The sequence below is a fragment of the Erinaceus europaeus genome, chromosome 14 (assembly GCF_950295315.1).
Source record: "Erinaceus europaeus chromosome 14, mEriEur2.1, whole genome shotgun sequence".
NCBI lineage: Eukaryota > Metazoa > Chordata > Mammalia > Eulipotyphla > Erinaceidae > Erinaceus > Erinaceus europaeus.
Genome location: NC_080175.1, coordinates 66,323,318 through 66,449,601, shown reverse-complemented (window position 1 = coordinate 66,449,601; position 126,284 = coordinate 66,323,318). Strand labels below are relative to the sequence as shown.

At 46.2% G+C, this 126,284-nt stretch overlaps 2 protein-coding genes and 1 pseudogene across 3 annotated transcripts; 1 reads left to right on the top strand and 2 right to left on the bottom strand.

The window, feature by feature from the left end:
• Positions 1 to 13,109: 13,109 nt before the first annotated feature.
• Positions 13,110 to 83,619, top strand: SLC7A14 (solute carrier family 7 member 14). 2 transcript variants are annotated; one of them, XM_060171952.1, is made up of 8 exons: positions 13,110 to 13,149; positions 52,252 to 52,716; positions 55,711 to 55,947; positions 56,431 to 56,648; positions 65,003 to 65,149; positions 67,717 to 67,925; positions 69,154 to 69,968; positions 83,092 to 83,619. In XM_060171952.1, the coding sequence occupies exons 2-8, from the start codon at positions 52,452 to 52,454 to the stop codon at positions 83,409 to 83,411; spliced, it is 2,211 nt and encodes a 736-aa protein (XP_060027935.1). In that variant the 5' UTR covers positions 13,110 to 13,149; positions 52,252 to 52,451; the 3' UTR covers positions 83,412 to 83,619. The 2 variants fall into 2 exon arrangements, with proteins under 2 accessions (XP_060027935.1, XP_007518412.1); XM_007518350.3 differs by lacking the exon at positions 13,110 to 13,149 and adding an exon at positions 50,975 to 51,104.
• Positions 22,497 to 23,678, bottom strand: LOC103108880 (peptidyl-prolyl cis-trans isomerase H-like; annotated as a pseudogene).
• Positions 83,620 to 105,339: 21,720 nt separating the features above from the next.
• CLDN11 (claudin 11) lies at positions 105,340 to 123,848 on the bottom strand. Its single transcript, XM_007517853.3, has 3 exons — positions 123,428 to 123,848; positions 118,254 to 118,418; positions 105,340 to 106,474 (listed from the first exon to the last, which is right to left on the bottom strand). The coding sequence occupies exons 1-3, from the start codon at positions 123,651 to 123,653 to the stop codon at positions 106,242 to 106,244; spliced, it is 624 nt and encodes a 207-aa protein (XP_007517915.1). The 5' UTR covers positions 123,654 to 123,848; the 3' UTR covers positions 105,340 to 106,241.
• Between the last annotated feature and the right edge of the window lie 2,436 nt (positions 123,849 to 126,284).

The window sequence follows — 126,284 nt, the reverse complement described above, 5'->3', positions numbered from 1 at the left end:
CAAGGACCGATTTAAGGATCTGTATTTGAGCTCCCCTCATTCCTCCCCACCTGCAGAGGGGTCACTTCACAAGCGGTAAAGCAGGTCTGCAGGTGTCTTTCTCTCCCCTTCTGTCTTGCCCTCCTCTGTAGATCTCTCTCTATCCTATCCAATAACAGCAGCTGTAACAACAATAATACTAACTACAATAAGGGCAACAAAAATGGGAAAAACAACCTCCAGGAGCAGTGGATTCATAGTGCAGGCACCGAGACCCAGTGACAACCCTGGAGGCAAAAAAAAAAAAAGGATATTTTTAAAAAGAGATTCTATAAATGATTCAGAAGGTAGAGAGTACCAGACAGTGACTCAGTGGGTTGACAGCATGCTTTAGACTCTGGGTTTGATTCCTGATACCACGTAAGAGTACCAAGGACGGCATTGCTAGGACTAACTCCATGGGTATTGGATTGATGCTTTGGTGTCTCTCTATCTTCTCTGTGACTTTCTGGTTATTTAGTAGACTTTCATGCCTGAGGTTTTGAGGTCCCAGTTTCAATCCCCCCTGAGTAATAATAATAATAATAATAATAATAGTAAATATATACATATACATATATGAGAACTAGATCTATAAATTAACACATTGATAACTAAATGAATGACTGTGTTTGTATTCTAGATCCAAATAACTGTAGTAATAGAAGTCAATTTGGGAGCATAGAGTCAAACATGATAAGACACTTTAAGAGGTTTAGAGATCATTGTCTAGGTTTCAATACTATAGTAGGGGGTCAGGTGGTAGCGCAACAGGTTAAGTGCACATGGCACAAAACGCAAGCACCAGTATAAGGATCCCAGTTTGAGCCCCTGGCTCCTCACCTGCACGAGGGTCACTTCATAGGCAATGAAGCAGGCCTGCAGGTGTCTATCTTTCTCTCCCCTCTCGGTCTCCCCTCCTCTCTCAATTTCTCTCTGTCCTATCCAACAATAACAACAGCAATGACAACAACAATAATAATGACAACAAGGGCAACAAAATGAGAAAAATGGCCAGGACCAGGTGTATTCATAATGTAGGTAATGAACCCCAGTGATAATCCTGGAGAAATAAATAAATAAATAAATAAATACTGCAGTACTATCTACAAATGATTTTCCTAGGATTAAGGATATGAAGAGTTCTGTTTAAATGTTTACATATTTTAAAGACTGACCAAAGAAAACTTCAAGCTGTACAGTTGTTTTCTTTCTTTATTTATTAAATAGGGACAGAGAGAAATTGAGATGAAATAGGGAGATAGAGAGGGAGAGAGACAGAGAGACACCTAAAGCCCTGCCTCACTACTTGTGACGCTTCCTCTGGGCAGGTGGATTCCAAGGGCTTGAAACTGTGTCCATACACATTATAACATGTGTGCTCAACTGGGTACACTATCTCTTCCACACCCAGTTGCTTCATAAACCTGTCACTGCGGGACACCAGCATGGAGTGAACTCACAGGCACACTTACGGCTGTGTTGTCACTGACTTATGCAGGCAGCTCCCAATATCATAAGGCCAGTGCTACCGTGTTCCCTTTATCATTTGAAAAATGTGAAATACAAGAGGTTACTTATTGGTTCAAGGTTGCATGACAGCTTGCTGTTTGCTCCAAAACCCATAATGGTCTTTACCTCTGGATATTCCTAGGGGCAAGTGAGTACAGTTTTTCCACAGCAGAACATCATTTCTCCCCACGTGACTCTGTTCTGGGGCACTGAACATATCACTAAATATAGCTGCTTTGATCATAGAGACATCCATCTGGTCCTCTTCCAACCATTCCAAAGTCATTGTTTCCTTTGCTTAGCACCATATATTGAAAACCACTGCTGCTGCTTTTTCTGCAGCTAAAGGTTTGGAACAGAATTTTTTCCAAAGCAAATTTACTGCTCTGAAATTTCTCTCTCTTTTATTAAATGACACCAGCTACAAAGTGGAATAAGAATTTATATTTGTATAGTAGACTAGAAAATGCCACTAGATTCTCCATCTTTTCTTTCATTCCAATAAACTTAGGTGTGGGTGGTGTGAACATTATTCCCATCCATCCTACTACAGACAGAATCTTAGGTTTTAGTGGTGGAGCTGAGCTCTACAAATCCCGCTAAGACTTGTTCAAGCTTGTAGAGAAGGAACATGGACAGGGAGTGCCATACCCAGTGATCTTTGCTGCCCACAAATTCCTTGTGCAGTTGGCCCATGTCTGCCTGAAATCCTTTGTAGAAGGAGGATTAAGGGCAGTGGTGCACCCAACTGAATGCTCATTATTATGCATAGGGACCCCAGTTCAAGCCCCCCCCCCCATCCTCACCTGCAGAGGGATGGTTCAGGAGCAGTGAAGCAGCTCTACATGTGTCTCTCTGTCTCTCCTCCTCACTATCTCTCTCTCCCTTCTCAATTTCTTTCTGTCCTATGTAATAAAAAAATAAAGGGGGGGGGAAGGAAAATGGCTGCCAAGAACTGTGGGACAGGTAAGTATCTCATGGAAATGAGGAAGCAATACTACTCTTGTGGGATTCTTTTGAAGTTGTTACTCCATATTCATCTCCCATTCCTTACTCAGCTTCCACTCCTTGATAGTTTTCTCTGTTGGCTAAAATCTTGGATGATGGAGGGGAAACTATTCCCAAGCCTGGGAAGCTGCAGTAGCAGTGTTGTAAATAGCATACTCCAAACACCTGACTAGAGTTTTTGATCAGGAAGGAGTATATGACCTAGTAAAGAGAGTTTTCAGGAGGCTCATGGGAAGAAAAGGCCTGCTCTCTGCATCTAGAACGTGCATGGTGGAGATGTGAAGTCGAAAACACAATGAGTTCGATGTCATGAGGAGAAGCACTTTTTGGCACCTGTGTTAAGTCACTGAAGGAAACAAATTTTATCTTATTTTATTTATTCTCTTCAGTACCACTTTATTGATGAAACAAATGTTAAGCCATTCCTTTCATATGATCTCTCTCTCTCTCTCTCTCTACCTGCCTACCTACTTACACATCTATACTGTCCTGAAAAGGATCTAAGGCAGACATAGTGTAATAACATGTTGTCCTGCAGAGGTGGTTCAGTGGTTAGAAAGCACACTTGGCAAGTATGAGACCACATTCTCTATATATGGCACTGCATATGATCAAGTGACAAATATATACATATATGTATATATTTTTATGACAGATGCCATATATACATCAAAAATTAAAATATATATTTTTTCAAAATACATTGGGCTATAGAATAAACTTCACAATCTCCAGTCAGTCTGAGTTGGCTTTTCCTTACTGATGACCAAATGCATTCTCACTGATAACAAGCATACACACATTTGTGCATTCCTGGGTAAAAATAAATGGCCCAGTGTTTTGTGACAGCTCCAACTAAGCCATCCCAATATCACTGTTCTTGAACAGGAATAGCTTGGGGCATGGACTGACTTCTGTCAATTTGGGGTTGACAGCTGGGAGCAATTTGCCTGTTCCTTCCTTCAACCTTCTCCTCTGAAATTTCTTATGGTGTGAAAATAAAAGGTATTTTCACCAAGGTTGTGTTAATTAGCACACTAAGTAATTTCATTTAGAAGTTTTGAGTCCAACAAAATGACCAAAGAAAGCTGGGGGGAGTCAGGTATACTATTTTGAAAACTAATGTCAGAAAGACTGATGTCTGATACCGGAAGTCAATGCCATCTCCCCCTAACAACTGTCCTAAAATGGTCCAAGTGATCCAAGTCTTGTTGTGTAGGGTTGGGGGTGAGCTGGGGTTATAGCAGTCATTTCTGTTTCTCACCTGAAAGCTATTCTACCCCTGATATAAATACAATAAGCACAATTGGGGCTTCTTTACCTGGTGATTCACTTAACTATCCCAGGGAAAGAGCTGCTTGTCAAAATATTTATTTATTTTCCCATTTTTATTTGTGATTAATAGTGGGTGACAAGCTCATAGGATTACAGTGTATAGTTCCACACCACACCCACCACCAAAGTCCTGTATTCCCACTCTCCCACTTCCCAAAGATAACCACCAGAGTTCTCACAAGGCTTGGAAGCCATTTGCTTGCTTCAGTTCTTGTCAGAGTATTCCGTATTATTCCCCAACTAGACACACCACCCTCAACCCTTGCACCCTCCATGCTGCTCTCCTTCATACTGAGTCTTCTGCTCTTGTTCCATGAGAACCCCTCACTGGAAAAATCATTGGCAAGTGTAAACTGCTACAAGATTTTTTTTTTAAATTAACACTAATTTTATAATGATTAACAAGATTGTAAGATAACAGGCATGCAATTCTACACAGTTCCCACTGCCAGAGTTTTGTGTCCCATCCCCTCCATTGGAAGCTTCCCTATTCTTTATCCTTCTGAGAGTATGGACCAAAATTCTTTATGGGGTGCAGAAGGTGGAAGGTCTGTCTTCTGTGATTCCCTCTCTGCTGGACTTGGACTTTGACAGGTTGGTCCATACCCCCAGCCTGTCTCTATCTTTACCTAGTGGGATAAGGCTCTGGGGAGGTGAGGTTGTGGGGCACATTGGTGAAGCTGTCTGTCCGAGGAGGTAAGGATGGCATCATGGTAGCATCTGCAAATTGGTCTCCCCAAATTTTTATGAAGAGGTCATCCAGTAGAGAGCCAGGGAGGTCAACACTACCTAAGGAAGCACTTGCTTGTGAAACCAGCCATTATCAGCATCTACCCTGGACCAAGCAAAGGCAACCTCTCAACTATTGTGAAGTGAGTATAAGTCTGCTTCATTCTCATAGTAGTGGAAAGTGATTCTGATGATGCACTTATATATATATATATATATATATATATATATATATATATATATATATATATCCAAGACCAAGCATAATGGAGAGAGAAGCATCTGGTTGAGCCAAGATTGGGGGGTTTTGGCGTTCAAGACTAGAGAGAAGTGTGACCCATTCGTGAGCCCTGCTAGAACCATCACCTTTCCCCTGCAATCCCACCAGCAGGTGGAGACCCCAGAGATGGGCAGGAAGACACCTGGCTAGAAGCTATGCTCACAGATGAAGAAAGACTATGCGGGGCCCATCAGTTGGTAGAAGGGGTGAGGGGCCATTCTTTTCTCTCCTGATAGTGAACTTACACCTTGGATGGGCAACTTCTACCTGGGCGCTATTACAGTAGAGGCTTAAGTGTCTACTTAACCTGTCTCAAATATAAACAAAGAACTAAGAAACAAAAATCCAGTGTGCTTTCTGTGCAATAGCACTGGGCTTGGCTCAGCAGTGACAAGCAGGGCTTTTTGGGTCAGAACCTAGAACACCATGAGCTGGTGTTTGGTATAGGACGTGATCCAAGAGACTGAGTCATGTTTTGCAATCTGGAAGCTCAGTTGCAGTTAGCCAAGCTACATGTGGAAGGTGTCACAGGCCAGGCTGAACACAGAGCCAAGGACAAGTGCTCAGGAGTCACTTAGGCTGAGGACAGGGGCATGAGCTTGGAGGTAAGGCAGTGACTAAGCCACTGGGCTCAAGTGGGATGTCCCAATTCAATCTCTGGCATTAGATATGCCACAGTGATGCTTCAGTTCTTGTGTTCTCTCTCTCTCTCTCTCTCTCTCTCTCTCTCTCTCTCCCAAATGTAGACAGAAAATGCAAGGATCAGGTAGTTTAACAGAACTTTGCATCTTTTGACACATTGGATACCTGACACAGTAATATCCAGGAAACCCTGATTCATGGTCCAGGATGTGACATAGTCACTAGAGCCTTGGACCTGAAGGCACAAAGCCACTGGTACCTCACCCCAAAGCAAAAGACTCTGATGAAGGAGAGGGAGGGAAAGGATAGAGAAAGCACCAGAGTTCTGGCACAGGATGGTAGAAAATGACTTAAGTTGGGGGTGAGATTTCTCTGCAGACACCTGTCATGAGGAGATGAGAAACTGCACCTTTGTGTCAATAACTATAGTGTATACCATTAGCCCCCCGATGGAATCATAAAAGAAAGGCAGCATGAGCCCCCAGGTTCAATCCTCAGCATTGCACATGACAGAGTGATGCTTTGGTTATCTCTTTATCTCTCTCATGTTAGTAAATAAATAAATCTTTAAATAAAAACACAAAACCTTAATTCAAGGGCACTAGATGCTGTAATTTTATGTGGCAAGGGGGGCAGGCCAGTCAGACTGAGAAGCCCGCACCTGCCAGCTTTCAGCAGACAGACACCTGTGACTTAGGCTCCCCCCCTCCCAGATATCTGGAGAAGATAAAGACGGGGCTTCATTCCATTTTCCAAATTGTTTCATCACTTTCATCTAATGTGCTGGGATGCTTTACAAAGTCCTCAGTGTCTTAAGAGCTTTGAGAAATGAGTACATGGAATGAAACAGTCTCATTTTCTAAAAGTCATTGAATTAAACAGGAGAAAGCCTTTGCGCAGCAGGTGAGCACACAGCTCTAAAAGGCTGCCAATAACCTAATCACAGTGGCACAAGAGTGGCACCAGCCCATCCAAAGGAGGGATGCCATGCAGACATAACTGACCCATGCCTGGTGCTACCCATTCCCCTCCTGTCTTGGCAAGGGTGTAGGTGGTAGAGAGTAAAGCACAGTGACAATCACCTCACAGTGAGCTTCACTGCTCCCCTCAGTGATGACTGACATCTGTTCTGCATTCAGAGCTGCTGTTGTGGTGCTGCCTGCAAAAAAAGGTGGCAAGAGAAGACACCCCACAAACCCATAATCACCCTGACTCTGTCTGCTGTGGGTCTTTGATTGATGGCAAAGGCAAGAAAATGACTCCCATGATGCCAGAGGTTCAGGAAGCCAGCTGGTTAGTCCATGAGCTGCATTATTCAGTGTCCCTTTCTGGGAACTGCACAGTGTGTGCCTGCTTTCTGAGTCTTCTAGACTTTTTAAAAAATATTTTATTTATTTTCCCTTTTGTTGCCCTTGTTGTTTTTTATTGTTGTTGTTGTTATTGATGTCTTCATTGTTAGATAGGGCAGAGAGAAATGGAGAGAGAAGGGGAAGACAGAGAGGGGGAAAGAAAGAAAGTTGCTTCACACCACCTGTGAAGCAACTCCCCTGCAGGTGGGGAGCCGGGGGCTCGAACCAGGATCCTTATGCTGGTCCTTACGCTTCGCAACACCTGTGCTTAACCCGCTGCACTACTGCCCGACTCCCCTGTCTCTCTTTTTATCTGAAAAAAAAAAGTCTGCCCTGAGTAGAGAAGTCCCTAAAAATTGACACCTGGCACATTGCACACAGGCTCAAGTCTGTGGAAGAGTGATCAGATGGGATCCACTCCCACTCGCTCATTTTGCTTAAGATCAGATAGCCCTGCTGAGCTCATTCAGGTGGGCAGAGGCTGGGCCAATGCTCTGGCCTCTTCCTTATCCACTTCCTTCCTCCTATTTACACCAGGAGTCACCCCTAACTGTGAGCAATTATCAGGGCAGGTACTTATGTATATGATGCCTTCACTTCACCACAACCTCCTTCCCAGTCAGTCATTCCCCTCCTCCTTTTGTAGTGGGGCAATGAAGCTTCAGGAACTTAGTCATTTTTACTGAATACCACATGACTAATAAGCAGTTCCTTATTCCTTTTGGGATTTAGGAGTCTAGAGAATTATTACCCAAAGGGCCAGGTAGTGACACACCTGGTTAAGCACACACATGACAGTGCACAAGGAACCTGGTTCAAGTCCCTGGTCCCCACATGTAAGGGAGAAGCTTCATGATTGATGAAGCAGGACTGCAAGTGTCTCTGTCTCTTTTCCTCTCTATCTCTCCCTTTCAATTTCTCTCTGTCTCTATCCAATAATAAATAAAATGTTTAAAAATAAAAGAAAATGATTACTCATAACAGTTGGCTGATAAAGTCCCAGTCCTATTGGGAGGATTCCACTAGCCAGTTTGTTCAATATAACTTTACTTTGTGGTAAAAAGGTGCTGAGTTCTGGTTCTATGTTTTTTCTGTTTGTTTGTTTGTTTGAATTACTAGCAAGGTTATCACTAAGGCTTAGTGCATCCACTATTCCTGGTGGCCATTTTCCTCCTTCTTTCTTTCCTTCCTTCCTTCCTTCCTACCTACCTTTCCATTTTATTTGATAAGACAGAGAAATTGAGAGGGGAAGAGGAGATAGAGGAGAGAGAAAGACATCTGCAGCACTATTTCACTCCTTATGAAGCTTTCCCTCTGCAGGTGGGGACCAGGGGCTTGAATCCAGGTCCTTGCACACTGTAATGTGTGTGTTCAACCCAGTGAGCCACCATCCACTGTGGGCTCTGTGTCCCAGAAATATCTCTCCATTTGGAGAGCTCAGGGTTAGTCATGAGCAGAGTGTGGCAATGCTGGTTTTTGAATTTGCTCAGAGGCAAGAGTGGGGGGTATTTTACTGTGTGGGATCCTTCTAGAAGGAATCAGCAAGGCCTATCAGTATGAATCAGGAGACAAATGTGAGTGTCAGTGTTGATTGAGGCGATCAGCCAACCTTCTCAGGGTCTTGCAGGAAACACCCCAGCAGACTAGTCACAGAGGAGTCTTTTGTCCAGCCTGCTAATGACCAGACGTCTGACAGAAGCCCTCAGGGAGAAGGATGCAGCCTTGCTCCTGGAAGCAGTGGCTCTGACTGTGCCTCTGCATTACTGACATCAGCTCCACCACACCTCCCACACCACCCAAGCGGGGCCTCTTCATTCCTGTGCCCAGAGGCTTTGTTTTCATCTTGACACCTCTGTCCAAGTCTTTATGTATTTTGGGTCTAACTTCATCCTACTGGGTGGAAAACATATTTGATAAGTGAATCAGTATACTACCTCCCAATTGTTGGGTCAAGAAAATTAATATCTGAATCTTCAAGATCTGATTAGTAGCCACTTGCAGTATCATTGATTGTCCCTGGAGCAGTGCAGCCATATTGCTTCCTGTGGGGCTCTATGTACTTGGCAGAATTTTTCTCTGCCACATTTCTGTGTGTTAGCTCATTATATCATTTCCCAAGAGCTGGAAAACACTGTAGTGGCAGATAAAGACAACAGTACTGGGCAAAGAAAGAAGCTTACAGCCATCAGCAAGAGGACCCAAGAGACCTCACTCACTAAAACTTTGTTAAGATATGACTTCTTCATGCAGTCTGTATAAGACCACTCCCCCTCATCAACCCCCAGTCCATATCTTTTCTGCTCTTTTAAGATAAATTTGACTTGGGCATTCAAGATGGTTCGAAACAATTATTCAAAGTCCCAGAGCAATTTCTGGTGAACTGTCCAAATTATTCAGAAATATATACTCATTCATAAAGACATTTTAAAAGCTGAATTAAATGAGTTCATGCTACACCTACCCCCCCCCACACACACACACACTTCTCCTCATGACAACACAGAGGACTGAGAGAATCAGGGGTGACATTTTGTCTCAACTGGACAATTTGTCAGTAGCATATACAGAAATTTGGGCTGGTAGCTTCTGATCTCTTGATCACCCTCAGTACAGAGAAGACTCTACCAATATTTTCTAAAGAATATTTAAAGGAAATTGTTGTTTTATCCAGGCTGGCTTCACGGGCAGGTAACAGAGACGACCAGAGACACATGGCTGGGCTGAGAACACAGTTTAATCTTTATTCACGAATGGGCAAATCACCACACCATGTGCTTTTCTCCATCATCCTCTCTCCGCCGCCACTGCTGGGACTCTGCCTGTCCTTAGCATAGGGGGCGGGGAGAAAGCGGGGGTGGGGGGGCGAAACTAGCAAGGGGCAAAACAATTCTTCTCAGAGGTCGGGGGGAAGGGAACATACCAACAATTCCCCCTTCTGTTTTTAACTAAATGACCACAGTATCAGGGGTGTGGGGTGAACAGAAATCTATATCGTACAGGCATTTTCAAAAAAGAAACTGGCACAAACATGGAGAAACATGTAAGCAAGTAACAAGAACCAGTGTGCTGCCAAGGGAGGGCCTGAGGGGGCCATTTTTTTTTTTGCCTCTGTGGGCAAAACTTTATCAGCTTAAAAAAAAACATTTCCTACCTCTGGGGGGCATACTTGCCTTGACGGGCATTTTATAGCATGGGGGCGGGGAACGGCCTAGAGTCCCAAAGGCAGCTGGCTACAGTCAGTGTTTGAGAAATATAGCAGCACTTTTGCACTTTTGTGCAAAGTGTCTAAGGGTGTACCAGTGAGTCCAATAGGAGTGCCAGTCGAAAGCAGATGTCCACGGAAGAATGCCAGGGGGTGAAGCATTGTATGAGGAAGGTCCGCTGCCAGAATTCTGCTTTTCTGTAGAGAACTTGACAGCTGCAATTTACTTACTATGAAACAAACTTGTAGCAGGTTAGAAGTTTATCACAATTGATAACTATTACAATTAGAAGTCTTTTTTAGAATGATTTTAAGGTTGGTTAAAGTTTAAACAATAGAATGTGAAAAGGTAAACATGAGAATCAAGGAAAGAAAACCTCAGGCCTATCATTAGCATAGCCATTGTGTAATCTACCATTTCTAATAGGGAAGGTAATCGAGAGTTTTACATATCAACAAGTCTATTTAACCTTTTGTTACACCCATTTAAGATGGAGACACACCCTAGGTGTGCGCAGGTTTTGTTTGGACCAACTTAGTTAAAATATATTGATTGTTAACTAATTTTTACCTCAGACTTTAAATGTAAGTTAATTTTATCTTTATGAGAATTACGTTGAAAACCTTTTTCATTTAACTTTGCCTGGTAAGAATTTAGCCTTAAAGTTATATTCTTAACCTTAAAGTTAATGTTACCAAACTTTAAACACACACATACACATGGTCTTCAATATACAAGGAGAGAAACTTTTGTTACGAAGACATGTCATTTTAAACACGAATTTAGATCTATACTGTCTTAGCCATTCTGGGAGTGCATTGTCCAGCGGTGGCCTCTTGGGCAGCTTCACTTCTAGGAATTGCAGGTTGCGATCTCTGCATGAATCTCTGCGTATTCTAGCTTGTCTGCCTTCAGACCCGAGCTGGAGATCTCAGCCAGGGGGCCCAGTTTCAGCAGGGAGCCCGCGGTCTCCAGGTGGTCCGGGATCTGTCCAGACTTCATAGCACGAGGGCGGGTGGGCCAGCTGTGCAGAAGGCTCAGGCCGAGGTGCCCCGGGGTGGCAGCCATGATAGGCTGCCGTGGCCCTGCCCCATGGGCCTGCCATGTCTGCTGCCCTGCTCACAGTGGCCGAGCAGTGTAGAGGGAGCCCCCGCCCAGTGCCCCGCGCCACGCGGCGGAAAGCCGGCTCATGCGGGCTGGTGTTGGGCTCCTGCGGGCTGGCGTTGGGCAGAAACCACAGGGTGGTCCAGAGATAAATGTTCCAGAAACAGCAAAACAGTCTCGTGAAGAAAGGGCAGACACCTTTGGAGATCTATTCACAAGCAGAAGAGAAGGCCATAGTGCATAGGTAGCCAAATTGTCTTCACTTATCTGAGAGATGCGCAGGTCCGGTCCCACATTGTAGGCGCCATAGTTTTCCGCTGAGGAATTATTCTGATGCAGTCTCTGCCCCCAGGTTTTACCACGCCCTGTGAAATCCTAGCGGTGCCCCTTCAACCAATCCTGGCCCCACACGTCACCCCTGGTTGTCGCCCAATAAAAGCCCCCTCACACCCCCCCTCGTTCTCTCTGGGCCTTCAGCTCCCCCCCCCCCCCAGTTCCTTCGGCTCTCTCTCAGATCTCTCTCCCTTCTCTTGCCCCGTGGTCAGGTAGTGGGGACAGCCATTGTCGGCTGACTCCACGTAGCCTGAGCCACCCCCCCCCACTTGTTCTGAACTTCCTCTCTCTTCTTGGAGCAGCCCGACACCGGACCACAACAACAACATCAAATATGTGAGGAAACTGCATTTAAATCTGCTTAAGTGTGGAGCCAGTTGTTGAGGAGTTTCTGTCATTATCCACCAGCACTATAATTGGGGCTGGGTGCATACACAACTAACCTACAGCTCTCAGAGGCCATTTTTCCTCCTTTTTCTTACTTTTTTGATAGAGGAGGAGGAGAGTTAGAGAGAGGAGGAAAGACACACAGAGAGAAGGAGAGACCCCTACAAAACTGTTCCACTGACCATGAAGCTCCCCCACTGTTGGTGGAGACGGGAGACTTGAACCTGGCCCCCAGCATATGATATGTGTGTTCTGCCAAGTGAGCCACCACCCAGCTCCTCTCCTATTTCTGCTGAGACCGGCTATCTGTCTAATCTGACCTCAGAGATACCCCTTTCCACATCGTAATGAAAACAAACAAACTAATATCTAAAATGTCCATAGTCTTCTTGTTTTGTTTGGATTTGAAGCAGAGGCAGGGTATGGACTCTGATTATTGTGTTGCAGATATGCACCTAGCACTAGGGTAGGCCATTTCAAGAAGACTGCCATTAATAATGCTTCCAGCAGCCCTGGGAAGTAGGCTTCTCACAGATCAGAGAAGAAAGGGCATTACATGCCCCCAGGTAACACACCGGATGGAGTCCCCAGCTGGTCCTCGATGCCCCATGCCCCTTCTTCCCAGCAGTGCTGAGTACCTGGGAACACAATTTAGAGCAGCTAGGTTCCAGGATTCAGGGGTTCGAGGGCAGGATTCAGTCCTGCACAGCCAGCTTTGTTCAGCCTGATGTCCAGGACACTTGCCAGATGCCTTCTTCCCAGCCCTATTTTCCTAGAGCAGAAAGAAAGCCCTCAGTACCCCTGTCCCCTTCAACTCACAGCAGCTGCTGCTTCAGGTGGCTGAACCAGGAGGCTGGGTGGGTGGGTGGTGATGACCTGCCTTGGCAGACAGTGGAGTGTGACTGTGTGTGTGTGTGTGTGTGTGTGTGTGTGTGTGTGTGTGTGTGTGTGAGTGTGCGCATTGGGTTGCAGTGTGTGCTGTATATTGTGGTGCTGTGTGTGTCTGGCAGGGCACTATGGAGCTTTGAGTGTGTTGGGGTGCATATGTGTGTGCTCTGTGTTGGAGTGCCCTGTGAGCTGGGTTCTGGATACAGACTGTCTGACCAACTAAAGGTTGGATGCTGGGTGCTGGGTGCTGGGTGCTGACTGTCTGACCGGCTGAGGGCTGTGACCACGTGACGGGGCGGAGCCTGCGGGCGGGGCGAGTAACTGGGCTGCCTGGAGAGGAGACTCTGCACCTGCAGCTGCGGTGAGTGTACCCCTCTCACCCCGAATCCCCCTGCACCCGGAGTCCTCCTCCCTGTTGCCCCCAGCTGCTCCCCGCCCCCGCGTGGCTAGTCGCCTGTGGGTGGAGAGCAGTGAGCCGCCGGTTGGGGGGACTGGCAAAGGGGGCCCTGGGCCGGACTCAGAAGGAGCAGCCCCCCCCCCCGGGCCCTGAAGGGAGGGGGGTCACTCCACGCTGCTCTGACCTCGGGGGCAACCAGAGTTTGGGACTGGGCGGGGGTTGGAGAGGGGGGAGCTGCGGGCGGGGCCTGGGCAAGGGCGAGGGGCGGGGAGAGCTACTCCACCTCCAGGTTAGACCCCCCCCATCTCGGCCCCGCCTGGCGGGGCGGGGGCGCCGAGTGGCCCGGGGCGGGGGTGCGCCATCCCATCACCTGCCGCCAACTCTTCCCGGGCTGGCTGAGGGGTGTCCAAATTTCCCCCCTCCCCGGCGCCCGTGGCACTTTAGGGAGCGCGGGGCGGACTAGGGGGCAGCACTCGCCGGCTTGAGGCCCCTGGGCTCTGGCGGCGACCTGACCGCTGGACCACAGAGGAGACACTTGGTGACGCGATCCACCCCGCCCGGCAGACAGCGTCTCTCCACTGATGGAGAGCGATCGACACCTGGGGGGCTGGGGGCTCGGGGTACCGAGGGGCAGGGAGGTGGGGTCCGGAGGGGGGAAGTAGGGAGTGATGGAGCAGAGCAAGGCCACAGCTCACTTCTCTCCCCAGCTTCACTCTCTATGGACACTGTCTTCCAGAGGGTTTGAGCACATAGGGATAAGCCCCCTACCCACCCGTAGGGCAGTGGTCTGAGGTCCCTAGGGCTGACCATACCCCACTTCCCCCAAGGCAGTGTGGAGTTCCCAGGGCTGGCCACGGCCCCCTCAGGCAGTGTGGGGTCCCCAGGACTGGCCATGACCCACCCACAGGCGGTGTGGGGTCCCCAGGGCTAGTCACGCTGCCCCCCACACCTGCGGGGCAGTGGTCTGGGGTCTCAGGGCGACCACAGTCCACTGTTCAATACGGGCTCTCTGCTGTCCATGGTGCTGAATGTCCCCCTGGCCACAGCAACAATGAGGCCTCGCTTCTGCTCTGCCCATCTATCCCTAGGCCTCCGTCCCTTGCCAGTCCATCTCCTGCCTGAGTCTCCTCAGCAAACTGTTGAAAAGGAGCTTAGAGATGCTGCTGCGATAAACAGGGTTGTGACTTTGAGGAAGCAGAGAATCCGTAGGCTAAACAAAGAAAAAGGCCTCCTCACTGATGGCAAGACTGGCGCTCTCTGTTTCTCCCTCTCTCTAGAGACCCTTTTTTCACTCCTGCCCCTCTTCTTGATATTAATCTCTAAGCTTTGTTTCTTCGGCTGGGCTTTATTAGTACGGAGAAGATGGAGAAGACCTAAATCCATTGGGGACGCCTGGTTAGAGATGTGCTGAACGCATGCCATCTGTTGGATGATATTGCATCCAAGCTCCACAATAGATGTGAGCTATAGATATTAAAGATTTAAGATAATTCAAGATAGGAAATCTGGAATCAAAACCTCAATTTCAAATCTAGGTCTATGTAACTTCAAGATCCAATACATTTCTGTACAAATGGCCCTCTTGGGCTCTTAGCTTTGGATAGCTGGTATTAGGTGATATAGCAGAATGTCAAGCAAGGTCTGTTTTCTTTTTCATGCAGTTGCTCTTTCTCCCAGCCCTTCTCTTTCTAATCTGCTCACCCACGCACTAACTCCCTCACACCACACCCACCACACCGCCTGCTTCTGTGAGTCCTGTTGGAGATGCCACTTGCTTGCACAGCCTGCGCTTCAGAACTGCAGGAAGGAGTCACAGGCTGGAGCAGTAGGCTTTCCTGAAGAGCAGGCTTTTGGGGGGGAGCAGGAAGTCCTGAGGCCACGTGTGTTGTCATGCTCCTGAACTTTCTGACTGGGGGAGCTTTAAAAGGCTCCTTTGGGAGTCAGGCGGTAGGGTGGTAGCACAGTGGGTTAAGAGCAGGTGGCCCAAAGTGCAAGGACTGGCGTAAGGATCCCGGTTCGAGCCCCCAGCTCCTCACCTGCAGGGGAGTTGCTTCACAGGTGGTGAAGCAGATCTGCAGGTGTCTGTCTTTCTCTCCCCCTTTCTGTCTTCCCCTCCTCTCTCCATTTCTCTCTGTCCTATCCAACAACAACAACATCAAGAACAACAATAATAATAACTACAACAATAAACAGCAAGGGCAACAAAAGGGAAAAATAAATAAATGTTAAAAAAAATTTTAAAGGCTCCTTTTTGAGGTTGCCCATTACCATTGTCTACAAAAAAGGGGTTTGGGGCACTGAGAGTTGATTATTCATCCAAGCCAGATGATTGAGAATAGCGTTGGGACTCAGTTGACTAGACCCATGGACACAGCCTTTTCCATTCTCTTGATGGTGTCTCAAATGTATTTTTCATTCTACCTTCTTCATTTATCTTTGATAAGAACACCAGTGAACAGTATTTAGTAGTTTACCTCTAATCCAAACACCTGGTGCACAGGCCTTCCTGCTAGGCAGCCACTTTCCTCCTCTGTCCCCTCTGTCCTCACCACTTCAGGGCTGATCGACTCCTCTGAAACATCTGGCCCCCCTCCCTCAGTAGTGGCTCCTTTCTCAGCAACAATTCACAAATGGGAACCATGGGGTGGCACTCCTCTACTTGATTTTTTTTTTTTTTTAGTAATTCTTCAACATTTTATTCAAAGAAAAAATAATACTTCCATAATATATCCCCAAGCATGACCTGTATGTTGGGACATGGAAGAGACTTTGAAACATTCTAATGAGAAATAAAAGACCATTATAGGTGCTGAGACCTACCAAATGCTTCTCCTCCTACACTAAGCACTACACTGTCTTTTTTTTTTTTTTAATTTTTTATTTAAGAAAGGATTAGTGAACAAAAGCATAAGGTAGGAGGGGTACAACTCCACACAATTTCCACCACCCAATCCCCATAACCCACCCTCTCCCATGATAGCCTTCCCATTCTCTAGCCCTCTGGGAGCATGGACCCAGGGTCGTTGAGGGTTGCAGAAGGTAGAGGGTCTGGCTTCTGTAATTGCTTCCCCGCTAAACATGGGCGTTGACTGGTCGGTCCATACTCCCAGTCTGCCTCTCTCTTTCCCTAGTAAGGTGTGTCTCTGGGGAAGCTGAGCTCCAGGACACATTGGTGGGGTCTTCAATCCAGGGAAGCCTGGCCAGCATCCTGGTGGCATCTGGAACCTGGTGATTGAAAAGAGAGTTAACATACAAAGCCAAACAATTTGTTGAGCAATCATGGATCCCAAGTTTGGAATAGTGGAGAGGAAGTGTTAGGGAGGTACTCACTGCAAACTCTAGTGTAATCCTGCTTTCAGGTATATATTTTGCAGTAGTTTATGGATACGTGTGCACATACGCTCTCTCTCACAGAAACTGGTGTATGTCTAGGTTATGGGACTTTGTTAGAAAGTGAACTACCTGAGATGAAATTAGAGTGTACTATAAAAGGAAAGGTCTCACCCAAGTAATGAAGCTGAAGGGTTGTCATTCCACACGTGAAGTCTCTGGATACACTCTGAGGTGAAGCATGTTGAGATGGCAATCATTGCTTTGGTTAGGTTGTGATCGGCGGATGCAATATTATTTGGTATGGATTGGGAGATGCATACGGGAAAGTGAGCCCTATCCAAGGGTGCCAGGACTGGGGGAAGTAGGGGCTCTATAGTGAAGATGTGAGGTTCCTGCTGTCTTAGGGTTCAAAAAGACAATCAATAGTTAATATTATCATCACATTATTTGTTAATTGGGTTAACTTTGAAAAGTCCCTTTGTTATGGTTTGCTGTACAGTACCCAGTATCTTGTATATAGCTGTGCTATTGGAAGCTTCTAATCTACTTGGTCTAGGCTTTTGAGAGAGTCCGCATATCAAATACGTAGCCTATCTATTAAAAAGATTCAGTTTGTCTTTTGAGAAACTTTGAGACATACAATTGATTTCCCCCTCTCATATTAATTAACTACTGATTTATATGTCTACATTTTGCTAGGAGTGTACATAAACACCATTCCCATCACCAAAGGACCGTGACCCATCCCTCCCGCCCACTCCCACCCCCCACTGGCCCAGGAAGCTACATGTCTACCCCTCACCACTGGGTTTTTACTTTGGTGCCCTACTTACAATTTGATCAGGTCCTGCTTTTAGTTTCCCTTTCAGATCTTCTAAGTCAGCTTCTGTTGATGAGTGGGATCATCCCATACTCATCTTTAACTTTCTGACTTAGTTCACTTAACATAATTCCTTCTAGCTCTGTCCAAGATGGGTCAGAGAAGGTGGGTTCATTGTTCTTGATAGCTGCATAGTATACACTGTCTTTTTATAAGCTATTTCACTGAATCACCATAATTCTCTCAAACAGGTAATTTAATAAGAAGTGGTCCTAGAGACATCTCTAATATATAGTGAAGCCCAATATCCATTTCTTTTTGCTTCTCTTTCATCCCTAGTAAAATCTTACCTTCAGTAATGCATGTTTTGCCCTAGTAATGATATTGGTGAGAGAACATCTTTATCTTGATTGGATAACTCTATATTGCTTCAATATGTAGCATTTAGAAATTCAAATTTCAGGTCCAGGCAGTGACACATCCAGTTGAACGCACATATTGCCATGAGTGAAGAGCTAGATTCAAGCCCCCAACCCCACCTTCAGAGGAAGGGACTTTATGAGTGGTGAAGTACGTCTGCAGATGTCTATCTCTACCTCTCTATCTTCCCCTCCTCTCTCAATTTCCCTCTGTCCTATCAAATAAAATAGGGGGGAAAAAAAGCAAAGGGCTAGGAGAAGCAGTGCCAGCACTGAGCCCCAGCAATAACCGTGGTGGCAATAAAATAATAAAAAAATTAATTCTAATTCAATTCCTGTGGCTCTGTCTTTATCTTTCATTTCAATACCATAATCAATTTCTCTAATTGTTATTCTCAAAATGTTATTCTTTACTGATAAAGAGTCTGACATGCCTTCTTAATACTAAAACCAACACTCTGCATCAAATGTCCTCTAGAACCAATTAGGAAGTAACTGATAATTTTAAAATATAGCTTTTATTGTACCTTCACTGGGTGATTCTGCAAGGATACTATTTCTGGGGTGCTCTGGACCCTGTGAACCAAAATCTAAAGGTGTCTAGAATAACTCTAATGTGGTAGTTATAAGGAACATGTGCTTGTCTGAATTTGTAACTAGTGTATGTTGAAACATTAATGAATCAGTTCCTTAATCACAGTGGCCATACCTCAAGTACTTAATAATTGCATGTGGCTAATGGCTACATTATTGGACAGTGCCTTTAAAGAACATTTTCAACATTGCAGAAAGTTCTATTTCACAATGTTTCTTTGGAAAAATACTTAAAAAAAAAATCCTTCCAGCACCAGAGCACTAGAAATTGGAAAGAATTTTTTGGGACTCAGCTTTGATATTTTGGCAAAGGAAAGAGAGAAGACCCTGGTGTCTACTCTACTCTCAGCATCCCAGAAACACTCAAGATAATCAGGCTAGCAAGAACACACAGTTCATTGGAAAAGCTAGTTTTTTTTAGATATGAATTTCACTTTACATAGGGTAAATAAAGTGTTCTATCCATTGGTGTTGCTGGCTTTCAGAATTGCAACTTAGAAATATCCTGAAAATTCTTATTCAGAGTTTAATTATATAGGGATTACTTAGTTTCTTTGGACCTGGCCATTTCCTTCAGGATTAAAAAATAATACCTAGGAGGTCTTAAACAGTTTTTATTATTTAATTAATATTTTTAAATCAAAGGCTGATAATTGTTCTGTCTTAATAATAGGGCTTCATAGACAATAGAAAAAGTAATGTAGGATTTCTCTGTAAAGTTAGGGAGTCATTTAAAGGAAAGTATTATTATTACTTATTAGTTGTGTTGAACCCGTCTCATGAATCAATGTGAACAAAAATTATTTTATTTCAAGCACTGATTAACCCAAAATAAAATTAAACACCATAATTTGATAGAACTATTGAGGTTGCATTAAAGATCCTACCCTTAAATAAGAAGTCTTTATACTATGTATCTGTCAGATAAAATTAGGGTCATCAGTAGAACCTTAAGCGTCTAGCTAGTATTTACTTCCAAACCTGGCATCTTTTACCAGCCAACATCTGGATCAATGATGTTTCTACAGTGTCTCCAACTGGAGTGTTTTGTTGATCACCTGACTGGGTCAGATGACATAAATCAGCCAGACTTTTTTTTTTATGTTTATTTATTTATTCCCTTTTGTTACCCTTATTGTTTTTTATATTGTAGTTATTGATGTCATCGTTGTTGGATAGAACAGAGAGAAATGGAGAGAGGAGGGGAAGACAGAGAAGAGGAGAGAAACTTCACCACCTGTGAAGTAACTCCCCTACAGATGGGGAGCCTTATGCTGGTCCTTGCGCTTAGTGCCACGTGTGCTTAACCCGATGCACTACCACCAGACTCCCCAGCCAGACCTTTTTAATGCTAAAATATTTTTATTTTACAATACAAAAGTAACACAGTGCTCAGAAATTATAGGAAGATATTTCACCAGCTGATTCTTATTTGTATTTATTCTGGTTCTTATTCATCCTGAAAACTCTACCAGGTAATTTATTATAATTAATTCTTTTCTATGGAATTGGGGCCTCACTGCTCCAGTCTTATTATATCTCCTTTTAAAAAAAAATATTTTACCCATAATTGTATTTACTGTAAACCAATAATCCCCCAATAAAAATTTTATTAAAATGAGAGAGATACAAAGGGAAAGGCACACAGAGAGTCCAGAACCCTTTTTAACTTTGGCTGATGGGGGTGCTGGGAATTGAACCTGGGACCTCAGAGCCTCAGGCATGAAAGTCTTTTGCAGAACCAGTATGCTGTCTCCCCCACCTTAAGTCCTATATTTGTCTTTGGATAAGACAGAGAGGAGCGACTCAACAATGCCTATACTTTTTCTATTGTCACAGCTCTTTCCATGTGGTGCCAGGCCTCATGGATTATCATTTATTTATTTGTTTATTTTGCAGAACACCTGAAAAATCAAACTGAGTATGGTTAAGGACTCTAGAGTCTCTCTCTGGTTCCAAGAGCTCTAGCAGCTTAAATTTCATGTCTTAAGGAACTAGCCTGCTTGTGTTCAGAGTTAGGGAAGCCATATAGAATTGCATCACTAAATGGAAGAATACTGAGAGGGTCAGCACTGGCCTCTAGCAGACCGTGCTGTTTTTAATAATAAATAGCTTTTATTGGGGGTCATGGTTTCTTCATTTCATAGGACTTGTTTATCTCTTGGGAGGCCTAGATCTGTGAAGAGGGAAAATACAGGAACTCTGAGATGAAAAAAAAATCAGTTTCCACTGTCTTTAGTTTGAGGGAGTTCACTGATATTTTATCTGAGACAAGAAAGAGAAAGGACAATGTCACTTCAAAGTTCATGTTTCCGTTCCCTTAATCAAAAAAGCATCCAGGGAGTGTCCTTTATTGTTACAGAAATACCATGATCTTGGGTGTTCTGAACTCCTGTGGGCCAGGACAAGGGTGCTCAATAAGCATTTGCTGAATTCAAATCAGTTGTCCCAGGTTAGTTCACATGTGCCTTGTGGTATTTTCCTTGAGTAAATAAATAGAATCTCAAGCCTTGCCCACACAGCCACACTTCTGAAGCCCTTGGGAGAGAAGGTAATGAGAGCCGATAGGTAACTCCTGAAAACTGTCATGAAGCTTCCTCTAGGGAGTAAGGGACCCACTCACTCACCGTCTCCTGCTGGTCTTCAATGAGACAACTTCACAAACTCTACTTAACTGCAGCTGCCTGTTCTTTCTCACTCTCCTCTCAAAGCAATGCTGGCTGTTTCCTCTAGAAAGTGTCGACTTGGCCCTCTAGACTGGCAGGCTATTGCCATTTGATTTCCAAATTCAGAAGGAGCTCGGCTTAGAATGAAGGCACGTGGGTTAATGAGAAGAGAGCCAGTGACTCCACAGCCTGGCAGGTCACAGGATGTTGTCCTTTTCCAGGAATAATGGATCCTCCCTGGAAGAGTTTTAACTGGTGATTACTGACAAGCATGAAAAAGGAACCGTCTATCCTAGAGGTTCAATAAGCAAATGTCTGAAATTAACTGATTCTCAGTTGCCAAAGGCAAATTAATCTAACCCAAATCAACTGCCCTGCAAATGAGCAGGCAGGTTTCTATTCTGTTTGTTTTTTTCAGTTGGTTTTTGTTTGTTTGTTTTTCAAGTAGCAGATGAAAAGTACAATTGAATCTATGTGTTTGAGCATTCTGATGACAAAATGGTCTTCACATTTGTAAAGATATCATTGTTTACATATTGTGTTATTTAGTCAATATTTGGAGTTTTTATTGAGGTAATATTAATTTACAGGCTGTACATTGGCTTGTTTGGTTGGTTCTTTGGGGCATCACACACATGTGTGATCTCACTGTCCCTAGGCAGAGTTCTTTTTCTTTTTTTTTTTTTTTAATTTATTTTTATTAGTGATGTAACAATGATTTATAGTTCTACATCACACCCACCAACACAATTCTGCCTACCTTCATACCCCCATAACCACCATAATTTTCACAAAGTATTAATGTTAATTTCATTATTATTATTATTTACAAGTTAAATGCTGTATTGGGAAATTTAGGCCGAGTTAGTGCCCTGTGTGTTTAAAGGTTTGTCACACATAAACTCAACAAAGAATTGAAAAGAAAGCATGATTTTCAAGAATTTTAAACTTAATTCAGGAAAGTTGAGAATACCTTCAAAAGATTTTCACTTCTGATAAATATATTCTTAGCTACTTATTTTTCTGATGTGGCTGTAAATGGAATTGTTTTCTTGATTTTTTTTCTCCCTTGCTTTCATTGTTTCATTTTTGTCAATATTTTTGCAATGATCACTTGATCCAGCTTTTTCCTTTCTTAAGCAAATTGATACTGACAACCCAAGGTAATAGCAGAAGCAGAGATAAGCCTTAAGCCCCCCTTTTTAATTGATACCCACTATATGTCAGCACCATGTATCTTTTGTTAGTCAGGAAAACTAATCAATGAGTTCAATCCCAGCCACCAAATTTGTCCTAGAGTTCCTAGGAGTAGAAAATAAATGAATGTGCATCTCTGGGCACTTTCCTTTGCATTCCCAGGTAAAATCACTGTTGTTTGAAAACAGTCTTTGGGTAGAAATCTTCTTTCTTTCTTTTCTACAAAAAATTATTTACAATTGAAAACAAACAAAATCTTGGGCTCTGAATCTGTGATATTTCCAAGGTCTCTTGATCAGTAGCAGCAGTCAGGGAAGCAATCATAGAGGTCCTATCCTGATGATCTTACTGAAGAGCATCACTTGGAGCAAGAGGAAGCCTGTTTCAGTCTTGCTTCAGACTATATCTCCCCACACTGTGAGATCACCACAGGCATCTTGTGCTTATTGCTGGGGCTTATACAGAACATTCTCAATCCTCCTCATGACTAAAAGGCCATCAATGATTTTTCCAAACACTACATGCTTTCCATTCAAAAATCACACTTAGAGTCAGTGATAAAGAACTGGCAGCCGTTTGTACTGGGACTAGTGCTTGGCATGTAAACCAGGCCTGGAGCTGAGTATCTGAGTTTAAAATTTTCATCTGCAAATGGCCCTCAGTAAATACTTGTAACTTGTGGTCTGGGAGGTGGCATAGTGGATAAAGCACTGGACTCTCAAGCATGAGGTCCTGAGTTTGATCCCCAGCAGCACATGTATCAGAGTGATGTTGTCTGGTTCTTTCTCTGTCTCTCTTTTCCTATCCCTCACATTGATAAGTAAATAAAATATTTTAAAAAATACTGGTGGGAGTCGGGCTGTAGTACAGCGGGCTAAGCGCAGGTGGCGCAAAGCACAAAGACCGGCATAAGGATCCCGGTTCGAACCCCGGCTCCCCACCTGCAGGGGAGTCGCTTCACAGGCGGTGAAGCAGGTCTGCAGGTGTCTAGCTTTCTCTCCCCTCTCTGTCTTCCCCTCCTCTCTCCATTTCTCTCTGTCCTATCCAACAACAACAGCAACAATAATAATAACTACAACAATAAAACAACAAGGGCAACAAAAGGGAAAAAATAAATAATAAAATAAATTAAAAAAAATACTGGTAACTCCAGTGCCATCTCCATTAACAAATTCTCCACCCTGAATCATGAAATCCTGTCTGACCCTGTGTAAGGTGCACCCTTTGTATCCTTTAGGGACCCCATCTTTTCTGAATTCTCCAGTGCAGAATTGCCTAAAGTTCTCCGCTGTTTGAAGCACAACATCTGCAAAGAGCTCAGTCTTCATATGACTAACTTCCTAGCCACCATTGCTGACATCTAAGAACACCACCAAGTTGACAGGGTTTGAATTTGCCACCACCATGACTCTGACCCGGAAGCAGAAGTTACATGTGTGGGGTTCTGGTAAACTCAATCCCAGCTGCTTAGGTTGCCGGGTAGAAATGTCATGGTTGATACTGTGAAGAAAGAGGAAAGGACCCAAACTCCCAGAATAATCTTGAAATAATTGGGCAAGGATTAAACTCTTTTTGCCCTCATTATCTCCATTGTCAAAAGGAGACATTTAGATTAATGTCTCTGGTCTGCAAGTGATAGCATTCTTTGATTCTATGAAATGATGCCAAGAAGCAAAAAATCCATATAGCAGTCCATCTAGTCCCTATTGAGTTCAAGCCACTAAAACTATAGCAAGATTCTCATTTTCTGTTATTACTTACTGGAAGATCTATTATCCTGTGCTTCTACTTTTCCCAGTAACAATACTGATAACAGCAGCAATCATCATGGCGATGATGATAACTAATATTTACTGATTTATATTTGCTAAGGTTGGTGATGTTTGTGCCCTTAACTATCATGCTTCACCACCTCTTTGAGATTCAGGAGTCTTTCAGAAAATGAATATGTGACATTTGTAGATCAATTAAAACACAAGTTCATTCTCTGGGGAATTTTCTTTCTTTTTTTTTTAATTTTTATATATTTATTTATTTTCCCTTTTGTTGTCCTTGTTGTCTTTTATTGTTGTTGTTATTGCCGTCATCATTGTTAGCTAGGATAGAGAGAAATGGAGAGAGGAGGGGAAGACAGAGAGGGAGAGAGAAAGATAGACACCTGCAGACCTGCTTCACTGCCTGGTGGGGACTCCCCTGCAGGTGGGGAGCTGGGGAGACTCAAACCGGGATCCTTGAGCCAGTCCTTGCGCTTTGCGCCACCTGCACTTAACCCACTGTGCTACAGCCTGGGAATTTTCTTTATACCTACATTTCCTGGGTAGAAGAGCAATCCAGGGGAGAAATAATTGTTCAGACCTCTGATTCTGATGAAACTATATAGAAAGCCACATGGTTCTTTTGTCAGCTGGTTCTTGCCTTTTTGTAACTGATGCATTAGTAGATGTGTCAGTGGCTCAGTACTGGATGTGTCAGTGGATCGGTGCTGGATGTGAGTGCTTTGAAAACAACTCCAGGCACTGAGGCCTGCTCTGTGCTTTACCCTGAACGTGTGGGTTTCTGCGGTGTCAGATATGGAGAGCTGCTGGTGCATCTGTTTTTGTTGGAGCCCCAACAATAGATTTTTCTCTAGAAAGAGTATTTTGACCTCTGCTTATAGGTTTTTAACCCAGATCTACCATCTAGACAATTCCTAAGACAGAAAGGAAAATCTTCTAGAGTGTCACTTTCTGGTGGACTGCTTGGGTTAAGAGTCTGATTAAAGCTTTCAGTATCATGTATGAAATTCATTTTCCTTTCATTAAATCTCCCTTACCAAATTAGTCATAAATACACTACATTAAGTACCCATCTATTATACTGTGGATTTTAATGTGTGCTAGAGCTGCTAATAGGACTCTAGCACATAATATGGCATATCAGATGTGCTTAAAAGACTAGAACTGCAGTCAAATATATATCTTATTCTCCTCTCTCTCTCTCTCTCTCTCTCTCTCTCTCTCCTTTCTTTCCTTTCTTTCCTTCTTTCCTTCCTTCCTTCCTTCCTTCCTTTCTTTCATTGCTACCAAGGTTATCGCTGGGGCTCAGTGCCGACACTATGAATCCACAGCTTCCAGCAGCCATTTTTCCTTTTTTCCTTTCTATTTTATTGGATAGAAAAGAGGGAAACTGAGAGAGAGGAGGGGGAGATAGGGAAGGAAAGAGAAAGATAGACACCTGCAGACCTGCTTTACTGCTCATGAAGCATCTCTTCTGCAGGTGGGGAGCAGGGGCTTGTATCCTGGGGCCTTGTGCATGGCAATATGTGTGCTTAACTGGGTGTATCCCTATATACCTTATTCTTTAGATCTCCTACACAGCTTGGCAGATAAGCCATGGAAACCCCCAACACAAATGCCAGTCAGAGAGCGCACAGCTCTGTGTGATATAGGAGTTGGTGGAGTCTGGGTTTCCAGGTTCGGTCTAGAAACAGCTTCATCCTGGAGTAGCACCATCCACATCAGGACTGGGCCACCAGACCTCTATAGTCTGGGTGATGGTACCACAAGCAGGACCAGTGGGCGTTTGTTAAGATGCCTTGTGAACCATAAAGTCTGCACAGAGAAGAGGAGTGGGCTTTCTATGTAAGTTTAGATCTAAAGACTTCCTAACTCTAAAAACTTTTATTTCACTGTCAAACGTGTTCAGGACTAGGTATCAGCAACTTTTAGCATTATTTGAGTGAGAAAGTCTTTCTAATCTTACATGTTTAGAAAATGAAATGGGGAGTCGGGTGGTAGCGCAGTGGGTTAAGCACATGTGGCTCCAAGTTCAAGGACCCTCATAAGGATCCCGATTTGAGCCCCCGGCTCCCCACCTGCAGGGGAGTCGCTTTACAGGTGGTGAAGCAGGTCTGCAGGTGTCTCTCTTTCTCTACCCCTCTGTCTTCCTCTCCTCTCTCCATTTCTCTCTGTCCTAACAATGATGACATCAATAACAACAACAACAATAACTACTACAACAATAAAAAAAACAAGGGCAACAAAAGGAAAAATAAATAAATGAATACAAATTTTAAAATATAATAAAATGAAATGTTAAGTATGGGGGAGACTGTTGGCTTTTCCTAAAATCAGTTGCTCTTGGTTGATAGTTATACCATCTCGCTAAGGAGTATTATTCATTTATTATACATTTTTATTAGAGATTAACAACTGTTTATAAAATTATAGGGATGCAGTTCCACACAACTTCTACCACCAAAGTTCTCTGTCCTCTCCTACCCCATAAGACTTCCATAGTTCTCATCAGGTCTTATAATCTGTCTACTTCTCTTTTTATAAGTTCATGGATTTCAGTTCTTTATATTCCACAATAAGGGAAACCATCCAATATTTGTCTTTCACCTCCTTACTTACTCTTCACCAAGCACAATCACCTCCAGTTCTATCTATTTTTTTTCTGGAAGGATACAATAACATATCTTTTGATTTCAAAGGTGTATTCTATTGAATATATATAGCCCATAACTTCTTTCTCCAGTCATCTGTTGATGGGTATTTAGGCTGCTTCCACTCTTTGGCTATTGCTAATAATGCAGCTATGAACACAGGAGTGCATATATCCCTTTCCATTAGTAATTGTATGTCTTTTGGATAAACGCCCAAGAGTGGTACTGCTAGATTATAAAGTAATTTTTATTTGTTGGAGGACTTCCCATACTGTTCCCCTTGGGGATGTACCAACTGGCTTTCCCACCAGCAGTCCTTTTTTCTCCACGACCTGACCGGTACTTGTCGTTCCCTGGTTTGTTGATGTAAGCCATTCTCTCAGGTGTGAGGTGGTCTCTCAATGTGGTTTTCACTTGCATTTCTCTAATCTTCAGAAGTATTTTTAATTCAGAAGTATTTTTAAATTTTTGTTAGTTTTAGTTCAGAAGTAATTTTAATTCAGAAGCATTTTTTAATTGTCCCAGGCACTTAAGGGCTGATATTGCTACTGGCGTTTGGTGGACTGAGATCAATGTGCTACCATCCTGCACTGGGCAGGGAAATCTTGCATAATCACAATACTGTCCAGGGTACAGGCAGCTCCCACTTCCCCCAGAGGTGCTCAAGGTTTCGTGCTGTTTGCAGAGTCCTACCTCCCGGCTCCTGCTGATGGCTCTCTGGTCTCCCCACAGAGAATATCTACCTGCAGGTGAGCCTGCAGCATTCTCAGGCCTCCCGTGATGTTGTGGAAGAGGAGTTACGTCTGGACTCGGAGATCTGGACAGGACACCAGCTCTCAGAGACCTATGTAGGGCATCTCTTTCAACCTCAGCAGGGAAAGGAGTCCTGATAAAATCAGATTTTTTTAAAAAAAACTTTATTTTATTTGATAGAGACAGCCAGAAATTGAGAAAGAAGGGGGAAATAGGGAGAGAGAGAGAGTGACAGTAAGACACCTACAGCACTGCTTCACCATTCACAAAGCTCTCCCCCTGCAGGTGTGAGCCGGGGACTCGAACCCGGGTCCTTGTGTATTGTAACATGTGCCACCACCCGGCCCCCTGCCAGATTTCTTTTTTATTATTATTTTATTTTATTTTTCAATCCCATCACCAAAAGTCTCTTGTCCCACCCCTTTAGATAACCACTATAATTTTATCCCACGGGACACAATATCATCATCTTTTATTGCTGAGTAATACTCCGTTGAGTATATGTCCCATAACTTTTTTATACAGTCATCTGTCAAAAAACATTTTGGTTACTTCCATAGTTTGTCTTTTGTGAATAGTGCAGCTATGAACATGGGGGTGCTTATATCCTTTCAAATTAGTGTTACTATCTCTTTTGGGTAAGTGCCTAGTAGTGAACTTGCTGGATCATAAGGTATTTCCATTGGTATTTGCTTAAGGATTCTCCAGACTGTTCCCCATACACCGGTTTGTGTTCCCACCAGCAGTGTAGTAGAGTTTCTCTCTCTCCACATCCTCTCCTACACTTACCCTCTCCTCTTTTGTTGATGAAGCCCATTATCACTGGTGTGAGGTGGAATCTCAGTGTGGTTTTAACTTGCATTTCTATAATGATGAATGAATTGGAGCATTTCCGCATACGTCTGTGGGCCATGAATATCTAAAGCCATATCTATACTGCATTTGAGATTCCCAAACCATTGCATTGTGTTGGCAAAAACAAGCATCTTTGCGGTCGGTTGGGGGTGTGTTGAGTGAACCTCTGGCCTTGTGGCAAGCATGGATCCAGCCAGAACTGGACATAGTCCCTGCCCTTCAGAAGCAGATACACAGGTAGAATCCCATGAAGTCTGTATCTCCTGCAACATTCTTTTTTTCAAAAATTACTTTACAGGAGTTAGTGGTTTATAGCACTTTTCTCCCCCAGTGTGACATTTTCTTTCTTTTTTTTTTTTTTAATTATTTATTGGGGAATTAATGTTTTACATTCAACAGTAAATACAATAATTTGTACTTGGATAACACTCTCCAGTTTCCCATTTAACAATACAACCCCCACTATGTCATTTATCATCCTTCATGGACCTGTATTCTCCCCACCCACCCACCCCAGAGTCTTTTACTTGGGTGCAATATGCCAATTCCATTTCAGGTTCTACTTGTGTTTTCGTTTTTGATCTTGTTTTTCAACTTCTGCCTGAGAGTGAGATCATCCCATATTCATCCTTCTGTTTCTGACTTATTTCACTCAACATGAATTTTTCAAGGTCCATCCAAGATCAGCTGAAAACGGTGAAGTCACCATTTTTTACAGCTGAGTAGTATTCCATTGTGTATATATACCACAACTTGCTCAGCCACTCATCTGTTGGTGGACACCTGGGTTGCTTCCAGGTTTTGGCTATTACAAATTGTGCTGCCAAAAACATCTGTGTCCACAGATGTTTTTGGATGGCTGTGTTGGGTTCCTTAGGATATATCCCCAGGAGAGGAATTGCAGGGTCATAGGGTAGCTCCATTTCTAGCCTTCGGAGAGTTCTCCAGACTGTTCTTCACAGAGGTTGGACCAATTTACATTCCCACCAGCAGTGTAGGAGGGTTCCTTTGACCCCACAGTGTGACATTTTCTAGCACATTATGAGGGAACCTCTAAGGAGAAGCCAGAATCCTTCATAGAAGAGTGACCACTGGGCTGGACAACTACAATCTTAAAAAAAAATTCATTTGATTAGATAGAGACAGAAATTGAGATGGAAAAAGGAGGTAAGGAGAGACTGAGAGAGACTAAAAGGGAGAGAAACACAAGCCTGGATAGCTGAGTTGGTAGAGCATATGAGAGAGAGAGAGAGAGAGAGGGAGAGAGAGAGAGAGAGAAAGTGAGGGGTGGGGGGAGAAGGAGGAGAGAGGGATATCTGCAGCAATGCTCCACCACTCCTGAAGCTTCCCCACTGCAGGTAGTTTGAATACGGGTCCTTGTGCCTGCTAATAGGTGTGCTCAGTCAGATGTACAGCTGCCCAGCCCCATTTCTATCACATTCTGAATGGCGTTCTACACCTCGTGTGGGTAAATAGAGAAGGCCAGTGTAAAACATGGCTGCTAGGAACAGCAGCCATGGAGTGGTACATACACTGAGCCCCAGTGACAACTCTGGAGGCAAAAAAAAAAGGGGGGGGATCTGACAGTGGCCTGCTTGGGTGGGGCAGAGCCATCTTGGAAGGACTCCGTGGTAGCAACTTTGCCAGGGAACAGCTGTGTTGATTCAGCTGAGGCTTATGCAGTAAGACTTCTCTAACTAAGGAAATGATTAAATCCATGTCTGATTCATGGCAGACACCAAACACATAATGTTTTTTTGTTTATTTGTTTACTTTATTTGCCTCCAGGGTGATTGTTATAGCACTTTGCCTGTACAACACTACCATTCCCGCATGGAGGGTTTTTTGTTTGTTTGTTTGTTTGTTTGTTTTAATGAAGGATGAGTGACACATGCAGTCCTGCTCTACCACTCCTGACTCCTGGCTCCTGAAGCTTCTCCTGGTGGTTGGGTTAGTCCCTAAAGGATGGGCATCCTGCCCTGGTGTTGACAGCTGTGTGACTCTTGGTGGGCACAGGGATCCCACTGGCTGACTCTCTTCCTCCTGACACCTGGAACTGGGTGCCAGTGTCTTTCTCAGAACATTCAAGACAAAACGCCAAAGGGATCAACTCCCCACAGAGTTCTGAAAGCAGATATCCTTAGGGCCCCCTGTGCAGGAAGCCATCAGCCAGGTTGGCTGCCCCCATGCTGCCCTTGAGCTAATGGCCTGGTTCCCCCAGGCACACACACACCCAGCCATACTCAGGCCATCCTTCCTCGTCACAGACACGCTGTCCCTTCCCTGTCAGAACACAGGGCGAGAAAGTATCTGAATGAGTAGCACAAGGAATAAATCTCTGATAGATATGGCTAGAATCCGCCATGATGGAGCTTAACTATGGAAATGGAAATCAAGCTTCTGTGTCGGGACTGTTTTAGGCACTGACCTCTGTTTTTCTCTTTGTCCCCTAAATTTGTTTCAAACTGCTGCTATAAATAAATGCCATGGTGTGATCGCAGGATGCTAAAGAGCTGGTGGAAATTTGCATTTGAGCAGATAATATTTTCTCAACACTGGTGACTCCCCTACAGTCAATCACTGGCTGCTTCTTACGGTCCAGGTGAATTGGATGAATACAGCAGGATCCTTCTGATAGGAGTGACGGCCACTCACGCTTACTCAGTGGACACTGTGGCGCAAGTATTAGGACCCTAATTACATGTAAAGATGGGGATTCCAGGGGCTAAGTGGTGGCACACCTGGTTGAGCACACATCCATTCTCAAGCACAGGGACCCAGGCTCACGGTCATACTCCCACCTGCAGGGGGGATGCTTCAGGATCAGTGAAGCAGGGCTACAAGTGTTTCTCCCTCCCTTTCCATCTGCCTATACCCCCACCTCTCTCTCAACACCAGGGTTATTGCTGGGACCTAGTACCTGCACGTCGAATCTACCACTCTTGGCAGCGTTTTTTCCCCTATATATTATTTTATTTGATTTGAGAAGACAGAGAGAAATTGAGAGGGGTAGGAAGATAAGGAGAGAGAGAGGTCTGCTCTACCACTCAAGAAGCTTCCCCTCTGCAGGTAGAGATGGGAGCTAGAATCCAGGTCCTTGCATATTACCATGCACATTACCAGGTGCACCACCATTCCCCCTCCCATCCCCTCTCAATTTTTTCTCTCTGTCCTATCAAACAAAATAGAAAGAAAGGAGTGGTGGTGCTGGTGGTGGTAGTGCTAGTAGTGGTAGTGTAGAAGTGGATTTTAGAGGAATTAGCCAGAACCTCAGGTCCAGAAAGAACCAAGGTCATGTTCCTCCTGGTGTGTTTTTTGATAACCCCCGACCCCCCGCCTCATTCTCTTCTTTCAGATGAGTGTCCTGCTGGCGGCAGAACTGGGCAGGGGCGTGGGCAGAGGAGCTGTGAGCATGCTGCTTAGGGGGTAGGAAGGGGGAAGAGGCTGCTAGTGGACCCTGTTTTTGCTTCGAAAGGCATCGTGGTAGTAAAGATTGTTTTGACTTTGAAAGGATAGGGCCAGGTTGGCATACTCAATAAGCAAACATGTTACCATGCACAAGGACCCCAGATCAAGACCCTGGTCCCTATCTGCAGGGGCGGGGGGAGCTTCACAAGTAGTAAAGCAGGGCTGCAGGTCTTTCTCTCTCTCCCTCTCTGCCTCCCCCTCTCCCACTCAATCTCTTTCTGCCTCTGTCAAAAGAAAGGAAAGGGGGGAAAAAAGCCACCACCTGAAGTGTAGATTTGTTGTGCAGTCATCAAGCCCCAGCGATAACCTTGGGGGGCAATAAAAAATTAATCAGTTAATAAATAAAGCACTGGCAGGATTGCTAGAACAGAGATAATACTAGATGTAATTCTTTGAGTCAAAAACAAAAGAAAAACAACGAATCTTCTCTGCAAGCCACTTAGAAAGCCAGTGGGGCTTCTTGGCCTGTGGGTGACCATCAGAGAGAGGGCTCTGAGGAAAACTCCAGCAGCCAGGCGGGGCCAGAGGGGGCGCTGTCCCTGGGGACAGGGCTTTTCATGCTCCTGTGCTGTGCTGTGCTGTGCTGTGCTGTGCTGTGCTGTGCTGTGCTGTTCCACAGCCATGAGGGCACAGTGGGGAGGCATTTTGTTCCTTTATCATTTTCCAGAGCAAGGCAGAGGAGTGAGGAACAAACCACAGCACTAATGCTTCCTTTAGAGTGATGGGAGTTGCACTTGAGCCTGGGACTCAGGCATGGCTCAAAGCATCACCAGCAGCTTCCATGGCCAACATGGCTCTTCTTAGTGTTTCTTCACAGTCCGGGCCAGGGGAGGGAGAAGTAGGGCAGAAGTACTCCCCCTCTTTCTGTACACAGTAGAATTGAGGGAGGCAGGGTTGAATGGCTTTTCAAAGATTCACAACTGTTCCACAACAGATGAATGCAAAACCCTGGACTTCTGCCCAATATTCCCTCAACACACACATTTGTGCCTGTGCGTGTACACACACACACACACACACACACACACACACACACACACAAACTCCCCACAGTCCCTGACTTGCTGTCTGTAAGTTCACTCACCCACTAGCCCTGTGGAGTCTCCCTTGAAGCTACAGGTTCAGTGGCAGCGCTCTTGATCTGTATCAGTGACTGAATAATGTGTGGAATTATAAGGAGCCAAAGGTGTAGTGGGTGAATTTTCTCATCACACTCAGCCCTGAAGCTCTGGGCCCAGCCCCAAAGGCAGCATCATTCTCACAAAATGTGATAGGTAGTTTGGTCACCTTGTAGCTCACCTGGGCAGTGCGCTGCTGTGTTTTATGTATGACCCAGGTTCGAGCCCAGCCCCTACCTCATTGAAGGAAGCTTTAGTACTGTGGTCTCCGTCACTTCTTTCTCTCCCTCTGTCATATATATAAAGGCATCCTGGAGTGGGGGAGCCCCAGTCATGACAAAAAAAAAAGTTTCCAATTGGTACAATAGGAGTCATGAGAAGAGAATAGATTACAGGAATTTCTTTTACTTTCTGTAATAATAGTCAATTAGTACCTTTATGGTAGCAAATTCTATTTATTTATTTATTTTCCCTTTTGTTGCCCTCATTTTTCATTGTTGTTGTAGTTATTGATGCCGTTGTTGGATAGGACAGAGAGAAATGGAGAGAGGAGGGGAAGACAGAGAGGAGGAGACAAAGATAGACACCTGCAGACCTGCTTCACCGCCTGTGAAATGACTCCCCTGGAGGTGAGGAGCCAGGGGCTCAAACTGGGATCTTTATGCCGGTCCTTGTGCTTTGAGCCACCTGCGCTTAACCCACTACACTACTGCCTGACTCCCGGTAGCAAATTCTAAAAGGAAATTGGGTAACACTGTACTTTTGTAAATCAATTGCTAATCTTACTACCCAGCAAGAATCTTACAATTGCTGAAGAAACCAATTTCAACTTTATAACAATCTACCCTTGATTAAAAGAGAGAGAGAATTCCATTCTGTATCACTCCCCCTGACTCTGAAAATAATTTAAAACTTTCAACAGCTCTTTGAAAGTCTCCTGTGTTATTTGAATACGTAATTAGCATTAATCCTATCAATTGGGAGGAATGTGTTAGTTATTTTGTATGGTGCACATTCAGAAGCCACTGTCTGTCACTTGGGTTTTTTGTTTTTTTCATGCGGTAAGGGTTCATTTTATTTTATCTTATTGGGAAGCTACTGTATTATAGTACAGTTTCACTGAAAGATATGTCTCTGATATCTGATTACTGTAAAAAATGGCAACTAATCCCTAGCACTGCAAAAACGGTATCATCTGTTTTCCATCTACACCATGCCTCGGCCTTGCGTGAGCTTAATGTGCAGCTTGGCGATACGAGAATCCGGCAAGAAGCCCAGCCAGTCTATCTTGGCGTTACTCTCGATCGCACTCTGTCATTTCACGAACATCTCATAAAAACTGCAGCAAAGGTGGGCACAAGGAATAACATCATTGCAAGACTGGCCAGCTCCTCATGGGGCGCGAGCGCTTCCACACTACGATCATCATCTCTGGCATTATGCTATTCCACTGCAGAATACTGAGCCCCAGTATGGTTCCGTAGCCCTCATGTCCACTTGGTCGATTCCAAATTATATTCCTCCATGAGGATAATTTCTGGAACCATCCGTTCCACCCCTGTTCCATGGCTGCCAGTTCTTAGCAACATCGCCCCGCCAGATATTCGTCGTGATGCGGCATCATCTAAGTTCATTTCCCACATCTACGCTCGACCGGACCTGCCAATATACGCGGATATCTTCGCCCACCCTGTCCAACGCTTGACGTCTCATCACCCAATCTGGTCCCCTATGCCTACACTGAACTTCTCTGTTCCAGTCTCTTGGAAACAGAGTTGGCAGTCAGATGAGGTAAAGAACAAACACCTCATCACAGACCCCTGCAAGCGTCAACACGGCTTTGACCTAGCACGTTATGATTGGGCCCTCCTCAATCGCTATCGAACAGGCCATGGCCGGTGCGCCTCTATGTTCCATCGCTGGGGAGCCAGAGACGACCCGAACTGCCCCTGCGGCTACAGACAGACTATGACCCACATAGTCAACGACTGCCACCTCTCCAGATTCAAAGGAGGTCTTGAAACTTTACATCAGGCTCAACCTTACGCTGTTGACTGGCTACGGAAGAAGGGCAAACGCTAGAAGAAGAAGAACAGTTTCACTTTCTGCCTTGCTCCTTTATGGAAAACAAAAATCAAAGTTGGGCTAGGTGGGGTGTATTCCACCAAAGCAAAGGACTCTGGGGAAGCACAGTGAATAGAGGGGTCTTTGAGGTCCTGGTGCAGAATGGGAGGAAAGGACCTAGATTGCAGGAATAAGCTTCTTTGGTAAGTAGCAGGTTTTTCCATAGAGAACTTCCTCAAAGTCAGTCAGGATTTTTTTTTTCTTTTCTTTTTTTCTTTGCAAGCATGAAATCACTTCATCCCAGTTGATGAAGGCCACACACAGGGGCAACTATTTATATGCAGACTGAGCACACTATAACAGGAAGGGAACTGCTGTCCTTCTGTGAAGGTGCCGGTAGGAGCTTAAACAAACCTTTCTTCTGCTTGAACCTTGTATTTAGAGCCAGTAGAACGACCCTGCTATTGGAACCCAGCTTTGTAATTCTCTGCTCAGATTGTCTGTGCAGGAAAAACACCAGGTCTGACTCTATCATTTGACTTTTTTTTTTTCATTCATAGTGGGTGTGTTGCCTAGCTGAATGTCAGCCACACTGTCTCATTACTGAGCTACTCACATCTACCATGATTATTTGAAAATAAAACAAGCTGTTTGCCCAAATGCCTGTGTGTATAAAGCACAGAAAGTTAGGAGAGAATTTAGGAGATTTAGCACACCTGAGTCTTGCACACCTGAAAGGGAATTTTAAGAATTGATTCCAGGAGCAGCAGATATCTCACAAGGCAGGCAGCTCACATTACCATGTTGGAAAGCCCAGGCTCAAGACCAGGTCCCTACCTGCAGGGGATGGGAGCTTCATGAGTGGTGGAGAAGTACTACAGGTGTCTCTCCTCTTTCTCTCTCTCCCTCTCTATTTATCTCTGTCTCTCACCCTCTGTCTCTCACCCCCTGTCAAAAAAGGGGGAGGGGAATAATGGCTTTCAGGAGCAGTGGAGTTTTATAGGCACTGAGCCCCAGTAATAACCCAAGTGGCAAGAAAATATCTATCCCATCATTGCAACTTTTTTTTTAAATTCTTGATTTGATTATTGGGGGATTAATGGTTTGCAGTCAACAGTAAAATACAGTAGTTTGTAAATGCGTAACATTTCCCAGTTTTCCACATAACAGTTTAACCCCACCATCATTGCAACTTTCTGTTCAAATTGGAGAATGTCAGGGCTCAAATAGTCCTTCCTTATGTGAATAGTCACAGCTCATCAATGATTCTGCACAGGATGGGTTTCCCAGGAGGCTTTTGTTTCAGACTTTCTCCTCTTTTCCATGACACCCTCACCTGGTTCCCTGGGATAGTTAGGGCTCATCAGTTCAGTCAGTACAGTCACCCTTGAAGTAATTTGCCTGACAAAACAGTGAGTTTTCTTCTTTGGTGTGTCTGTGTCTGACTATAGAGGGGCAAAATAAGGCCTGGGGTGCCTCCATAGGCCCTGTGTCTAGAATCTTCTATTAAGCTTTTGTACACACGCATACGCACACGCATGCGCGCACGCGCACACACACACACACACACACACACACATACACTTACACACATGGGGTGGGGGAGGATTTCCTGGATGACTCAGCCATCACTGTGCTGATGTTGCAAAGGAGGATTAATTTCTCCCATGGAGAATAATCTTAGACTATCTGATACTCGAGTGACAGGCTAAAATAAGCATCACAGTGATAACTGCAACACTGAAACCCACAGCCACAAGGAACCCACACACAATGTCCCTCTGAGCCCCACCCCAGTCGCCCTGCCGGTGAGCAGTTCCGCAGAAGAACACCTGCACCCACAGATGCTTGGCACTTTGCTCAGGGTCAGGCAGAGCAGAAGCTGCAACCAGGCCGAGGGGGGCAAACCCCAATGGCTCCTAAGTTGCTCAGCTGGCCCACAGTTGAGCTCAGTCCTCATACAGACAGGCTGTCCCAACCACCTGGGAAGCTACTCACCCATGCAGGGGAAGGGCTGGGTCACAGCTCCATGAATGATTGTGTGCTCTTGGCTAGAATGTGAAGGTGCAAGAACTTGTGAATGCAGTGGTGGAGAAAGCACCTGCTCGCCTTGATTTTGTTGCTTTACTATACACTTTGTTTGTGGTTTGATAAGAATCTGCTGGTTGTCCTGACACCTCCAGTTCCTTCCATTGTGTCCCAAAGGATATCATCTTGTGTGATTGTAGAGTACGATCCTATTGAGGGACTGGGTGGTGGCTCGCCCAGTAGAGTACCCATGTGACCAGACACAAGGAGCTGGGTTCAAGTCCTCAGTCTTCATCTGTAATGTGAAAAGCTTCATAAGCAGAGGAGCAGTGCTTTGGTTGTTATCTTTCTTTCTCTGTCTTTCACCCTCTATCAAAGAGAGAGAGAGAGAGAAAAGAGAAAGGAATGAAGGGAAAAACCACCAGGAATGGTGGAACCATACAGCTACTCAACCTTAAAAGTAACTTTAATGACAATAATAACAATAATAATAAAATAAAAAAGAGCAATATTCCATCACATATACACCCCATAAGTTCTTAAGCCAGTCCTCCCTCCTTTGATGGGCATTTAGATTGTTCCTATACCTGTAGAACCTTTGTTTTGACAAGTAAAAAGTTTGAGATCCCAGGTGGTGATTTTATTTTTCAGTTAAAGTTGGCAGAGCTAGTTCACATTTTATGAAATTCCTCCTTTGGGTTGAGTTGGAGTCCTCTGGATCCTGACAGATGTATACAGTCAGGTGGCCATCACTGTGCACTGGATGTAAAAGATCTTTGCCACCCCAGGATGCCCCCTCCCCTCCAGTCTCCTTGTCTGGTGGCAGCCTTGACCCGCCCTTGCTGAGCTGTGTCACCGTCCAGCCCTGTCTAGGCCACACCTGCAGTCAGGGTCTGTGTGGCTGCAAGGCACAGGGGAGCCACCCCTTCAAGGGAGTGTGGGTGGCAGGGATAGGCCCCAGACAGCGACTAAGTTGGCAAGGGGGCTGCTGCAAATGCTATCTTTCGCAATCCCTTCTAAATACCCCGAATGTGGTCTATAGCAGCCTCACTTTTACTAGTGAACAGTCTCCTTTGGTTTCAAACTCTTCTTGACCAAGTGTCATGTTACTAAAGCACCATATTCACTGCACATGGGTATTGCTGAAAACCAGCGCCTGCCTCCTGATTTATGGGCTCAACTCCCGCCTACCCTTCTTATCCCTTGTGGCAACAAGTAAAGGTGAAAAATTTATAGAGATCTAAATGTCTAACAAAATCAATAATGCTTACATCAGCGATGGCACATGGGTACCATGAAAAGTTGAAAAGCATTCAAACCACATACAGATGTATTACTCAGAGATCAGGCTGATGGTGGTGCCAGGGACTGAACCTGGGACCTTAGAGCCTCAGATAGGAAAGCCTTTTTCCAGAACCACCATGCTATTTTTCCCTATATCTCAAACCTAAGGCTATTTTAATGATAAGAATCAGCTTTTAATATAAGAAATAAATGACTTATTTATCTTGATTTGAAGCAGACAGAAAGAGCCCACCCAGATCACTGTTCATTTCTGCCATAATGATGCTGGGGACCAAGCCTGGGCTTTCATATGTCAAGTCCTGTGCTCCACCTCTGAGCTAGCCACCCCCCTCATACACACACAAAGAGAACACATGTTACTCTGCTTAGCTAACCAAGCAACATTTTTTTCATTTTTAAAATATTTTGTTTAGTTTGTTTTAATGAGAGAGGGTGAAGAAAGACAGACAGAGATAGTGTGTTTGGTTTTTCTGCCTGGGTTATTATTCCTGCGGCTCAGTGGCTGCACATTTTACCCCATTTCCTTTCTTTTTTTGGCTTGAAAGTGAAAGAGAGAGAGAGAGGAGGTGAGAAAAGGAAAGACAGCTACAGCACCGTACTGCTTCATGGCTCATGAAGGCCCCGCCCATTTGGGCACCCCCTTCTCAGGCTGCTCCTTAGAAGAGAACCCTTTCATGTCTCTAGAAACATTGCCAACTCCCTTCTGCTGGGAACACGAGACCTTGTCTGGCTCCATTTGTAGCCGGTTCTGGGCTCCTCACGAGATGGTGGCCCCACAGACAGCAGGTGGCTTTCAGGGGTGAAGGGCAGCCTATCTACTCCCCAATGCTGAAGCTCCACTGCCCAAGGGTGGCCTTTCTCTGTTGTCCTTGTTGCTATGGAAGAGTCCTGTTTGCTCTGTTCTCTCCCGTGGCTGACAGGAAGCTCCCTTCCTCAGCTGAGTCTTGCGTCACTGATAGGATGGAATGGCAAACTGAAGACCTGTCATTGGATGAAGACATTGTATCTGTAATGCCACAGGCTCCTCCACTGATTCACTCAAAAGCAGTGTCCAAGAGTAAATAGCGGGGGACAGGGCAGCTCATCTGGTAGGGTTCATTGCACCTTACCAGGCTGAGGTCCAGGATTCAAACCCAGCCACCACACGGGAGCTGCATGGATGATGGTGAAGCAGTGCTGTGGTGTCTCTCTTCTATCACCTCTCTGTCTCTGTCTCTTCCTATCTGAAGTAAAAGGTTCCCTGGAGCAAGAAAATCACACATGTATGAGACCCTGGCTCCAGAAAAAAAGGGGTGGCAGTGATGGCCACACACCTGACTGAGTGCACATGTTACCTGAGTTCGAGACCCTAGTTCCCACCTACAAGGAGAAGCTTTATGAGTACTGAAGCAGTTTTGCAGGTATCTCTCTATGCCAACTTCCCTTGAAATTCCTCTCTGTCCTATCCAAAATAAATAAAATTAAATATTTAAAAAGAAAGGAATAGCACAAAGCGCAAGGACCGGCGTTAAGGATCCCAATTCAAGCCCCCAGCTCCCCACCTGCAGGGGAGTCGCTTCACAGGCGGTGAAGTAGGTCTGCAGGTGTCTTTCTCTCCCCCTCTCTATCTTCCCCTCCTCTCTCCATTTCTCTCTGTCCTATCGAACGACAGCAACAACAACAATAATAATAACCACAACAATGATAAAACAACAAAGGCAACAAAAGGAGAAAAAATGGTCTGCAGGAGCAGTGGATTCATGGTGCAGGAACCGAGCCCCGGAAATAACCCTGGAGGCAAAAAAAAAAGAGAGAGAGAGAAAGGAATAGGAGGAAAGAAAAAGGGAGAGGAAGAAAGAAAGGAAAGAGAGAAAGAAAAAGAGGAAGAGGAAGGTAGGAGAGAGGGAGAGTAAAAGGGAAGGGAAGAAGGATGTTGACAAGCTTCCTAGCTGAGCTGTTTCAATGTGGCCACTAAGTGCTGTATGACTAGACCCTCCCACACACATACCTGCTGCACAATGAGTGCCTTGTCAGCAAGGCTGTCCCATTTCAGTACATCAATAATATAAGAGGGGAAAGAGTGTCTCGATAAGGGTGGAGAGAGATATAGGCTTTCTGATCCTGTTTGGTAAGAGAGGAGTCAAGGAGTCGAGTGGGGTTATCTCTGGGGGTCACAGCCTGTGGCCTTGGAGGCTGGTCCTTTCTCTGCCCTGTCTCACCCCAGAGCTGGCTGTGGCCTCGAAAGTCACTGACACTTGGGGTTCCCTTCTGTAAAGGACCTTCTGATGTTAGTCCCCAGCTGTCACCTGCAGACTCCACAGGCATGTTTCCAGTGCCAGAGCCCCAGCATCATGGCCGTTTTAATTAAAATGGGAGGGATGGTAGGTGGTTCACCTGGTAGAGCCATTATCATGTAAAGCGTAAGGCATAAGGACCCAAGTTCAAGCCCCAGGCCACTGCAGAGCATCTGCAGCAGGCAGCTTTACCAGCATTGAAATTCTGTTTTGTTTTCTCTCCCTATCTCTCTGTCTCTCCTTATCTCTTTCTGTCTCTCACACTCTGATCTCAAATACCCTGACTTAAAGAATAGTATCATTTATGCAATGGGGACTATATATCAGACATAATTTTAAAACTTATTTATTTATGAAAGACAGAGAGAGAAAAAAAAAGAGAAGAGAGAACCAGAGCCCCACTCTGATACCATCAATGATAATGGGGATTTAATTCAGGGCCTCGTGTTTGAGAATCTAATGCTTTACCCACTGTGCAACCCCCTGGGCCATCAGATGATTTAAACAGCCTTATGATCTTATTCTTACAACTTCCCCTGCTTCTCTTAGTATGTCTGACCACCTCCAAGTTCAAGAAGAGGACATGGAGGCACTGTGCACAAGGCATACACATACACTACCCATGGCTCTTGCTTCTAAAAGACAGAATGGAGCATCCTGAGGAGGACAGAAGTGAGTGCCTGTGTCCAGTCAGGAGGGAAAGGCAGGGCCAGATGACCTCACTGTCCCCGAGAAACTCAGCAAAGGTTGTTCTGGTGGCCAGGAAGATGTCAAGGCAGGATGAAGAGGAGACAGGCAGCTGACAGGACAAATCCCCAAGAAACTCTGGCATCTAGGGGAGGAAGGGAGGCCTTGCTTGTCTGCTTTGTAAGAAGAGAATGACAAAGAATTCCAGAGGTGGGGAGATGGCAAAGAGGTTCATTCAACAGTCTCTCCTGCCTAAAGCTCTGAGGGCCCAGGCTCAATCCCTGGCACCACCATCAGCCAGAGCTGAGCAGGTCTCTGGTCATAGAGAAAAAGAGAGTGACTAATTAGAATTATTAGGATAGTCATGACATGATTCCTTTGGGGATTGGTCAACACAGATAGGACAAAAGCTCTTAGAAATGAATGTCCAGGATGGATGGTGCTACAATTGTTTGGGTACACACCTTACAATATTCAAGGACCTGAGTTCAAGCCCCCGATCCCCTCCTGCAGGAGGAAGGTTCATGAGTGGTCGTGGGGCAAAGCTGCAGGTGTTTTGCTATCTCTTTCCCTATCTCCCCCTTCCCTCTCTACTTCGCTGCATCTCTATCTAGTAAATAAATAAATAATAAATAAATAAAATATTAAAAAGAAATGGTCATGGAGAAGGTATTAATGTGCCTTGGGGTGTGATGCCCTCTGCCCAGCAGGTCTGTTGGCTGAGTCTGAGAGGCACCTGGGAAAACCCCACTTCAAGTTCCTGGGTATGCAGATCTTCCCAGTGAGGAGGGAGACTGAGTCTGTACCCAGATCAGACCTTCCCTACACCTGAAAATTCTATCACCAGAGCAGAATGGCAGTGATGTCAGTTGATCTCATCTCACCAGTAAAAGAGTTCCTGAAACAGTGTTATCTCCCATGGTGGCAACAAGCAGAAGCCTGAGGAGGACAGCAGGGCTCAGGGCAGGGAGTAGCATCAGAGCACAGGACTTGCATGCCCGAGGGCCTGGTTCTGGGCTTCCCCCTAGCACCTTGCTGGGCCAGAGCTGGGTGAGCAGCTCTTCCTCCTCACACTCATTCTTTCCCATCCTCTAGCTCTCACAAAAACAAATAAACCTTTAAAAAAATCATGGGAGTCGGGCGGTAGTACAGTGGATTAAGCGCACATGGCGCAAAGCACAAGGACCGGCGTAAGGATCCCAGTTTGAGTCCCTGGATCCCCCTTGTGTTGTTGTGCGCAGGCCGCAGAGAAGAGAGAGGGGGTCCAGAGCAAAGAGGAAACACAAATCTTTATTTGTGCTGGCACCTCAGAGTTGGGTGCTAGAGAAGCAGGTTGGGCCACGTGGAGGTAGTAAAAATGGCCGCCTCACACAGTAACCTTTCCTGCGTCTGAACACCGGAGTGAAGCGCTGGCAAGAGAGTGAGGTGCGGAAGAAGAAGGGCTTTTATAGGAGTAGCTTTCATGAGAATGGGAAGGGGGAGGAGTAACCATAGCATTCCAGGATAGGATAATAACTCTCATGAGAATGGGAGGGGGGGGGAGTGACCAAAGCACTCCAAATATCACGGGGATATAGACAATGCCCTGAGGGTACAACATGGCTGAACAGGCACTCTGAGAATGTCCCAATTCTCGCGGGAACTAGCAGTAGCCTGAGGGGACAACATGGCAGATATGACTGCATCAGCACAATTTCCCAGCATCTCCCCCTTTCCTTTTATCTAATGCCCAGGGCAACAGTGTGTAAAGTCTATGAACTACTCAGGGTCAGTCTATGAAAAACCAGCAACGTGAAGGGAAGGAAGCTGCTGTAAAATTGTCTAAAGTGTCCAAAGGGTATACCAGCAAGTCCGATAGAAGTCTCAGTCCAAAGTAGGCGACTAGGGGGAGAAATGGCAGGGGATGAAATGCTGCATGAGGAAGGTCAGCCTCTGGAATTCTTCTTTTCTGTAGATTGTGAGCTGGAACCACCAAAATGTGACAGGCAAAGCAGAAGCAGGAAAGGCAGACAGACAGTAAAAATGTTCTGTCCTTGGAGTCTGTGAATCAGGTTCTTCAGATCGCGTCAGGTGACATCTAGGGTTTCTGGGGGGGGGGGGGGTGTGCGACTGTAGTCATGCCATCTAGTGGGTGATGTCAGGGTGTGCAGGGGTCCAGATGGTTTTTTCCGGGATTCCTGTGGAAGAAACACAAACAATCTGCTTCTCGTGGTTAGCAGGGCATCTGATTTGAATGCTTTATAGAAAAAGAGGTTTAGTGCCTTAGCCAACTGAGTATTGGGGGATGTATCTTTCCTATTCATTTATTATTATATATTCATGGGGGAAAAGAACTTATCTTTTAACAAAGACTCTAAGGTGTAGGGAAGCGGGAACTATCTTATCCCTTTTTTTTTTTTTTTTGGTATCTAGCCTTTTGTTGCCCTAGTTGTTTTATTGTTGTAATTATATTGTTGTTATTGCTGATATTGTGGTTGTTGGATAGAGCAGAGAGAAATGGAGAGAGGAGGGGGAGAGAAAGACACCTGTAGACCTGCTTCACCGTCCATGAAGTGATTCCCCTGCAGGTGAGGAGCTGGGGGCTCAAACTGGGATCCTCAAGCCAGTTCTTGCACTTAGCGCCACCTGCGCTAAACCCGCTGTGCCACCACCTGATTCCCAGAAACTATCATTTAAAATAAACTCTATGGCCATGCCAATAGCAACCTTGAGGGCACATGTGGCTCCCCACATGTCCCCCTGTCTTATATCATGTTTTGATGTTTGGTGGACTTTGTTTTGTGGCAGGGTGGACTGTGCCTGTCTTAGGTTGGGGATCAGCCTTCCGTCTTACCCGTCATTGGAACACCTGGTCATTTTTGCCCAGTAGTACCAGGTGACCTGTCTTAGGTTGACTGGATAGCGCTAGTTTCCTCTTACCCATCATTGACTAGCCAGCCCTCTACATGGTGGACGTTCTGATGGAGGGGGGCAAATCCTCCACAGCAACTCAATATTCTGCCATGTCCAGCCTATGATAGTGAGTTTGTGTAGGTTGCATCTTTATGGCATCAATCTGTTGCCACAAAAAAGCCATGAGCTTGTTAAGAATTATAGGACCGTGGTCTGGGAGGTGTCGCAGTGGATAAGGTGTTAGACTCTCAAGCGTGAGGTCCCAAGTTCGATCCCTGGCAGCACATGTACCAGAAAGATATCTAGTTCTTTCTCTTTCCTAAATAAATTAAAATGTTGAAAAAAAAGAATTATAGGACCTATTGTGAGCAGAAGAAGTAAAACAAGCTAGGGTCCCACAACTAAGGGTAGACAGGTAAGGAAGGGGGAATGTATCCATTGGTATGAAGAGGTGGGATCATATCTTAAGTCTAAGGGAAGCAGTCAGTGGATGTGATGTCCAGGGGAACAGCCATTTGTCTTTGGGGGTAGTAAAGGATGTCCGTGGCATGGGTGATGTTATAAAGGGAAACATCTTTAAATTGTTGGCTGACAAAGGCAGGCCTATGGTGGCAAGACAAGATACACCAGTTAAGTGTACAAGAATATGTGAATGTTGTTAATTCACTTAGGTTGGATATGGAGGAACTTCTTACAGTTTAATACCTTACCATATGAACAGATGATTCCTCATATGAAGGCTTGATAGCTGTAATCACTTACTTGTGAAAAAAAATAAAACTTGTAACAAGTTAGAGGTTTACTATAATTGACTTTGGACTATAAACAGACTCAGGTTACTTAGAGAGTTAACGCATGTTAGTGACAATGGTTTTAACATTTAGAGTACTCTGAGCAGATGGGTCATACAAAAATTTTTGGTCATTCAACACACTCACTCACAAAACACAACTGGCCAGTCATAACATAAGACATTCAGGGAAGGGGTAGGAGAGAGGGCTCTGTGAGCCAACTTTTGTAGGTTCTGCCATGTCCTGCTTCTGCTTTGCCTGTCACATTTTGGCAGTTCCAGCTCACAATCTACAGAAAAGAAGAATTCCAGAGGCTGACCTTCCTCATGCAGTATTTTATCCCCTGCCATTTCTCCCCCTAGTCGCCTACTTTGGACTGAGACTTCTATCGGACTTGCTGGTATACCCTTTGGACACTTTAGACAATTTTACAGCAGCTTCCTTCCCTTCACGTTGCTGGTTTTTCATAGACTGACCCTGAGTAGTTCATAGACTTTACACACTGTTGCCCTGGGCATTAGATAAAAGGAAAGGGGGAGATGCTGGGAAATTGTGCCGATGCAGTCATATCTGCCATGTTTCCCCTCAGGCTACTGCTAGTTCCCGCGAGAATTGGGACATTCTCGGAGTGCCTGTTCAGCCATGTTGTACCCTCAGGGCATTGTCTATATCCCCGTGATATTTGGAGTGCTTTGGTCACTCCTCCCCCCTCCCATTCTCACGAGAGTTATTATCCTATCCTGGAATGCTATGGTTACTCCTCCCCCTTACCATTCTCATGAAAGCTACTCCTATAAAAGCCCTTCTTCTTCCGCACCTCACTCTCTTGCCAGCGCTTCACTCCAGTGTTCAGACACAGGAAAGGTTACTGTGTGAGGCGGCCATTTTCGCTACCTCCACGTGGTCCAACCTGCTTCTCTAGCACCCAACTCTGAGGTGCCAGCACAAATAAAGATTTGTGTTTCCTCTTCGCTCTGGACCCCCTCTCTCTCATCTCTGCGGCCCGCGCACAACAACACCCTTGCAGGGGAGTCGCTTCACAGGTGGTGAAGCAGGTCTGCAGGTGTCTGTCTTTCTCTCCCCCTCTCTGTCTTCCCCTCATCTCTCCATTTCTCTCTGTTCTATCCAACAACGATGACATCAATAGCAAAAGCAGTAATAACTACAACAATAAAAAAAACAAAGGCAACAAAAGGGATGCGATTCCTCTGCATCTGTGGGAAGTATACAACCACCTCATCATTGGCTGTGGGCTTGGTTATTATACTTTCTTCAGCTGATGGGAAACCAGGAGGTGGCACACTTGGTAGAACACACATGCTGCCAAGTGCAAGGACCCAGGTTAACGCCTAGGGTCCCCACCTCAGGGGGCAAGATTTATGAGTAGTGAAGTAGTGCTGAAGGTGTTTCTCTCTCCCACACACTCTCTATTCCCCTTCCTTCACAAATTTTTTCTGTATATTAAACAAAAAAAGTGGTCTGGGAGTTGGCACAGTAGATAAAGCATTGGACTCTCAAGCATGAGGTCCCAAGTTCAATCCCCAGCAACATTTGTACCAGAGTGATATCTGGTGTTCTCTCTCTCTCTCTCTCATAAATCAAATATCTTTAAAAAATAAAGATAAATATGGCCAATAGGAGTAATAGAGTTATACTACAACTTCTGAGCCCCAGTGATAATCCCAGTGGAAAGGAAAGAAAAAGAAAGGAAAGAAGGAAGGAAGGAAGGAAGGAAGGAAGGAAGGAAGGAAGGAAGGAAGAACTAGTCATGGAAGTGAGCTCTAAGCAAAAGCAGCAATGCCCTGAGCTTTCTGAGCTTTTCCTCGGCTAAGGGAACACACAGGCTTCATACGGCTCAGCTTCTTGAGTCTGGGCTTCAGGATGTGCAGACATTTGGGACTCACACTCCACACTGAGGGGAGACCTGAAGCCAGTCCCCAGCCTGGAGAAGAGCTGCAGACAGGGGTAAATATTATTGCTGCAGCATATTGCAATATGGGGCTGTTTTATTACCACAATGCAAGCTGATCAGAACACTGGATCCATTTTCAGAAAGAGAAGAGAGAAAGAACAAGCTCTTGCAAAGAAGCCAGATTGGTGCAGCCTCTCCTGTCTGGCCACGTGGTTGTCAAGAATCCCCACTCTGCCCTGATAGATAGTCCAAGCAAAGCCTGCCAGCTGTGGGATCACACACAGGCCACGCATGAACCAGCTCAGCACCAGGCCACAGGGCAAGGCAAGGTGGTCAGAAGATACTTGGGGAGCTTGGAGGAGCGCTGTTAAGGGAGATAAGCCAGGAAGAGAAGACAGATCCCAGATGATCTCACTTACAGGTGGAATTCAAGCATCAGGGACAGGAAGGGAAAACATGCTGTTAGACTGATAAAAAATGTTTTAAAAATTTAAATAAAAAATCAAAATATTAATATATTCTAAAGTTAAAAAAAAGTGGATTTGACCAGTCATACAGTCGGTAAAGATATAGTCAAGAATTACAGTGCCCTGAAAATTGGGAGCGCTGATTTTATTTTACTTTACCTTTTAAAAATATTTTATTTATTATTAGTTGGATAGAAACAGAAAGAGACCGAGAGGGAACGAGAGAGAAAGAGAGAGAGAGAGAGAGAGAGAGAAATACAGCACTGCTTCACTGCTTGTGAAGCTCCCCACCCTGCAGGTAGACTGAAGGCTTGAACCTTGGTCCTTGTGCACTATAATGTGCACTCTACCAGGTGCACCACCGCCCAGTGGTGCGCAGGACCTCTGGTTTTAAAGTCAGTTGTCTATCAGAGTGTATTTGTGAAACACCAGCATCATGTCCTTCAGGAAGTGCATGTACACACACACATTTCAAAAGCAACTGCCTTGCCCCTTCTTCACGTCCACAATGCCCAGCCACGACAAGCTGCAGACACCTGAGATGCCTCATTAGAGAGCCATTGATCTAGAAGCTGTCACATTGAGACAGGCGTGATCACTGAAAAGCTGATGACAGGTGTTTAGTCTGGAGAGATAAGATGCCAAGAGTTGTGTTAGCTGCTTTTACAGACTTAAAGCTGTTCCTGTAAGCAGATTACCCTGATCCCTGCAGCCCCAGGGAGCCACACTACAGACAATGGTGAAAGTCCCAGGATACAGATCTTTTTTCCCCTGTTTTCACTTTCTGGGGGCGTGGGGGTTGAGGGGAGGGCTAATGGTTTAAATACAGTTGTTGACACTTGGGTACAATTTCTTATCTCCCCATGACAGGAGTTTGTAAGATACTTTCTCCCCCCAATCTAGGTCCCCCTCTGCCTTCATCTTCCAGGATCCAGAGTCCCTTCCCTGCCCTCCTTTCCAGAGTCCTTTGCTTTGGTGCAATACAACAGACCTGCCACACCAGCCAGGCACCAGGGTGGAGGGGTGGGGAGGGGTGGGTTCAGCAACAGGGGCCCAAGAGGTCTGGTCAACAGCCAGATCAGATCGATGCCAGTTTACACTGTGCACACTGTGCAGAGAGTCACATGTGGGTGGGAGACAACTCAGCCAGTGGAGTGCAAGGCCTGCATAACTGAGACTAAGGGCTCAGTTTCAGCACCCCCATCAGCCAGAGCTGAGCAGGGCTGAGTGGTGCCTTGGTGTCTCAGTCTCTCTCTCCCACACACACTCACACATTTTCCCTCTCATAAAAATGAAAAAAGGAGAAGCGGGCAAGAGACAGCACAGTGGTTCTGCAAAAAAAAAAAAAAAGCCTCTCCTGCCTAAGGCTTTCAGGTCCCAAGTTCAGTCCCCAGCACCACCATAAGCCAGAGCTGAGGAGGTCTCTGGACTCTCTCTGTAAAAAAAAAAAAAAGAAAGAAAGAAAAAGCATATATATATTGAAGGGGCTGGAGAGATAGTACAATGGTTATGCAAAGAATATTTCATTACTGATGCCCCAAGGCCCCAGGTTCAATCCCCAGCACCACCATCACCCAGAACTGAGCAGTGCTCTACTGAGGGGAAAAAAAAAAGACTCTTTTGGCAGTTAGGGCTGTTTCTGTCTGTCTATGCTCTCTACAGCTGGGACTTTCCAACAAATGCTAGAAAGCTTCTCTAGGGAATGTCGCCAGGGTTTTGCAACCCCTTTCTATCAAATCCAGCAGGGATAATTTGGGCTGTTTGCTGTCCTGTTGGCCTTTGTTCTCCCTCTCCTCGCCTTCCAAAGGTAGTTCTGAAATGATTCCAGAATTCTGCCTGGTCTGGAAGCATCTACACCATAATCTTTCTCATCCTTCCACAACCTGCTTTTACTATCATTATGCTGACAGTCAAGAAACCCCTCATGCCCACAACCCCTCCCCTAGGACAATCCTGCCCTAGAACCCCTATACCCACACCCACACCCACCACCTCAGCTCCATCCCAGAGGTGTTTTGAGAATCCTGATTCAAAGCACAAATACGTACTCACTTCTCATCCTGCAGAGACAGCAACAGCCAGTTTCCAAGACTCTCTGAGGAGCATAGTCTGGGGGTCATGAATATGGATCCTGTCAGCAGTCATTTGGGAGCTTGTTTCCTTTTGTACATTTTGTTCTCGCCAGGAAATTTCCTAGCAAGGAAGGCAGTGTCCCCAAGGCTCGCTTGCAACAACAGTGGAGACACTGGGCAGGACTGAGCTCTCCCCAGACCTGTGTCTCAGTGGTTCCCTATATGGTGATGATCTGACACACAGAAGCTCCCACATGACCCCCAATCTGGCTGATACTCCGTGTCTCTGGGACAGACGGCCCCTGACCATGGGCTCATCATCACAGTGTCCCCTGCATAGATAGCTAGCTGCCCAGGGCCCAGCAACCTGCTCAGGAAGGACCCTGTGCAGGGGCCTTATGTCCCCTAGATGAGTAGGGGCTCTTCTCAGCCTCTTTTACCATAGAAATGACCACTAGAGGCTGTCATATTGTGAAACCAACTAGCATATTGACAAATCGAGTGAAAATAGGGCTTTGTTGCCTTAAGTGAGAGACAGTGAAAATCACCAGGAATGGGATTTTCCATAATGACTGCCCACCCCACCCCTCATCACTGTTTGTCTGTTCACCAGTCCAGTCCCCCCACCCCCACCTCACACACTCATCTCCCTCCTTAGTTCCTTCATGAGCACGGCCTGTCCTCCCCTCGGTGTGTCTGGGTCCAAATAGCCTTCCTAGGACATGGTCACGCTGGGTCAGGAGACTATGAGGCCTGAGATCACTTGTTTTCACTGATTTCTCTGTAACAGCTATTTCCAGACAAGGTCTCTTGCAGACGAGCTGGGTGTAGGAATTCAACATGCAAGCTGGTGGCAGGGGTGGGAGACACAGCTCTTCTTCTCTGAAGTGATCTGGATTTCAATTTTAGTTGAGTAGCCAAATAAAAAAGAGGAGAAGAGAAGGGAGAGGAGGAGGAGGAAAAAGGAAGAAGAGGGAGAGGAGGGAGGGAGGAAGGGAAAGAAGGGAAAAGAAAAGGAAACCAATTTGCCACAACAGCTTGAAATGGAAGAGGAAATTAAACCAGAAGAGCCATCACCCTGTAAACTGAGCTGCCACATTTCACCTGATTCCTCTAATTAGTGTTTGCAAAGCCTTTAGGGGCAGACAAGTGCTACATTAAGTGTTAAGTAGTATTAATTAATAATATTGGTACATTGCTTGGACTTAGACTTTTTTGTACAGTCCTTGCAGTCAATGTCCAACTCTACCTGAAAAGCTCATTCTAGAATCTGATAAAACTTGTGGCTTTCAGGGGCTGGGCGGTAGCTCAGCGGGTTAAATGCACATGTCTGAAAGCACAAAGACCAGTGTAAGGAGTCCAGTTTAAGCCCCCAGTTCCACTAGGGCCGTTTCACAGGCAGGTCTGCAGGTGTCTATCTTTCTCTCCCCCTCTCTGTCTTCCCTCCTCTCTCAATTTCTCTCTGTCCTATCCAACAACAATAACAACTACAACAAGAGCAACAAAGTGGGGAAAATGGTCCCCAGGAGCAGTGGATTCCTAGTGCAGACACTGAGCCCTAGAGTAACCCTGGAGGCAAAAAAAACCCTTGTGGCTTTCAAGGCAAGTATTCTCACATGAGTTCTGCATTTTCTTTGTTGACAGAAGTCATGTGACACAATCATCAGCTCTCTCACACCTCACACCCCTTTCCTGGAATAAATGTCTTGTCACCACCTGCTTTGACAGCCTGAAGTGAGATCTTGGCAGCTGACCTTTGACCAGCAGAGCACCAGCCAGGTGTGTATGGTGAAGCCTGCGAGACCACAGCGCCAGAAGCCCTGCCCATGGGCGCTGCCCTGGCTATTGCAGCAGCACTGGTTGCTGTTTCCATGGCAACCTTGGCCCTTACACCTATAAGCCTCTCTTCAATTTCAAACCAAAGAAATAACAGTCCTCCACTAGGGCACCTCATAGTCACATTCCTGAAAAACTATGTGTCCCCAGATTTAAATCACTTCATATCCCATATGTTTAGGGCCGGAGATAGCTCATCAAGTTGGGTGTGGGACTTGAGGGGTCATGAGGGAGGTGACACAGCACCAGAGAAAGCATCAGCACTCAGGTCTCTCTCTCTCTCTGAAAAAAGTCAGCTCTGGAAGTGGTGAAATCTCACATACAGGACACACCAGCTCTAGGGAAAAAATAAACTTTTGTGATTATATGTGAAACACAGGGCTTGTGTCTAGATCATCACCACCAGGGTTTTTAGCTACACATCTGTCCCATGAGATGCCAGGGAGCTACCAGCCACCCCCACCCCACCCTCCAGCATCCAGCACCACCAGGGCCCGCTCCCTCAGCCCCAGCCCTGGAAAGGATGAAAGAAGAGTGCAAAATATTGATCATGACGCTTGAGACCAAAATTTGAGAGATCCCATGACATGTCACTCACTACCCCTTTAAGAGACATAGATTCAACTTAGCTCTGGCTGTGGAGGAGAAAGGGGTGTTATAGCTCCCTAAAAATTATGCCCAAGATTTATAAGCCAAGTCTCAGCACAGCTGGAGGGGTGTGTGTGTGTGTGTGTGTGTGTGTGTGTGTGTGTGTGTGTGTGTTTATGGTCAAGTGGTGGAGTACCCGGTAGAGCGCACATGTTACCATGTGCAAAGACTTCATCTTCAAGCCCTAGGACCCCACCTGCAAGGGGAGAAGCTTCACAAGTGGTGAAGCAATGTTGCAGGTCTCTCTCTTTCTCTTTCTCTCTCTCCATCTCTTTCTCTTTGTCATTTCACTCAATTTCTCTGTCTTTATCCAAAATAAATAAAAATACAAAAATCTAATGGCAGCCTAGGGTGGAGAACGGGAGTGGAAGCCTGGAGGTGGGGACCTGGTGTTGCCAGCCTGCAGTCCTCTGGTCTCACCGTCCTCTCTCTTGACCAGCAGGAGTCCACCCATGCCTGGGAAGCAGCTCCGAGACCCATCCTGCCGTGAGCTCTGCACCTGGATGATGCCTGGGGGCATGCTCTGAGCCCTCCACCACCACCAGACCCCCCCTGCAGGACCCCAGCTTCACAGTCCCCTGCAATCCCCCTCCCCCTTCACGCCCGTGCTGGACTCCCTTACACAGCAGAACCCCCCCCACCATGGCCTTCACGGGGGGACTGCCCGCAGCCTGGGCTGCCCTGCTGTCCCGCCTGCTGCGCACCCAGCCTCCAGCCGCCATGCAGGAGGGTGCCAGGGGCCCCCGCCTGGCTCAGGTTTTGTCAGCGGCCGACCTGGTGTCTCTGGGAGTGGGCAGCTGCGCTGGTACCGGCATGTACGTGGTGGCTGGGCTGGTGGCCAAGGAGATGGCCGGACCGGGTGTCATCGTGTCCTTCATCATTGCCGCAGTGGCCTCCATCCTCTCAGGTCAGTGTGGGGAGTTTTGAGAGCACAGGGTGCCACACACAAAGGCATGAGTTGTAGCCAGGCCCCACCTGTACAGAAGCAGTGGGGAGTGGGGCTGCAGAGGTCTGTCTGTCTCTGAGCACCTGGCTGAGCACACATGCTCACTCTCACTCTTACCCTGAAGGAAGGAAGGGAGTAAGGGAAAGGAAGGGGGGGGGGAGGAAAGGGAAAAAAGAATGGAAGGAAGAAAAGAATGAAGGAGGAGAAAGAGAAGGGAAGAAAAGGAAAGAAGGAACAGAAAGAGAGGGAGAGAAAGAAGCAAAAGAAGAGTCTCTGAAGAAAGGGAAAGAGAGAGAGAAAGAGATAGGAAGAGAGAGAGAGATTGAGAGAGAGAGAGGATTCTCTGGGAATGGAAGAGTCATGCAAGCACCAAATCCCATTGATAGCAGGAAGGAAAGAAGGAAGAAGAAAGTGGTTGATACCATAAATCCAGCCAAGAACACTTCATGTTTTCCTCAGTGGAAATACCTCTTCCAGGAAGCCACCAAAATGCTCAAGGGATTCACTGAGCTTCCCTTTGGAAAGTGTGAGGAGAAATCTCACCTTTGCTGTGCAGTTCAGGGTAGGTAGTCCAGTGGGAGGCTATCCTTCAGGATTCTCTACACAGACATCTTGGAAGAGAAGTAATGTCTCGTCCTTGTCAGCTGTGTCCAGAAGGTGATATAGCACCCAACCTCCATCCTCCCTCACCCGCCAGCAGGTGGCCACACCACTCCTCAAATCACTGCCTTCATGCCTATGCCCCACAGAAAGCCAGACTCCTGAGAGTTTTTAGGCCTGGCAGCAGGCAAAGGATGAGGAGAGAGGGAACATGAAGGTATGAGTATTGGCAGGTGGGCAGAGCTGGAAGTGAGGACTGTAACTACCCCCTTCAGGCACCAAAGAGTCTCCCCAACAGACTGAGAGTCCTGAGTCTGATTCTGCACACTCACTAGCTTGGGAAAAAAGTCACATGGCAGCATTATTATTATTATTATTATTATTATACCTGAACACTGCTCAGCTCTGGTTTATGGCAGTGTGAGGGATTGAACCTGAGACTTTGGAACCTCAGGCATGAGAGTCTCTTTGTATAACCATTATACTGTCTACCCCCACCCTTTTTGTTTTGTTTTGTTTTGTTTTGTTTTTGCCACCAGGCATATTTCTGGGGCTCTGTGTCTGCACAGCTCCACTGTTCCCAGTGGTCATATGCTTTTATTATTTTGATTTTTTCCCCTTTTATCATTTTATTGGGTGTGGTGGTTAATGGTTTACATTACAGTTGCTGACACATGGGCACAGTTTCTCATCTTATGTGACAGGTGTCTGCAGAACACTCTCTCTCCCAGCCCAAGGCTTTTCCCCCCACCATGCACCAGGACCCCAAAGATATCCCCAGCCCCCTCCCTGACCTTTCCCCCAGAGTCCTTTGCCTGATTACTATATTTTTATAGAGGGTGAGAGAGAGAGAGAGAGAGAGTTAGAGAGAGACAGAGGGAAGGAGAGATGCCTGCAGCTCTTTTCCACCACTCATGAAACAGGTGGGGACTGAGGCTTGAACCTGGGTCCTTATGCTTGATTCTACTTGCACTTAGCCAGGCTGGGGGAAGAGTGTGGCCACATGTCCTCACAGACCAGCCCACAAGTCCCAACAAGCCTCTTTGTCAATCACCAGTCATCCATTACTGATTTCTTGTTCTTTGCATTTGTATGTCTAACTGGCCACCCTCCCTAGAACTCAGTCTCTCAGACTGTGGAATGTGTTGCCCTCTGAGGCAAGCTTTGATGTGGGAGCTGAGTGAGAAGGGCACTCGTGACCTGGCGCTGGGTAGTCCACTGTGGGCGCCATCATGAGTCAGGTCCACGTTCCTGCAGGGTGTCTCACACCCAGGAAGTGATGACAGAGAGATTCACACCAAATGGGATTTTGGGGACAAGTCAACACAAAGGACAGTGCACCGGCTCTGTGATATGCCCCCTAAGTTTTAGCCTTCCGAACCACACTCACACACACACACACACACTGGGGGAGGCTTCAGTGCTGGGCTATCTTTCCCTTGCTCTGTTGGTCTGTCTCTCTCTGAAAAGGTCAGCTCACAGCCATGAAGCCCAGATGACAACAGAAGAAAACAAAAGGGGGGGGAGTGCTTTTTCTAAATATGGAAGTTGAGCTCCCCAGGGCTCCATAAACTGGTGCTGAGCCCTCTCCCCAGCGTTCAGGGGGGACAAGCTGTGTTTTTTTGTTTGCTTTTTTTTTTTTTTTTACTGTTGTTGTTATTGATGTCATTGTTGTTGGATAGGATACAGAGAAATGGAGAGAGGAGGGGAAGACAGAGAGGCGGAGAGAAAGATAGGCACCTGCAGACCTGCTTCACCACCTGTGAAGCAACTCCCCTGCAGGTAGGGAACTGGGGGCTACGCCGGTCCTTGTGCTCTGAGTCACTTGCGCTTAACCTGCTGTACTACCACCCAGCTCTCTGTTTGTTTGTTTTAATAAAATACAGTTGTTGGTATATGTGTAATATTTCTCAGTTTTCTACCAAACACACTCACTCCCAGCCCAAGTCTTCTTCCACCATCGTGCACCAGGAACTGAAAAACACCCCCACCACTCCCACCCCACCACCCAATTCCTTTTCTTTGGTGAAATCCACCAAACCCTGTCCAAGTTCTGCATTGTATTGTTCCTTTCTGTTTTCTCAACTTCTGCCCATGAGTGAGGTCACCCCATAGTCATCCTTCTCTTTCTGGCATAATTTACTTAACATGATTCATTCAAGCTCCATTCAAGATGAGGTAAAGAAGGTGAATTCATCATTTTTAGCTGAGTGGGAGGAGGGAGCTGAGGGTGGGCCTGGCTTGCCTGAACCCCTGGACATGGAGCATCTCTGTCCAGAGGCCTATATGGCCTGCTGCCCCTATTTCAGAGGCCAGCCCCCACTAGGCCCAGCGTCCACAAGTGCTTCCTCACAGGTGTCTGCTATGCAGAGTTCGGTGTGCGTGTCCCCAAGACCACGGGCTCAGCCTACACCTACAGCTATGTGGCAGTGGGTGAGCTGGTAGCCTTCTTCATCGGCTGGAACCTGATCCTGGAGTACCTCATCGGCACAGCAGCTGGCGCCAGTGCCCTTAGCAGCATGTTCGACTCGCTGGCCAACCACAGCATCAGCCGCTGGACCGTGCACACCCTGGGGACGCTAAATGGCCTGGGTGAGCCTGCCTATCCCCCCAGCCCCCTGCCCACTGCCTGTACACACACAGGAGAGTTGAGGTGCCAGCAGGGTTCATAGTTAGAGGCAGTCTGGCACTTTCAGACCAAACACTAACAGAAGGTGGCACACATAAGCACACAGACACAGACAGACTAGACAGAGACAGATATATAGACTTTCACAGACACACACACACATAGACACACACACACACAGTCACAGGCACACAGAGACACACATAGACAACACAGGAATAGACAGACATGCATCCACAATGCATACATGCACATAGACACACAGGTGTGCACACATACATACATACCCACACAGGCACAGACAGACACACAGGCACACTGACATAGACACAGGTGAGTCTCCACCATCTATACCAAACTCTCCACCCTCCTCAGCATCCTAAGGTAGCCCCCTCCTGCTCACTCTGGTCTGAGGCACCTCCCCCTCACCCTATCTGTGCCCTCAGGGAAGGGTGAGGAATCATACCCGGACCTGCTGGCCCTGCTGATTGCTGTGGGCGTCACATTGGTGGTGGCCCTGGGTGCGAAGAACTCCGTGGGCCTCAACAACGTTCTCAACGTGCTGAACCTGGCTGTGTGGGCATTCATCATGGTTGCTGGCCTCTTCTTCCTCAACGGCAAATACTGGGCGGATGGCCAGTTCCTTCCCCATGGATGGTCGGGGGTGAGTGGGAGCCTGGGTGACCCAGGCCTCAGGGGCCACGCTCTTAGGAAGGAAGGGACTGGTACATCTACAGCCCCCATCCTTCAGCTAGAGCTGGAAAACCAGAGAGAGAGAGACAGGAGACAGAGAGAGACAGAGAGGCAGAGAGGGCAGAGAGAGAGAGAGAAAGAGGGACAGAGAGAGACCGGGTGCACACGGCAGAGCAACACACCGCCCAGGTGAGCCTCTTTGCCAGCCCCATGTCTGTTCCCCATCATCTGATCACCTGCAAGAAATTCCCAACACCATGAAGTCATCTCTCCTCCATCGTCACCATTTAATGGATTTAATTTCAAGGGTGGCCCTTTTGTTCTTCATTTGTTTCACAAACACCCCCTGAGATCTTCTTTAGTACAAATACAAAGAATGGATTCTATGTATGGGCCCTTTGCAATACACCTAGTACTGTGCTCAGTACCTTGCACATCTCACCTCATCTAATATATCTGTGAGGGAGGCTGTCGGTCTTATAGACGAAAACATTAACGTTCAGAGACAGCAAGTGCCTTGCTAGAAACAAAGAGAAGAGTTAGGACCCAAAGGCAGGGCTGGATGATTCCAAAAGCCTGTGCATGAGCATTTAAGCTCTGCAGAATTATTTTCTTTATCCAATCTACTCAGACAGACAGATGGACAGCAGAGAGCCTGGCAGGGGGTGTGGAGGAGGGAGTGCTGTGGGCTTAGGGCCTGAAGCCACTGTCTGTGCAGCTCCAGCACCTGGTTCAGGCAGGAGTGGCTTGCTGGCTGTGGTGGGGTGAGGCAAGTGGGTAAAGCCATATACACCCTCCCCACAAGTGCAGCTCATGGTCTTGAAGTTGCCTGGTGTGGTCTGGGGATGACAAGAGAGTGGCTTGGACCAAAAGGACACTTTCCAATGTCCCCTTTATGGTTTGGTCGGTGTGGCTTATGCTAAAGAAAAGGACACAGTGAGCATAGCAAATCCTTTAAATGCTTTATGGAGGGGGTTAGTGGTTTACAGTGTGCTGTTGACACGCAGGTGCAACCTCTCTTCTCCCCATGATCGGTATCTAGGAGTCTGGAAGACACTGCTCCCCTACCCCAGGATCCTCAGCCCCTCCACCCCCTCCCTGCCACCTTCCTAGTCCTTTGCTTTTGCACAGTACACCCCACCCAGTTCAACTGTCACTTGATACTTTCCCCCTTACTGTCCCTGTTTGTATTTATCAAGTCACTTGATTGAAGGATATCGACCTGTCAAACACTTGTCACATGAGCACACTGTCTTATCCCCCATGGTGTATTTCTGTGTGCTGCCCCCACCACCAACTCCGCCCTTACCCACCACCGGGCACCATGTCCCCAAGGCAGAGTGACAGACTCTCTAGACTGACCTGCAGCTCTAAGTCATTCATGGACCTGAGTCCCTCCAGTAGGCCTGCACATTCTCACTTTGTGGATTTGCTGGTAAAACTCACCAACCTGACTTTTTTCATTAACCGGTAGGACAAGAGTTAGAGATTTTCAAGCTGTGAAGTCTTCTAGACATTCACTGCTTCTGTCCTCTTAATAGAACAAAGACACTGATACTGAGAGAGGTCAGTCTGCCTAGGATCAGTGGCCAGAACAAGACTAACCTTTTGTTGAGCCTGAGTTTTCTCCATAGTGTCTAGGGACCAGAAACCTCTCTTGGAGAACACTTAAAATAATAGCTATTTACTCAGGGCCTTGCCATACTGTCCAGTGCAGAGAACTAAGCCAAAGATTTCTGGTCTTTTGCTTATCTGCAAGAATTCCCCAGAACTGCAAAGTTCATCTCCTCCTGGAAATGAATCAATCTTGAAACTGGTTAAAACCAGAAGGAGAAACAAAGAAACACTGTTGACCCCATTCTGGATCCCCAAGTTTGTTTTCTTATGATACATATCGTTCCTTTCCTATCAAAATAAAAAGGAACAACAAATTACTAGAGTGACAAGGAAGGAATGTTTTCCCAGAACTCTGTTGCATTTTATCATCCTACATGAAAATATTCTCACTGTCTTCTTAACAACACAAGCAGCCCTTGGATCATGGTCTCGCCACAGGGCTTTGATCAACAATCCTCTGTCTTCTGTGCTTTCAGCTTCTCATGGCTCTGAAGTAGGAGAACTCAGTGCACCAAGACATACATTAATTTGTATGTAGATAAAGCCCTGGGAGGTTTCATGTGTCCCTCGTGTGGACAGTAATGATGATAATGACAGGCAGAAGGAGGTAGGGTTCACTGGCTCCTCATGAGACACCGACTGACATTGTGCTCTGGAAGTATTGCCTCACTTTTTTCACTATGCTTGAAGATAGGTTCTGCTCTTGTCGGCAGGAAGGCATCAAAGCCAACCCTGTTCAGCTGGTCTGTTACTCAGGTCTGTACAGTTGCTATGTCCTTCATTCTGTGGAGGGTGACTCCTAAGGAGAAAATGATATAGTAATGAATCCAACATGTTGCATGTTTTTTATTGTTGTTTTCTTTTAAACTTTCCCAAAGAGCATCTTCCGTTAAGAATTATTCTAGAGCTGCTGAGAAAGCTCACTTGGATAGTTCTCTGCCCTGTCTGCCATGTCTGTGATTCAGGCTCAAGCTGGCCCCACCACACTGAAGGACTCTTGAGTGCCATGGGCTCTTTCCCTTTCTCTCTGGCCCTCTACTTCTCTGACTCTATCGAAACAAAACAGCAAAGGAAAGGAAGATGACTTGAGCTGGTCTCTTATCTTCAGATGAGCTTCTAGATTCCTTAGGATGCAATGTTTTCTAAATGTGTTGTTATTCGTTGTTTACTAAAGCGTTATGTCAAAGCAATTTAAAAACTTCTGTTAATCACTCCACTCGTGTTTTATTTTCAAAAACTTTCTAATTGCTCACCTGAATGGCACACACTTTCGGCCATGCTGATGAAGGGAGTTTAGCCTTTCTCCCTGTGCTTTGTTCTAAAGTCTTTATTCTCTCATTCTGTCCACATTTACAGTGAGGACAGCTCTTCACCATTTAGGAGCTCCTCAGACCAGCACTAGGTGCTCTTCTTGAGTGCACCCCAGCCCCCGCCCCCTCTCAGCAGAAATAAAAGATTCAGAAAGCAGCATAAGACAGGAAGGAAGGGTGCCCTTCCCCGTGCTTCACATTTTCTTTATGACAAATTCTTTAATGTGCACTTTGCATCAAAGATATCAATAGCCCTATGATTATCTCCACTTTTGCATTACTGAGTTATTTGAATTTGCACCAAAAGTTATAAAAGTCAAGGTCACAGTCTTAGATCACAACTGCATTAAAATTCTTCTTCCTCTCCTCCTCCTTTTCCTTCTTCTTTTTACCAGAGTACTGCTCAGCTCTGGCTTGTGGTGAGAGGACCTGGACTTTGGAGCCTCAGGCATAAGAGTCTCTTTGCATAACCACTGTGCTATCTTTCCCATATTGAATTAAAATTCAGTACCAGTCCTGGGCAAAGCCAAGTCTGTATTTATGTTACTTTCTCCAGGACTAGTGTGCCTGAGACCAGTGGTCCTTGACTGCAGTTTTAGCCACTGACCTTCTTTGGATAGGAGATGACTTAAACTTACTGTCTCAAGTTTGCCATTAACTTAAACTCACAGAATTTTGAGTTTTCCCTTGCAGATCTATTCTCCCTTCAGAAAACCCCAGTGTGTGTCCTGGTGGCTGTGACCAGAAACACCCTTCCAGCCCAAAGGGCATCCCCGTACAGGGACAGTGCTGATCTGCACCATTGGCATCTGCCTGGTCCTGAATCTCCATGCAGTGTGTTCCTCCCCAGGAAACTGGCCAAGGCCTGTTCTCACTCAGCTTGCCACAAAAGTACTTGAGTCCTTTTGAGTTCATTGAGGGCTCACTGTCACTTGTTTAGCCCAGCAAGGCCACCCTGAGCCAGGGCCTGTCTGGTGTAACCTGGTGCCTTTTCCTGAGCCTGTCACCCATCAGATGAGTGTCCACATGCCCTCCTCCACAGTCGGCCGCCACCCAAAGCCAAGCTGTCTTCTTGGTGGTGAAGTGAGCTCGTCCCTCCTGCCCTGGCAAACTCTCAGGGAGCCCCAGCTCACCATCCTCCTCTGCTGCTCTGTGTGGACAGGATGGAGGAGGGAGGCTTTGTGTGAGGCCTGGCCTAGAGGACCCCATCCCGAGACTGGAAACCTCAGATGTTCTGCAGGGGTCAGTGCCCACTCTGTCCCCTGGCTGCAGGCCCACCACAGCTGGCCCTCTCCCCACTGCTCCCTTCCCCCCAACACACACCTTCTCTCCAGCCATTTCCGTCCAAAGAAAATACCTTGAGGGACCATGTACTCGAGTCCAGGCTCAGGGTCAGATGCCACTTGGCCTTAAAGTGCTTCAGAACCACCAGTGTCACTCCCCACGTCCAGTGCCCAATGGCCCTGGGCTGAACCCTGCTCACTACGTCTGTGGTGGGATGTGTCTCCATGTGGTATTTGGTCCTGATGCAATCTGACCAGTTTTCCCTTAGCCAAACAAGACACTCCTCCTGCAGGAATGGCTGCCTGGAAAGCAGCTGGGAGCCATCTGGGGATGCTGGGGGCTGCAGATGAAGAATGCTGTTTCTCCCTGGCTCCACAGAGAACCTGGATATGGGGCCTCTGGCACCTTCCTAGGGTCTGGGCACAGCTACCGGAAGACAAGGTCTGGTTGTTGAGGGCAGCACCTCCCTACCTCCCGAGCGTCTGTGGATGGCTGAGGCTGACTGTCCAGGCCTCCTCAGCTTGGTCTCCCACACAGCAGCAAGGCAGAAGGCTCCCTGAGGAGGAGGAGGAGGCCATGATGACCGGCTATCAAGTTCTGCCATAGAGGGAGCCCAGCCAGCTGCTCCAGGTTGTGCTGATAGCTACAGCAGTCACTCCATGATCCCGAATGTCAGCAAAGTCCAGGCCACTTGGGCTAGAGCTGGCCCATCAGGAAGAGCACCTGCTCCCTCACAGCACAGGTCAGGGTCACTGCCAACCCCACTGCACCTAGGAGGTTTCAGTGCAGCAGTCTCTCTCCCTCTCTCTGTGAAGAACTCCACCTGAAGCTGTGAGGTCTTTGTAGCAATGACAAGAGCAAAGGCAATACGAGACCAGCGAAGAGGCTCACCTGCACAATGTGCTTCTCTGCCAAATGCACCACCCACGTTCCAGCCTGGCTCTTACTAAGTAGAAGGAAGTTTCAGTGCTGTGGTGGTTTTTTTATTTGTTTGTTTGTTTTGTTGTTTTGTTTTTCTATCTGGTTTTGCATCTCTCCAGAGGAAGAAAGAAAGAAAGAAAGAGAGAAAGAAAGAAAGAAAGAAAGAAAAGAAGAAAGAAAGGAGTCAATACTAAAACGGGGGGGGGGGATAGGATAAAGTATGAATGGCCCAAGGAGCACACAAACCTATTCTTTGCTCTCAATTAAAAAAATAAGGGATTGGGTAGGAGAGACAGTATAGTGGTTCTGCAAAAAGACTCTCACACCTGAGGTTCCAAAGTCCCAGATTCGATCTTAGCACCACCATCAGCCAGAGCTGAGCAGTGCTCTGGCCTCTTTGCATCTCTCTCTCATCTCATTAAAAATAAAACAAATAAGGTATGTTTTTTAAAAAGGGCAAAATAAGTTATTAGTGGTTTAATAATGGTCTGCAGCTGCAGGGTCTAGTTACACAGTGCACGCACCACCACAGTTCAGTGCACGATCCACCCTCCTCAAGCCCCCACAGACCTCACAAAGTCTTAAAGATAGCTTGGCTGCTCCTGGTTGTTTGATTTACAAGTTTTTGTCTTTCAATTTTCTAAACTCCACATATGATTAAAGTCATTTGGGAATTGGCTTTCACAGCCTTACTTATTTCACCAAGCATAGTTGTCTCCAGTTCCATCCTTATCATCCTGAAGGACAAAAAACACTTTCTTCATTGCAAAGTAGTATTCCACAGAATGTATTTCCTGTGACTTCCTTGTTCATTAGCATAGTGGTTTTGCAACAGACATGTCTGAGACTCAGAACTCCCAGTTTCAGTCCTCTGCATTGCCCTGAGGGGACTGAGTAGTGTTGCACCTGCTAGAGTGCAGACATTATCATGTGCCAGGACCCAGGTTCAAGCCCCCAGTCCCCACCTACCAGTGGGAAGCTTCATAGGTGGGGGAAGGACTGCAGGGGTCTCTCTCCCTTTTTCTCCCCCTCCTTTCTCAATTTCCCTCTGTCCCATAAAAGAAGAAAGTTACCTAAACCACAACTGCTCTGGTTAAATAAGCAAGTAGTAAATTAACCATTATTTATTTACTTTTTGCTAGTGATTTAATATTGATTTACAAATTTACAAGATAACAGGGATACAACTCTGCACCATTCCCTCCACAGTTTTGAATTCCCAACCCCTCCATTGTAAGCTACAGCAATTCTTCTAAGGTTACAGATACGAGGAGTTGGGTGGTAGCGCAACAGGTTAAGTGCACATGGTGGTGGTACAGATATGGGTTAATTATTATTTTTACAGCTCCGTATCTATATTTGTATGTATTTTCCCATTTTTCCTGTGGTCTCATCTTCTCTTCCTTTCCAAGTCACACATACACCTATCACTACATCCAAATGTAGTGATCCCTACAATGATCCCTTTTTACTCTTCTCTCTTCGAGTCCTGATGGAGTTGGAGTTCAGAACTCTCTAGTTATCTTCCCCTGCATTTCTCCCCCACTGGGAGTATGGACCAAAATTCCTGATGGGCTGCAGAAGATGGGAGTTCTGGTTTCTGTAATTGCTTCTCTGCTGAACATGGGCATTGACAGGTCAATTCATACTCCCAACCTAATTAACAATTTTTAAGATCTATCCACGCATCAAATTTTATTCACAGATGCTCATGCTAGAAACCCCACATACTTCTTTTATTAAGAATGGAAAGGCATCCCCATGGTGAAAACCAGTGGCTACAGCTGAGGTCTGGGTAGAGAGATATGCAGAGAGGAGTCTGAATGGTTGCTGGGGTAGAGGCACACCTCGAGCAATTTCATGGCGGGCATCTTTCTATGTGCCTATCAGGTTTCATATACTTACCAGGTAAAACAGCTCATTCAAACCAACTGAAGTAAATGCATGAGTCTTACTTTCTCACTGGACTCTCTTCTCCTTTGACAGTCTGTGTGCTTGACCTGTTTGGCTGGACCAGAAGCTGCTGGTCTCTGTCGGTCCCCTCTCCAGACCCTCTCTGCACCCTGCTTCCTCTGGCCTGTGTTCTGGGAATGGGAGCCTTGCTTCCTGCTGGCTGGAGCCCACGAGAGGCGTGGGTAGGGAGGTGCCTGTAAGGACAGAGTCAGGAAGACCTGCTCCCATCTTGCTGAGTCATTTCAGTTCAACTCTGCTTCCTGCCATGTGCAAGGGAACTCCAAAGTGTCCTGCTCCCCAGCTCAGTTTGGTCAGTCCTCAACTATGATGGCTCTCGAGCTCTGTATATGCAGATTCTGACAAACAGGCATTTTCTGGACAAACTCCGTCTCTCTCTCCCCAACCTGGTCACAGTGAATTTGCTGGCCACCTTGTCATGAGCATTCATTGCTAGATCTTCTTCTGCTCATATTGATGTGGAGAATTTGTGTCCTACAGATAATATTGGCGCTTGTCAGCCTTGTGTCATTTGGTGTGTCAGTGTTGCATTTCAGGTCCTCAGCACTGAGTGTTGTATTTGACTCTTAGTGCCAGAGGGAACAGCTCAAAGCACTTTTTTGCCTAGGACTGTGGTCTCACTGCCAAGCTCAGTGCTGGACACAGGGGAGCAGCCGACATTTGTTTTGCCCTAAATGTGCCAGAGTATAATGCACCACACTCAGTCCAACTTTCATGCTTGTGTTTTCCCTTTTTGTCCTTTTCCCTTAAATTCCACCTAGGAGTGAGATCATCTAATATTTGCAAGGGTTCTGGGTAAGGAGGAGGGGGTGGGAGGGGGGATAGAAAGGGCTTTGGAATCCTGGTACAGAATGGGGGAAGGGCCAGAGCTGGGGGAGAGAGTATGATGCAGACACCTGTCACAGGGAGATGGGAAACTGTACTCCTGTGTCAGCAACTGTACTGGAAGCCATTAGCAACCCCCCTCCTCAGATAAAATGTTTTTAAATGAACAGATAAGGAGATTTCTGAAGAAAAGTGGGCCTAAGAGCTGTGCCAGGTAGACCAGGAGACAGCATGGGGACTCCAAAGTGACTCCCATGACTGAGGCTCCAAGGCCTCCCAAATCTCATATGCCCTCCTCCCAGTTTACACCCTCCCCCATGTCTCTGCGGCTGCCACTGCCCCATCACCTCCCATGACTCCCATGGTCCCCCAGCTCACATGCCCCCTCCCCCACCAGGTGCTGCAGGGAGCTGCCACCTGCTTCTATGCCTTCATTGGCTTTGACATCATCGCCACCACTGGAGAGGAGGCCAAAAATCCCAACACCTCCATTCCGTATGCCATCACTGCCTCCCTGGTCATCTGCCTGACTGCCTATGTGTCTGTAAGTAGGAGGGGGGTGGGCAGGGGGCAGGGGACAGCACAAGGGCGTTGTTCATCGTGTCCCTTCCCCACCCAGCAGAGCAGCCTTACGGGCTGGGGAGCAGGGATACAGATGTCTCTCCTTCTCTGTCTCTGTCTCTCCCTCCCTCTCTCTCTCCCGACTCCCCCATGAAAAAAGAAAGGTAAAAATGGCCATTGAAAGCATGGAGTCACACCCAGATCCAGGGTACCATAGTGTTGTGGACATAGTCTCCTGCAGGGCCCCATCCTGTCCCTCTGATGCATGCATGTGTGGATATGTATGTATTCACGCATGTATGTGCATGCATATGTGTGCATGTACATGGATGTATGCATGCTTGTGTAGATGGATGGGTGCATATATGCATATGTGTGTGGATGGTGTGTAAATGCATGCATATGTGGGCATATGTGCAGGTATGGATGGATGAGCACATGGATGGGTGGATGCATGTGTGTATGTAGACTCTCCACTCTGACATGAAGAAGAGGAGATTGGAGACATACCTGTGCCAGTAGGTGACAGGAATCCCAGTCTCCTGACTGCTGTCATGAGCAGTGATGCCACCACCAGCTAGAGTGCACACAGTCACCAAGTGTAAGGACCTGGGTTCAAGTCTTCTGCTTGTGGGGGAAGGTGTCATCAGTGGAGAAGCAGTGCTGTACTCCCTCCTTACTTCTCTCTGTCTTTCACTCTCTATCTAAAAGAAAGAAGGTAGTGGGGGCGGGGGGATAACTACCAGGAGCAATGGAGCTGTGCAGTTACCGAGCCCCGGTACTACCACTGGTGGTGTTAACAGAAAGCCAACCATCATGACAGCCTCAAGGCCCCTCACATGAGTTCTGGAGCCTCTGGGCCCCTCATATAGACTGTGCAGATCTCCAGGGCTGGGCTCCCCTCTGACTGAAGTAACACCCTCCTGTGCCTTCCTGGGCTGCAGAGGCATAACTCCAGGCCCTGGGCCTGCCCAACAATAGCCAGAAGACAGTCAGGGCTGGGAAAAGGAGCTGCAGAAGCCAGCACCCCACCCCAATACCCCCGGCCAGGCAGGCTTCAGGCAGCAGACCAAGGCCTCAGATCAGAGGCTGGCAGTAAAGGGTAAGAGTGTGAGTACAAGCTCTTCCCTGGGTACCCTCTCAATGTTCCCTGTCTTTGGGAGCTTCTGGGGCAAGAGGAGTGTTCCCTGGCCTAGGGCTCTCCCTTTACACCCTCTGGAGCTCTCCTGCACACTCCCCCCACCCCAGGAAGAAGCCCAGCGCATGCCTCAGGCCCACCCAAGGGGCACATTCTCAGCTCTGCCCCAGGTCCCCTCCACAGAAACAGCTTCCTCCCGTCAGCTTCCCTCAGCACTGGCAATAGTCACAGACCTAGAGCCACAAGTGGGTGCGCCTCAAAAGCCAGGCATTTTACCCACCACTGGTCCACATGTGCCAGAGCGCTGCTCTGGTTCTCTCTCGTTCATTTTCTGTTTTTCTATTACTCTGTCTCCTCTCTTCTCTTTGCAGATTGATGCTTTGGTGGTCTTCTCTTTCACTTTCAAATTGATGTTTTGGTTCTCTCTCTCTCTCTCTCTCTCTTTCTCTCTCTCTCCCCCACCCTCTCTCCCTGTCACACTGATGCTCTATTTTTTCTCTCTCTAGTTTCTCACTGTATCTCTCATCAAATGAATATTATAAATAAATAAATATTGAAATGAGTCACAAATGGATAAAAGCAAAGCCACTGTGGCCTGCTAGCTCCAGATCAGGAGAAGATCCTGCCCTGAGGCCATCACTATAAGTGCTGTTGGCCACCCACCCACCCACCTCCTGGAACTGAACTCAGAGAGAAAAGAACATGGCCAGCCACCTGGGGGGAGGGCATCAGCTGGTCCAGTCGCATCTCTGAAGTTTCATGCTAGTGGCTTGCCCTCCAGAGGCAGAGCAGGCCCTGAATTAGCCTGAAGTGTCCAAGGAGCAAGGATCTGGGCAGGCAATGGTGCACTCCCGCTTAGCTTGTCACCATGTGCAAGGACTAGGGCTCAAGCCCCCACCCCCACCAGGGTGAAGCAGGGAGGCATCAGGAGCCATGAAACAGGGCTGCAAGTGTTTCTCTGTCTCTCCCCCTCTCAATGTTACCTTCTCCTCTCAATTTCTCTCTATATCTATTCAAAAAGTACATACAAATATTAAAAGAGAAAGAAAGAAATTAGAATCTCAACAACCACTGATCTTAGTGCTTCTGTCTGTAGTCACTCCACCCCTCCCCTACCCAACAACTGTCAGAGCAGCTCTGGCACCTGGGCTTATCCTGAAGATCTATGCCCACTCCCTGAAGACCCAGCCTCCCAGAACCCAGCCTCCTTTCAGACACTGGGCCCTGAAGACTCAGCCTCTCTGCAGAGTTACACCCACACACAGGCTCAACAGTGTATGGGACTGTAGCCTGGTCTCCAGGGCTCCCACAGGGGAGCAGGAGAGGGCAGGATGGCAAGCCTGAGTCCTCAGGGTCCTGGGGTCACCTCCTGACTCCCCCTGCAGGTGAGCCTGACACCCCCCTCCCCACAGGTGAGCGTGATCCTGACACTGATGGTGCCATGTGAGGCCATTGACACGGAGGCCCCGCTCATGGAGATGTTTGTGGCCCATGGCTTCTATGCCGCTAAGTTTGTGGTGGCCGTGGGCGCTGTGGCTGGCTTGACCGTCAGTCTGCTGGGCTCCCTCTTCCCCATGCCCAGAGTCATCTATGCCATGGCCGGAGATGGGCTGCTCTTCAGGTAGGAGGCTGCACTGGGCCTGGGGAGGCACATGGGCAGGAGGGTTTCACAGGACCAGGTGGGTGTCACAGGATTAAGGTGGATGTTACAGGTGCCAAGTGGGTGTCACACAGGCAGTAAGGCATGTTTGTGAGACTCCAGGTTCACAGACAGTAAGTAAATAAACACAAAGTTTGCCTCCATGTCAAGGAGTTAGAGGAAGTTGACTGTACTTTTCATTTTGCCACCATGGCCTTGTAGGATTCCATGCCTACATGACTCCTCCACTCCCAGTCTTTTTTTTTTTTTTTAAAGTAGAATGTGATCACAAGAAAGAGAGGAAAGAGAGGGAGAAGAAGAAATAACATAGTACCAGCCAACCTCCTTTTCTTTAAGTTTCTTCTATTAAGCCTTTTTAAAAATAATTTTATTGAGAGTCTGGCGGTAACACAGTAGGTTAATCGCACATGGTGCAAAGCGCAAGCACAAGGACCGGTGTAAGGATTCCGGTTTGAGCCCCAGGCTCCCCACCTGCAGAAAAGTCGCTTTACAGGCAGTGAAGCAGATCTGCAGGTGTCTATCTTTCTCTCCCCCTCACTGTCTTCCCCTCCTCTCGCCATTTCTCTCTGTCCTATCCAGCAATGACGACATCAATAACAACAACAATAATAACTACAACAACAATAAAAAAACAAGGACAACAAAAGGGAAAATAAATAAATAAACATAAAAGATAATAATTTTATTATTATTATTATTATTTTTACCAGAGTCTTGCTCTGCTCTGGCTGATGGTGGTACTTGGGATTGAACCTGGGAGCCTCAGGCAGGAAAGTCTTTGCAGAACCATCATGATATCTTCTCAGCCCTCACTCAACCAGTTGTTAAATTTCCTCCAGACAAGTGCTCCCATGTGGTGGCCAGGGGCTTGAACCCATGTCCTTCCACATAGTGAAGGATATGGGTTGTGTCCAACCTGCAAAGAGAGCTTGGCTTCCAGGTGCACTGTAGGAGCAGGTTCTGGGTTGGGAAGTGTGCATGTGTGGTGGGGGTGCTGTAGGGAGGCAGAAGGGAGTAGCAGGCTCTCTGTGCCTTGAGACCCTGCTGTAAGAGTGGGTTTTGGAGTGGGGTTGTGGGGGGGGTGGCCCTGACTCTGCTGGGGTCCCCACAGGAGTGGGTTCTGGATTTAGGGGTACTGGGCTGTGGGTCCAGGGAGTGGGGGTGCCCTGACTCTTACCCCACCCCACAGGTTTTTGGCCCATGTGAACACACACACGGAGACACCGGTGGTGGCCTGCGTGGTGTCGGGCTTCCTGGCGGCCCTGCTGGCCTTGCTGGTCAGCCTGCGGGACCTCATCGAGATGATGTCCATCGGCACACTGCTGGCCTACACGCTCGTGTCCCTGTGCGTGCTGCTGCTGCGCTACCAGCCAGCGGGCAGGGGCCCAGCTGGGGGCCCGGGGGACCTCGACACACCTGAGGGGGGTTCCCCGGCTAGCAGCCAAGCCGAGCCTTTTCCGGGGGGCCAGGCGAACACCTGCGGGGCCCCCAACCTACCATCAGTGGGGGACAGCGAGCTGCTCATTGGGCCGCAGGGCCGGGCCGGGAGCTACGGCGCAGTGGACGGGCAGGCAGGTGGGGGGCCAACTGGGGGGCGGCTGCCCAGGCTGCGGGCGCTGCTAGGGCCCCACTACTACACTCTGCGGCTCGGCCTGGGGCTGCCCGGCCGGACAGAGAGGCCCACACCTGCCTCGGGCCGCCGGGCCGCGGTGTGCGCCCTGCTGCTGCCCCCACTAGCCGCTGCCCTGTGTGGCCTGCTGGCTTTCGGCTCCGAGCCGCTGGGCCGCCGCCGCTGGTGGGCGGTGCTGCTGGCCACGCTGCTGGCCGCACTGCTGGCCTGCCTGGTGTTGGCCCTGCTACGGCAACCGCAGAACCCCGAGCGCCTACCCTACATGGCGCCTGGCCTGCCCTTCGTGCCCGCGGGCGCTGTGCTGGTCAACGTCTACCTCATGCTGCGGCTGTCAGCCCTCACCTGGATCCGCTTCGCAGTCTGGTGCTTCCTGGGTGAGCGGGGCTGGGGGGCTGAACACCCACAGCTGCCTCCGTGGGGGCTGGCTGGCTGGGGAGACTTTGGGGGTCTCTCTGTTTCCAGGGGTCTGTTTGTCTCTGGAGTTCTGTCTGTCTCCAGGAATCTGTTTATCTGTTTCTGGGGAATCTGTCTGTCTATGGGGTCTGTCTCCAGGAGTCTGTCTCTGGGAACCTGTCTATCTCCAGGTATTTGTCTGTCTCTGGGTGTCTGTTTGACTCTGGAGGGGCTGTCTGGCTCTGGGGGTCTATCTGTCTCCAGGTGTCTGTCTGTCTCTGGGGGTCAGTTTGTCTCCAGGAGTCTGTCTCTCCTGGGTCTGTCTGTCTCCAGGGTATGTCTCCAGAGAACTGGGTCCTCAAAGCCTCAAGCATGAGAGTCTTTTTGCACAATCATTGTACTTTTTCCCCAGTCATAAAAATTGTCATAAATAGTAGAGAAGCCCTAATTTCCTTTAAATAAGCAAAGTATAAAATAAGTGTGGATTTTGGGCTTCATTTTTCTGTCACTGTTGGATCAGGGTACCAACTAAAGTCCTTCTCCACTCAGATTTTTATGAAACAGTGAAGGGCTGTTCTTTTTACTTTCCCCAAGCCCTTTCTTCATGCTTTGCTGTTTCAATCATGCCCCTAGGAAATGCTCATCATGCCATCATCCTTGTGATTTGTTTCTTCTGTCAACAGCTAATCACTGGTCATGAATGTGACCAAGGTTCAAGCCCAGCTCATACCACATTGAAGGATGCTTTGGAGATATGGTCTGCCTCCACCCCCTTATCTAAAAAATAAAAAATATTGCAGTTTCTCATTTTCACATATTCTAGAAAACTACATATACATCTAGTGATGTGTTTTAAATTTTAAAACTGAGCCAACTTAAACAAAGAAATCACTTGTCCCAGCACTGGGTGCAGTGTGAGTCACAGTGATGACTGACACCTTTTTGCATATCAGCCATCATGCAAGGCCTCTCTATCTGTATGTTATTCAGTCCTTACAAGAACCTCTACTTTTGTAGATGAGAGAACTGAAACACTTGGCTAAGGGGACATAGCTGAACCAAGATCAGAATTTCGGTAGCACTACTATATAGAGACCAGGGTTCTGCATACATACGTGCTACATATGTGGACAAGAACTCAAAATATACTCCATAGAGAAAAAATTAACAAAGGGGAGTGGGCAGTGGTGCACCCAGTTAAACACACATATTACCAAGTGCAGGGACCTGGGTTTGAGCCTCAGGCTGTGCACCTGCAGGGGGGACACTTCACAAGCAGTGAAGCAGGTCTGCGAGAGTCTCTCTTCTCTCTCCTTTTCTATATCCTCCTCCTCTCTCACTTTCTCTCTGTACTGTCTAATGAGAGAGAGAGAGGGAGAGAGAGAGAGAGAAAGAGAGATAGAAGAAACATAAAAGAGAGTCAGAGAGACAGACACTGCCTGGTCTACCAGATGTCCAATTCTCCCACTCTTGGCTTTATAGGTGAACAAATCAAGCTTGAGAGGTTACAGTGCAAGGTCACAAGAAGAGTGCCAAGCTCTTCCCAAAGCAGCAGCTACACCCTGCTTCCTCCAGAGGCTTCTATTCAACCAGAAGCTTTGCTGTGTGGCCTATGGTGTCCAGCACCCACAGGCTCAGGGGCTTCAGGTCTGGCTGCAGCACTGCAGCACAGGACCCCATGCTTGCCTGGAAGCTCTCTGCTATCCCCTGGAACTCTTTTAACAGTTGTTTCTGACCACCAGGGTTATCACCCATAGAGCTTTTCCCTTGGAAAAAGCTCCATGACTGCTGGGGCTGAGTGCCTGCACACCACTGCTGCCAGTGTCCCCACTCCTCCTTTTTTTTTTTTTCTTTCAGGTAGAGGTGGAAACCCAAGAAAGAGGCAGAAATAGTACCATCCCACCACTCATGAAACAGCCCCCTTTTTGGTGCACCCATTTGGTGGCCTGCTTCCTTGATCATGGTGACATGTGCTCTCTCCTGGCCAAGCCATTTGTCAATCCCCTCTTAACAATTTTTTCCAGAACACTGCTCAGCTCTCTGGCTTATGGTGATGCCAGGGATTGAGTATGGAACTTTTGGAGTCCTGAAAGACACAGAGATGTTTTTTGCATAACCATTGTACTATCTCTTCAACCCCTCTTACCAAATTTTTAACAAGAAGCTCCACAGTTCATCTGCACTGGGGCCAGCAGGTCAGATAGCTGGTGCTGCAATATAGTCACCATTTTCTGAAAAGGCCTCTTGCCAAAGTGTTAAGTTAATCAGGGTCCTTGACCTTGGAAGCACAGAGTCAGTGCTTCAAAACAGATTTATCCCCTCCTGGCCCCAGGGCCTTGGGAAGTTCACTTAGTTGTTTTGTACCTCACCTTACTCATTAATGAAAACAGGAAATTCTATTAGCCTAAATCAGGTTGGGGTTTGGGAACTTAAATAAGAAAATGACCTGACAAGTGGCACCATTATGGTGTTCTGGAGTTAGAAGTACAAGGTCCTGAGTTCAGTCCTAGCCAGGAACATACCAGAGAGTTGTTCTTTGCTTTCTTTGTCTCTCCATCTCTCTCTGTGTGTGTCTCATTAAATAAAATAGCAATCTTGAAAGAGAGAGGGAGATCAAACAGACAAGCTTGGGGCAAGCAATAAGAACAATTCTTCTCCTGCTTTTTTTTTTCCTCTCTCTCTTTTTTCTTTTCCTTTTTCTTTTCTTTTTTTCTTCCTTTTTTTTCTTTTTTTTTTTTTGTAAGCTCTAAAATGAACCATTGTCCCCAGACTGGCTCTTGAGTGCCAAGGTACAAGGTGAACCCACTGTGACTCGGCACCCTGCCCAGTTATCAGGCAGAAGGCAACTCCCAGGGAGCCTTTTGTAATCTTGCTGATAGCACAATCCTCAAACTCCTCCAGAAACAGTGACTCTGTGGGATGGGAGGATGCTCCTCGTGCCCAAAGGCTGGCTAGATGAGGGCACAGGAGCCCTTGGCTCCACAAACTCCTCCCTGAACTGCCAGCAGCCGTGGGGCTTTGTCCTCTCAAGACTTCATCCAGAACAGGGGACCCCATCTTGGCTGCACCTGAGCTGCATCAGGAATATTCTGTGCTCAGGGCTCACCACCACAGTGAGATCACTCTGGCCTGGCCAAGCAGTGGGTATTGAAAGCTTTCTCAAGTAGTGTTAACACATAGCCAGGTGGACAGTACTCTGCTGACAGGACAGCGCTCCTCAGGGTGTGGCCTGGACAGCAGCACACATGCCACAGTGTAGTGACATAAGGGCTCAGAGAGGGACCCATCTCAGACTCCCTGAACCAGATGCTCCCAAGACAACTGAAGATTTAAACAGGTCTCCGAGGGGATTCTGATTCAGGATCAAATTTGGAACCCACTGATCTAAAGGGAATAAGAAGAAGACAGGAGGGGGTCGGGCGGTGGCGCAGTGGGTTAAGCGCACGTGGCGCAAAGCGCAGGGACCGGCGTAAGGATCCCGGTTCAAGTCCCCGGCTCCCCACCTGCAGGGGAGTCGCTTCACGAGCGGTGAAGCAGGTCTGCAGGTGTCTATCTTTCTCTCCCCCTCTCTCTCTGTCTTCCCCTCCTCTCTCCATTTCTCTCTGTCCTATCCAACAACAAAGCAACTCAACAATGGCAATAATAACCACAATGAGACGGCAACAAAAAGGTGGAAAAATGACCTCCAGGAGCGTGGATTCATGGTGCAGGCACCAAGCCCAGCAATAACCGTGGAGGAAAAAAAAAAAAAAGAAGAAGACAGGAGTGATAGCATAATGGTTATGCAAAGAGATGAGAGAGAGAGAGAGAGAATAAGAAGATATTAGCAAACAGGGCAGAGACTCTAATTACAGAAAAAATTCTTGTCTGCCAGACATAAATTACAATATATCCACCCAGGATATGTCACACCTGGTTGAATGAATATGTTGCAGTGTGCAAGGACATAGGTTCAAACCCAGGTCCCCACCTATGGCGGTGAGGGGGGCATGGAGATTCACAAATGGTAAAGCAATGCTGTCGGTGTTTCTTTTTCCATCTGTCCTTCCTTTCCCTTTCCATGTCTCTCTGTCTCTAATATAGATATATATGTAAATATATAAGTAAATGTATATGTATATATATACCCCTCCCAAGTCTCTAATCAGCTTCCAAAATCTTTAACAATCTTGCAGAATAAACAAGCATCTCACTTCTAAATATCAGAGTCTTTACAATGTAAAGTTTTGGGGGTCGAGTGGTAGTGCAGTGGGTTTAGTATACGTGGTGCGAAACACAAGGACCGACGTAAGAATCCCAGTTTGAGCCCCCGGCTCCCCACCTGCAGGGGAGTCTCTTCACAAATGGTGAAGCAGGTCTGCAGGTGTCTATATTTCTCTCTCCTCTCTGTCTTCCCCTCCTTTCTCCATTTCTTTCTGTCCTATCTAACAATGACAACATCAATAACTACAACAATGATAAAAAAAAGACAACAAGGGCAACAAAAAGGAAAATTTTTTAAATATAAGATTCTTTAAGTGTGTGCACATTATTTAGTCAGTATTCATTGGCAGGATCTGTTTATTACAATAACGTTACAAGGATTTTCAACTTCCAGATAGGCTAACAAATGCTTCACGTTAGAATGAATATATGATATATGATGAGTAGCAGTATGTAATTCTCATCTTGAGTCAAGATATGTAAGAATATAAAACTTTAATATGAAGCAACAACAACCATCCTTTTTATGTAGAATTACCCTCACAACCTATTTGTAACTAGGTAGGAAACATTGTGTATAACATTTTTTTCCTCTCTTTTTAATCTCTATATTCATAAGATAACATTCCTGGGAGGAACAGTGGAGATATTTTCAAATGGAGTTTCTTATGCAACATCAGCTAGTTTTTCTCTTTCCTTTTTTTTTCCAGAAGACACACATAATTAGCCTGAGTCAGAAGTTGATAATCTCCTACGAACATCTTTCCCTAGCCTTCTCTGAATGCATCTTCTTTCTTTCTTTCTTTCTTTCGTTCTTTCTTTCTTTCTTTCTCTTTCTTTCTTTCTTCCTTTCTTTCTCTCTCTCTCTCTTTCTTTCTTTCTTTCTGCCATTTTTCCATTTTATTGGATAAGACAAAGAGAAAGGGAAGATATAGAGAGGGAAAAAGAAAGATAGACACCTGAAGACCTGCTTCACTGCTTGCCAAGCACTCTACAGGTGGGGAGCCTGGGGCTCAAAACAGGATCCTTGTGGTGTCCTTGTGCTTTGTACTATGTGTGCTTAATGTGGTGCCCTTAACCTGGCCCCCCCTCTGAATGCATCTTAATTCCCGAATATCAGTAACCATGTTTTGCTAAGCTTTGACCTTCAGAGGAAAATGCCTTCACTTGGAGTGAAACAATGTCTAAGTCCCAACAAGACCACATCATACATGCTCCTTTTCTTTCAGGCAAGAGAATAATCCAGGTAGCATGTATTTAATTATCCCAGCCAGATGAGCACAAAGCCGCCTTCATTTTTCCTTCTCTCTTAACTTAAGCAGCTTTGTAAAAGAATATCTCAAGGGATGGGCAGAGTCTCTAGGAATTTGAAACCAGCAGAGGGACTGTCCAGGCCATATGTAGCCCTGCTATTCCCTGAGGACTTACTTGCACCATAAACTCCACCTGGCAGGCCAGCTCCCAACCCCATTTCCCTGGGTGGGTGGGTGGGTGGGCGGTACACCAGGTTTTCTTTTAATTTTTTTTTTACTCTTTTTATTGCCACCAGGGTTATCATTGGGACTCAGCACCTGCACACCAAATTTTCTGTTCCTGTAGCCATTTCCCTCTATTTTTAAAAAAGTCTTTCTTTCTTTTGTTGATAGAGCCAGAGATAAATTGGAGGTGGGAGTGCTAAAGAGAGGGAGGAAGAAGGAGAGACAATTGCAGCCCTACTCCACCATTTGTGAAGGTGGGGAGCTGGGGCTTGGATCTTGTGAATTTTTTTTTTTCAGTGATTAGGAGAAAATGAGTTTTTGTCTTTAACATTCAAGGCAAGATTGAATTTGAGCAGTGAGGCTCACAAATCCTGAACTAAAATGTATGCATTGCAGAGACACACCTTAGAGTCTTTACCTGTGATTCCCTCTGAAAGGCCTTTGGAAAGGGACCCAGAGCCTTTGTTCTGATAAGGGAGCCAGATAAGCTCCTGAGACACATCCCATTAGTGGCTTACAGTTCTCCCTATCGAGAGGAAGAAGTAGGTGGCACCTCTGGACACAAAACCCCAGCTCATTCAGAAAAGCAAGGGCAGTTGGGAAGGCTGCCTGGGGTAAGGCCACATGAGGGCCAGTGCCTTTCCCAGGGGGAGGGTGTGCTGCCCCCCCCCCCCACCCTCATGGAGGCTGCAGGGCTCCCCCTGGGGTAGAAACTGGAGAAGCCTGGAGAGTCCACTTGTCACCCTGTGGGAGGACCTTGGTTTGAACCTTAACATGGCATCGGGGAGCTGTATGAGTGCGAGTCATGCTGTGGTGTCTCTCCTCTCGGTGTGTGTCTCTCTCTCCCTTTCTATCTCTTATCCTCTGGCTAGAGGAAAGAAAAATGGCCACCAGGAATGGTGAAGTTGTGTAGCTGTTGGACCCCAGAGGTAATTCCAGTAGTCAAAATACAGGAAAAACAGAAAAACTAGCTCAGAGGGCTGGAGTTAAGGGTTTTGCTTGTTTTGTTTTTAATCAAGATGCCATTGTCCCACCAGTGGTTCACATACTCCGTAATGTCTCCAGAGCTGCGCTCCAGGGCTCATGGCATGAGCAGCCCATCACCATTGCCCTGAGCCATGGGGCCCTGTGCCCTCTCCATTCTGGCAGTCACCCTGCCTTTTTCAGCATCTAAGAGTTGTTTTTGTCTTTTGTTGGTTTGATTTGCTTGGTTATATTCCACAGACAGTTCCATGGTACTGGACTGTGGCTTCCTGGCTTGTTTCATTCAGCAGGGATTGTGGAATCCTGACACATCTCCCAAGCTGCCATTGTGTTTGGTAGCATTCACAGCCCTAAAACAAAATCAGACTCCACAGAGACAGCATAATGGTTATGCAAAGTTCTGAGGTCCCAAGTTCAACCCCCAGCATCACCTTAGATCAGAATTGAGCAGTGTTCTGGTCTCCTATTCCCTCTCTCTTTCTATATCTCTCATTAAAAATAAATAAAATAATTAAAAAAAACATTAATCTCCCAACAAATTTTTTTCAACTTATAGCACAGTAAAATCACTTTTTAAAGTCTGAAAAATAAATATAGGACTCCCCAGCTCCATTTTGCTGATAAGCCACTAAGGCACAGAGTGGGGTCCCTTCCCCATGTTGGGCCAATGGCCCACCAGCCCCAGCTGAGCCACCTTTACCGGGCATAGCGTCTCAAACAGGCCTTCATGTGAACATAACACCTGGGTTCTGCAGTAGCTTTTCTGAACAATCAGCCAGATGGGAGTTGGGAGGTCTTTTCCCTCACTTGTGCCCTAGCAGCTGTCTGTTTGGTGGAAGTCGATCCCAGAGTAGTGAAAACAATAAAAAAAAAAAAAAAAAAATCTCAGGCATAATAGAGCCCAGCAGCAGTGTGCAGCAGGCAGGGCTTCCTGCTATGGAGAGGCTGCAGCCCTGCCCCTCCCAAAATCCCCTTCCCAGGGCATGCCCAGAGGTGGCATCCTCAGCTGGAGGTTGTGGGGATAGGTTCTATTGTGTACACCAGAACTTTATATCTGAAACCTCAAAGGCCTCAAGTTTAATCCCTTGCACCACTATATGCTAGAGCTATGCAGTGTTCTGGTCTCTCTCTCTCTCTCTCTCTCTCTCTCTCCTGTGACTTTCACATAAAAATCAATTTAAATTTTAAAAACGTGATGCTACTTATATATATATCAAATAAAACTACTTTAAGAAGTAGTTCAGGGGGCTGGGTGGTGGCACACCTGGTTAAGTGCACATAGTATGGAGCACAAAGACCCATGCAAGGATCCCTGTTCAAGCCCCCAACTCCCCACCTGCAGGGGGGGGTCACTTCACAAGCAGTGAAGCAGGTCTGCAGGTATCTGTCTTTCCCTCTCCCTCTCTATCTTTCCCTCCCATCTCAATTTCTCTCTGTCCTAGCCAAAAAAAAAAAAAAAAGAAAGAAAGAAAGAAAGAAAGAAAGAAAGAAAGAAAGAAAGAAAGAAAACAATGGCCTCAGGAGCAATGTATTCATAGTTCAGGCACTGAGCCTCAGCAATAACCCTGGAGGCAGAAAAAAAAAAGTAGTAGTTCAGACTTTGTGGGCAGACAACATCGCCATTGTGTCCTAGAACCTCACCTCTCCAGAGCTTATCCCACTGGGGAAAGATAGAAATAGGCAGGGGGTATGGGTCAACCTGCCAACATCCATGTCCACCAGAGAAACAATTACAGAAGGCAGAATTCCCACCTTCTGCACCCTAAAAAGAATTTTGGTCCATGCTCCTAGAGGAGGAGAAATGTTAAGGGAAATGGCTAAAGGGCACTGAATTCCAACTCCATCAGAACCCAGAGAGAGAAGAGCAAAAAAGGAAATACATTCAGAATAGTAATAGGGGCAGGTGTAACTTATAGAAGAAGTGAAGGTGGGACCATGGGAAAAATAGATAGACAGATAGATAGATAGATAACTATAGAGATAATGATTAACCCATATCTGTAACCTTGGGAGGACTATAGCAGTTTCCAGTGGAGGTAATGGGAACACAGAATTCTGGTGGTGGAATTGTACCCATTATCTTATAATTTTGTAAATCAGTATTAAATCACTAATAAAAAAACAACTAATTTTTAAAAAGTAATTCAGGTAAATGTTAACACTGGTGACTACTAGATAATATTAAGGAATGATTTGTCCTTGTTAGACATATTAATTATACTTTTTTAATGAGAGAGAGAGAGAGGAGAGAGAGAGAGAGAGAGCAGAGCCCTGCTCAGCTCTGGCTTATGGCTGTGCTGAGGATTGAATCTGAGCCTTAGACATGTAAGCCTTTTGTATAACCATTATGCTGTCTCCCCTGCCCTGAGTCATTTTTAAAGGAGTCTATCTAAAGAGAGTAGAATATTTATAGATCAAAAACTTGAGGGAAGGGATGTGTTCAAAAATTCTCTTAAAAAGAAGGGAACAGGTGAGTGAGTGCACAAGCCAGTTTCTTCTGCTTCGTATATATGCAAAGGTTTTCAAAGTCAAAGGTTCGGCAGGGTTGTCTTTTTAATATTTAATTAGTTTATTTTGAATAAAAGTGAGAAAGAAAGATACACAGAGAGAAGAAATAGAGCTCTGCTGAGCTGTGTCTGATGATGGTGCTGTGGATTGAACCTGGAGCCTCAGTGGCCTCAGTGGAATTATTCTCTATCAGTATATACCTCACAGTCACCCTGATGACGAGGGGACATAACGAATGGAGGGACCCTAGGCTGGACATAGAGACCCACGTGTATTCAACCTGACAGCTGTCCTGTGGTTCCACTCTTCTGCCTGTGGTATGAACACACACATACACATTCACATACACCTTCCCAAGTGAAGCAAGATAAACCTCTTAAAAGAAGTAGTGCTCTTTCCATATCCCAAGATGACTGGTTGGCAGGTGTAGCCAAAGCAAAGCTTCACTCCGAGAGGCCTGGGAGAGACACAGACGAGGTGCAGGGAGCCAGGATGATCCAGGATTCCCAGAATTGCCACGGAGTTTGCAGAAACAACCTCATGCTCACTTCTTTCAGCCAACTGGGGACAAAAAAGGAGCAGAAACAAAACACCCTGTTTCCACACAGGAGGCTTTTAGCAGCTCTGTTTACTCCAGGACACAAAGCCCTTGTTTATGTGTGACAGATGGTGGGACATGCTTCTCCCCTCTCGAACCCGCCCACCAGCCCCACTGGACTGGTCTGGTCATTCTGCCTCTTTGTCATCCTCCCTTTTTCCTTGTCTCCAGTCCTCCTCTGCCTCTTCCTCCTTTTCCTCTGGGAAGGATTCCCTTCCCTGAGTTCACCCCAGAAAGTCAGCAGGATCAAAGGCAGATAGGAGCCTTAGCCACACAAATGATATATTTCTTCCTAGATCTACCACTTACTACTTTATTTAGAACCACTCAGTTTTAAGTGAAATTTTTACATTTAAAAATGAAAAATTATGGTAGAAAACTAAAATACACTTTTGTATGTATATATTTTGTGTTGTCAGAAAAGTCTCGATGTACTTTTCTGTTTTCTTTTTTTTAATTTGTATTTATTTGATAAAACAGAGAGAAATTGAGAGGGAGGGAAGGAAGATAGAGAGAGAAAGAGAGAGACAGAGACAGAGACAGAGACCTGCAGTCCTTCACCACTCATGAAGCTTCCCCAATACAGGTGGGGTCTGGGGGCTTGAACCTGGGTCTTTGTGCATAGTAACCAGGTGCACTTAACCAGGTGCACCCCCAGTCAGCCCCCTTTTCTATGTTTCTATGCATAGAGGTATTCATGACTTTTCCAACAATCCAATATATATAATATATCTGAGAGACTCACAGTATACTTGAAAGTTAATTGGGTAGGCATTATAAACAACCCATCCAAGCAATCCCTCAAATGGTTCTTGGTTTATTCTTCTGTCTATCCATCCATCCTTCCAGTCATCTTGTTGAATTCATTCATGTGTCTACAAGTATTGTTATAGGGATAAATTGGGTGACAGTATCCGTCCCCCATTCTGAGAGTTCCCCATGCTGGGAAACAGCAAAGAAGTGATAAAAGAGCATGATTATCCAGGTAATTTTAAATTTTATTGGACAGAAACTCATGTTAGAATATATATATGAGAGAAAGAAGGGGGCCCACTTGCAGGCTTGATGGTTACATGGTTGTCCTGGAAGAGAGAGAGAGTATGCCCCCAAAGGTCAAGTCTTTTTAAAGTCAAAGGCCCCACCTACACCTGCAACCACTCGCATTTCTGGGTGATCTTTCTCTTCCTCAACAGTATATTTGCAAATAGAAATAAACTTATAATAGCACACAAAGCAAGCAAACAAACAAACTATCACAATGCCATTTGGACATAAATCTATATATGAGTACACTTACACAATTTCCTGGGAAGATAGTGAAAATGATACTAGATATCGGAACACAGTAGAGCTGTGTTGGAATTCTGACCCTGTGTTTAGCAGAGCTACAATGTGGCTGCTTAGTTATTCACTTATTTTGCCAGTCTGCAGGCATAGTCACTTCCTGGTTGGCAGCATTCACATCAACACATTTTTCAGTTTATCATTTCATGGTGGAGAGGGTAATAGTTTGCAATTAATGATGTGCATAGATAGGTACAATTTCTGATCTCTCTGTGGTAGGTGTCTGCAAAACACTAACAGCCAAAGAGCTGCAAAGGAGAGAAGCTGGAGTAAGGGGGAAAAAAAGGTAAATGGTATTCAGTTCAGCAGCGAAATGGCTTGTTTATAGATGGGGTTTGACAGAGCTGAGAAGCTAGCATAAGTGGTTCTGCAAAAGACTTTCCTACCTGAGGCTCCAAGGTCCCAGATTAAATTCCCACCAATACCATCAGCCAGAGCTGAGCAGGACTCTGGATTCTCTCCCTCCCTCTCTCTCTCTCTCTCTCTCTCTCTCATTTTCATTGAAGTGCATAAACCTTTTTAAATGTTTCTTTTTAATATTTATTGATTTGATTTGATAGGCCCAAATAAAATTGAAAGGGGAAGGGGAGAGAGAGAGAGGAGAGATATATACAGCACTGCTTTACTACTCATGAAGGTTCCTCCCTACATGTGGGGGAAGGAGGCTTGAACCTGGGTCCTTGCCCATGGTAATAAGTGCACTCAACTGGGTTCTCCACTGCCCAGCCCCCATAAATCTTTTTTTTTTCAAGCTGGGATCAGAGATAGAGTTAATGATATAATATATGCTAAGCAGAAATAAGAGACAAGATTTGCATGTCTTCCATCTCTCCCTTCCACTACATGCTTACTGTAATAAACAGAATCTCTCAAGGTCGTGCAAAAGAAGAAAAGCAAAATTGGGTTAAAAGAGGAATATGTTTGATGGCCCCACTGTTGTCCTGAAATTTATTCTCAAATATCAGTCTTGCTTGTGACAGAAGCAGATTCCCAAGAAGAAATCTTTAAGCCCTCTCATCTATTTATTTTTTCTTTATTTTTTGAATTTGTAACTGGTAGGTTACCAGATGGTAAGCGTACAAGATCTATTTCAACACCACACCACTCTCCCGTCTCCCAAAGATAATCACTAGAGTTCTCACAAGTGTTAGAAATACTTTGCTTGCATCTTTTTTTTTTTTTCCAAGTTCATGTGTACCAGCTCTCTACACTCAACATATGAGTGAAACCATCTGATGGTTGTCTTTCATCTCTTTACTTATTCCACTAAGCATAGTCACTTCCAGTTCCATGCATTTTGTCCTAAAGGACAGAATATCATCCTTTTTTTTTTTTTTTTGCAGAGTAGTATTCTATAAAGTATATGCACTATAACCCAGTTATCTGTTGAAGGGCATTTAGGCTGCTTCTACCCTTTAGCTACTGTGAATAATGCAGCTATGAACATAGGGGTGGGTGTGTATGTCCCTGCAAATTAGTGTTTGAGTGTCATAGGTTCCCAACACAGGGGTATAGTTCCACACCACACTTTTTGTGCTCCACGGCTACCCCCTCAGGATAATCACCTTAGTTTTCACAAGGTCTTAGCAACAGTTTGTCTATTTCCTTTTTTTTTTTACAAGTATATGTGTTTCGATTCTTTTTTTAATATTTTATTTATTTATTAATGAGAAAGATAGGAGGAGAGAGAGAGAGAGAGAGAGAGAGGACCAGACATCACTCTGGTACATGTGCTGCCGGGGATTGAACTCAGAACCTCATGCCTGAGAGTTCAATGCTTTATACACTGCTCCGCCTCCCAGACTACTGCATTTCAATTCTTCATATTACACATGTGAGTGAAACCATCTAGTAGTTATCTGGTAGAGAAATGCAAAGTATGCTTATTACTGTCTGCTTGCTGCTGAGCTCACTGTCCCTCCCACAGGTGAACTCACTGTCTCCCTCCCCACAGGTGGACTCACAGTCTCGCTCCCTCTTTCCCCACAGGTATGCTCATCTATTTTGGCTATGGCATCTGGAACAGTAGCCTGGAGCTCAGTGCCCGGGAGGAGGCCCTGCACCAGAGCACCTACCAGCGCTATGACGTGGATGACCCCTTCTCACTGGAGGAGGGCTTCTCCTACGCCACTGAAGGCGAGAGCCAGGACTGGACTGGGCCAGCTGAGGACAAAGGCTTCTCTTACCAGCAGATGTCAGAGGCCAGGCCCAGCCCCCGGACGGGCATCAAAGCCAAGAGCAAGAGCAAACACAAACAGAACTCAGAGGCCCTGGTTGCCAATGAGGAGCTGGAGTTCTCCCCAGAGTAGGTGAGAAGCAAACGTCAGGAGGTGTAGGGCTGCACCATGGCCACAGGAAGGCCTTTAGGTTTGGTTCTTATGTCAAAAGCCAGCCTTCCCCAAAGTCAGCCCATCACACTCTGGCATTTGCTACTTTTCTTCTGCAGGGGAGTTCTTCTATGGAAGGGCTGAACCTGAGACCTCCAGCTGGCCCCCTTGTGAAAGTAAATTTTAAAAGTAAATACATAGACACGAGGCTATAAAACTCCTACCTGCAGCCATTAGAGTCAGTGAGTCAGTGTCTCCCAGCCCTTTGCTTTGCTGGCTGAACTGTGTGTTTGTTTGTTTGTTTGTTTGTTTGTTTTTCACTAAGCAGACCTGTAGGGTCACTTCCAGAGAGGCAGGGAAGTAGGCTGCTGTGGTCGCAAAGCAGCATCCACCCCCAGGACCCCATAGACCCCACTCTGTGCCCAGAATGCCAGGCTCCCTGATGCCTGGGAAGGCCAGTAGCCACTGGCCCTTGGTCAGCAAGCAGCTCTGCCCCCACAGCACTCACACAAACAGCCACCTGGGACTCTAGGATCCAACAGAGCTAAGGGGTCTGAGGCAACTTCTCCTCAAGGCCTCAGACCTACAGCCAAGATGTCAGCTGGCCCAGGAATAGTAAGAACACCACGGAAGCACCACTGAAATAACAAGGAAATGGACAGGATGGGCTACAAGGGCATTGGCAGAAGTTTGCCCTCTGTCCCACCTCCTGCTCCAGCAGATGAGGGCTCTTCCTGAAAGGTAGGATGACAGAGGGCCAGTGGGCCTGGTTCCATGGCCTGGCTACGCCATGGAGAAACAGGCATTTGTTCTCTCCTCAGATAACTATCTCTACAAACAGACCTACCCCAGCCTCCAGGTCACATTGCAAATAAGATTTCAGCTTGCTAAAGTTGTAATGTCTGTCATTTTATTTTATTTATTTATTTATCTATGAGTCATACAAGGACTTGGTTGAGGGTGGTGTGTGTCACTACTCTGGAGACACAAATGCCGAAGCAACTATGGTCATCCCCCCCACTCCCTCCACTCTCCGGTTTAGTCTGCTCTCAGATGGGTTAACTGTCTTCTGTCTCCGATAACAGGTGCCCCATAACAGTCTCTTCCAGGGTACGTTTTGAAACAAGGCAGAGGAATGAACTGGCCAGTGCTCCAGGTTCACAGGGGCTCCCGGGCTGTGCTCAAGTGTGTACATGCATCAAGCTGTGTTCCTTGAGAGTCTCCTGAAATGGACGTGAAATTGCAGATCCTTTGTTCTTCCCCACCTGACTCTAGTACTGCACCAGACTTGGTCCAGAATTTGCTGATTAAAGTCCACTTCTGTGGTGACTCCAAGGCTGAGTGGTGTGGCACTTGTGCATGCTGTGGGACTGGAGAGAAGAGGTGAAAGTCCATTTTTTCCTCTTACCCAAACAACACCACTTGAGAATGTCCCCCATGCTGGTGACAGGAATGAAAAGAACAGTAGTATCTGCCCTTGACAATGGAGGCCCTGGGTCCTGATAAATGCAGAGAAAGCCAGGCAACCTGACAAGCCTTCTCTGCTGCTTGCACCAGGCCTTAACACAGTCAATAAAATAATTTTTTTTTAATTTTTTAAAAATATTTTTTATTTATTATTTATTCCCTTTTGTTGCCCTCGTTGTTTTATTGTTGTAGTTATGATTGATGTCGTTGTTGTTGGATAGGACAGCGAGAAATGGAGAGAGGAGGGGAGACAAAGAGGAGGAGAGAAAGATAGACACCTGCAGACTTGCTTCACCGCTTGTGAAGCGATTCCCCTGCAGGTGGGGAGCTGGGGGCTCGAACCGGGATCCTTTAGCCAGTCCTTGTGCTTTGCGCCACCTGCGCCCAACCCACTGCGCTACCGCGGACTCCCAATAAAATAATTTTTAATATTTATTTATTTACTCCCTTTGGATGTCCTTGTTGTTTTACTGTTATGGTTATTATTGTTGTTGCTATTGATGTCGTCACTGTTGGATAGGACAGAAAGAAATGGAGAGAGGAGGGGAAGACAGAGAGGGGAGAGAAATATAGACACCTGCAGACCTGCTTCACTGTTTGTGAAGAGACTTCCCTGCAGGTGGGGAGCCCGGGTCGAATTGGGACCCTTATGCCGGTCCTTGCGCTTTGCGCCACGTGCGCTTAACCTGCTGCACTATCGCCCGACTCCCAATAAAATAATATTTTAAAAAGATTGTGTGTGACCAAGTACCTTCCAGCACATTACCTAGAACATGCACAGTCGCCATAGGCCAATGATGTGAATCGTTGCTTTGTTTTACTTCTTCCTTTACAGCAGCCATTTAGAAATCTGGTTTCCAGAGGACAGTTTATGGTTCTCAAGTAGCAAAATGGTGGCACCCTGCTTTCTGTTCCCCAGATTTAACTCTGAAGAGATAGTACCTGCTCTGTATCTTGAAAGGTATCACATAGGAAACTAGTAGGTTTTATGGAAGTGAGGCTTTCAACTGGTTTTATGGTTCAATGCACCTTCCTAGATAAACATATCCAGGTAGATGCCGTGAGTGGGGCTGTGTCCACTTCAGAGTTCCTAGAAGGATCTGAGTGCAGACAATGAAGTCTTCACCTGAGCATCAGCTTCTCTGTGCCTGTAAAGACTGAGCATTAGACTTGCAGTTCTCTGATGGCCAATGCACGTGTCTCTGTAGTGTGTGGACAGAGTGTGTGCTGGGCAAGCACCATCCACGGTCATTTCAAGTAGATCTCATGAATCTGAATCTCTTTCACCATCCCTCCAAAACAATATCTCTATTTGTCTGTCTGATTGTTTTTGTCACCAGGGCTATCACTGGTATTCTGTGCTGTTCCTGCTGGTCATTTACCCCCCCCCCTTTTCTTTCTTTTTTGATAGAGGGTGAGAGATAGGTAGGGAAGAGAGACACAGAGAAGGAGAGACAACTGCAGCCCTGCTGTGCTGCTCCTGAAGCCACTCCCCCTGCAAGGGAAAGGGAGACACCAGGGTTGGAACCCTGGTCCTTTCACATGGTAACATGTATATTCTTGGTGAGCCACCACCCAGCCCCGGCATCTCTTTTTTTTTAAGCTTTGCGTTCTTTGTTTTCCGAAGATAGGTAAGTCTTCTCTCTGTCAACCTTCACTCTAAAGAAACTAGTCAATACGATTTTTAGAAAGCTTTTTAAGATACATAGCCATGTTTTCCCGACTGCTTCCCAACCTCTGTAAAATTGTCCAAGGCTTCACAAGACAGTTTTAAAACACCAGGATGATTGTTAGTGGTATCTAACAATTTTCTTGACAGCACACTTATCAGACCTAAAATTAAATTTAAGGCCACTTCTAACAGGAAAAAAAATGTGTGTGTGTGTGTGAATATCTTTGTGACCCTAGAGCAAGGAAGGGCTTCTGTGAGCAAAAGCTCAAGTGCACAAAGCTTATGGATGTATGCTTCATCTTTTTTTTAAATTAATTAATTTATTTAAGTATTTATTATTCCATTTATTTGTTGCCCTTGTTGTTTTATTATTGTAGTTATTATTGTTATTATTGATGTTGTTGTTGAATAGGACAGAGATGGAGAGAGGAGGGGAAGACAGAGGGGGAGAGAAAGATAGACACCTGCAGACCTGCTTCACCGCCAGTGAAGCGACTCCCTTGCAGGTGGGGAGCCAGGGGCTTGAACCAGGATCCTTATTTATGCTGGTTCTTGTGCTTTGCACCACCTGAGCTTAACCCTCTGTGCTACCGCCCAATTCCCCGTATGCTTCATCTTATCTGTAATTAAAATACCATTGATTTACCATTTTATAATTTTTTAAAATTATTTTTATGTATTTGATAAAGAAAGCCAGGAAAATGAGAGAAAGGGGATATAGAGTAGGAGAGAGACAGCTGTAGCACTGCTTCACCACTTGTGAAGCTTTCTCCCTGCAAGTGGCGAGTGGGGGCTCAAACCCAGGTCCTTGTGCATTGTAATGTGTGTGCTCAACCAGATGCGCCACCACCTGGCTCCAAGTTACCATTTTTTAAAGATCACCTCATGAATAGTTGCCACATGAATTTTGTGAGTGGACCTCAAGGGAAACTTACAGTTGACAGAGTTCTGCTCTACAACAAGAGCTCTTCCACCAAATTTTTATTGTGATTTGGAGACAGCCACACAATTTTTTTTCTTTTTGTTGTACACTATCTTTTCTTGTACTCTAATTCAGTACAAATTATTTAGTGTGGCTGTTAAAAGACACATATACAAAAAATGATAGAAATGGAGCTAGAGCAGATAAAACAAAGCCAAGAACGTGCTTACAACACCTTGCTATGCACTGCTAAGTTTAGCAGTGAGGGGAAAACTTGAAAAGTGATAGAACTGGAGAAATGATGGAAAGGGGCTCCCGCATGACTGGAACAAGTCCCCTCTCACCTCCATTTAGAAGCTTTCAAGAGCAAAGGTCACTGAAATTCACGTGTAAGTTTAAGATCTGGATTTTCCAGCTACACATGTCTGGCATACAGTAGATTTTAATAAGTAATGAATGAATGAATGAATGAATGAATCGATGCATGGCATGCCTGATAGGCAAAAGGAAATGAAACATTACTCAACACTTGTTTGGAATGTCTATTCTATATTGTGGCATAAGAAATAAGGAAAATAGTATCGAGAGAATAAAGGAAGGAAGCACCAGACTGCAGGTGACAGAGTGTGATTGAGGAGTTAGAATGTGGTCTGTGGAATCAAGTGTGGGAAAGGTCTCTTTCCATTGGAAGGGGAAGAAAATGCAGCCCTTGTGTTAAGACATGTAGGATGGGTGGGATGGTAGAAATGGCAAAAAGACATAGTCAGTGGGGGATCAGCAAGAATAGCCTGTGGCTGATAGCTGTCCCCAGATTGATTATCCGTGATGTCCCTCCACTGGGAGGAAGGAAGAAGCTAGCTTGACTAGGGTGTGTAGTTATATATGGAACTGTAAGAAACCATCTGAGAAAGTAGGGGAGGTGTCCCGCGCAGAGAGACCTCTGTGTCCAGCTGAGCTGGCACTGGGGACATGATGCTAAGATAAGTCAAGACAGGCGGGACATTCAGAAGCCTGGACTGTGGCTTCCTCTGTCTGTGAAAGGAATTAGAAAGTCACATACACACACCAACATGACATAGTTCAAAGTAAATGCTCAGACTTAAAGCAACATAGGATCTTCCCTTTGAGGTCAACATCTGAGTTCACCATTAACCAAGAAGTCTGACATTTAACCTGTGGAGAGGCTACACAGTTATTATGATACCCCACAATGAGTTTACATCATTAAAACCTCAACTTTCTAGGCCTGTCTAACACAGCAGAACTTAGCTCAAGATTTTACTCAAGCTTAATGCTTGACCAGTCTTATGAAACAAAGAATGAGAATCCAGTTCCTCTTCTTAGTAGCAAGCTGATGGCTGACTGTGTGCCCCACACACTGGTCATGACAAACTGGGAGAGACAAGCAGGGGGATGAGATTGTTTGGTTTAACGATCCAGTCTTTTTTAGATCCTGTGAGTCAGTCAGGATATTGCCCTACCCCTTACTGGAAAACATCACAAAACCTTTCAAAGAAATGCCTCTGCCTTGTTCTCCTGAGATGGGTTGATAAACTTTACATCCTTGAGGGTGGGCAGTGGTTCATCTAGTTGAGCACATGTGCTGCAATGCTCAAGGATCAGGGTTCAAGACCCCGGTCCCCACCTGCAAGGGAGAAGCTTCATGAGTGGTGGAGCAACACTGCAGGTGTCTCTCTTCTCTCTTCACCCACCCCTCTACCTCTCACGGTCTATAAAAATGACCACTTGGAGCAGTGGAGTCATGTAGGCACCAAGCCATAGCCTGGTAACAAATGAGTAGATAAAAATAGAAACCAATCTCCAGGTTAGGAAACAATCCAGAGATGGTCTTGGTGTCTCATTCACAGAAAACTGTCTAGAGGCTCCCCTGAGTGCTACATGGCAGCACTGCATTTGTCTGTTAGAACAAGTTTCTCCAGGGAAGGTCTTCCTATCCCAAAATAGTTTAGTCTTTAGACTTCCTGGGTACCTGCACCTCACTTACTCTAAGGGTCAATTGTCCACAGGGCACCCAGGGGTCCCTAAGAGACAATGGCGTCAGCAGATGACCAGCAGTGCCCTGACCCTAAAAGAGATGGTATTGGCAACACAGAGACACATCACTCCCTCCATCTGCAGCAAGAGCCTAGCTACCATTTCAGCAGAGAATTCTCTGTGAGTTCTCAGTTAGAATAAGGGTGAGTGCCTGAAAGTCCCCTCCATGCACATAGCTGCTTACCCTTATTTTCTCTAGGACTTTAAATAAGACACTGTTGTCATCCCCCCATACCCCGGAGCAACTTCCTCTCCAGAAGGCTTTCCTCTTCTGGCTTGACCTTAAACATGTGTCATTCTGGAATACACAGTGACCATTTGCCAAAATTACTTCTCTAAGAAAATGGTCTCTCTTTTTTTTTCATTTTTTAAATTATTTTTTCTTTATTGGGTTGGTGGGGGTGGATAATGGCTTCCAGTGCAGTTGTGGACACATAGGTACAATTTCTTATCCCCCTGTGACTAAGTGTCTGCAAAACACTCTCACCCCCAAGTGAGGTTCTTTCCTACCATCATGAACCCCAATGTCTTCACCTCCCCCATCCCATTCCCAGCCCCTTTTCTTCCCCTCCTTCCCAGAGTCCTTTGCTTTGCTGCAACACACCTCACCTAGTCCAAATTTCATCTTATGTTTTATTTTTCTGTCTTTGTTTCTTAAGTTCTACCTATGAGTGAAACTGACTTAAAATCCAGAAGGGAATAGTGAGATTTTATGAAGACCATCAAAAGGGAACATGAAACCTACACTATCAGCAGCCACAATGTTAGAGATCACTCAATAGTACTCCCCTCCATAGACTCACAGCTCTCATATATGGCTTTCCAGAGTCCAGCGTTGGGCTTGAGGCCTTCTGATGGCAGGTGGCTCTGTGTTCCTTACTCTTTGCAAGCATTGAATGCACGTTGGTACAGTAGGAGGAGACTTTCTGGATGGAAAGAAGGAAACAGAAGCAGCCTGGATTCCCCATCACTATCTCTTAGAAAGTCCATCTGGGTTCCACTTCTTTCTCTCTCTCTCTCTCTCTCTCTCTCTCTCCTTTCTATTTTTAAATTGTTCTATTCTGATCTCCTGACACTGACATCGGGGATGCTGTTTAATAGGGATCATGTGTTTCCCAGGAAGTGCAGACTTTGAGGGGCTGTATTCGTTCTGCTGGTGAGATATCTCATTCTGGTAAGAGCAAGCTCCTTGGTTTGGCCTTGGCAGTTTTCAGTAGACTCCCAAAGGGGAGAGAGACACTGGAGATGATATGGTCTTACTTCTTAGAGCTGAACCCCTGCTAACGCTATGATGGTACACATATACCTCAATTGTCTGAGCTGACAGAAAGGGCTGCAGGTCCCTGAGAGCAGCTGCTCTCACCATCTCATGTAGTGACACCATGCAACAACATTCTCGCTTTCCTCACTGTGGAAAACAAAAAAGGGGTCACTGTTCAATTCATATCCAAAGCTATAGATACAGCTTGTAAATTTTACTGACTTTTTCCTTTTGTTTGTTTGGTCCTTGAAATGTAAAACTTACTTCTTTGCAAATGGTAATCTCCGGTGTCATTCTCTGCTTCCCCCCCCCAATTTTTTGGGGTATGAAATTGCTGTATTTGTTCCAGTTTGTTTGTTGTGTGACTTTCAATTCCCATTGGTGCACCGTACAATGGGGGGTTGCTGTGTGTCCTGATGAAAGAAATAATGTGCACATATGTTATGAAGTGTGTTTTCTTTTCAAATGACTGTGATGTTGACAATATATTGACTTTTCAAGATTCTAAGGGAAAATTCTAAATTAACCAAAATGTGTATATTTTAATAAATGCATAAAACTTTATTGTGTGCCTTTAAATTATAAAAAAAAGTTTATAAAGAAAGAAACAAGTATCTTACTATAAAATGTCCACTGACGTGACATTCTTACACAGGTGACTACCAAAAGGAAAACACAGTAAGAGATGGAAAAAGAAGCGCTCCCATATTTTGTTAACCTTAACCTGAACTTCCCATAATACTACCTGAAGTATAATACTCTTTCCATTCTAAAATGGAGATGAGTGAATCTTTCCTTAAATGGTTCAATTGTCCTTTGTAGAAAAGCCAAGTAAATGAGGGTTTTTTTTTTTTTTTTTTTCCTTTCTGGAACTAATTCCATTATTGTGGAAAATTCATTTTCAGAATAAAACTTACAACTAATCTACTATTCAAATTTAAACTTGAGGCAAGCTAGTGCCATCTGTCCTATATACCTTTTTAAATTCACTTTACTTCCATGAGGATAACTAAGTTGCTCTCTTATGGACTCCTGAGAAAAGGTGAAGTACTTCCATCTACGGCTCACCATTTCCTTCTAGTCAGGGGCTCTCTCTGCCTGGCACCCTGCTCATGATGCTGCTCCCTGATGACTGCCCAGGACGTGTTCCCAGTCACAGTCACTCTGCCCTCAGCACCACAAGCACTCAGTTCATTGACCTCTTCCATTCAAGGACAAATTGAAAGAGTACCACCTGTCTGCAGTCCCAGATCATTCATGGTAGTTAATATAGTTCAGTTTAGTTTTTCGTGGTTACAGCTAGTGACACTCAAAGAAAAAGCTCGCTGGTGAAGCAGAACTATGCATTCCCCATAGCTCTAAGAAGTCACAACTTTGTTTTCAACAATTCAGGGATTGCCCTTGTAAAAATCTACTTGCCTGCCTGGCAAGGGAGAGAAATTGCAAATTTTGAGTGCATTCAGGTGCAGAACCACAGGTGTCTTCTAGTTTAGTCTCCTTGTAGATGCCTGAGTATCTCTGGAGAGAATGTTCAGTCTTTGGATTTCTTCCCCTGCCTGCCACTTATTTCTCTCCAACATTACATATGTGGGTACAGAGCTTATAGGACCCAGTAACAGGAGCATGATTTGGCTGGGGAGACAGCATGATGGTGATACCAAAAGACTTCCATGCCTGAGGCATCAAAGGTCCCAGGTTCAACCTCCAGCACCACCACAAACCAGAGCTGACCAGGGCTCTGGGAACAAATAAACAAAAAAAATCCCAAGAGTATGGTGTTATGGGTATAAGAGGAAACCAGGGTGCTTGCCGCTGCTCAGTAGCTACCAGTCCTGCCCCTGGGAAGGAGCTCACTGAAGAGGGACTGACCCATCTGACCATACAGGCTCCATGGTGGCAGTGACCTCCATGAATCTACCTGTTCATACCAGCGTGAAGGCCTCCAAACCTGGGCCTCCCCACAAAGCCCCCAGCACTTCCAACTTAGAGACACTTCCTTGCCTCCCGTACATCCTGGGGGCAGAGAAGTGACCTCAGGCCCAAGAGTTCAGCCATTTCCTTCAGGAAAAAGCACACAGCATCATTTCTAGGCTCTGCCAGGGAAGGTTGAAGCCACTCCTGAGAATAATCGCATCTATGAATATGGGTGAGTCATCAAACACCGTCATCACTGAAGTTGATTTCTAAAAACTCAATGAGTCAAACTAAAGACAGAGGTAACAAGGAATAAAATGTAGTCCCACCGTTACATCTAGTTCCTATGCATTGAGGTTATTTAAGCTCTTTCTGGGGCGGGGAGGCAATACACTCTGTGAGTCTGCTCAGTGAAGAAGCCCCAAATCAACAATGGTACAAAGATTCACGCCACATAGTGTCAAGTGCTACAAGACCCGTTGTTTCGGTTTAGTGTTTTTAGACCTTTTGCGAGCACACCACCACTTACACACTTCCCATCCAGTGCCTTCAAACTGATTCCCACCCCACCCTTCCTTAGGAAGAAAGCCTGGATGGGAGTTTGGACCTCTTGCCTGCCCACTTTGCCCTGCTTGTGTTTCTCCCTTTCTACACAACCAGGCCAAGTCATTGTTCACACCACCAGGATAGTCAGCATCCACCCTGCCAGGACAGTCAGTGCTGACATGCTGCTCCTCTTTCAGCCTTAGTGAATCGCTCTCCTTCCCAGGGCAGGAGGCCTCCTAGCTCAGCCTCCTGAGCAAAGGCTGATCATTGCCTGTTTGCAGACAGTCCCACAAGTGTCATGAGAGATCATGGGAATAGGTGACAGCAGGATCAAATACAATATGCTTAACACTCCAAAATGCAACCTTATTACATGGGACTTCACATTAAAAGGTTCGAATGTAAAGAAATGAGAAACTTTGTGTACGATTAGGATAAAAAATGGTTCAGGTGTTATGGAATATGGTCTGACAAATACTCAGAAATTAGAATTGGGATTTTGTTCCTGCAAAGAACCAAAAGCAGCAACTAGGAGCTATTTGCTCTGATCAACTTTATCCACCCTGGCTAAAAGACACAATCGAACCAGTGTCCATTGATAGATGAATGAGTGGAAAAAAAAAAAAGCTTATAGTAGATGACCCAAATGTAGCACAGTGGTTAAAACATTGGTGTCACAAGTGTGAGGTTCCAGTTTATATCTCTGATATCACATGTGCAAGAATGATGCTCTGGTTCTCTCATTAATAAATACATAAGCATTTTAAAAATAAAACATATAGCGGAGGGTAGATAGCATAATGGTTATGCAAACAGATTCTCATGCCTGAGACTCCAAAGTCTCGGGTTCAATCCCCCACACCCATAAGCCAGAGCTGAACAGTGTTCTGGTAAAAATAAATAAATAAATAAATAAATAAAACATATAATGGAATATTACTCAGAATTAAAGTGGAAGGAAATACTGACACATGATACATGATAAATGAACTTTGATTTTTAATTTCTCCACCTGGAGAATGCACTGCTTTGCCATGCACACGACCTAGGTTCAAGCACAGTCCCCAGTGTACTGAGAGACACTTTGGTGCTATGGTTTCTTTTGAAAAGAAACCACTCTATCTTAATGAAATAAAACGAAACAAAAGCAAATTTTCTAAAAGGAAAACAGTTGGAGAGATGTTGGAAGTGCCTTCAATAGCACTAAACTGTACACTTAAAAATGGTTAAGATGGTAAATTTTATGTTACATGCACTTTAGGAAAACTAAAAGTTAAAAAGAAAAGTAAAAGTTTATTCAGAGTAGCTCAACTTTACATCTTAAGCTGTAATGCAAATCTCAAAACTCAAAATATTAGAAAATTAAGGGATTCAGGCTGGGTGGTGGTGCACCCTGTTGAGCACATATGTGATGATGTGCAAGGACCAAGGTTGGAGCTCCCATTCCCCACCTGCAGGAAAGAAGTTCACAAGTGGCAAAGCAGTAATGTAGGTGTTTCTCTGTTTCTATCCCTCTATATTCTCCCCTCATCAATTTCACCCTGTACTATCAAATAAAATAGAGGGGTGGGGGAGAGGAAGTAATGGCTGCCAGAAGCTGTGCTCAGAGAGGGAGAGAGAGAGAGAGAGAGAGAGAGGGAATTAAGGAATCCATGCAACCCAAACTTTAAGTTGACAACCTTCTGCCTTTTCGTTTTGCTTTGGTTTTTGTTTTGCCACCAGAGCTGGGGCTCAGTGCCTTTATGATTCCACTATTCTCATTGACCCTTTCTTTCTTTCTTTCTTTCTTTCTTTCTTTCTTTCTTTCTGTCTGTCTGTCTGTCTGTCTGTCTTTCTTTCTTTCTTTCTTTTTTCTTTCTTTCTTTCTCTCTCGCTCTCTCTCTTTCTTTTTCTTTCTCTTGATAAGGGTTGATAAGCATTGAGAGGGCAAGAGATAAGGAGAGACACCCGCAGCACTGTGAAGCTTCCCCCTGCAGGTGGGAGCGGGTTTGAACCCAAGTCATCATGCATGATAACAGGTGTTGTCTACCAGGTGCAACATAGCCCAACGCCAATTCTTTCACTTTATTTTTATTTTTTTATTTATAAAAAGGAGACATTGACTAAACTATTGGATAAGAGAGGTACAACTCCACACAATTCCCACCACCAGATCTCCATATCCCATCCCCTCCCCTGATAGCTTTCCTATTCTTTAACCCTCTGGGACCCAAGGTCAGTGTGCGATGCAGAAGGTTGAAGGTCTGGCTTCTGTAATTGCTTCCCCACTGAACATTGGCATTGACAGATCAACCCATACTCCCAGCCTGCCTCTCTCTTTCTCTAGTGGGGAAGGGCTCTGGGGAAGTGGAGCCCCAGGACACATTGGTGGGGTTGTCTGCCCAGGGAAGTCTGGTCGGCATCTGGAGCCTGGTGGTTGAAAAGAGAGTTAAGATACAAAGCCAAACAAATTGTTGACCAATCATGGACCTAAAAACTGGAATAGTGTAGATGAAGAGTTGAGGGGTCCTCCATTTTGTAGATAGCTAGTAGGCATATTTTCATTATATTCCAAAGGGCCTGTGGCTATACTAGTTTTTTTCTTTTTCTTTTTCTTTTTCTTTTTCTTTTTTCCCCTGAGCCTGAAATCTGATATGCAGGTGGATCCAAATTATTGTCTGGGGAGATGATGTCATGGCTGGAAAAAGGACCAGAAAGCTGGATCAGGGAAGAGAGTAGCTCCCTAATATGGGAAAGAGGTATAAATATTGTTGACAGGTAGTTGGGCAGTAGTGCATCAGGTTAAGCACAGGTGGTGCAAAGCACAAGGACCGGCATAAGGATCCCGGTTCAAGCCCTCAGCTCCCCACCTGCAGGGGAGTCACTTCACAAGCGGTGAAGCAGGTCTTCAGGTGTCTATCTTTCTCTCCCCCTCTCTGTCTTCCCCTCCTCTCTCCATTTCTCTCTGTCCTATCCAACAACGACATCAATAATAACTACAACAATAAAACAACAAGGATGACAAAAGGGAATAAATAAATATAAAATTAAAAAATAAATAAAATAAAATAGTTGACTGTAAATTCCATCAATTTGATGTGATCTGGGGCCCATATTCAGCTTAGGAGCCTGTGTGACCTGTGCATCCCTGTAGATCTGAGCTCACATTCTGTGGTCATGAGTAGGAATATTCCAAGCTGCCCCAATATCGACCCATCTTCCTCAGGTGTAGCATAGAGTATGCTGTCCATCCTCCCTTTGGAGGATGGAACATTCTCTAGGATTGTTGATCTAAATTGAAGGCAAGGTCCTATGGGGGCCCACAAAGGGGTTTATTGTGTTGTTCCTGATAGAAATGACCAGTAACAATAATTCTTCCACTTTTTAGCTCCCATTATCAGCAGCCCACTGACTGGCAAAGAGCATCCTGTCTGTCCCAAGCTCCTTTCCTCACCCTTGATTTTTTTCAGCTCTGGCTATGGTGGCACAGGGAATTGAATCTGGGACCTAGAGGCCTCTGGCATGAGAGTCTTTTGCATCCAAACTATGCTGTCTCCCCAGCCCTCTACCTTGGCTTTGCCCACAGGCATCCCCCCGACTCCCCCAGATAAATCCCCCCATCTTCACAATGGCCTCACAGATCAAGGCCAGAGGAAATGCCTGTGCCTCTGACCTAGCAATCTAAGTTTACCAACTTTCACAGCATCTGTGTAAGCCTGCCTCTCCTCCCACAGAACCATTGAGTTTTCTGGAAGGGACAAGTTTTCTGTTAAGACAACTAATTATGAGAAGTAAGGACCAAGGCAGATTTTCCTCAAAGCAGGGAACTACTAGTGATTTGTGACTCTCATTAACTTCAAACAAGGCAAGAAGAGTAAGCTTTGGAACAGAACCCAGAAAGGAAACTGTGGATGGCTGAAAGGCTGTGACTGAGTTTCCTTCCCAGGGGAGACACTCCTCATAGGAGGGGTTAGGCAGGGGGAGCATGGGGCCTTCCTAGCCAGGGGTTCCCTCCTAGGAGGCTCAGTGGGCTGAGGATGAGCTCAGGTTTGTAGTCTCCACCTGCCCCCCAGCCTTAGGACCTTGCAGAAGGAGACTGGGTTAGCCAGGTCGAGTGTGCCTGGAGGGTAGAGGAGGAAGGGTGCCTCTGTCCCATCTGCTCCCTGACACTCAGAAATGCCTCCACAGGAGACAAGATCTGGCCTCTGCTGAAGTCAGAAAAATGACCTGTCAGTGCCTTCATGGTTTACTCCCACGGAAGAAGGGACTCGACCTCCTGGAGACCTGAGTGGCTGCTACCAGTTCTTCCTCAGAAGGCAGATTTTCAGAGGCATAAGAAAAGAGTAGCATGAGGGCCTAGGGGCTTCCCAAGGGGAAGGTATGCCGGAGGAAAAGGTTGTGGGTTCAAGACCAGCCTGCCCTAATTATGCCACAACTTTGCTCAGAGTTACAACTACTTGTATTTTAACTAGAGCACTGATCAGCTTTGTCTTATCATGGTACAGGGGGACTGAACCTGGGGCTTTGAACCCTTGGGCATGAGAATCTCTTTGTATAACCATTATGCTATCTCCCCTCATCCCTCAGAGCTACACTGAGGGACACACGTCAATGAAGCAAAACAGGAGATGACAAGTGTTGGCAAGAATGTGGAGAAAGACAGCTCTGCTCCACAGTTGGTGGGAATGCACTCTGGTGCAGCCATTGTAGAGAACAGTAGAGTCCTGTGAGGACTCAAAAGAAAGAAAAAAAAGATAATAACACCTTTCCGGTTGGTTATGATTTGACCACAAAGGAAAGGAAACCTTTCTAAAGTGTTTTGTCAATAAAGTTAAACTGTCTACACCACTGGCTGAAAGATTATGTGGAGTTGTATATCCAGCTAAGAAAATGCACTAAAGAGGAGTTACAGACTAAAATGTAGTGGTGTTTTCTGGTAGACTCTCAGGACCAAAGTATCACATAAATCCGCTTGACCAAACAAAGGTTCATTTTCCCATCTTTTCAGAGAACGGGATAGTCTGAATTCACAAACATGATGGTATTCTCCTATGTCACTGCAAAACGCCCAGCCAGTGAGAACAGTGTCATGAGAACCTGTAGGCATTTTGACCATTTACACAGTCACTTCATCTCTGAAAGGGAGACTGTAATAGGTACTGTTTGTTTCACAAATCTTCCAGAGTCTCTGCTTCCATTTAACAGACCAAATGGTGGGTGTCTCTGAAGCCAACTCACTTCTCACTGAGCCCACATCTCGGTAGCTGGTGAGTGTTCATCCCTCAACTTCAATAAAACCCTGCCCTCTAAAAGGTGCTGAGCACAGTCCATTCAGCCAAGGTGAGACAATAGACTTAATAGCCACCAGATGAACTACTGACGGCATCACGCAAGCATCTCCAGAGAGGCAAGGTGAAAATCAAGGATGGATCTTAAAGGAGCCATGTTGAGTGAGTGAGGTTTACCAGAAAGAGAAGGGCAGGTACCTGATGACCTCACACACAGGTGGACCTAAACAAGCAAGGGCAGAAAGGGAAAACATAAGGTGGAGTTGGGGTGGGATGGGGTGTTTAGCACCAAAGCAAAGGACTCTGGGGGAGTAGAGGGAAGGAGAAGACAGTGAGGACTCTGGGGTCCTACTGTAGGATGGTGGAAAGGAGCATAAGTTGGATAAGAGTGTTTTTCAGATACCTGTTACAGGGAGATAAGCAGTTATACTCAAATGTCAACAACTGTAGTATAAGCCACTAACCACCACCTTCAATAAAGTGATGGAAAGAAAGAAAGAAAGAGAGAGAGAGAGAGAAAGAAAGAAAAGAAAGTGAGAAAGAAGGGAGGAAAGAAAGGAGAGAGAAGACAGGAGGGAAGGAAGGAAGGAAGGAAGGAAGGAAGGAAGGAAGGAAGGAAGGAAGGGAGGGAGGGAGGGAGGGAGGGAGGGAGGAAGGAAGGGGAAAAATATTTAGCTATGGGTGGCAAATATATGGAACTTGTTAGCTCTAAGGGACAGTGCCAGCTGAAGCATAAATGGGGTTGAGAAGGGTTGAGATGCCTCTATAGACAATAATGCTCTATCAGGTAATTAAATGAAGGTTTGTAGAGGGGGGAAAACTGGGTTTGGGGAAAGGCCCTCTAATAGTGTACAAAGGATTTAGTCCCCTCTCCACTAGGAGCAGGGAGCTGCCCCACCTAAAACAAAGCTTAGCTCTTTTTTGTTCTTATCACTCCATCAGAACCGCATTCCAAAGGAAGTGGATGCAGGGATGCAGGGAGGGAGTCTGTGGTGCCCCCCAAGTCTTGGCTCTTCTCACCTGCCTTGGGCTCAGCAGCAACATACTGGTTAAGCGATCAGAACCCAGGCTCTCTTTCTTTTCCGATCTGTAGCCAAATGCCTATTTATGGTCTTTGTAAAACAAAATCCAGGTTTCCCTCTCCCTTCCCAGGTTGTGCATGGTTGGCAGTGACCCAGAGAGACCTTCTAAGCGACCTTTCTCTCCTGTTTCATTTCCAAGCTTTAAGCTAAAACTGGCTCATTTCAAGCAGGGGTTCTTGGCAGTCCTCAGTATTGTGTTCTTAAGCAGACCTTCCTGAGTGACTGCTGTTATGAAGGGTTCCAGTCCAGTGGTTTCTCTGTTGACAGGGACTGTACCCACTCACTCTGGCATCCAGCTTGCAAAGGAAGTGCTATTTCTAAACAGTGTCCACTGCTCTCCTCAGCAGGGAAGCAATTACAGAAGCCAGACCTCCCACCTCCTGCACCCCAAAATGACCCTGGGTCCATACTCCCAGAGGAATGAGATACAGAGTTCTGATGGTGGGCATTGTGTGGAGTTGTACCCCTCTTATCCTATGGTTTCTGTCAGTGTTTCCTTTTTATAAATAAAAATTTTTTAAAAAGAAACTCTGGAATCACAAGCCAGTCATTCCTTTATTTCCTTCCTTTTTTCCATTTTATTGGATAGGACAGAGAGAAATTGAGAAGGGAGAGGAAGATAGAGAGGGAGAGAAAAACACACCTGAAGACCTGCTTTACCACTTGTAAAGTGTTCCTGTTGCAAGTGGGAAGCCAGAAGCTTGATCCTGGGTCCTTGCACATAGTGCTATGTACGCTTAACTGGGTCCACAACTTGTCAGCCCCCTCAACTAGTTGTTTAAGTAAAGACAAGCAGAGAAGGAAGGAGACACACACACACACACACACACACACACACACACACACACACACACACACGGGGGGGGGGGGTAGCACCAAAGCGTCCTTCATTGCTATGGGGGCCAGGATTGAACCTGGGTCACATGTAGCAAAGCAGTGCTATATTTATGTGAGCTATTTTTCTCTATGCCAGGAGTTGACTTTTCACACAAAGACTGTGATCACTGCTGTCAGAAGGGGCTGTAAAGCCTCTCAAGCCTGTGCTCCCTTCAGCTGTCTTTGCTGGAAGCTCCCTATTTCCTCACAAACCCATTAGCAGAGCAGTGGGAAATCTGAGTCTACATTTTCTCCTTCCAGAGATACAAAGACTCAGTAGCTCTCACAGCTTGAGTTTTCATGATTTTCCAATGGGCTGTGAATGAACAACCCTTTTCTCAGAATATTTGCTTTGAAGACAACAGTCCCAGGATGGAACCCTACCCCTGTGCCAACATTTTTGGCAGACATGGCCAGCAAACAGAGACAAGTTGCAGGATCTCAGGGTCAGCCAGACTGAGCCAGCCAGAGGTCCAGTGGGTGCCAGCCTCACCCAGCACCTCCTCCCACTCCTGCAAGGACAGAAAGGGAAAGACAGCCAATGCCCATGTTCAGCAGGGAAGCAATTACAGAAGCCAGACCTTCCACCTTCTCACCCCATAGTGATCCTGGATCCATACTCCCAGAGGGATAAAAAAGTAGATAAGCTATCAAGGGAGGGGAGGGGATATGGATTTCTGGTGGTGGGAATTGTGTGGAAATGTACCCTCTTACCCTATGGTCTTGTCAATATTTCCATTTTGTAAATAAAAATTTTAAAAAAATTAAATGTTCGTGATGAGGTTACTTGAAAGAAATCAGAACAGGGACACGATTGTATTTGTGAGTAAATGATGATAAGCCCAAACAATGGAAGGTTATGCAAATGTTATGGCTCTTGCTTTACCCAGCAACTGACAAATAGAGAAAAAAGACCTAGTATATACACACAGTGATATACTATTCAGCTGTTTCTAAAGAGATGAAACCCTGCTATTGCTAACAGCACCGAGGACACAGAGGGTATTGTGCTTCTTGGAAAAAGGAGAAGGAGAAAGACAAACACCATACCATCTCCCTTGTATGTGGTGAACAGAGAAAACTAACAGGCAAACTAACGATAAAAAAAAATAGACATTTAAACTCTAAGATCAACGAGCAGCTACCAGAAAGAAAAGGGGGAGGGGAGGAGATATCCCAGAACAAAGGGGATTCTGGGAAGTGAAGGCCAAGTGGGCTGTTCTGTGGGGACTGGATGTGGGGGTGTGTGGGGGCTGAGTGTTATTGATGTCCACCTGACACAGGCACCACACAACGCTGCGTCAATAAAAAATCCACATGAAACTGCTACACGCAAAAGAAACATCAGTTTAGAAAAACATAAATTGATGTTCTCTCCATGCTCGTTTATTTTTATTTTTTGTCTTTTTATAGAGACATAAACAAGTTGAGAGGGAAGAGGGAGGTAGAGAAGGAGACAGAGAGAAGTCTGCAGCCCTGTTTCACCACTCACTGTGCTTCCTCCCTATAGGTGGTGAATGAGCGCTTGAACCCGGGTCCTTGCACACGGTAATGTGTGTGCTCTACCAGGTGTGCCACTGCGAAGCCCCTTCTGTGTTGACTTTTTAAAAAGCAGGTGACAAAACTCCGAAGCTTGTTTAGAGGCTTTTGTTTTTAAAATACAGTGATGACCACAAATGCATCAGAAGTCACTTCATTGATAAAATTGTGGGTGACTGGAATTTGTGTTGTTCTGGCGTTTGCATGTCCTGGGATAAGTACACCTGTCCCTCCAGGTGTGAGTCTAAGCTTCCCCGGAGAGTGAGTCAGCAATGCAGGCTTGCTGGGTCAAAATCTGTACTGTGACAAGAACCACCCCCCCAACCCCCCGCCAAGCACACACACTCCGGCAACCTGGATGTCCACAACCCAGCAGGTGAGTCCTGCTTACACGTGAGTAGATTAAGTTGGGGGGGGGGGTTGCTGGTGTTCAGCCTGAGCAAGTCTCACCTCCCACAGCCATGTAGGCAGCTGGACACTGCATTACCTCACTGGCCCTCCTATTGCTATAGAGACAAGCCCCTGCATCTCCAGCCCCTGCACCCAGGCCACAAAGACTGCCCAAGGGCCCCGCTTGAGGGAGAGAAAGTGCCCGTCACCCCCCAAGAACCACCCTTCATGCCACAGGCAACATGTGCCAGTGCTGCCCTACAATCCTGCCTCAGTCTCCCCCGGTGGCACATCTGGCTGTCACACCCTCTTTTGTGGGGAAAACTCAATGGCAGCACTGACAGCGGTGGCCTGTCCCCAGGCCAGGCCACAGTAGCCTTCCTGTCCTCCTCATGTGAGGTCATGGGCAGGGGTGTCTTGCCAAGCATCTGAGACGGGAGCTCTGACATTGTGGACATTGTACAGAGAAGCACGACGGGCAGGGCTCCACCGAACAAGCCAAGAAGAACCCGCAGGGAAAGACAGCCACAGCCTGTTCCATTGTTGCCCCAAACCAGCAACTGGGCACAAATGCAGGACTTGTCTTCTCCGGCACACAGTCTTCTTTCTCGCTGCCAGCATTGCCACAGCGTCCCTGCACTCAGAGACTGTCTGGAAACATTCTTTCTGGGATTTGCTTTTCGTTGAGTTCTTGGACAGCAGAAGCTGCGTTGTTTCATTCAGACCAAAGACCCACCGAGTGCACCCTCAAAACAGGCTGGAGAATGGAATACAGGGGAATGGAGGAGATGCCTGGAGTAACACAGCACCAGCTTCCCTCCATGGGACATTGAGGGCCTGGGAGTCTCAGAAATGGCCTCCCCCAATGCCAAGGGACAGCTGTGCCTCAGCTATCTCAAATTAAGTACATTGAAATTAATTCCATGGGGTAAGGTGGTATTTTACCACACAAGACCATATGCAAAGGAACCCAGTCCCCACCTGCAGGGGAGAAGCTTCATGAGCAGTAGAGTAGTACTGCAGCTGTCTTTTCAGAGAGAATGAAAAAAGAAGGGGAAAAACCGCCACTGGAAATGGTGGTGCCATGCAGACACTAAGCCCCAGCAATAACCCTGATGGCAAAAAAAGGGAAAAAAATTTAATTGCTCATGCTTAATATGGTTCCTAGAGCATTATTTCTATTTGAAAAGGCTATTATAGAGGAACAGCTTTCCTGTCTTCTCCCTCAGTTGCTGATGAAATCTAACCACCAGAACCACCAGAGTGAGATTCTTCAGCTGGGAAGAATGTGGGGTCCTGCTACAGGGAAAAGTGAGGTTCAGATGGTGGACCCCCTCCACATAAGATGGTGGGAAATGATCTTAAGTGGGGCTGAGTGTGTTCTACTGACACCTGCCACAGGGAGATGAGAAATTACACCCATGCGCCTACAGCTATGTTGTAAACCACTAGTCCCCCCCAATAAAATGACTTGAGGGTGGATGAGGAAGAATGCAACCTGTGTGAGCGATCATATGTGCCCACAAGAAAAGGCTAATGTGATCCCTCAGGCTCAAGCCAGTGGAGGTTTGGAGGAGAGGAGACAGGAGGGACTTGGCCTCATTTGTCTACCCCCAACAAACTTTTTGTTCTATTCATGTTCTCATCCTGATGAGATTTTTATGAGGCAGAGAAGCCCTCCTCCCATCCCACCCACACCATTATGATCCCACAGCCTGTATCCCTAAAAAGACTGTGTCAAGACTGAGCAAATGTTTTGGTCAACACGAAAGTAATCTCTTTGTCAGTAACTTAAGTAGAAGTGATTTCCACAGCAGTGATGCACAAACTTTCCACCAGCTTGTCATCTCCTAAAGCAAATACAAAGTGAGTCTCCCAGAGGGATCTTTCCAGAGGAAATGTTTGCCAATTATTATCCTACCAGTTAATCGCTTTGGAAGAATACTACCAAAAACAGATGATCATCTGTGTCTTTTTTCTTTTAGAGTAGTTCTATTTCTGGAATCAAAAGTAAACAAAAAGCCAATTCAGTGTGTTTGCCTTTGTCCAAAATTTCCAAATAACCACAGGTACATATTAGAGCATATTGGGCTGAGATAGTCTTACTTCAGCCTCGAATGAAATGGATTTGCTTTATAGTTCCTTTACACCCCACCAATACTTCTACTAAGTGCTCAAAAGAGGATGAAGGGCATTAATTGTGAAGCACTTGGCACTGGGCTTCTGACAGCTATCCTTTCACAAATGACTTTAAAATGCCATCAATTCACTCTGTTCAATAAGCCTAAAGACTGGCCCGGGAAATTGGACAGTGGATAAAGCACTGGGTCTGCAGCATGAGGTCCTGAGTTCAATTCCTGGCATGACATTTGCCAGAGAGTAATACTTGTGTTTTTTTCCCCCAGACCAACATCACTATTAACTATATATATAGCCTAGACAGCACACAAGAGAAACGTTACTGCCACAATACAAGCTAAAACGTTAACTTGTAATATTTCAGGGCACTGCAGAATGGCTTGTTCTTGGATTAGGTTCTCTGTAAATTATAAGCAGAGAGTAACAAATCACTTTTAAAAAAGAAATAGGTGAGGGTTCAGGCAGTGCTGCACCCAGTTAAGCTCACATAGCGCTAAGCGCAAAGATCCATGCAAGAATCCAGGTTCAAGCCCCTCCTCTCTACCTTCATCATTTCAAAGCCACAAAGCAGGTTTTCAGGTATCTGTCTTTCTCCCTCTCTATCTCCCTCTCCTCTCTCAATTTCTCTCTGTCCTAGCCAATAAAATGGAAAAAAAAATGGCCGCCAGGAGCAGTGGATTCATAGTACCAGCACCTAACCCCAATAATAACCCTGGCGACAAAAAATAAAGTAGAATAAAAAGGTGATATCTCTGGGTAGACGACAACATGACAGGCCAATTTTGCAGACAGTCTGTTATTTTTATTGCACAGATTTCACTTAGAGAATGAAATGCACCATCATTGTTTGGAGAGTTTGGGGTCTCAGATACTGATCAGTGTTTACACCCGTAAAAGCCAAGTTGAACAGCACAAGTTAGGTTAATGAACATCCCTGCCAGAGGGCTGGCAGGATGAAAACCCAGGCAGGGAAGGAAGTGTTTAAAAACATGTTAAATGGAAGCCATATGCAAAATCAGATTAAAAACTATATCCTACAAACCTGGCCATTGAAAGGGTCTTGCGACATGTCAGAATGACACCCACTTGGATTGCTTTTTAGTGGTAAGTTAAAATCTAGTTGGTTCATTTCCTTTATGCTGATGAATCGAGAAAGTCAGGAAAACTGTGGTTATAAAAACGATCCATCTTGGAAAAAAAAATATGTACAGAGCAATGCAAAACCCCAAACTGAAAAATACCCCCAGCCCTGGCCCTAGACTTACAAAAAGGGAAGCTTCCCCAGGCAAGGTAGCTTCAGATTTCCCTACCTCCCTACCCCGTGTCCCCAGTTGCACGTGTCTCTACTGCTTATAACTGAGGACTCTGGGGTGGGGGAGAGGGCAGGTCAAGGCCTGGGGAAGCAGGCTGCCTCACCCTGGAAGAGGTGGGGAGGGCCTCTGTCTCCCCAACACCCAGCTCAACAATGTGGGCCAGATGTCTGGATTTCAGAGACAGAAGCAGATGGGTACGTGTGCATGTTTTAGTGAGTAATGCAGGAATGCCTGAGGGGAAAAAGGCCAGAGAGGGCAGGACCAGGAGAGAGCATGAAATGCTCTGAGCTAAAGTATGGGGCCTGCAGGAGAGAAGTCTTCTCTTGAGACTGCTGGGTGCTATGTCCGAGTACCCACAGGTGTCCGGCCTCAGACGTGGGCGCTCTTGGCATGCGTGGGTGAGCTGGAGCCAGAGGCGTAGTAGAAGCGACTGTCCCCGAAGGCCTGGGCATCCCCGGAGCAGCAGGCCACCACGCAGCCACCCACCAGGCACAGCACTGCACCGATCCAGCCCGCGTACAGCGAGTAGCCGAAGCTTACCACGGTAGTCTCACGGTGGGCGCACACTGGGAACCAGATGGTGGCCACCACGGCACACAGGGCTGCAGGACAGAAAGGCCAGTCATGGATAAGCAACACGGCACACCTGCTCCTCACACGCACCTGACTCCTGGCACCACACACACACACCTGGTCCTCACACACACATCTGGCACTACACACACCTGAATCTCACACTCTTGCACCTCACACACATGCACCCGGCACCACACATACCTGGTCACAAACACCTGCGCACAGGCATGTGTGCGCACATGCACACACACACACAGACACACACACCTGCACCAGAGACACCTGCACACACACATCCGGATCACATACACACACCTGGATCTCTCTCTCTCTCATACACACACACACACACACACAGACACACACACCTGCACCAGAGACACCTGCATCAGAGACACCTGCACACACACATCCGGATCACATACACACACCTGGATCTCTCTCTCATACACACACACACACACACACACAGACACACACACACACACCTGGCATCCCACCACAGACTCCCAAAACTGAGCCCAAATCTCTGCCAAGCTGATCAAAAACTTGCATCCAACTGTGTGTTCCATATCCCAGGAGGTAACACAGTGGATAAAGCGTTGAACTCTCAAACAAGGTGTTCTGAGTTTAATCCCCAGCATCGCATGTATGAGAGTGATGCTCTGTCTGTCTCTTTATCTCTCTCTCCTCTGCTCCTTTTCCTCCTCCTCTTCCTTCACTTTCTCAATAAAAATAAATATAAATAAAATAAACATAAATATAAATAAGTCTTCAAAGAAAACTGTGAGTGCCTTGTTTTCAACACGTGGCAGACCCAAAAGAGCTCCAAAGTTAAACTATAGACATGTCACTTATGTCCAAATAATGTTGATCTTATTTACCTTGACTTCCTGCTATTGATACTCATAATTCTGCTGTGACTTATCTGGTCTAAACTTACCATTATTGCTTTAACACAACTATTTCCCAGTGCAAGTCTTTGGACCCTGTCTTACTTCTATTTGCAAAGTGAGTATTTAGCTTGAGACCAAGCACATAGTAAGTGCCCAGCATATGTGTATAGTATCTTCAGTCTATCCTAGTGGAATGACTGGAATGACCGGGCTGCTTGGAAATGACAGAAAAGTTGGTGCCCTTCTCAATTCCCCACTCAGGATGGTCACTTCACAGTCAAAGGCCTGAGGCAGCTAGAGCCAGGGCCTTTCTGTGGTGAGTACTGAAGGTACAAGACATGTGGGTTCTAGAATCGATTTTTTAAATCTTAATCACTAGTCTTAATTTCAAGTTTTAAGGATTTTTTTCCATTTAAAATTTTTTCTTTTACTGAAAATGATCGTTGCAGAAGGGATTTATTTTTAATTTTGTTGCAATATAATACAGTAGGAAAAGTCAAGTCAGAAGAAAAGGTGAGGGGGAAGAGGGAAAGAAATGAATTTTCTTTTTTTGAATTTTCAAATTGCTCAAAGTAACTCCAAACAGCCTAAACCTGCTCTACTAGGTGTGAATTATATTAGTGTAGATTATCCAAGAAAATGAAGTCTATATGTCAATGGATTCGTTTTTTTTCTTTAAGAACAAGTCAGTTGCAGGGAGGGGGCATGCATAATGGTTATGCAAAAAAAATTCTCCTGCCTGAACCTCAGAGGTCCCAGGTTCAATCCCTAGCACTACCATAAGCCAGACTGAGCAGAAAAGAAAAAAATATAAAAGTAAAACCAGGCAGCTTCTGCAATACCTCTACATACGATAGCAGGGAAAGATGTTTTTCTATTCTGAGAATAGAATGCTCAACCACATTGCTAACTGAATCCTCTCTTTCCAGCTCAGGCTGTTGAACACCGGAGGTACAGGGAAACAGTGTTTTCATTGTTATTGTTTTTTTTTGTTTGTTTGTTTTGTTTTTCCCTCCCCTTTCTCTTCTTCTGGCCATGATTTCAGAGCTGACACTTTTGCAAAACTGCTTGGCTATTTTCACAGTCACAGCCAAGGCAAAACTCAGAGAAAAGACAGTTTCTGTTAGGATAAGAGACAGTAAAACCTCAAGAGTGTTCCAGTCAGAGGGAACTGCAGTAGGTGCTCTGTCTCAGTACATAACCTAGCACACAGCCCAAGCCCCAAGATGAGAATGCATCTGCTGTGGGCAAAAGCAGCATCTTGGCAAAGACATAACAAAACATACAGCCTGGTCTGGAGGACAGGGCAGAAATAAAAAGTTGAGTTGCTCAGGAAAACATGTCGATTCCCAAGCAACTGATTTGAGGCAAACCAAATGATATTCCCTATAAACAACAAACTGGTTTCAAAACAGCCTATGGTTCAAATCAAATTTTTACAGCTTCACCTACTCTGTGTTTAGAGAAACAGCACACACATGCACACACTCAGGCCTTCCCTCACATTTCAGGGAACCTGAGTTGCAGATGTGGTCTAGGGTTTAGGGTCTCTGATAAGAAATGGCCTCTAGTCAGACAACCTCACCAGTGTGTCCTGGAGCCCCGCCTCCCCAGAGCCCTGCAACACTGGGGAAATAGAGAGACAGGCTGGGAGTATGGATCAACCTGCCAGCACGCATGTTGAGCAAGGAAGCAATTACAGAAGCCAGACCTTCCACCTTCTGCACCCATAAAGATCCCGGGTCCATGCTCCCAGAAGGATAAAAAATAGGAAAGCTTTCAAGGGAGGGGATGTGATACAGAGTTTTAGTGGTGAGAACTGTGTGGAACTATACCCCTCTTATCCTATGATCTTCCATTTTATAAATAAATTTTTTTAAAAAGAGGCCCCTTGTGTATTTTAATCCTTCTCCCTTTCTGTAAACAAAGTAAGAAAACAAGGTTTTCTCCACACAAAGAATGAATCAGGCTCAATACTCCAAATATAGCTCTCACTCTTGGTTTCAAATATTTGAGAGACTTTGTTAATTTTCGTTGGAACAGAATACACTAGGAAAAGGAAAATCAGAAAAAGATCCAGACAGTTCAACAGTCAACCTACAATATCAACCTGCAGTCCAGGTAGTAGATGGATGGACAGAAAGATGATCAAACGGATAGATGTGTGAAAGGTGGTCTCATTTCAAGCCTGCTTTCCACTTGATACACACCAACACTCTTTTCCAAAATCGTAAAGCCTGAGTATGATGTCAGCATCCTTCAAGTTTCAAACATGCGCGTTAACTAATTAAGATTTCCTTCCTTTTGTTGGTGGTGATGGTATGTTTTGGATTCTGTTTTTGCCAGAGCCCTGCTCAGCTGTGGCTGATAATAGTGCTGGGGATTGAACCTGGGACCTCAGAGCCTTACAATGAAAGTCTTTTGCAGAATCGCTGTACGGCCTCCCCCGCCCAGATCTCCTTCTTTTATAATCCAGGCAAAGTAGGGCACATGAGGGCCAGCAGGCTCTGATTTCTTAGCAGATAAGTGAATGCTTCGTAGAAGTACTGTGTCTCCCAAAGATGAACCACATCTAAACCACAAGCAGATGACAGGCCCCCACACAGCAGGAGAGTAAGACAAGGTTCACTGCCATGCTCTGCCCTTCCAATGAACCCTGAGAAAGCATGTTTGGAAACTCAAGATTATAGGAATGGTTTAAAGGGGGACATGGAACATGTTTCAATCAGTAAAAATAAAAATTCAAGTCAGATTACTGCTTAACTGAAAACTATGAAGCATAAACACAACTAGCAACAAACTAGAGATTTCAGAAAGACATAGAAGACCTGTTAGATTTCTATTTACAGACACAGAAAGATAATTTGTTGTGGGGTTTTTCATCATATGGGGGAAAAAATGTTTTTCTTAAAAAGTCAATTACCTATAAAGAAAACTGAAGACAAAGGGAACCCGTTCACTGATTTTCTTGTACGTCATCAAAAGCTATTTTTAAATTAAGCATCCATAAACAGAACAAGAGAGTTTAACACATGGATTTTTCTCCCCTTCCACTTTCAGAGGATATGATAGTTTATTGAACAGGAGAAAGAATTTGCCATGGGCAGTAGGGAAGCGGCAGGAGTAGAAAGAGAAACTAGAAATGGTCTTAACTAAGAGAGAGGGGTGGTGAGGGGAGTGTAGAGACACCATGGAGATAATTAAGTTTGTGGGTGTATGAATGTGCAGGCTTGAAACTCAGAGGATGCAGGTTCAGTCCTCAGCATTATCTTATGCCAAAGTTAAACAGTGTTCAGATTCTCTCTCTCCCTCCATCCCTCTCTCTTCCTCCCCCTTCCACCTCTCTCAGTCTCTCTCTTTCAGAGAAAATAAATGGGAGAAGAAAGCATTACTGAGTAGATTGGATTATGAAGAATTTGAATCTGGTCCTTTCACGATTAGAATCTCTTGCTTTTCACAGAATGTGCTTGTTTGCTTCTTTTGTTAAGTTTCAGATAATGTAACACAAAGTGCTCTTTAGAGGGTAGATAGACAGGCCGCATCCTACATAACTCAAAGTAAACAATAGTTTTGATGTAGGCAAAGTATTTAGAAAAGCCACTTTAGAGCAGTAAAATGTGGTTATAACCTTTAGCGTGTGGAGAAGGTGGCATGTAGTGGCACGTGGAGTTAGACTGACATCATGAGGAGAAATAGAAATTGGTGCAGGTGTGTTTGACCTTGAGGGCAACAACAGGGGTGGGGTGTCAAGGAGAGATAGACCTTTGTCTCTTTAGACTTAAGACAATTAAAAAAACAAAACAAAACACTAAGCCCTGATATTTCTTTACTCCTCAAGTGAGCACCTCTGTCTTATAGACTTTGTTACTTTTAGTGGCACTTTTAGTGGTTACTAAAACCATCACTTTTGGCAGAAAGCACTAGTTTTATTTAAAAATCACTTCAGCTATTCTGATTTAACAATGGTAGGTGAAGACTTTCATGATAGCACTTCTGAAGTTTTTTTGAAAACAGAAAAACTGGGGCCAGGGAGACAGCCCAAGATAGCTCTCCAGACTTCCCTGCCTGGGGCCCTGCAGGTCCCAGGTTCCATCCCCAATACCACCATAAGCCAGAACTGAGTAATGCTCTAGTTTGTCTCATGAAAATACATAGATCTTTGAAAACATTTTAAAAAGAAAATCTGGGAACTAAAAAACAAGAAGTGTGTGGATATATCAGAGTATAACTAAGTTGACCATTATTGAGAATGAGTTTTGGTGGGTAGTGTTCACTGTACTCTTCTTGCTATCTTGTGTATGTTTGGAAATTTTTCCAAATTAAAAAAATTTTAGTCACCCTCTGTTTGACATCTTACAGTATAATGAGTATCGCCTTCTATAATGAAGGCTATTGTCACAGCCTGAAAAGTCACTAACTTTAATTTTCCACAAAGAGAACAATTAACTAAAGGCTACAATGGATTTCTGATAGATAGTTGGGGTTATATTTGTTTGCTGTCTTATCATTTAAACTAGAAGGTACTTCACTTGTCTTCTTTCATGTGTCATTTTCAGGGTTTTTTCTGTTTTGTTTTTACTGTGTTGGAGGTTAATGGTTTACAGTGCAGGTGCTGACACATGGGTACAATTTCCTATCTCCCTGTGACAAGTATCTGCAAGACACTCTCACCTCAGCTTAGTTTCTTTTTCACCACCCTGCACCAGGACTCCATTGCAGTCTCCAAAATTTTGACTAAAGGAGACAAACTGCCAGGGGACACACTCCCTCACATATGCAACTGACTTTTGGCAAATATTTAGTGGATGATTACAGTCCACAAGCTTCTTGGCCTGCTTTCAGTAATTTTCCCTTTACTTCTGTTGCACACACATCATTATCTTTAAAAAATAAAATAAAATAAAATACCATCTTTAAAAGGCAACCACATGTCAATTAGATAATTTTTTTTTAATCACCAGAGCACTGCTCATCTCTGGCTGATAGTGGTGCTGGGGTATGAACCTGGGACCTCAGAGCCTCAGGAAAAAAAGTCTTCTGTAGAACCCCTCTTCTTCCTTCCCTCCTTGTCTCCCCTCCTCCCTTCCTCCTTTCTTTCTTTCTTTCCTTTCTCTCTCTCTTTCATATATATATATAAAACATTAGGGGCTGGGTGGTAGTGCACCTGGTTGAGTACACACAGTACCAAGCACAGGAACCCAGGTTCAAGTTCCCAGTTCCCACCTGTAGGGGGGAAGCTTCATGAACGGTGAAGCAGTGCTGCAGATCTCTCTCTCTCTCTCTCTCTCTCTCTCTTTCTCTCTCTCTCCCTCTCTCTTTCCTCTTTCCCCCTTAATTTCTCTCTGTCCTATCAAATAAGGAAGAAAAAAGAAGGGGGAAAATCATTGTCTGTATATAGTACATGAAGTTCACCACTAAAAGTCCAATTCTACTGGGATACGTTTTTTTTAAATAACAAAAGGAATTGGAATCCTTATGAAGTCCATTCTCTATCATATCTCCCTAAGAAACAGCCATATTCTGGGAGTATGGATCAACCTGTCAACACCCATGTTCAGCAGGGAAGCAATTACAGAAGCCAGACCTTCAACCTTCTGCATCCCACAATGACCTTAGGTCCATACTCCCAGGGGAATAAAGAATAGGAAAGCCATCAGGGGAGGGGATGGGATACAGAGTTCTAGTGGTGAAAATTGTGTGCAGTTGTACTCCTCTTATCCTATGGTTTAGTCAATGTTTCCTTTTTATAAATAAAAAATTAAAAAAAGAAAAGAAAAGAAAAGAAAAGAAACAACCATACTAGGTCCTTTCTAATTAGTAGCAGAAGGAGAACTAAGCAGAATCAATAATGAACAATAGGGTTTCCAGCTGGATAGCTTAATCAGGCCTTTTAAATGAAATAGCGTCCCAGGAGGTGGCACAGTGAATGAAGTCTTGGACCCCAACTTGAGGTCCTAAGCTTGGTTCCCCTGCATCACACGTGCTAGAATGAGGCTCTGGTTCTCACTCCTTCTATCACTAATAAATAAAAAAATCAAATACATATAATGGGATAAGCAAAAATTAACCTCCAATAATTTCTACATTCTGATTTCTACAAAGACAGCATTTGGGGGCGGGGCAGTGGTAGATTACCAGGTTAAGTGCATACATTATCATGCACAAGGACCTGTGTTTGAGTCCCCAGTTCTTACCTGTAGGGGGAAGCTTCATGAGCTGGTGAAGCAGGACTGCAGGTGTCTCTCTTTCTCTCTGTCTCTCTACTTCCCCTTCCCCTCTCAATGTCCCTCTGTCCTGTCAAATAAAAAATGGAGGAGGGGGTGACAGTATTTGCACCAGACCAGGATATAAGCTGGTCACTGACCCTCCTCACTAACACTCCGTGGAGCTCAGTCTAAGATCCCCACTCAGTGGCTTGTTTGCACGTCATCCCTCTGTTCTCTCTCACCTCAGAGGGAAGTGATTGTTCCCATCTTATCAGGAGGCTCAGGGACACTGAAGAAGCATCCCAGACTCAGGGCTGGTGGGACTTCTGAGATAAGATAAAGTAGAGCAGTCTGGGGAACTCTCAGAAGGCTAGACCCTATGTCCCAGCATTCTCTCTCCTGGGGATATATCCTAAGGAACCAAGCACACCCATCCAAAAAGATCTATCTCTATGTTCATAGCAGCCCAATTTGTAATAGCCAAAACTGGAAGCAACCCAGGTGCCCAACAACAGATGAGTGGCCGAGAAATTTGTGGTAAATATACTACTCAGCTATAAAGAATGAAGTCACCTTCTTCACCTCAGCTTAGATGGAGCTTGAAGGAATCATGTTAAGTGAGATAAGCCAGAAAGAGGAGGATGAACATGGGATGATCCCACTCATGGACAGAAGTTGAAAAATAAGAACAGAAGGGGAAACACAAAGTAGAACTTGGACTGGGTTTGGTGTATTGCACCAAAGTAAAGGACTTGGTGGGAAGTGGTGGGGTCTTTTAGGTCCCAGTGTATGATGGTGGAGGAGGACCTAGGCTGAGGGTGTTTTGCAAAAAACTGAGAAATTTTATACATGTATTAAGAACTGTATTTAATGCTGAATGCAAATCATTAATCATATACATATATATATATAGAGAGAGAGGGGGGATTTTAGTTAGCTGGTGGGATATTGGCATGTTGGATATGTATATATGTATGTATATATGTTTTAACCCAGTAATAAGCCCAAAGAAAATACTAAAAAAAAAAAAAAAAAGAAAGAAAGAAAGAAAGCTATAAAGGGACTAGAGACAAAGGCACCTTTGGCTGGGAAGGGTGCTTCTAAAGCCACAGCAGATTAGATCCCACCCAGATCTAAGGCCCCTGCCATGCCACCCAAAAGCCTATCTGTCTTTCTGTCCTTCTGTTCATCCACTCATGAAACAGCATTAGGCCCCCTCCCCTGTGACTAAGCCAGAGCTCCAGGTCATTAAACTTACACCTCTGGGAACATAAGGCTGCTGCAGGACAGACGGACATGATTTCTTAAGGTTTCAGAAAAATAGGGGCTGCTGGTGGCATAATCAGTGAGGTACACAGTTGCCAAGTTCAAGGACTAAGGTTTAAGCCCCCAGACCCCAGCTGCAGCAGGGGAGATTCCTGAGTGGCAGAACAGGACTGCACATGTCTTTCTGTCTCTTCCTCCCTCTCATTCTCTCTCTCCCTACTTCTTTCTGCCTTTATCTATAAATAAATAAAACTTTAACTGAGTTTTAAAAAAAAGGTTTAAGAAAAATAAGGAATTTCAGGGTCAGAAGAAAAATCAAGCCTCAGACAACTTCCAGAATCCCCACCAAGATTAACTGTGACATTTCCTGGGTTTGGCCCCCAGTGCCAACCTCTATGTTCACACCCAGCACCAGCTTCTCCCAGCAGAGTGAGTGACCCTGAGCCACACAAAGGGCACTTTCAGGGCTCATTCCTCCACCATGGCCAATGGGCAGTAATCAGGGGCAGAAGAAGGGGCAGGAACAGGGGCAATGGCAGCAGGCAGGGGAAGACAGGGACACAAGGAAGGACAGGGGCATGGACTGGAGCTGGCTGCCCAGGGCTGTGAGAGCCAGGGCAGCATCCTGGGTCTGTCTGTCCCACCCAGAGACACACACAAGCTGCTCTGGGGCAGGGATGGGGACCATGATAATGGTAGGTTTGACTGTCTCACTCTGGGCTCATGACCCCCTGCCCCTGCCTAGCCCCCTCACTGCCCTGTCCACATCCCAGCCCAGGCCAGATAGGTAAGCAGAAGCTTCACTTGGTTCAACTAAAAAGTCTCAAACAATTGCTATTTTTTCAGTGGTTTTTGTTATTAATGGTCAAGTGGACCCTTCAGTTGTGTTAAGGCATTTGTTTTATTGTGAAAGGTTTATTTGTTTACATATAGATAGATAGATAGATAGATAGATAGATGAATAGATAGATAGATGATAGATAATTTTATGAGAGAGAGAAAACACTAGACTATCACCCTTACACATGCAATGCTACATATTGGACTTAAACCTCATGCTTTTTAAGTTCAACTTTCTAGCCTCTGTGCCACCAACCAAGTCAAGAGTTTTGGACTTTTTAAGACCAACTTCTTTTCTTTATCTCTTCCTTCCTTCCTTCCTTCCTTCCTTCCTTCCTTCCTTTCTTTCTCTTTTTTAAGTTTTCTCTTTATATTTCCTTTATTTATTTATTGGATAAAGAGAGCCAGAAATGAAGAGGGAAGGGAGTGATAGAGAGACAAGAGAGACACCTGCAACAATGCTTCACCACTCAAAAAGCTTTCCCTCTGAAGGTGGGTACTGGGGGCTCGAACCTGGGTCTCTGTACATTGTGCACTCAAGCAGGTGTGCCACCACCCAGCCCCTTTAAGACCAATTTCTCCTTGGGAATTTTGCTATCATATCATTAATTTCTACCAGGTTGTGGTGTTTGCTTTTTAAATTTTTTTTTCAATTCTAGATATATACTGACAGAGAGAGAGAGAGAATGAAAGAGCCCACAGCACCAATGCATCCTTCAAGGCAGTGGGGGCTGGGCTTGAATATCACTTGCATACATGGCAAAGCAGCGCACTACCCAGGTGAGCTTTTTTGCCGGCACTGATCTGCTTTTTAATGTATTCTCTTTCTGATGGGTGCTCTGTGACTTGCACATGGAAGGAAGGCCAGAATCTCTGAAGATGAACACCTAATACAACAGACCACTCTGGCAGCAAGAGCTATGGTCTTCAAAATGTCCATCTCCTATTGGGATTTAAGCACAGGAGAGGCCCCTGAGCTGCTAAGCTAAGCCACCGTGGGCAGGTGTCCACCCCTCCCACCATCATCTGGCCATCTTCTCCTAGACACTGATACTCACCATGAGGTCCTCTGTGCTCAGAAAGCCCCCATCTGGGTGAGGAAACCCTGGCAGGGTCTGTGTACCTGTTTTAGTTTTGTTGAGAGATCTGTCTAACAGTTAATGTCCTAAGAGAGAGAGGCTAGGATGTGAGGCACCATTATGGGCTGTGCAGCATTGGAAATGGAACCTGGAGCCCCGGGCCTGCAGATGCAGCTGGGCAGCCCAGCCATCTCCACAGTGGCCTGGTGTTTGCTTGTTTTTTAGTCAGTGTTTTAAATTATTTTTCATTATTATTTCTTGCTAGAGCACTGCTGAGCTCTGGCTGATGGTGGTGCTGGGGATTGAACCTGGAACCTCACAGCCTCAGGCAGGAAAATCTTCTGCAGAAACATTATGCTATCTTCCCAGTCCTCTTCCTCCCTCCCTCCCTTTCTCCCTCTCCTTCATACACACACACACACACACACACACACACACACACACACACACACACACACACACACAGAGACAGAGAGAGACAAGAAATAGATTCAGAGAGGGGGCTGGGCAGTGGCACACCTAGTTGAGAGCACATGTTACCTGTGCAAAAACCCAGGATCACAGACCCCATCCTCACCTGCAGGGCAAAGCTTCACCAGTGGTGAAGCGGGGCCACGGATGTCTTTCTATCTATCTATCTCTTTATCTATCTACCTATCTATCGCCTCCTTCCCTCTCAATTTCTTTCTGCCTTTATCAAATAAATAAAGTTTTTAAAATAACTGAAAAAAAAAGATACAGAGAGAGATTAGAGCCCGGCTCAGCTCTCTGGCTAATGGCGTTACTGGGGATTGAACCTAGGCCCTCTAAGCCTCAGGCAGGAATGTCTTTTGCAGACCCATTGTGATGTCTCCCCACTCTGTCTGAAGCACACACACCAGTCTCTACCAAGACATCCAGGTCTCACAGAGCAAATGGCCTTTGCTCCAGCCACCTCCACCTCCACCCTCACCCCCACCCCCTCACCCCTGCCCCTTGTATAGCACCCAGTGCTCCGCAGGTGCTCAGGCAGCACTTGTTGAGTGAAAGCTCAGACCTTCCCTGGATGGCTGTCTTTCCTCTCGCCCTCCTCCTCTTTCCTTGGCTTTCCTAATGCAGTAACTGAAGCGCTTGTGCTCAGAGAAGGCATGCTCAGAGTCACTTGGGAAATTTTCAATAAATATCCTTGGAGGCCCAATGTACAGAAACTCCCACTCAGCCTGCTATGGGCCAGGCATGGGGAATTCCAGTGGGGATGCACCCGTTGAGCACACATTACCATGCACAAAGACCCAGGTTCAAGCCTTCGGGGGGAAGCTTCAGGAACAGTGGAGCAGAGCTGCAGGTGTCTCTCCTTCTCTCTGTCTCTCTTTTCCTCTGTCTCTTACCCACTATCTGCCCTCTGCAGTCACCTAGCTTCCTGTCTACCCTCCTGCTTCACACCCAGGGCTGTGGAAGTGCTTTACCCAGCAGGATGGGGCCCTGCACCCCTACACCCCCTTCCCCAGCAGGAAGAGCAGCCCCCCTGTACCCCCTTACCCAGCAGGATGAGCAGCGCGCCGGCCAGCTGAGCCCTGCGGTACTTGGCCACGCCAGGCTCCTGGCCCATGCGGATGCAGGGCAGCACCGTCAGCAACAGGAGGATGGCCGGCAGCCCCAGCACTGAGGCTGCGATCATCAGTGCCCGGCAGGCCTGCACATAGCCTGGGGGAGAGAGGGGTCAGACTTTTGGGGGCCTTGTAGGACCCCCACAGGTCCCAGCGACTCAGATCCCAGGGTCCCCAAGCCAGCACATAGCCTGATGGAGAAGAGCAGACTATGGGGGGCCTTGGGGGACACCAGAGACTTTAGGGGGCCTCAGGGGCCTCAGGGACCCCAGGCCAGGACCCACCTGGGACCCCACTCCAGGATTAGGATGTGCCTCCCATTTCTCGGAGTCACTCCACATGCTCTGCTCTAGTAACAATAATAATAGTAATAGTACTGTATTTACATCAATATTAATACAGGAGATACACAGAGAAAGATTCAGAGAGACACACCGGAGCCCTGCTCAGCTCTGGCTGATGATGGTGCTGGAGACTGAACCTGGGACCTCAGAGCCTCAGGAAGGAGTCTTATTCATCCAGTAAACTAGCTCAGTTGGATAGTGTGCTGCTTTGTCATGTGCGAGACCCGGGTCTGAATCCAGTCTCCACCACACTGACATGAAGGAAGCTTTAGTGCTGTAGTCTCTCTCTCTCTCTCTCTCTCTCTCTCTCTCTCTCTCTCCCTTTCCCTTTGTCTCTATCTTCATGGGAAGTAGGGGGTGGGGCGGGGCATGGGGGGGCAGCATAGTGTTTAGGCAAAGAGACTCCCATTTCTGAAGCTCCAAAGTTCTAGGTTCAATCCCCTGCACCACCATCAGCCAGAGCTGAGTAGTGCTCTGGGAAAAAAAAAGTCTTTAGCTAAATCATCATGCTGTTTCTCCTGCCCCCACTTTCAAATGACACAGCATCAAAAAGAAGAAAAAAAAGAGAAAAGAAAAGAAAAGAGAAGAGAAGAGAAGAGAAGAGAAGAGAAGAGAAGAGAAGAGAAGAGAAAAGAAAAGAAAAGAAAAAGGGCAGTGGTGGTCCACAGATTGTGGGAGGGACATTATAGGAGCTTCCTGGTTCACACCACTGTCCAAGCTTCCAGCCTGATGGATCCAGAGCCCTGTACCATTCTTCTATCGCCTTGTGAAAGATTTAAACCCAAACTCAAAACCTCAACCAGTAAAACAGTTCACTGAGCAGTATGCTGGTTTGTCATGTGTCCAGCTCCAGGCCCTGCCACATGGAAGGTGGAGAAAACTATGACACCGTGGCCTCTCATTCAGATTCTCTCTCTCTCTCTCTCTCTCTCTCTTTCTCTCTGCATGATTAGAGTGGCCCAGAGCACTGAAATGGTGCACAGGCTACACTAAGCAAATGGAAAATAACCCATGACCTCAATAGGCTTAAGTAGGCCCGCCTGCTCCCAGTGTCACCATCAGGTGCTATGCCTACAGGGTCTGGTCCCTGCACACAGTCAAGCCTCATCCAGCCCCCCCATCTCTGAGCATTGCTTTAAGGGAACCCCCAACATCCAGAGTCTACAGAAGGTAGGTGGCTGCCTTGACCATCACAGTGGGGGTGGAGGTGACACAGAGCCTAGAACCACGCAAACAATTATGCAAATGTGCAATAAATTACAAATAGATTCATGCAGGGGCTGTGCCTCCACAATAAATTCACCACTCTAGACAGCTTTTGTTGTTGTTGTTGTTGTTGTTGTTGTTTTTAATAGAGAGGAGGAGAGAAGAGATGAGAGAGGGAGAGGGAGAGATACCTGCAGCCCTGCCCCACCACTCATGAAGCTCCCCACACACACACACACAAGCTAGGACTGTCAGGTAAAATGCCAAGGAATATCATGCAATCACATGCACTAAGAAGATTCTAGAATATACGGTGCTGCTGTGAAGTGATTCTGAGGTGATGTGGGCACAACAGGACAGATTTGACTACATTGTTTCGCAGTAAAACACTCCCCTCCTTGGAAACAAAAAGCTGAGTTTGTTCTTCTCCCTTTGTGTTGGAGGGAAGGAGAGCAAGGCCTGGGGGAGGAGAGGTGATAAGTCCAGCCCGGCCTTTGCCTCCTGACTGTCTGCCTGAGTGCCAGGCCCAGTGCAAAGCCATAAGTCTCCAAGGCCCTGAGCCTGCAGAGCAGAGAGCCTGCAAGATGCCTTGGCCAGAACATAGGCTCTTACGCAGATGCCTCTGGCTCCTTAACAATGAAGGCTGAGCTGTGGTCAGGGCCTGCTGTCTCTGAGGCCCACAGAGGCCAGCCCTGCAGCCCTGTAGAAAGCAGGAGTCAGGGCTGGCACTGAGATGCTGCACTGGGAACCGGGGTCTCCGAAGCCCCACCCTGGGTGCCTATCCATGGGTGCCAGGCCATGCCTGGATATCTGAAGAGGGAGGCTGGGCTGTGTCCTTGCACTCAGCCAAGGTATGAAGAAGGAAGGAAGCAGGCATGGCAGGACCTCCCTACCACCTTCCGGTTGCCCAATGGGCAGTGCCTTCTGAGAACAGGGCACTAGGTGTTGGGTGTTGGGTACACTTGGTTTTAGAGAAAGGAGCCTGGATGTTTATGCTCCTGCCAAAGACTCCCATACCACACCAGCTCAACTAGCTCTTAGCACAAGTGTATGGCGGGGGCTGGCAGGCAGCTCACCTGGGAGATTGCACACATTACCATGCACAAGGACCCGGGTTCGAGCTCCAGGCCACCACATGGAAGCACCTGCAGAAGGGAAGCTTCATGGTTGGTACATCAGTGCTGTGGCCCCTCTCTTTCTGCCTCTATCTCTCTAGCTCTTATCATCTATCTCAAAAAGAAAAAAGGGGGAAAAAAGCCACAGGAAGCAGTGAAGTCATGCAAATACTGAGCCCCAGGGATAACACTGGTGGAGAAAAAAAAAGTTTGGCTGCTTTTTATGGAACATTTACTCCCTGGGATAACTTTTTAAGATTTAACTTCCCAGAGTCGGGCGGTAGTGCAGTGGGTTAAGTGCATGTGGCACAAAGCTCAGGGACTGGTATAAGGGTCCCAGTTCGAGCCCCCGTCTCCCCACCTGCAGGGGAGTTGCTTCACAAGCAGTGAAGCAGGTCTGCAGGTCTCTCCTTCTCTCCTCCTCTCTCCATTTCTCTCTGTCCTATCCAAAAACAACGACACCGATAATAACTACAACAATAAAAAAACAACAAGAGCAACAAAAGGGACTAAATAAATAAATATTTTAAAATTTTTAACTTCCTCCTTCTCCAAGGGAAAGTAAGAGTTTATTTGCTTGTTTTACCAGTGCTCTCCTCAGCTCTGGCTGATGGTGATGCTGGGGAACCTGGGACCTTGAAGCCTCAGGCAGGAGTGTTTTGCAGAACCATGATGCTGTCTCCTCAGACCCAATACTACTTTTTAAAAAATCTAATTTAATTCCAAAGACAGTCCTGGAAGACAGTCTGAGAAGAGAACTGGGAAAAGAGTACATCCAATAAACTCTCCTGCCTGAAGCTCCAAGTTCCCAGGTTCAATCCCAGGCACCACCATTAGTCAGAGCTGAGCAGGGCTCTGGATAATGATAATAATAATAATAGTTAATAGTATTATCATCCACTTGGAATGTGCAGAAGTTAGTGGCTTGTCCCCAGTCGCCCAGCTTGTGAGCACTAGACTTCAGAAGGTGACCCAGATCTACCAGGAAAGGGCTGTGGGGTCCTAAACTGGGGTTGCCAGCACCTTGAGGTGTCTTTCTGAAACTCTAAAATAGATCAGGGCCAGCCAGGACTGTGCATATGGTGGACGGAGGCTGCCTAGAGAACAGAGCTAACTCCACCTTGAAGGAGATGGCAAAGCAAGAGACAGAGTTGAGACCTGGCTCACGAAGAACAGGAAGGAGAGTCCATGCAGGGCAGCAGGGAGGAAAAGGGGACTGGTAGAAGTAGAAACCTAGGGGAAAATGGCAGGTGGAGATGCTCAGGAGCGACCACAGCCCCAGAACAGAAGGCCACCACCAGGAGAAAGCACTCAGTTTAGTGCCCTCTGGACCGGGAAATCTAAACTCAAAGGACAGACTTTTAGATGCCCATACTCAAAGACCAGGGTGACCTAAGACAACTTTAAATGGGGTCGGAGATAAACACGACTGGCACAGAAAGGATTTCAGCAAAATCTGGGTGCCTTTCAGTGCCAACCTCCCCAAGCACCCAACTTGCTCCAGGGATGAACAGTAGTCGAAGCAGGTGCCCTAGAGGGGTGAGGGGGGCAGTGACCAGGGGCCTTTGGGGGTGGGGGTGAAGGCTGGACATCTCCCCCACCACCTTCTGGTGTCCTTGGGCTCTGAAGGGAGCCCCACAAACACTTCTACAGCAAGAAAGGGGTGCCACCAAGGCCAGAGGTCCGAGTCCCCCACTGGAGAAATTAGGTTTCAGCACTTGGGTCACACAGGATCCCAAACTCTGCTCAGGGCTGATGGAGCTGAGATCTGCCCCCTTCCTTCTCTCCCCTGCTAGCAGAATCTAGCTCATGCTGGGGTTGGGGGTCAAAGAGAGTCAGTTTGGGGGATGTAGCCACTTGGGTCCCTGTCCTTGTTAGCACCTCTCCTCAAAGTGACTTGGCCAGATAAGAGAACAGGCAGGGCAGTGGTGCAGTGGCAGAGTGTCCAGGTTTGATCTCTATCACTGCCAGAGCCGGAGGGTAGCTCTGCTCTGTTTATCCCCGTCTTCATCTGTCTGTCTTGTCAGAAAGGCAGGAAAAGAGGGAGAGAGGAAGAGAAAGAAAGAGAAGAAAAAATGGAGGAAGGAGGGAAGGAAGAAAGAAAGGAGGGAAGGAGAGAGAGAGGGAATGAGAGAGGGAGGGAAGGGAGGGAGAATGGATGGTTGGGAAAGAAGAGATAGAGGGAAGGAAGGAAGGAAGGAAGGAAGGAAGGAAGGAAGGAAGGAAGGAAGGATGGAAGGAATGGAGGGAAGAAGTTTGAGTCCCAGCTGCCTGGGACTGCCTGCACAACCAGCTAGCCCCGAGTCCCTGAAGCTCCTGGAGTAAATCTTGGCCCTGAGCCCCGCCCCCAGCCCCTCACCTGGCAGGAAGAGGGTATCCACCAGCCACTCCTGCCCCGCCCTGGGGTCTCCCCCACCAAGACCCCCACCCCCAGACCTCACCAGGCAGGATGAGGATGTCTACCAGCGGCTTGCAGTGGTACAGCCCGGTGGCCATCACGCAGTCGGCCCACAGCCCCTTGGAGCCCAACTCGTCCAGCTTGCGGCAGGTGGGGATGGTGTAGCCGCAGGTGACCACCCAGTCGTTGGTGGCTGTGGTGACGATGATGCCGATCCAGCCCAGGAGGCTCGTCACGAAGCCCACCACCTGCAGACACGTGGCCACCATGCTGGCCGGGGCTCAGGCTCGCTCGCCGGCGGGGCTGGGGACGCGGGTCGGGTGGACTGCGGGTCGGACAGACGGGCACGGGGGCCGGGCGGACAGACAGCGGGGCGGGAAGGACAGTGAGGCAGGACAGCGGGGCGCACGGTCGGGTCCACTAGGCGCGGGGCTGGACAGACAGCTGGGCAACAGAGCAGTGGGCAGAGCTCCCGCCCTCCCTCCTTAAAGCCCGCGGCCGCCGGCGAGCACCAATCGCAGCCACCCTGGCAGCGCCGGCCAATGGGGAGGGGGCCGGGGGCGGGGACGGGGCTGGGGGCGGGTTCCAGGGAAATCCGAGGGGCGGGGTCCAGAAGGGGTGTGTGCAGGGATCTTGGGAGGCTGGGGCTGCGGCCCCCATTGCCAGTGCTGGATAAGGAGTGACCGGTCTAGAGGGAGCCTGGACCCGCTGGGCACACCCTGCCACGCGGGCACCCCCACCCAACCCCAGGGTGGTGACACGTTGGACAGCTCACGGTGCCCTTGGAGCAGCCCCGCGGGGCGGGAGGGGTACACTGGGGACACCAGCAGAACCTTGCACCCACATGCCCGGAGCCCATCCTATGAGCGCTTACAGAAAATTCTCAAAGGGCTCCAATGTAACATTTTAAAAATGCTTACTTATTTATTTCTTTGACCAGCGCCTGCTCGGCGCTGGTTTCTGGTTATGCTGGGAACTGAATGTTGAACCTTCAAGCTCAGAGTCCTTTGCAGAATCATTGTGCTGTCTTCCCGGATCCAAAAAAAAAAAAAAAAAAGATTATGTCCATTTTTTATTAACTTCATAGAGTCCTAGCATTCTTTATTAAACTATTTTCACTCCCTCTGAAACATGCCACTTCTTCTATCCTTCCATTGCCAATGGTGAGATTTAAAAATGAATTTCAGGAGACTAGGCAATAGCGCACCGGGTTAATCTCACATAAAGCAAAGCCCAAGGACCCGCTCAAGGATCCCGGCTCCTCACCTGCAAAGGTGTCGCTTCACAGGCAGTAAAGGAGGTCTGCAGGTGTCTTTCTCCCCCCTTCTGTCTTTCCCTCTGATTTCGCTCTGTCCTATACAACAATAAACAACAGCAACAGCAACAAATAAACAACAATGGAAGAAGAAGAAAAAAAAAAAAGATGGCTTCCAAGATCACTAGGTTCATAGAACAGGCAATAAATGAGCCCCAGAGATAACCCTGGAGGCAAAAAAAAAAAAAAAAAAAAAAGTGCGTTTCAGGATCCAGGGATGGAACCTCCGATTCAGCTGCAATATGTTACCATGAGCAAAGACAGGAGTTGGAGCCCTCCTGCTCGCCATCTGCAGGAGGGAAGCTTTCTGTGAAGCAGTACTGCAGTGCTGCAAGTCTATCTATCTATCTATCTATCTATCTATCTATCTATCTATCTATCTATATCTGTCTATTTCTCCCCCTCCCTTCTCAATTCCTCTCTGTCCTGTCAAAATAACTTAAAATTTTAGAAAGGGAAAAATGGCCTCCAAGAAGCAGTGAGCTTTCCCACAGCTATGCTGGGTATGCAGGCAAATCAGCTTGTCTTCTAAGACTGGTTCCCAGAAAACTCCCAAAGAAATCAGGTGCAGCAACAGCAAAGGCTCTGTCATTGAGGCTCAGATGCCAAGTGCAAAGGTTACACAGCAGGGGCAGTGGTGGGGAACAGCACCGGGTGTGGTGTGGTGTTTTGTTTTGTTTTGTTAAATCAGTGGTAGTGGAAAAACTTTTTCCAAAGGAACTTCAGCAGCTGTCTGTCACCTCCAGCATTAAAGCCATCAATTTCCATATTAATCATATTAACTTCACCAATGAGTCCAGCATCTGTTTGGCTGTTTAAAAAAAAAAAGTGTTCTCTATCTGGAAGTTTTCTATTTGTTTGTTTTTGTTTTGTTTTGTTTTTGTATTTTAAATCTGATGTTGGAGCTCAGTGCCCATACGTCTGAGGTCCCAGGTGCTGCTTGTACCACTCATTCCTGCTCTCCCTCTCTGGTGAAAATTATAGTCTTTTCTGAGGCCTCAGGAATTTCCAGTGATATTCAATAATCAGCAATGACTTCCAACAACACAGACCAGCCCTGGTGCCAGGTCTCAACTCTACCATTTAAACTGTGGGACCAGTTACTTCACATTCTGAGCTCGTATTCTCATTAAAAAAAAAAAAAAAAGAGGAGGGAGGCTCACATAGCAGAGCATACATGTTGCTATGTTCAAGCAACCAGATTTGAGCTCCTGATCACCACATGGTAGTGCCTGCAGACAAGACGTGGAGCAATGGTATGGTATCTCTCTCCCTCTGTGTCTCTTTATCTCTGTCTCTCACCCTCTATGTAAAAGAATAAGTAATAATAACAATGATGGCCAGTGAGAGCACTGAATGATAACCCAACCCCACCTCTGGGACCGGAATCTGCCTTCCTACACAGCATGACAAATGAGCTGATGTTAGCAGCCCAGGAGGTGGCACAGTGGTTAAAGTGCTGGACACTCAGACAGGAGCTCCTGAGATCCATCCTCAGCACCACACATGCCAGAAAGATGTTCTGGTTCTCTCTTTCTCCTCTTTCTCATTAATAAATTTCTTTCTTTCTTTCTTTCTTTTTCTT

Excerpts from the sequence above, each read along its gene's own strand:
- CLDN11 (XM_007517853.3), bottom strand. The coding sequence starts at position 123,653 with ATGGTGGCCACGTGTCTGCAGGTGGTGGGCTTCGTGACGAGCCTCCTG. Across the intron at positions 118,419-123,427 it reads AGACATCCTCATCCTGCCTG|GCTATGTGCAGGCCTGCCGG; the intron begins GTGAGGTCTGGG and ends TCTCTCCCCCAG. Across the intron at positions 106,475-118,253 it reads CGCGCTGCTCATCCTGCTGG|CCCTGTGTGCCGTGGTGGCC; the intron begins GTAAGGGGGTAC and ends TCTGTCCTGCAG.
- SLC7A14 (XM_060171952.1), top strand. The coding sequence starts at position 52,452 with ATGGCCTTCACGGGGGGACTGCCCGCAGCCTGGGCTGCCCTGCTGTCC. Across the intron at positions 55,948-56,430 it reads GGGGACGCTAAATGGCCTGG|GGAAGGGTGAGGAATCATAC; the intron begins GTGAGCCTGCCT and ends CTGTGCCCTCAG. Across the intron at positions 67,926-69,153 it reads GGAGATGGGCTGCTCTTCAG|GTTTTTGGCCCATGTGAACA; the intron begins GTAGGAGGCTGC and ends CCCACCCCACAG.